The sequence below is a fragment of the Megalobrama amblycephala genome, linkage group LG2 (assembly GCF_018812025.1).
Source record: "Megalobrama amblycephala isolate DHTTF-2021 linkage group LG2, ASM1881202v1, whole genome shotgun sequence".
NCBI classification, from domain to species: domain Eukaryota; kingdom Metazoa; phylum Chordata; class Actinopteri; order Cypriniformes; family Xenocyprididae; genus Megalobrama; species Megalobrama amblycephala.
In genome coordinates this window covers 59238927-59381382 of record NC_063045.1, presented here as the reverse complement: position 1 = coordinate 59381382, position 142456 = coordinate 59238927, and the positions used below count along the sequence as shown (strand labels likewise).

Sequence of the window (142456 nt, the reverse complement as noted above, 5' to 3'; positions counted from 1 at the left end):
CATTAAAAAATTTAATTGCAATTTAAAATTTCTGGGGTTTTTTTTATTTTAATTTATTTTTTTGTAAATTATCTTATGATAGAAAACATTTTTTATTTTTTGTCATGCCAAAGCTCCAATTTCAACAGCCATTACTCAAGTTTGAAACAGAAATGATGATTATTTGATTATTATTATTATTATTGGAAAACATTATAAACAACTGTAATTTTTGATCAGTTTAATGCATCCTTGCTGAATAAAAGTATCAATTTATTTCTAAAACAAAAAGGAAAAAATCATATTGATCCTTTTAAATGGTACTGTACACAATCAAAATGAACATCAAATTAAGGGTACCACAATCATCAAAATGATGATTGGCATTCAGACAAGGATGAAGAACATGTTTTGAATGTGAGAAAAACACACCAAAATGAATCACATTGCATTATATGGAGTAAAATTTAAATTCAGAAAAACTAGGAACTCTAACCTGACAGGTATAGAGGTGAAGGGCTTCTTGTAGATGTCGGCCAGTTTGTCCATCACCACAGAAGCAGTGGTGAAGATTCGGTAGGTGTGGAGGAAGGTGTTGAGGAAGTCGATGGAAAGGAAGCGCAGGTCGGTCAGTCTCTCCAGGAGTCTCTCCACGCTGGCGTAACGGATCTGTGGCACCTTGCAGGAGTTCAGCGTCTTACTGAAGCAGATGTCCACGTCGTCTTTGTGCAGTCGGGCATCAGACCTGCGGATCATAGTTATGGATGAGCGTGAGTGGTGTGAGGACAAACAAATCAAGTTGAGCCAACTATTTACAGTGAGTTCATCTGGAATGGTTCAGCGTTTGTTAACTTAAACTGACACTATTGGATGAGAACAAAACTTGAATGCCGACACTGTTACTGAACTGAACTGAATCAACATTGAACTGAATTTAGTTGAATAATGACACTATTGTCTTCGGTAGAGCTGCTTTACAGCAAAATCTGAATTCGTCTTAAATTTAATGAAGTTTGCATCATTGATGGTTATTTTCCTGTTTATTACTGTAAGGCCAGTGCACTAAGAGCTATAACTATAAAGATATTGATAAATATATAGTTCTAAATATAAAAGTATAGCACTGTTCACACCACAGCTATAACGATTACGATATAGAGGAATGGATCACTTTCAGAACGTTTTTTTTTCCAGCTGTTGAACGATAAAAACACTGACAGCCAATCAGAATCCATTCTAATTCAAGGGCTCGCGCATTTAAAATGGCATTGCGGAGAAGTTAATCGCAGAGGCCCAGAAAAAGCCACCACTGTTTGACAATTCAAACCCCCTTTCAAAGATACTTTAATGAAAATGGATATATGGAAAACAATTCGGTCATACCCTTGGGATAAATGGTGAGAAGTATTAACAATGAGATCATTATGCTAGGTTAGTAAACAGTGTAACATAAAATGACCTCAGGTATCCAGCGCTAGTTTCAACAACACTATCTTGCTTCCTTTGAAGTTGAAGTGAAAAAGACTAAGTGTTGTTTTTATACCACTATATTGACTTCGTCAGCTAATTTCACTGTTAGATTAGATCGATTACACTAGCTATTCATTTGAAACATAGCATGCTGAGGACATCTACTGGTTAAAGTCATGTAAATGCAACAAGAACAGCAAAAACACGTTGGACACGTTTTGAAAACGCAGCACGTGAGATTAGAATAAACAGACCGTTATCGTTCGTTGGTGTGGACGCAAATATAGACATCTTTATAGTTATCTTTATACTTATCGCTCTTGGTTTGAACGGGCTTTAAAGCTGCTTTGAAACTATTTGTATTGTATAAACAATATAGAAATAAAGGTGACTTGACTTTTAGGTAATCAAAATATAGCAAAATATAAATATTAGATGAAAAACTTAAATTTAAACAGACATGTGAACTAAAATAAATGAACAGAAATAAAATAAGTTATAAAAATGTCTAAAAATGATATAAAAATAAAAGCTAAAAAGGAAATATTAAAAAAACAAACGAGAAAAGCAAACAAAATTACTAAAACTAAAATGAAAACAGAAAATATAAAGCTAATTCAAAATATTAATAAATACAATAATAGTATATACATAATATTGCTAAATGAATACATGTAAAATATTAATATAATTGTGTTTTACTTGATCATGTGAGGCACGGTGACTTTGGAGTTGTCCTCAAACACGCTGGTCATCAAGCCATTGCAGCGAATGTTGTCAATGCACTATGCAAACATCATAAAAAATGGAGACAAGTAAATGTGTGTGAATGACTTCACTCTCACACACTAGCAACTGTCAAAATGAACAAACTGCGGGAGCAGTAAACAATCGTTATCAGCTATCAGCTGTCAGCTGTCTTATTAGGCCGATATTGAAAACGGATCATATCACGGCTTATTTTTCCTATTCAAACTCCTTTTCTAAGAGGGAATTAAACAGTTCATTTGAAGCATGTAAAACTGTAGATCAATAACTAGATCTAATATGAACCAAAATTTGTATACTGGTTCACCTTAGGGCAAAGTGTATAACAGACAGCTCTTACTAACTATAATATGCAAAAACCGTGAAGTCAGTGAAACTATTTGTGTCAATGCAAATATAATGGAAACTTCTCACTCTTGTTGCTTTCTAGAAAGAAAATAATAGCCTGTCTGCTCTGTGGGATTGACTGAATCTCAGTATGATTTCTCCACTTCTCTTCATTATTTAAAAGAATATTCTTGTCCATGCATTTTCGTGTTTCTGAAAAGTTGTAATATTCTTAGAAAAGATGTCAGATTATTATCTGCAGTTTGTTCTACAGATGCACATATTGTGAATGGTTTGAAAAAGAGTATTAAAGTCATGATGAAACAGAAGAAGTGACAGATCTTATGAATCTGAATGTAATGGGTTTTCAAAAAAGAAAAAATGTAGGGTAGGTTTGCATGGCTCTGTGCATCAGCTGCTGATTGGATGTTGAGATGTGGGCGTGGCACTCAAAAGTGGAGACAGATGAAAGTACGCTTGCAGGGGCGGAGTTAAGGCGCACTAAAAAATGATTGGAGAAGTCCTGCATACATCACCAGAGAGAAGTCTGTCATTTTCATAGAAGGTCTAGTTATGATATATTAATTAAAGGGAAAGTTCTCCCAAAAATTTAATTTCTGTCATTAATTACTCACCCTCATTTTAATGAAATCTGAGAGCTTTCTGTCCCTCCATTGACAGCCTACGCAACTTAGGCCCTGCTTACAGTATTAAGATGCATTTTTACACTGAAACTAAGGCCCTGTTTACACCTGGTATTAAAGGTGCCGTAGAACGTGTTTTCAAAAGATGTAATATAAGTCTAAGGTGTCCCCTGAATGTGTCTGTGAAGTTTCAGCTCAAAATACCCCATAGATTTTTTTTTATTCATTTTTTTAACTGCCTATTTTGGGGCATCATTAAATATGCGGCGATTCAGGCTGCGGCCCCTTTAAATTCTCGTGCTCCCCGTCCCCGAGCTCACGACTGCATTAAACAGCATAAACAAAGTTCACACAGCTAATATAACCCTCAAAATGGATCTTTACAAAGTGTTCGCGAAATACTTCTCTGTCCAGCGGTTGTTTTCTGCGGCTTTTTTACTCAAGTATCCACGTTTAATTCCCTCTTTATGCGCGACCATGGACAGATAGAGCGCGTGTCCTTCATTATAACGCACGCTCTTCTGCATCTATTTTGTAAATAAAGTGGTAGTTGCGTAGACTGTCAATGGAGGGACAGAAAGCTCTCAGATTTCTTTAAAAAGATCTTCATTTGTGTTCTGAAGATGAACGAAGGTCTTACGGGTGTGGAACGTCATGAGGGTGAGTAATTAATGACAGAATTTTCATTTTGGGTGAACTAACCCTTTAAAGTCACCATGAAATCAAACTGGACGATCCTTATTTTTTATGGAATACTGCAGTATTTATTATAAATAATTGATCATGTTCCTCATAATCTTTAATCAGAATAACTTCTCCTCCCTCTTGCAGCGACATCTCCTCTCTTCTCTGATGACGAGGGCGGGGCAACCTGTCACTCACCCTACATTTGTTCTTGTTTGAGAAGCCGTTTGTCACAATAGGGAAGAAAAATCTAATGCAACTTCCATTTCAAGTCTACTTTAAGCATTATGATGTTGAAAAATAATAATGCACAGATGAATTGTTCACAATAAGATCTATAACATGCATTTCACACCGACTAGCGTGTAGATTGTACCTGGCTCATGTCGCTGGTCCAGGCCGCTTTCTCCTGCCGAGACGGAGCGAGCAGAATGACTGAAAACGACGGACCGTCAGCAGGTTCAACCACTATTTTAAACTCCAGATGATTGAACCCCTGACCAGCAGCATTATCTGAGGAGATATGGAACCGAAATTAACTCTAGTTACTTCCTTAATAAATGCGCACATTACTAAAAGGTTTATCTGGGATATTTTGCTTGCTTCGGGTTGTTGGTACTATGATTCATATTAAGATCACACTTACAGTCTTCATCATTGGCGTCCAGCTCCTCGATAAGAGTACACTCTATCAGAGACAATGTGCCTCCTTGCTGTGGTTTTGAGGAAAGTTACTCAGTTATTTTATGCTTTTGCATGAAACGGTTACAGTAATAGTTCACCCAGATGTCTGAATTGCTCTTAAAGTGTTCTTAGAGTGTAAATAAGAAAGTATTTGGTGGTAGGAACAACATGAGGGTGACTAAATGATAGGTGAACTATTTCTTTAAGATATTCACTTTGATTCTTTTAATTGCTGAGCTGTTCAGAGTGGCTCGACTCACTTTGAGCAGGTGCAGTTTGCCGCCGGAGGTGCGTGTGCAGATGAGGAAGTGTTTAGTGAACAGGAAACACTGGCGTTCAGCTTCTTTCCTGAGCGACAGCGAGCCCAGACGCACCTTACTCAGTTTACCCTTCTCCACAGAGGGCAGCTGAATCAGAGAGCCTACAGGAAACGCACACACATCAGCTCTTCACCCAGAGGAAGGAGAACATTAAAGACAGCGTTTCAGGGAGAGAGGGCAGCGCTGTCTCATCGAGCGAAGCTTTTCTACGAGACATGATGCATTAAAATGGCACATTAGGTCTCATTAGAGCACATTTCACACCTTCCTGTCAGTGTGGAGCAGTGCTGGATGAGATCAGTGTTTGGGTGGAGCTGAAACAAGCGTACACTGATATTCATAAAAAACTACTGACGGACTTCAACTTTTGTTTTAAATAAAGAAATACAATTATTTTAAAAAATAATAATATATATGCATTTGAAATAAATAGATTTTTTTATTTCAAAACAAATAAAATAATATTTATATTTTTATATAAATGCATATCATGTTATATCTGTATAATTTTAATAATGAATAAAACGTAAAAAATAATTTCTTAATTTTAAAATAATTAAAATACTTTTATCATATATAATACTTTTATTTTTTATCATATATATGTATTAATATATAAATATTATATATTAATATATATAAATAAATATGTATTATTTCCTTTTTATTAATATTTTTATTTAAAAATATTAATTTAAAGCAAATACATGTTTATATATATTTTTTTAAATTTTTAAATTTTAAGATAATAAAATACTTTTATCATATATATATATATATATATATATATACACTTTTATTTTTTATCATATAAATATGTATTAATAATTTTATAATAAATATAAAATTATGCATTATTATATAAATATTGTATATATATAAATATGTATTATTTATTTTTATTAATATTCTTTATTATTATTTTTATTAATATTCTAATTTCTATATTTAATTAAAATACTTTTAATTTTATCATATATATATATATATATATATATATATATATATATATATATATATATATATATATATATAAATTTAAATAAAGAATATTAATAAAAAATAAAAATATTTTTGTATAAAATGTTTTGTAAACATTTCTTTTATATTTTTCAAAAGAAATAATATAATATATTTAAAATAAATAAACAATACATATTTACTTTAAAATAAATAAAATAGTATTTTTTCATAATACATTAATATATTTTATAATTTTAAATAAAGAATGCATTTTACTTATTTATGTTTTTATATAAATAAATATATTGTTATATTTGTATAATTTCAATAAAAAATAATATTATAATTAATATTAAATATATATTTATTTTACAAAATATTTTTTTATTTTAAAATAAATTATATATATTATTATAATTTTAAATAAAGTACAATAAAATAAAATACACAAATAATACATATTTATTTTAAATATGAAATTAATTATATTAAATATATATAAAAAATAATTTAAATAAAAAAAAAATTAAATAAATAAAATATAATACCTATTTTAAGGTACTTTATAAAAAGTAAACATCTGACCCATAAAAAACTTTCCTTGGTGTTACATGATAAATAGGCCAGTACTCTGTAATATTTAATCATTTACAAAATAATCAAACTATCAAATAAATAAATAAATAAATAGTTACTGTGGCTCAGCTGGTAGAGCTCGGCACTGCAATGAACAGCAGAACAAACAGGAGGAAAATCACTCATAGAGTATTCGGGGTAGAACTGAGTTATTTGAAAAGGATGCAATCAAGACATCGCCGCTCATAGTCATGTGGTTGTAATGAAGTGTCTCACCCTGCCGTATAAACGTCTGACTGGTGTCCAGCAGAATATCACAGCCCTCCACGATCATTCGCTCGATCGCCAGATTCTTACGGATGTTTTCCGTGTCACTCACTTCATCATGCATCATTCTGAGAAGAAACGTGTAAACGCACATTTGTACCATCGCAATATACATATTAAATACATATTAAAACGTATATAATATATATTTATAAAGTTATGTGGTTGGCAGAATGTAAATGTGAATTGGAATATATTGAACCATGACTTGTTCTAGGCTTGAGAAAAAGTTTGACCATTGCCTTGGTCACATAAATGTTAATAATAAAATTATATTTATATATATACTTTACTCACTTGGATAATTCCTCTAGTTTGGATTTGGCAAATTCCAGACTCTTGCGCTCGACATGTTCATGAGGCGTGTGGGCGAGGAGCTCATGAAGGGTGATGATGTATCGTGGGATCTAATAATAATATCAATATTTAACAATTAAACATTCATTTTTACACAATCAACCACGGTTAAAAGAAATGCAACATGCAATATTCGAGTATAATCATTGTTTATTCAGAGTCTCATTGCTCAGAAGTTCACCTGAAACATGGGGTAGGTGAGGAAGGTCTCCAGCATTCTGCCCTCACAGGCGGCGTTTGCTTCATACTGCTTCAGAAGCTTGTCAAAGTCCCGGTTCTGTTTACAGTTGGCCAGAACCTGCAGACTGTACTGATGGTTTCGCACAAACTCCTGATAAATGTTCAGCATCGGCAGCAGGATGTCGAAGAGATCCGCTGAAACATGACATTTCGGGTTTTAGACATTTGCATTATATACACTAGCAGTCAGAAGTCTCTTATGCTCATTAAGGCTGCATTTATTTCATAATAATCTGAATTTTCAGCATCATTACTCCAGTCTTCAGTGTCACATGATCCTTCAGAAATCATTCTAATATGATGATTTGATACTCAAGAAACATTTCTATTTATTATCAATGTTGAAAACAGCTGTGTTGCTTAATATTTTTTTGGAAAATGTACATACTTGTATAGATACCTGTGATATTTTTTCAGGATTCGTTGATGAATAGAAGGATAGAAAGAACAGCATTTAGTCAAAATATAAATCTTTTCTAACAATATAAATCTTTACTATCGCTTTTTATCAATTTAACACATCCATGCTGAATAAAAGTATTAATTTCTTTCAAAAAAAAAGAAAGAAAAAAAATTACTGACCCCAAACTTTTGAACAGTAGTGTATATTGTTACAAAAGATTTCTATTTTAAATAAATGCTGATTTTATTCATCAAAGATTCCTGAAAAAGTATCACAGGTTATAAAATAATATTAAGCAGCAAAACTGTGTCCAACATTGATAATAAATCATCATATTACAAAGATTTATGAAGGATCATGTGACACTGAAGACTGGAGTAATGATGCTGAAAATTCAGCTTTGATCACAGGAATAAATTATATTTTAAAGTATATTAAAATAGAAAAACCATCATTTTAATTTGTAATAATATTTCACAATATTACTGTTTTTTCTGTATTTATTATGAAATAAATGCAGCCTCAATGAGCATAAGAGACTTCGTTCAAAAACATTAAAAATAGTAATATTTTGACTGGTAGTGTATATATGAAAATTGTCAGACAAAATTGTGATATATGAGACATTTAATTTGTCTGTAATTTCTAACTAATTAATTGTCATTCATTTGTAACAAACTCACCTAAAACTAACGTTGGCCAGTTGGCTATCCGAGCCTTCAAGCCTTGATGGAAAATCTCATGGAGAAACATTATCGTCTCACTTACCAAGGAAGAAAAAACAAAGAAGAGAAATGCAATGTGCATCAGTTTCAAAAGATATTATCCTTTCAAAACAGTAGCATAGCTGCATATTTTAAACATTCGCATATCTGCTCTGATTGGGTCAGGCTGTTGTGATTGGTCTACTCTGCTCGGATTGGTCAGATGGCCCAGTCTGTCATGTCGACAATACGAACCAAACTCTTCCAGTCTCAGCTACAACAACAGTGTTTGAGGGCGGAGCAAAGTAGATCGTGGGCAACCAATGAAGACCATAGGCTGGCATTATGCAAATTTGTTACATTGTTACATAGGTTTGAGCAGGAAGTGAGACTGGAATTGCTGACGACTCGTTTCAGCAGTTTAGAATCGATTCTTTCTTTTACAAGACAGTAACTTCACTTGTCGTTCACTTTGATCTTGCTGACCTTTTACATTCACCAACGGCTATATTACACACTGCATGAAAGGTCATGTTCAAAAAAGCATAATAGGGGCATATATACCTATTGAGGAAGATACTGCTGACGTCGTCATGACTAATGGGGGGTTTTTTGGAGCTGGCCGCCATCCTGAGCGGCCGCAGGAAGCAGTTGACCAGGATGGAGAGCTGGAGCACGTACTCCGTCTCGGCCTCCACCATGTTGAAGACGATCTGGTTTCTCTTTCTCATGCTCTCGGCGTGAGGTGAGCAGATGTAGTCCTGCACGATAATCTTCCACTTCCTCCTGCACAGCCAACCACGCATGAAGCTTTGCACCTGCGAGAAAACACCCAAAGGAGACGCCCGAGTGACTGCGCTTACTCTAGACACAACAGCACAAATGACTGTGTAAAGTTAGAATTATTTGTATAAAATACTCGCAATACACATTGTTCCCAAGCAGCTTTGATATTGTTTATAATATCTTAATATCTTCATGTGTTACAGTCACATTTAGCAGATGGCTTACATTTTGCGACAATACAAGCAATCAAGCATTATATTAAAGGGGTCATGAACTGCGTTGTTTTATTGTTTTATAATGTTTTCTGGGGTGCACTTATAATGTTAGTATGCTTTTTACATCAAAAATGGTCATAAAAGGCATTTTTCCTACCCTGATTTTAGCCTCTGATTTGAACGTTTTAAGGGGCGTGTCTGCTGTGAGACTTCAGTGTGTGATTGGCTGACATCTTTGCATATGAAGTAGCTGATTATCACTCTCTCAAAAACTTTTAGCATGTTTTTACTATTACAGCTCTCAAGTTTAACTAATTGTGAAATTATAGCATTTACATTTAGATCTATGGCATTATATTTAGATCGTGGCATGAAATGTTGCAGTGATGAACATTGTAGTCGATCACAGACATGTTGTTGAGCTCATGAAAGCAGTGATCTCGTCACTGCAACTCAGTTTCTGCACACTAACAAATGCTTTCATCAGATCACTAAGAGATTTGTTGAATAAAATGGGAGTTTTGGAGTGAGTCCTGAACTCAGTCACTGATAAACTCAGGCTGTTTGATTGACAGCTCCAGCGATTGTAAAGGGAGCGTTCTTTCTATTTCTAATTTAATCACCATTTAAATAACAGATTATTTTCATCCTACTAAGAGAAACAACGTGAAGTTGAGCATTTAGTCACTGGTTTGATTTACTGACACACAGACAAAGATCATCTGACTGTACATGAATCATTAATATCAGATCAGGCATTAGAATGAACTCAGTTATTGACATGTTGTTGCATTACTGTCGAGTCCATATCGTAAAAGTCTGTTTGCATCGAAATGCGTTTGATTTACTAAAGAATCCACAGTCAAATGTACCAAATACAAATAAATAAAGACATTCACATTGTTGAAAATAAATAACAATATTCCTAGCATTAGGATCCTTTGAAAGGTAATGCTATTTTAGTCCTATATCGCTCTTCTCCTCATCTCACTAACATACCAGTGGGCGGGGCTAATGTTACAATGATGAAGTAGACGTTGATTTCTTCTGCGGAGGCGGAGTTTCACCTATAGATAGGCACGAGTCATTCGCTGGGTCTGGTTGTCAATAAAAGCTTTTATTGGACTAACAAGGAAGTTTTCAGTTCTGAAACTTACAGGATATTCTTATAGTACGATGAACTCTTATATATCAAAAGCTCAAGGAAAAGTTGATTTCTCAATTCATGACCCTTTCATATGCTATATATGACAATTATAAATATATGACAATCCAAATGTAGACAATCATATACCTTCTTGATTTTCTTGATATCTGGATCTTCATCATCTTGATTGGACTGATAGGGCAACATTCGCTCTTTCGTTTTATTCAGAACAACAACCTATAACACAGATAACGCAGCAAATCATCATATTAGAATGATTTCTGAAGGATCATGTGACACTGAAGACTGGAGTAATGATGCTGAAAATTCAGCATTGCATCACAAGAATAAATTACATTTCAAAATATATTCAAATAGAAAAGAGTTATTTTAAATTGTAATATTTTTTCACAATATGACTGTTTTTACTGTATTTTTTTACTGTATTTTTAATCAACCTGGGTAAGCAGAAGAGAATTCTTTCAAAAACATAAAAAAAAAAAACAGAATTATTCCAAACTACATAACAGGAAAACAATAAAATGCACATAGATGGAGCTGTTGAAGATGTACTGACCTCTGCCTTCAGTCTCTCAATCTCTGTATCCTGGTCTTCCAGTTGCGTCCGCAGCTGATTTGCCGCCACTTTTTCCGTCTCCATGATCTGCACCAGATGGATGTATTTCTGCATGAGAACTTCCCGCTCTATGATCAGGTCTGAATAACTGCCAGTGTCAGCAGAAGAACAAAGCTGGTTAGAAACATTTTCAAAGAGAAAACCTGAGCACTAAATAAATAAATGAGTCACTTGAGCCTTTTAAAAGCCTCAAACAAACAAACTATGCAAGTACACATAAGCTTCTAGGATATTTTGACAGAAACCATGTTTATTCTCATTACAAGTGAACCCTTATTTAATGCAGTGTGGGCCGTATTTTCCTGCCCATGTTGCATCTGTCTAATGTGAGTAAATGAAGATGAATATGCAGTGAAATACCATGATTGGATGCACAACCTTTGATGTCAACAAGAAAATATATAGGAAGCATTTTCTTCTTCACTTAAAAAATGTATAAGCCTACAGTATTTTTGTTATCCAAGCTACCCATGCATATATGGCGAGTTGCATTTTAATATTTGCATTCAGCATTATATTTCCGTGCAGTGTGCAACCGCTCATAACTGACCTGTAACCCACCACTGATGAAGAGTGAAATGTGAGATACTGACAGATTATATCTTGCTTGCTTTTATACCTCATATCAAATCCATTAAATCTACATGCTGCTATAATGAAGCTTTTAGTTCAAGTCAGTTTAGTAAAGGCACCAGTGAGGTCCTGATTTATGTGTTAAAAAACACAGCATTTTTCAGTAAGAAATTGTTAAATTTGAAAATAATGCAAAGAGAAGCATTTTCAGTGGTTTCAGACTTCAGACAAAACTGCTTGGAACAACTGTGACAAACTTCAGACTAATAATTTATTGAGCTGACAGATAAAAGAAGAGCTATAATGGCATGCATCACGTCTGTATTATATATATTGGGTTTCATGGGTTTGGATTGAAACCCAATCCAAGCTGTTGGGTTAAATGTTTGCCCATTGTGCTGGGCAGTTTTATTTAACCCAACTATTGTTTAAAAATGTGGCTGGCTTAAAATGAACCCAAAATAGGTTGGAAATTAAAAATCAGACACATAATTACTAGAGGCAACAATAATAATCAAAAGGTCAACATTTATTAATAAGTAATTTAAGAAATGTTTATTGTTTAATTATTGAATTCATTGAACTTATTAGTAAATGTTCCTTTATTAAACATATTAATTAATGTTAATTTCCAACATATTTTGAGTTCATTTTAAGCAAGCAATACAGTAATTTTTAAACAATAGTTGAGTTAAATAAAACTACCCAGCAGGTTGGGCAAACATTTAACCCAACCAATGGGTCAAAACAACCCAATTGCTGGGTTTGTCCATTTTCAACCCAACTTGGGTTGTTTTCAACCCAGCATTGTTTAGAGAGTAGTTTGTAACATTACTTATTTTTTCTCAAGAGAAACATCTGAGAAGCAAAAGTCTCTGTGTTTTTTCTTTTCCTACAGAAAAAGGCTGTTACACGACATGCTAACCAGCTCAGCAAAAACACATTTTGTTCTCAAAAGACGTTAAGTGTTTTGTCTTTTTATTGTACCTGGCCTGTTGAATGGCCTCCACCCACTCATTACAGTCAGCATCCTCTTCTGTCCGCAGCTCCAGAGGTTTCTGCCCATCGTGGCCGAAAATCACCAGGAAGTAATGCTGGAAAGATGAGAAATTAAGTGTATAAGCCACAAATCAACATTCAGCATTGCATGTGGCCCACGGTAGGCAGCATTAAAACAGTTCTGACCTAAATAGAGACGCTTCCAGCGGCCACTAGCATGAACTTGCATGCATTCATTAAACGGAAATGACAGTAGACGTGTTACTGAGTAATTTTGCCCTAAATCATAAAGCAGCACGTGAAACAGCCATTCAAAAGAAGACAAAATAACAAAACACCAAGCTGACAAACAGTGAAAAAAATTGTCCTTTTATGCTTTTTAACATTTTCAGTGTGTAATGTTCCTGTTTGAACATGAAAAAGGGAGTTATTCAGTGTCTGAACTCCCTGAAATGCCTCCATTGTAGTCTTGAGTTTTTTTCCAGGAACGAACATGTCACAATATTCCTCATTTAAATAATTCATATGCAGAATAAAGGGGCGGGGCCTGGTTGAGTTAGTTAGTAGTGTGTTGAAACTGGTGGTTATGGTAAGGGGCGGGGCATTTCTCAAACACACTCGAAGCACCTGACCAATCACAAAACACTGCTCTAGCCGACCAATCAGAGCACATTGTGTTTTTCAGAAGGAGGGGCTTCACAGAGACAGGAACTGAACAGAGCGTTACTGACAGACTGGGAAGAGAGGAGCTGCAACAGTGGAGAATAGGGGAAAAATAATGTGTTTCTTGAACATTCAAGCATGAAAACTTATTCTAGGAGACTTCAAAACTAATAGGTCCCCTTTAACAGATCACACCTGGAAGGGAAAAACCAAAGGCGTTCATTTTCTGACCTGGACATGTTCTTGACAGGTTTACCCTCAGATAAGTGATGGAGTGAAACAGCGGGAGAAACTGTGAGTGTGTTTTATAGGACGTAGGCTCGCTTAAGGGCTCGTTTGTGTTCTCATGATGCATGGCTGGTGTATGTGTGTGTGGTTATGTAACTCTGTCTTTAATGCGCTGTCCTGAGCCTCGGGCCTTGTTTAAACCGAGAGATAACAATAGACACGACCGGCCCACAAATACACTGGATTCTGTTTCACTTTCACCGACCCACAGAACGATCATCTCCCACTGAATCCCACTTAAATCACAGCTGTATGCATCTGCTCTGTCCAATTACAGTAACAATGCTTGACGGGTCAGAATTCACATTCATATCTGACTTGTTTGCATAATTTTTTTCTTGCAGCCCTACATGCATGTTTTCTTCATGCACACAAATTGCCCTTCCAAAGTCATGCGCTGTAGACTTTCATTGAAATAGCCATGTCTGAGAGAAACACGCTGCCAGAAGCGCTACTATTCTTAGATGGGCAACCCAGCACTGTACAATATAAAAAGATGCTCGCATATGTGTGCGGCCCGTTACATCTGTAAGGATACAGAAAATTGTACAGTGGGTACGGAAAGTATTCAGACCCTTAAATTTTTCACTCTTTGTTATATGGCAGCCATTTGCTAAAATCATTTAAGTTCATTTTTTTTCCTCATTAATGTACACACAGCACCCCATATTGACAGAAAAACACAGAATTTTTGCAGATTTATTAAAAAAGAAAAACTGAAATATCACATGGTCCTAAGTATTCAGACCCTTTGCTGTGATACTTATATATTTAACTCAGGTGCTGTCCATTTCTTCTGATCATCCTTGAGATGGTTCTACACCTTTATTTGAGTCCAGCTGTGTTTGATTATACTGATTGGACTTGATTAGGAAAGCCACACACCTGTCTATATAAGACCTTACAGCTCAAAGTGCATGTCAGAGCAAATGAGAATCATGAGGTCAAAGGAACTGCCTGAAGAGCTCAGAGACAGAATTGTGGCATGTATATAATCAACATGCAATGGCATTCACAAACCATTTTAATTTAATGAAGCAGCACTGATTGATAATAATTAGTGCTGTCAAATCGATATATATATTCTATCATTCTAATATACTGATTTGCTACTCAAGAAACATTTTTAATTATTATTAGTGCTGTCAAATCAATTAATCGTGATTAATCGCATCAAACATAAAAGTTTGTAAGTATGTGTGTGTGTGTGTGTGTGTGTATATATATATATATATATATATGTACTGTATATATATATATATGTGTGCGTGTGTGTGTATATGTATGTATGTATGTATGCACAGTATCTCACAAAAGTGAGTATACCCCTCACATTTCAGCAACCGTTTTATTATATATTCTCAAGGGACAAAATGCAAAGAAATGCAAATTGGATATACTTTAGAGTAGACAATGTGCAGCTTGTATGGCAGTATAGATTTACTGTCCTCTGAAAACAACAACATACAGACATTATTGTCAAAATAAATGGCAACAAAAGTGAGTACACCCTAAGTGAACATGTCAAAACTGTGTCCAAAGTGTCAATATTTTGTGTGAGCACCACTGTTATCTAGCACTGCCTTAATCCTCCTGGGCATGGAATTCTCCAGAGCTGCACAGGTTGTTGCTGGGATCCTCTTCCACTTCTCTATAATGACTCCACGGAGCTCGACACATGGCGCTTCTCCACCTTCCGCTTGAGGATGCCCCACAGGTGCTCAATAGGGTTCAGTCTGGAGACATACTTGGCCACTCAATCACCTTCACCTTTAGCTTCCTCAGCAAGGCAGTTGTCATCTTGGCGGTGTGTTTGGGGTCGTTATCATGCCGTTCAGCCCAGTTTCTGAAGGGAGGGCATCATGTTCTGCTTCAGAATGTCACAGTACATGTTGGAATCCATGTTTCCCTCAATGAAGCGCAGCTCCCCAGTACCAGCATGATGCTACCACCACAATGCATGACTGTAGGCAAGACACAATTTTCTTGGTACTCCTCACCAGGGCGTTGCCACACATGTTGGACACCATCTGAGCCAAACAAGTTTATCTTAGTCTCATCAGACCACAGGACATGATTCCAGTAATTCATGCTCTTGGACAGGTTGTCTTCAGCAAACTGTTTGCATGCTTTCTTGTGAGCCAGATTCAGAAGAGGCTTCCTTCTGGGACAACGGCCATGCAAACCCACTTGTTGCAGTGTGCGCGTATGGTCTGAGCACTGACAAGCTGACCTTCCGCTTCTGCAACCTCTAAAGCAATGCTGGCAGCACTCATGCATCTGTTTTTCGAAGCCAGCTTCTGCACCTGACGCACAGCACAAGGTCTCAAATTCTTTGGCCTGCTCCGAGTGGAACCCATCTTGGAAAACATCTCTCTATGACCCTGGCCACTGTGCTGTAACTCAGTTTCGTGGTGTTACCGATCTTCCTATAGCTTAGGCCATCTTTGTGGAGAGCAACAATTCTAATTCTCAAATCCTCAGAGGGTTCTTTGCCATGTGGTGCCATGTTGAACATGCAGTGATCAGTATGAGAGAATTGTACTCAAAGCACCAAATTTTAACTGCTCTAATACAAGATCCACACATTTGTATGGTCCTGTCAAGCAGAAAAAAGCATGAACATGATGAATAGGACATTGCATAGCTTTGCATGGTTAAACAACATACAACTGTTATCACTTAGGGTGTACTCACTTTTCTTGCCAGCTATTTTGACAATAATGGCTGTATGTTGAGTTATTTTCAGAGGACAGTAAATCTGCTATACAAGCAGCACATTGACTACTCTAAAATATATCCAAGTTTCATTTCTATAGTATTGTCTATTGAGAAGATATACTAAAATGGTTGCTGAAATGTGAGGGGTGTACTCACTTTTGTGAAATACTGTATATACACACACATTATATACTTACAAACTTTTATGTTAGATGCAATTAATCGCAAATAATTGATGTGACATGACTAATAATAATCAAAAATGTTTCTTGAGCAGCAAATCAGCATATTAGAATGATTTCTGAAGGATCATGTGACACTGAAGACTGGAGAATAATTACATAATTAAAATATATTTAAATATATCAATTCAAAATGTAATAATGTTTCATGTTATTACTGTTCTACTGTATTTTTGGTCAAATAAATGCAGCCTTGTGAGCAGAAGAGACTTCTTTCAAAAACATCAAAAAATTTTACTGACCCCAAACTTTTGAACAGTCATTTATTCAGTGATATAAAAGTCTGAGTGTAGACAGACAGACTTGATTACATCATTTTCAACAAAGTGAGTGGTCAACAAAATAAATAGGGTAAGTTTTTATTTTAATGTTGACTTTAAGGGGAACAGAACTCACAGCTCCTGTGATGTGTAAGTGCTGCAAGCATGATAATACAGCAGCACTTCAACATGACATCAAACCCCATTTCCATGGTAACACAAGTCACTGAAACGCTGGTGGTTGTGTCAAGCATATTTCATTTGCATCTGAATCTTTATCATGTACATGTTCAAAGAGGGAGATAAACCTACTGCTGGAGAGTGAGAGGAAATATTGGCTGATCGGCTAATGAGCAAACTACTTAGTAGAATCACATTAAAAACATTACCATAATCAATTATAATTTTATTCTAAACCAAAAGCAGCCATTTCATGCTAAATATATATTTTTTTCCATCAATAAATGACTGTTTTATAAATATCCAGGCTAGTTTGCATATCACAAAAGCTTGTTTAATTGAGTTGGCCCAGAAATCAAAGCACAATCAGCATTTGCTTTTAACAAAGTACTTTGAAGCTCTCTGATGCTTTGCCTTGTTTGAAATGCCCACTGCTTTATGCCATGATGCACGAGAAATCAGCAAAATCACAAACATGCTCAACTTCAACATACATCATTTTATCAGTCTTTTGGAAAAGATGACTGGCGATGTACAATGATAAAAGCACCAAAAGAATTATGCAAGTGGGTGTAAATAAAAAACATGCAAAGTAAAAAGTCATAATGCAATTACGAAAAAACTAAAAATTTAATTAAAAATATTAAATAAATAAATCAATAAATTAAATAAAGAAATTCAAATAAAAATAAAAAAGTAAAAAGAAATAAAAAATAAAATAATTTAAAAATTAAAATAAATTAAATTAAAAAAAAATAAAATAAATTAAAAAAAATAAATAAAATAAAATAAAATAAATATGGCATGTTGCACTTTAGAGGTCAAACAGTCGGTGGTGCAGAGGCCGTCCACACACACACACAAGTGTGTTTCAGATTGACAGTGCATTGCTGGCCAGAGGCAACAGCTGATAATCTCAGAGATGTGTATGTGTGTGTGTGTGTGTGTGTGTGTGTGTGTGTGTGTGTGTGTGTGTGTGTGGATGCAACATCTGCTATAGCATAACAGAAGAGATTGTTTGTGTATGTGGGTTTACTTAGCTAAATATGACAACACTTCGCTTTTGGGAGATGTCGTCAACTAGAAATTTTTTTTTATTATAGACTTTTTTATTATTATTTTTAAAATGCAAAAAATAAATATGTTATGGTTAGGCTATTTTAATTCTAATTTATACTTTAATTTTGATGACAATTATTCACAACTAACCACAAAATTCTCATTATTTTACATTTTTGTCATTATTTTTATTTCATAGTTTTCAGTCATGTGACAGGCCCGGAGACCTGGGCCCTCATTTATCAACAGTGTGTAGAAAAGGTTCTATATTTTGTCCTACGAATAAAATTTAGAATGTGCCTAAGTACAAGAAAATCCATATTTATCAAACGTGCACACGCAGTTCTTACGCACATGAGTAAGCAATCATTGTTGATAAATCCCACATGTTCATAAGTACCATGCTCGTTCACGGTCATTAGCAACCATATATGACAATATTTCCCTTTAAAAATCATGCTATTCTACCACTAGATTCTCTGCGTAAGCATGCTCAGAGGTCTGCTTATATTTACACACATTTCTACGTATAAGTACAAGTTGGTGAATCCCGCACTTTGCGTGAAACTGTTCTTACGTACTCATTACGCACAAATCTGTCCGTACGCACCAATGATAAATGAGGGCAAAACATGCAGCGCAGGCCTGTCAATTTTCTCAAAAGAAGAAAAATACAAATATGCAAACAAAATGTGAGTTTTGGGCACTTGTGATCCATATCCAGCACCTGCTGCAGTATTTCAATCACTATAAAGAGCTGGAAACACTAAAAAGCTTAACGTGAAAAACACTTAAAGTGCCTAAATGTACTAAAATAGTGATATTAAAAGATCAAATTCAATATTCACTTCCATCCACTGTAGAAAAATGAAGCCAAAATATCTCAGTAACGGTCGTTGTCAATTTCATCATTGGAAGCCTGAGTGATTCGGTATCAAGATCCCCCACACACTCATTCGCTAACACAGCTGTCAATCATGACGTTACAACCCATTTTTAAAGCATCAAATAACTAACAAAAACCAAACTTATTGGAAAAATGAACACTTGAACATACATCTGCATGATAAGAAATACTTAAAAATGACAGAAACAATCTTTAAAAAAAAATTATTTGAAGTGTAATTGAATTTTTTAGTTTAGCTCATATCCCATTGGATTACATGGAAAGGGCGGGGTTTATGACCTATACTGCAGCTAGCCACCATCGAAATGTTTTGGCTTCACTTTTCAGGATGTGTGCAGCACATTTGCCATAAACCTGGAAAAAATGACTGTCAGGCAGCGGAGGAAAGCCTTGTTTTGCCCTCCAGGTGGGCGTTCCTATAAGGGTGCATTTACACTATTTTCAACTAAAAACAGAAAACTTTCATTGCATTTTGACCGTTCATTTACACAAAAATGGTATTTTGGGGACTTGAAAATGCTACCTTTTGAACACGGTTTCAAAGAGCAAGTTTTTGAAAACGATACTGTTACTGTCTCTGTGTAAACTATAAAAATGCAAATTTGTGAAACCGGTGATGTCATGCGCATGTGTATTATGTGTTCAGTCTATAAGTGCGTAGTTTTCATCAGCAACAGAATACAGCACTTTTAATCATTTACGTGGGTCTGTGTGAACGGGTATCGTTTTGACAAAGTTGTCGTCTGTTCACAAAAACGCAAAGTTTTTAGAACATCGCTGTTGTGTAAACATATTCTAAGGGTGTGAAAACAATGAAATGGTAAAAGTATACTGTAAAAGTATTTTATATACTAACACAATGATTATTTTAATTAAAATTAGCACAAATTTAAAATTTGAAAAAATAAAAAATAAAAATAAAGCTGCAGTCCGTAACATTTTTTGGTAAAAAATTATCCAAAATCAATTTTTGAGCAAGTACATAACCAGCCAGTGTTCTAATTATCTTGTCTCGATTCACAACAGTAAGCTTGAAATAATGTTTTATAATAAGAGCGACATGGTGGATTTCCACGGGAAATTCAAGCATGCAGCAGTTCGTCTGTGCGTCATTACGTCACGTCCGTAAACAGAAAGGAAGGAGTCCAGGCTAGTCGGTTTTATCACGTGAGGATGCTGCTGGTAGCAGATCATTTATAGCCTTTTCTCACAGCAGCTGAAATAATTAAACTTATCATTTTGATGGCGGATTGTAATCCAGAAAGATCCAAATGACAATCATCAGTGACACTCGTAGTCAAAAAGCAAAAGACTTTGGACTGTTGAGTGGCTACAGAAATTTAAATCTACAGGTAACGCTAATATACACTAAATACACAGTCACGCAATGCTGATGTTGTTAACATTAACAATTTGAGAACTATATAACAGTAATAATAATTTGCACGGTTTGGCATGATCCGAGCTAAGCGACTGTTAGATTTAATCATCATTGGCAGCGGGATTTATTGTAGGCCTAATGCTTTTTTCCTCAGTTGGTCAGAACAAAAGTGGCAGAAATGTTACTTACTTGTTCAGATGATATTTTCCAGTGAAATTCTTATATTGGTCATACTTTCAAGACGTAGAATCTGTGATTCTGAAGTACAGTATCCACCAGTGCGGTGACTGACAGCAAACATTAGATTCATCCGCGCTGACGAGCCGTGCCGAGGCACAACACACGTACAGATAACTGTTCCGCATATGACTGCAATTGCAGGTTTCAAACAGAGATGGCGACAAAGAGAAAAAAAATTGCGGACTGCAGCTTTAAATAAATAAATTTAGATAATCTGAATTTAGATAATTTGAATTTGAAATTTGGGTTATTAAAAAAAAAACAAATCACAGGAAACTACAAAACTCAGGCAGATCCTGCTCATCAGGGTGTCAGGAAACAGCCTTAATCTGGACCAAACGTGTCAGCTTGAGTGCTGTCGTGCTGATGAGGGGCTTTCAAGTCTCGTGTGGTCCCAACAAACGGCCGGGGATCAGAATATATCTGCTTCATACGCAGAACATAAGTGTATAATCTGCAAGATGCTGCTTAACACCAGCAGCGACCGCAGCGCATATTCCTTTATGTGCATGCTTGTTTTTAGGGCTGTAAAAATGTCTTAATATATTAACTCCCACACCTCTTGACCAGAGAATTTACAGGCCATGATTAACGGATAAGAAGGGTGGCTGTCCAATATATTATCAATATATAAATATATTACAATATGATAACAGCACAAACAAGCAATATTTACAGAAACTAACACAGGCATGAAGAAACTTCTGTTAATCAGCCAAGCATGCAGTTATTGGCTGATACTAATTTCAAAATAGCCAAATGTCAGTCAACTGTTTCGGGGTTTTCGGTGGAAATGTTTCAGAGGTGAGCATAACTAAAAAAAATGCTCATTCACTATAAAAATATAAAAATGTATTGGTCCGTATTTTATCTGATGAAGACCTAAAACTGCATTTGTAAAATAAAACTTTGAAACCATAATATCAGTGCACAGACAATTTCTCAACTAATTTAAATGCTGAAATATTAAATTGCAAAATATGAGCTATTATTGTTGTTTTATAACATCTTTACACCAACACAAAGTCCGGGGATAGTTGTTACATGAGGAAGGCTACTGTATATCTTAGCAACTGTAATCCAGAAATTTGACTAACATTCTGGCAAGTTTCTCTCAAAGTGTTTCAACATACGTTGTTCCAGTAATGTTAACAGAACATTCAGTCAGAGTTATGAGGTCTTTAAATGTTATTTATACATTGTGCATGGAATGTTTTTTCCTGAAACATTTTAGTTGGACGTTTGTCTCAGGGTTATTTTAGTTTTTATATTTTAATTTTTTTTATGCATTTTTTTTTTTTATTATGCATTATGCATTATTAGTTTTTATTAATATTTTTGAATTAGCTTTTAATTTTAGATTTTTAGTTTTTGTTCATTTTAGTTAATTTTTTAGTCTTTTTATTTTTTTTTTGTTTTTAATTAGGTTTAATTTATTTTTATTTCAGTTTATTTTTTATTAATTTCCAATTAATAATTTTAGTCCTTCAATTTACACTTATTTCAGTTTATTGCCGAGGCAACATTTATAATTTTCAATTAGTTTACATTTTTCAACGAATAATTCTATTCTATTTAAGCATTATTTAAATGAGCAGAAATGTTTTTAATAGTTTTAGTTAATGATTATAACCCTGGTTCGCCTAACTTTTTATTTAAATATCACCACTTGTTCCTCTTTAAATGCAATCAATATCAGCTGTGTGCAAAGTGAACCACATTTGGTTTCACTGAAAATGAGTAAAATTCAACAATTTGAACCTGGAGCTGCTTTGAGATCCCATATCTATGGGACTGAACTACATAGGGCCTTGAAAATGAAGATTTCAAAAGGAAAGTTTATTAAGAATTTAGAAGGATATTAAGATATCTTGAATACTTTCAGAGTTACAGGCATGACAACTTTAGAAAAGGAATAATTATGGCACTCAGATGTTTTATGCAACTGAGTTGATAGAAAAACACGAGATACGTTTCTCGTTTCAACTTTATTTGTTCTTCAGATATTCCTCTTTAAAAGATAAAAAGTGTCAGCTGTATATAAAGTGACCCACAAAAGTGAAAATTTACTCATGGAGCCATATTAAGATCTCCATATCTCTGGGAATGAACCACCGAGGGCCTTTAAAATGAAGATTCCAAAATTAAAGTTTGTTAAGAACCAGAATCTAAAAGGATATTAAGATATCTTTAATACTTCTTGAGTTACAGGCATGCAAACTTGAGGCAAAAACACACAAGAAGTGCTTTCTTCCCATTTTTGAACTGTCACCGTTGGCATATAATGAAACAAAGACTGCTAAAGTCAACAGATTTTACTAATAGATCTACCAATCTCTGTGTAAAAAATAAAATAATGCTGCTGCCATCTTTATAAGTCATTTTTACACCCCTCTAATTTGGCTTCAAATCTCAAGTGAAAATGATCATTTTGATCCCCTCTACAAAATAGTGAATAAACATCTGTGACATTTAATATTTTGGCTTTCATCACTATTTATGTTTGTCTTTCTACAGAAAAAATATTAACAAAATCAAAAATTTGAGCTGGGGACCTCTGCTTGAGTTGGCACAGAATGACCCAAAACGTTCCCATAATGATCTAATGAAGGTTCAGAGTAACTAGAGCAGTGGTTTTGTGTGTTGGATTCACAAATCTAGTTTTACATTTGATCTTTTTGTTGTGAATTCTCATATTATCTTTCATATTTTTTAAAATAAAGATAAAGTTAAAAAAAAAATGCAGCCATTCAAACTAAAATTCTGATATCATTCTGTAGATATGTGTAACATTTGTTGAACACGATGAAACCACACCAACCAAATGTTTTTGGTTTTTGATTTTATTTTTTAATTTTGTCCTCAAAACACATTTATATTTCATACATACAGAAGCTGACCAAGACCTTGAAACTTTCAACCGTGTTCAATGACACACAAACACTCATAAACACACACAAACACGTGGTGTGTGTAGAAACCAGCTTCTTCCCATCTGGCACATTCACACCACAAATGTGGCTTTTATCGTAACCCCGTGTAATTACCAGACCATAGATGAAATGTAGAGTGAATGTGAGGTCAGATCATACCTGCTGTTTATCTGAGCTCTCTTTCCCAACGGTGGACACTTTTGGAGCCGGAATCCTCTCGCAGGAGCATCCCTCCAGCAAATAAATCCCAGATGGTCTGGTGCTCTGCTCGTTCTCAAAGTAGAACAGCACGTTCTGATAAAGCGCGAAATACTTCTCTGTCCAGCGGTTGTTTTCTGCGGCTTTTTTACTCAAGTATCCACGTTTAATTCCCTCTTTACGCGCGACCATGGACAGATAGAGCGCGTGTCCTTCATTATAACGCACGCTCTTCTGCATCTTAAAGTCCTGTTTGTCACACTGAGCCCATCATCAATCTCATCCTCACACACAGCAGCCAGAAATGATGATCTAAAGTCCAGCCAAAAGCGCTGATGCTGCGCGTAAAGGAGATTCCAGACGCGCGTCACGCGTAATTACGCACAGCTATATAAAGGAGTGCGCGTGTAGGGGAAAAAAAGCGAAAATACAGTAAAAGAGTCAACAAATATTAATAAAAATATGATCTGAACTGCGCGCAGGGACGTAAAACAAAAATAGATTCAGTGAGCAGACGGTACAACAGAATCACGACCGAGATCAGCGCTAATCGGCTTTGACACCAACTTAAAGAGACAGAACTATTTACCCTCTCAGTCTCCATTTACCTCACTGTCAAGAGAGACTCACTCTGGTTTCTTTCTCACGCGTGCCTGATCTTAGTTTCACGATTTTAATCAGAAATACTGCAGATGCTTGAACGAAATTCACTCTGTTTTCAGAAGCATGAAATAAATCTAGCCGTTTTCAAATAGTTTAATTTTTCCAACGAGCGTTTCCCAGCAAACACTGGTCCGGTGTCCCTTCAAAGTACCGAATCAGTTCGTTCGTTATAAACGATTCACCGATTCATTTGATTCGCTGCGCGCATTTGCGTCTCCTTTGTATCAAAATATTTAAATACTGCTGTTCTTTATTTATATAAATTAGTGTGCTCTCTAATTTTATTAGTTGCATTTTTGTATAAATGTCCACCACTATCAAACTAAATGGTCTAAACTAAAGCAAAATTAACTTAAATTTCTTTCCAATTTCAGTCAGTCTGCAGGTACAACACACCACGATTTTTCTGTAAAAATGGGATTATAACAATTGTAACTGTAAGAAGATTCATTTAAATGTAAAGTTTGATAGTCTGAATTTAGGCCTAAATATTGTGACTTACGCCCCCTGGTGGCTAATGTATCAAATCACCAACAACACACGCTTAGATGATCATAGCACTAAATATATACACCGACTTAAAAATAATATGATTATTTGGTGCCTGTGTTGTGCATAAATAACCTGACTAATCTTGCACAAGAATCTTGGATTCTTCTGGAATGGCATTCTCTGAAAAGGATGCATTTTATACAGCCTTATGTTTTGTTTTATTATGAACTTGAAGACAAATATCACATCATGTAATACATATCAGAGCATATAAAACAAAGAGTACCAACAAGAAATAGAATACAAAAAAAAATAATAATGCATACAAAAAATTGCAATAATTAAAAAAAGGGCTACATATTATTAGGGCAGTTACATGAATTTGAAAAGCTTTAGAATTTATATTGTTTTTATGAGCTTTTTGTTCTGTGATCTCATGTTTGAAAGAGTTTCAAAATATATTGTGAGATCGGTGTTATAAAAGGTAATATATGAGGGTTTCTTTTGTGTTATTTTTGTCTTATGAGTATGAAAATTTGCCAAAACATCATTTTGTTTTTGAGAAAAATATGGGTTTTGAAAACAAAGTAAAATTAAGAGTTCTGTTTAGTTTTTTTGTTAAAGTCAGTCCAAAAAGAAATAGAAAAAGGGCAATAAAGAAATAAACGTTCAATATCATCAGATGATGTGTTACTAAAAGTACATTTATCACAGACAGTATGGATATATATCTACTAATGCCTGCATTTACAGGATAACATCTATGAATAATTTTGTAAATGATTTCTTTTACTTTATAAGAAATTATGTATTTATATGGTAAAGTCCAAGATATACAATGAGGTTTAAGCCATTTTGATTGACATGAAGGAATGGATCCAACATTAAAGGAATTTCTTATAAAATTGTTGTTAAAATGTTTATCAAAAAATGAGAGACCATTTACAAAAAGTTGAGGATTTTGTAAGGTTGTGTTATTAACATCTACGTCTGAGAATTTGGCCAACATTATTATGCCATTGGGGATAACCTTAATTACTTTGTTAAATTCTTTTTCATATTTTGAAATAAAGTTAGGGTATGTATATAATTTTCCATTTCTGTCAATAAGCTGGTTAACAATTAAAATGTTGTGTTGAACCCAATTATCCATGTACAATGACTTCTTATTATGAATGATATTACCATTGTTCCATATAAAGCACCTGCTAGGTTGTTTGTACAAAAGTGACCAGAAGAGTAATGCTTGTTTGCGATAATTTGCCAAAGCAATAGGAAGTTTACCAGTTATATAAGGAAGTTATATAGTAACTCAAGTTTTTCAAGTATAAAATACAGCCTTATGTTTTTGTCCGAACAAAACCTCTTAGAAGTATAATCACACCAGGAGAACACATGTGACGCCTTAAAAATAATCTAAATGGGTTTTGGAATAGTTTCATATGATGTCTGTGTTCAGAAACTCATATTAAACTTGTGGTTGTGAAAAGGGAAACTCACAACGGTTCTAATTTCATCTCCTCCTCCTGGCTGTATAGCTGACTTCACTCCTACAAAGATATGAACTTGTGTCTTACGGAGGAAGAGCCCGCGATACCGGACGCCCACCTGAACGCAACCTCTGCAGGGCCGATCTGTAACAGAGCGGGAAACCACATTAAGAACTTACCCAGCATGCTTTGAGACTTATCTGGGATGCACAAGCAGAAGGTGCACCATAATATCTGCTGATGTTATTGCATATCCTCACAGCCAAAACTCATTCATCTTGAAACACATGGGTGTGAAAAGTGAAAATCCATCCTAAACATCTCAACAAGCCTACGAGTGTCTAAATGCCACAAAAAAAGCCTCATGAGCGGAAAAACAAGGATAATGGGATACATTCCGCTTCATCCAGGTCAAAGGCAGAACTAGGACAGTATTTCTGATACAGTCCGGCATTGCATTAGGTCAGCTGAGGTCCTCATACATGATTTGACATATTCAGTGCAAGCCATCTATTGGAGGCAAGGGAAAACATTTGGATGAGAAAATCATCATTTCATAAACACTATGTGACAATTTTCGAATGTAAACGTAAATGATTATATAAATATTATAGTATTAGTTGCTTGTTAATAATGTATGGTATTTGGCGTTCCATTAACCCAAAAATTGTGTAAACATCAGATGGAATAGGAACATAAATGTACATCGGACTAAAAAAACATTGCTTCCTCATTGAAAACTGTATGAAAGAGGTTGAATATGAGAGAAACTATAAAAACATTCTAAAAAATAAAGGTTCCAAAAGTTGGTTCCAAAGAACCTCTTTTTTCTTAGTGTGAAGAACAATCTAAGAACATTTTGCCACTATAAAGAACCTTTTGTGGAATGGAAAGGTCCCTCTTTTGCTGCCAAAACAGCCCTGACCCGTCGAGGCATGGACTCCTCTAGACCCCTGAAGGTGTGCTGTGGTATCTGCACCAAGATGTTAGCAGCAGATCCTTTAAGTCCTGTAAGTTGCGAGGTGGAGCCTCCATGGATCGGACTTGTTTGTTCAGCACATCCCACAGATGCTCGATTGGATTGAGATCTGGGGAATTTGGAGGCCAAATCAACACCTCAATCTCATTTTGTGCTCCTCAAACCATTCCTGAACCATTTTTGCTTTGTGGCAGGAGCATTATCCTGCTGAAAGAGGCCACAGTTTCCATGAAAGGGTGTACATGGTCTGCAACAATGCTTAGGTAGGTGGTACGTGTCAAAGTAACATCCACATGGATGGCAGGACCCAAGGTTTCCCAGGAGAACATTGCCCAAAGCATCACACTGCCTCTGCCGGCTTGCCTTCTTCCCATAGTGCATCCTGGTGCCATGTGTTCTCCAGGTAAGAGATGCACATGCACCCGGCCATCCACATGATGTAAAATAACTGTTGCCCATTAGTGTGCACTGTGTCTAGCCATCCCAATTTGGCCCTTGTCAAACTCACTCAAATCCTTATGCTTGCCCATTTTTCCTGCTTCTAACACATCAACTTTGAGGATATATATCCTACCCACTAATATAAGAAATAATCAGTGTTATTCACTTCACCTATCAGTGGTCATAATGTTATGCCTGATTGGTGAGCATAAATTAAACTCAGTTATAACCTCCAAAGAGCCTTTGGGTCAGGGAATGCTTTGGCAAGGGCAACCCTGTGGGATTATGTGGGATTACTGGTTTGTCTGTCAATCCCAAATATAGCGGCATACTTATAAATCTCAAAAACAGGGAGAGTGTGGCAATCTGTTTGTAGATGTTCTGTTTCTAAACAAATGCAAATGGAATGAAGAATCAAGACCAAAGATTTATGGATTTATTTGGAAAGGGCATTTCCAGGCCAGATGTTCAAATACTGAGAACAAACATCATTTTTATTTGCACCACTAAACTGAAACGTCAACAACAGCGTTGCAAAACATTAAATGAACTCAACGAATATATATTTTACTGTGCTTCTGTAAGTGGTGTTACTATAAAGCTATTTCTACTGCATTGTATAATCAAACAAGCAACTGTAAAATTAAAATTAATATAGTAGTCTATTAAATTAAATAATATAATCTATGAAAAATCAAAGCTTCATCATACAAATGAAGGTAAGAACTGCTTATAGAGTGCCATCTTGTGGCATGTCCGGAATCAATAGGTCACTTTATTGGTGTTTGATAAACCAAGCATCACTAGTACTATTGCTCATACTTATAGTTAATGGTTTGAATCAACAAAAGTATTAAACTTCAAACATAATTCATTTGAAAATCATAGAGACTTGAGGGTGGGATCTTTTGACACCCTATCAACCACCTAACAACATATTATCAACCTCTCAGGAAACCCTATCAACAGCATAGCAATGTCCTAAAAACCCTCAGAACACCCGATGCATTGCTGTAGTCTTGTGTCAGTAAGTTGTGCACAGGTAATAGATTTCACATGTATCATCTGAAATGAAAATCAATCTCAGCAGACACTGCCGACTGCTAATAGAGAAAAAGCATCACTAATGTCACTCAGTTTACTGGAAAAAAGTTGCACCTGATGTTCTTGAGTAGTTGCCATGACGATGGCTAAACAATTAAACTGTCCGCTGTAAAGCAGGTTCATGGTTTCTATTAACAGCAGACACATGTACAATGTTACAGTTCCAGGTGTGTAATAAAATAAAAATACTTTTTAGTATTCAATTCCAAACATAGAGAGTGTGTGTGCATGTATGCATTTACACCAATCAGGCATAACATTATGAGCACTCTTCATCACGGCACCTGTTAGTGGATATATTAGGCAGCAAGTGAACATTTCGTCCTCGAAGTTGATGTGTTAGAAGCAGGAAAAATGGGCAAGCGTAAGGATTTGAGCGAGTTTGACAAGGGCCAAATTGTGATGCTAGACGACTGGGTCAGAGCATCTCCAAAACTGCAGCTCTTGTGGGGTGTTCCCGGTCTGCAGTGGTCAGTATCTATCAAAAGTGCTCCAAGGAAGGAACAGTGGTGAACAATATTGCAGTCAATGTACACCCTTTCATGGAAACTGTGGCCTCTTTCAGCAGGATAATGCTCCTGCCACAAAGCAAAAATGGTTCAGGAATGGTTTGAGGAGCACAAAATGAGATTGAGGTGTTGATTTGGCCTCCAAATTCCCCAGATCTCAATCCAATCGAGCATCTGTGGGATGTGCTGAACAAACAAGTCCGATCCATGGAGGCTCCACCTCGCAACTTGCAGGACTTAAAGGATCTGCTGCTAACATCTTGGTGCAGATACCACAGCACACCTTCAGGGGTCTAGAGGAGTCCATGCCTCGACGGGTCAGGGCTGTTTTGGTAGCAAAAGTGGACCAACACAATATTAGGAAGGTGGTCATAATGTATGCATATATGTACACACCAAGAACAACCAAGACGAGATCTGACGTGTCGATAGCTCAGACCATCATTATGTTGATGGACAGAAATGTTGTTCCAGGATCAACAATTATTAGATGTTGTGGTAGAAATTCCCCTAGGCACTTGACTGAAGTTAAAATGGCACGTCTCCTAATCAACGCTTACAAATTAAGTCGGACGACGTCTCATCCCCTATGAACACTATCACTTGGGAATAGGGTCTCTAGTGTGCCACTAACCTGCAGTAACCACACAGACTCCAAATAATGCATTTAAAATGCTTTTATCATGGCCAAAAGGACCTCATGTCAATCACAGAGAATTCCCCTGCCAAAGAGAATACAACAGTTTATACAGAATAGATATATGGCAAAGGTAACATCATTTTTCTCTAATATGATTGGTTCTTCATATGTGCAATATGGTTTTTTGATTACTTTAGCTTGATATTGGAACATTATATTTAAACACCCATCTAGCCTCCTTTATGCATCTGTTATTTCAGCACACTAACTTTGGCTAAAGTGTTGGTACATTTTTTTTTTGTTCTTAAAAGCATACAAATGTTAAGCCTGCAAGAAAAAGAAATGTTAGTTATAATTAATTAAAATTTCCTTCACAATGTTGAACCAGGAACATGTCTTACTTGGCAAAATCAAGGCGGCCTATCAAATCCACTCAGTTGGTGTGGAAGTTCACAGTGAGTTTAGTCAAACCTGTGTGCACAAGACACATACGCAGCGGTTCTTTATTTCACTGGTTGTCATGGAGATGGCATTGCTCAAGTGGACTGAAACGACGCCATCTCACCTTCCAATCAACCTGACGACAGTTCTTTTCACATATGTAAAGTAGCTACTATTTCAGTGTAGTGCAGATGTATACACACCATTATATCTAAGGTATGATGGAAAAAAAGACAGGAAATGCAGCTGAGGTTTTTTTTTTTTTTTTTTTTTTCCAGGAGTTGCTTCCTGTTTGGTAGAAGCATTGAAAAACATTTTACAGCACTTAAATCTGCATGTCCTTGAGTTCTGCCATCATCCAAAGATGATGCATCCATAAGTACAGTTTCAACTCGGCTAGAATGGTGCAGTGTCTCTTACTGAAACTCAGGCTCTCTACAGTGAAGTAAGACTTTAAACAAACAAAAAAACTAATAACAGCAGCAGCAGCATCACTTTTATACACATAAATGAATGCGGGTGATTCACATGGGTGAATCTCCTGAAATTGGTTGGGTAACATTCATCCCAAAATCAAAAATAACTAATTATATTTTGTTTTTCATTAAGAAAATTAATCAGAAATGTTCATTATTTTTATGACAATAGAGCACATTCCTCCTTCAAAGTCTTATTACTGTAATTAATATTATTAATTAAATATTAATAATTAATAAAATATACAGTATTTATACATGGTTTAATTTACTGCCTTTAATATGTTTATATTAATAAAATATAAAACATTGTACTGCAGTATTCTATTACTGTAATACAAAATGACTGTATTCATTAGAATTACCATTAAGAATGAGAATTTAAAAAAATCAAAAGAAAAACCACCAGATAGATAGAATGACAGATAGAACGATAGAACGATAGATAGAACCATATCACAAAAGAACAATAGATGGAACGATAGATGGAATGATAGACAGAACAATATAGATAGATAGAACGATAGAAAGAACGATAGATAGATAGATGATAGATAGATAGAAAGAAAGAATGATAGAATGACAGACAGAACGATATAGATAGATAGAACCATATCACAATAGAACAATAGATGGAACGATAGATGGAATGATAGACAGAACAATATAGATAGATAGAACGATAGAAAGAACGATAGATAGATAGATGATAGATAGATAGAAAGAAAGAATGATAGAATGACAGACAGAACGATATAGATAGATAGAACCATATCACAATAGAACAATAGATGGAACGATAGATGGAATGATAGACAGAACAATATAGATAGATAGAACGATAGAAAGAACGATAGATAGATAGATGATAGATAGATAGAAAGAAAGAATGATAGAATGACAGACAGAACGATATAGATAGATAGATAGAACCATATCACAATAGAACAATAGATGGAACGATAGATGGAATGATAGACAGAACAATATAGATAGATAGAATGATAGAAAGATAGAATGACAGACAGAACGATATAGATAGATAGATAGATAGATAGAACAATAGATAGAACGATAGATAGAACGATAGATTGAACGATAGATAGATATAAAGAATGATAGATAGATGAATGATAGATAGAGTAATAGAATGATAGACAGAACAATATAGATAGAATGACAGATAGAACGATAGAATGACAGACAGAATGAAATAGATAGAACAATAGATAGAACAACAGATAGATAGATAGATAGATAGATAGAAAGAACGATAGATAAATGGAAAGATAGAGTAATAGAATGAGACAGAACAATATAGATAGAACGATAGAAAGAACGATAGATAGATGATAGATATATAGAAAGAAAGAACGATAGGATGACAGACAGAATGATATAGATAGATAGATAGATAGATAGATAGATAGATAGAGACAGAGTAATAGAATGATAGACAGAACATTATAGATAGAATGAAAGAACGATAGATAGATAGAACAATAGAACGATAAATAGAACGATAGATAGACAGATAGATAGACAGACAGACAGACAGAGCAATAGAATGATAGACAGAACAATATAGATAGAACGATAGATAGATGATAGATATATAGAAAGAAAGAACGATAGGATGACAGACAGAATGATATAGATAGATAGATAGATAGATAGAGACAGAGTAATAGAATGATAGAACGATAGATAGATAGAACGATAAATAGAACGATAGATGGATAGATAGATAGACAGACAGACAGAGTAATAGAATGATAGACAGAAAAATATAGATAGAATGATAGAACGATAGATAGATGAATGGATAGATAGAGTAATAGAATGATAGACAGAACAATATAGATAGAGCGATAGAAAGAACGATAGATAGATAGATAGATAGATAGATAGATAGACAGAGTAATAGAATGATACAGAAAAATATAGATAGAATTATAGAACGATTGATAGAATGATAGATATAAAGAACAATAGATGAATGGATAGAGTAATAGAATGATAGACAGAACAGTATAGATAGAACGATAGAAAGAACGATAGATAGATGATAGATATATAGAAAGAATGATAGGATGACAGACAGAATGATATAGATAGATAGATAGATAGATAGATAGATAGATAGATAGATAGATAGATAGATAGATAGATAGATAGAACAATATAGATAGACAGATAGATGGATGGATGGATGGATGGATGGATGGATAGAGTAATAGAATGCTAGACAGAACAATATAGATAGAATGATAGAACGATAGAACAATAGATAGATAGATAGATAGATAGATATTCTTGTGGTTGGGCCTCCTTAGAATGAATATATTGTAAGAAATGTCTCTGTGGTCTCTCAAAATCTAACAAAATTGCTTGTTTAAATTGTTTCTAAAACCTGAAAGGGTCCAAATGTGTATCTGAAGTTCTTGAGAATCAAGGTTATTTTAAGTCTTGATGTTTTCCTGCTTTTCTCTCTCTCTCTCTCTCAGTCTCTCTCAGTCTCTCGCTCTTTCTCCCACCCTGCCTGTTTCTCCTCTCAGCATGTGAATAATGCACCTCTCATTGTCGCTTAGATCCGATCAACGTCATGCCTGCAATGCAAGAGCGCTCAAACGCATTTACACTACAGACAGACAGGCAGCTGTGGCATAACTGACTTCGGCCTCTATCCGGATCGCTCTAAATATCTGTCTGTGATTATACGGTAAGAACAAAATGTATTCTCTCTTCTTTATCCATTTACCACACTGCAACTCTGTAGTATCATTTCTTAGCATATGCAAACTGAAGGTACATGTTCTACCACACAGTTGAAGGCACTGAATAAGGTTTGCTTGATGCATTGTTAAATCTTTCATTTGTTTCAGTGGTTAAGTTGAAGCAGTGAGAACATCCAGTGCCTTGATTAGAATAGAAACACTTTGCGACCTCTTCAAAATCACAAGTGCATACTGAATATATGCTGTTTTACATATCATCTTTCCATGTACATTACAAAAGCTTGAAGACAACCATAAGCGTAATGGCCTAAAGTCATTTTCTGATGCGTTTGCTCTTTTAATCTATATTGATATGCAGAACAGCTGGACAGGATTTTCAAAGGCCACTTTACTCTTTCTATGTGCAGCCCACAAGTGGAGCTTCTCTACCTGCTCCCAGTAGAGCTGAGCAGAACATCGCTGACATGGTACAATCACCGCTACTCAAAAGCAATCGTCATTTCCTCCATGGTAACAGCGTGCGAGCTGCTCATGACAACTTGTTCAAACCCTTGTTTTCACATAGAGGAAATGCACAATGAACTTGGACAGTCAGTGCTGATAATGTTATGAGGCTTTGATTTTAACACCATGCAAATGCGATTAAAGTCAACATGAATTTATATTTGCAAGCATTTTACAACTGTAATCTGACTTTTCTGAGGGTAACTCGATATTCAGTGACTTGAGACTTCATAGCATCAGCTGAAAAGGACAGTCGTTTGAGAGGGAAAGCAAAAGATTCTGGTGGAAGACCAGAAATTTATTTCAAAGATCATCTGTTGAAATCATCTTTGAAATAATGCACACTAATGACTTTTAGACAGTAACACTGGCAATGCATGCTAATAATTTTGATTTCAAGTTGCATTTTGGGAAAAGATTGAAAAAATGTAGAAATTATCTTTGAAATAACATGCGCTAATGAATCGTTCACAATCAATAAGAAAAAGGGTTGTTGGCTCTGATAGCCTAGTGGTTAGCGCACTGAAAAGAAAAAGGGTCGATTTTGATTTCATGTTGACTTTAAATTGTTAGTTCACCCAAAAAATTAAAATTGTCATTAATTACTCACTCTCATGTCACCTGTAAGACAACTTAAGATTAATACAAATTAAGATATTTTTGATAAAATCCGATGGCTCAGTGAGGCCTCCATTGACACTAAGATAATTAACACTTTCAAATGCCCAGAAAGCTACTAAAAACATATTTAAAGCAGTTCATGTGACTAATGTTATGAAGCGACGAGAATACTTTTTGTGTGCCAAAAAAACCCCAAATAACGACTTAATTCAACAATATCTAGTGATGGGCGATTTCAAAACACTGCTTGATGAAGCTTCGAAGCTTTACAAATCTTTTGTTTCGAATCAGTGGATCGGAGCATGAATCAAACTGCCTAAAGTCACATGATTATAGTAAACAAGGCTTTGTTACGTAATAAGGTGTTTCAAAACCTTTCAAAATGTCAATGGTTCACGTGACTTTGGCAGTTTGATACACGCTCCGAACCACTGATTCGAAACAAAAGATTCGTAAAGCTTCATGAAGCAGTGTTTTGAAATGGACTCGCTTGAGATAAATGCTAGTGACACAGTGTATACAAGCTGTTTTAATGACATCTTTTCGCTGTTGAAACACTAATTGAGCGATTACCTGATATTATATATTTTAGTAAATTGTACTGTATCTTTGGACATACCTTCAGATGTTCATTCATGTTTATTCTGTAACTAGTATTAAAGAGGAAGAGATGATCGCGTTCACTCGCGCACCCCGCTGCCATCTGAAATGAGGCTTGAGGCTTTTTTTGCTTGAATTTCGTGATAAAATAGACAGAATTTGAAAGATGACACTGTATTTTATCGAAAGTAACAAAATGCTGAGCTTATTGCAATAATTGGTGGTTAAGGCTGCTGTATTCGTCATGTAGATCCAATGGGCCAGGGCTGGGAGGTGGGGCGCGTTTGTTACGCCATGAGAGCGTCGCAGTTTTTCGGTTCGGTTTGAATATCGTTACAATCTACTCTCTTTGCGTAAGCACCACTAACTATCTCGCCGATTGACTTTAAATGTATTCAGAAACACTTGATAAATACCAATCAGAGGCATGATGTTCTGCAGGCTCTGAGAAAGTAACACCAAGGACAGCAAACACAATGGCCTTTAGAAAGATGCAGTTGCTAAAGAAAGCGTGAGGGAGGCCAAGCTCTGTGCTCATATTGAAAAGGACAGGCATCGCAAAGAATGTTGTCTGGAGGTAATGGCAAACAATAAAGCCAAGGTCTCCACTTCGGTTTATTGAATTTAGCTTTTCAGAAAAAAAAAAGGTACTGGAGAGGGAGAGCTGTAATTCTACAGAAAGAGAGCTTGTTGCTGAGCAAGACTGGCTAAGAAACATGTAACAAAATGGAAAGTGCATTTGGTTCCATTTTAATTTTTTTGCAGCATTTGTGTACAACCAATCAATCACCTAATAATGAGCAGACCACAATAATTCAAAGCTACCCGAGTCTTCCAATTAGCACTTGCAATTTGCCGTAAGAAGAGCTTTTCAAACAGACCGGTCTTATACAGCCTACTATATCATATTTGAAACAGAAATTTTGAAGGCCTCTAAATTATCAGTATGGCCAAAATGTTACTGAAACACTTGTACACAATCTACTACGTACACTCTAAAAAAATGCTGGGTTAAAAACAACCTAAGTTGGGTTGAAAATGGACAAACCCAACAATTGGGTTGTTTTAACCCAGCGTTTGGGTTAAATGTTTGCCCAACATGCTGGGTAGTTTTATTTAACTCAACTATTGTTTAAAAATTGTATTGCTTGCTTAAAATAAACCCAAAATATGTTGGAAATTAACGTTTTTAATATGTTTAATAAAACATTTATTAAATTTCTACCTTTTGATTATTATTGTTGCCTCTAGTCATTATGTGTCTGATTTTTAATTTCCAACCTAATTTGGGTTCATTTTAAGCCAGCCATATAGTAATTTTACTAGTTAGATTGAATCTATTATAATAATAATAATGTTTAATAATAATAACGTATGGAATTAGACAGCAGGAGTCAGATTTCATTTATCACGAGAGTGAGGAGCTGACTGATGATGGTGGGAGATTTTTGCAATATTTTTGGATTTAAACCCAGTGCAAAGGATTAGTTGTGTTTTCTAGTTGTTGTGTTTTTCATTAAGAATAATAATCCAACATTCAAGCATTGCCGCCCCCGATTGACACTAATTTGAAAGCGAAAGTAAAATCCGCATGGCCATTCATAGTCTATTGGTGCAGTGCGTTTTCAGTTCATTCCTATGGAAAATCAACTTCCATAGGAATTAATTGAAAACGTGAATTTGCGATTTAACAGCGAGGTGCAGAGGGGAAACCCCCTCCCCCTCCCGGTGATACCGGTATTACCAGTTTTGTCACGTGACGATTAACCGGTGGGAAAATTCTCACCATCACAACCCTACATAGCAATAGAGGCGGTGCAACTATAACGATCAGTCTATAATCCCACCCACTTTGAGGCAGTACTAAACTGCAATGGAAAAGCAAACCGAAAGTAAAGCGAGCCAAGCCGAGTTGTACCACACAGTGGAAAAGCACTATTATTGTAATATGTCACTCTTTACCTGGCTAATCTTGTCCCCCTCTTTACAGGCTTTGTCATGGCAGCATCCATGATCCCCATCAGGTGTGAGTTACAGTGAAAGAGGTGAAGATGGAAGGTCCACAAGTAGTTAACATTGACAGCAACTCCTTGCTTAAGGCCGTCTACCTAAGTCGTCTCCGTCTCACACGGCTACTCCTGGAAGGCGGTGCTTACATAAACGAGAGTAACGAGTGTGGCGAAACACCCCTTATGGTCGCCTGCAGGAGCAGGCATACGGACCAGCAAAGTGTTTCGAAGGTTAAAATGGTGGGGTACCTGCTCGAAAGTGGAGCTGACCCGAACATCCAGGATAAAAGTGGGAAGACGGCCTAATGCATGCCTGCTTGGAGCAAGCCGGTTCTGAAGTGGTGGCGTTGCTCTTGGGTAGTGGGGCAGACCCATGTCTTGAGGACCACACTGGTTCTTCGGCTCTGATATACGCCATCAATGCCAGCGATGAAGAAACTCTTAAAATGTTGATGGATGCATGCAAAGCCAGAGGAAAAGAAGTTATCATCATCACCCCTGATAAACTTGCTTATGGAAGGCAAATGACAAAACAGTACCTATCCATTCCTCCACTTGCAATGGTGGAACAATGGGACAAGGAAAACTCCACCATCGTTCCCTGTGCTTCTCCATCTGATATTCTCCTCAGTACATCTCCACATGGGACTATTTCTTCTAATCCTGCAGAGCATATGTTTTCCTTTCAGGATCTCCAAAGCATGACCAATTCCCAGCCAGCTTCTCCATCCCACCAGGCTTCCCTGGTGCACAGTCGGGTGAGTAAACTCCACAATCTCCAAAGATTACATTCCGAGCCTTGGCTGAAAATCCCGCAGTCTTTTCTGGCCCAACAGCACATCAAAACCACCCCGGCTACGGAGGAACTCCCAGACATCACACCCGAAGAGGAGTTCAGTTTCAGAATGAAGAGATTGGCTTTCGGTAATAAGCCACTATCACGCCATTGCAGTGTTGATCTGAAAGAAGCCAACTGTTTGAGTCAAACTCTAAGTCAGGGAAGCAATAGTGGAGGTCTAAGACCGGAAGGAGCACTGTGCCGAAACATGTCCTTTGATAGCTTATCTTCCTTGCACTCTTTATCCCATCCTAATCTTCATAGCAAAAGCAGCGTGGAAGCTTTACCGGCTGATAAGGACCCAGGCAAATCCCTGCCAAATTTGGCTGTGTCCAGTCTCCGCAACATCATCCAGAGAAGGAAACTAGGAATGGACCACTACAGCTCTGATTCCCAACTATCAGTGAGCCTTGCCAACTCTCCGGAAGACCGTAAAGGACATCTGGAGAAGAGAAAGCTTGCTGCGAACTCGCGTTCTCCTACCTTGGTAGGCTCCCGGGAGTCTCTTGAGAATGCGTCGTTGACGCACATGCACAGGAGGAATCCAATCAGCTACGAGCGTCGGGGCTCTGGAGCGCTTTTGGATCCCATTTCACATCCTAAAGCTGGTTTCCTCCCTCCTCTGAACCAGCATGCCCTGATCCCAAACATCACTGGAAGCGGAAACTCAAGCAGCACTGGCTCCAGCAACAAAGCAGTTTGTGGCGTAGCAGCAGGGACAAAGCCTTGCATTCCCTCGGCTCCTGCAGGTTTTCCTAAGGATCTCAAGACTAGGAGGATGCTGATGAGAAGACACTCCATGCAAACCGAGCAGCTCAAGCGACTTGGTGAATTCACAGAAATTTTTGGGCACTGAATGGTTGCTACTACTGTAAACAGTTTGACTGTAACAAATGCGGCAATTTGCACTGACAATAATTCACTGCTGGTCGCTGAATCTGAACAAATTACATCTTGTGTCTAAGCTAAAATGAACAATTTCGACCGTGCATCTTTAAGGTGCGGTCACATTTACCGTTGCTCAGTGAAAATTTTTGCGGGAAATTCAGTAATTACAGAAGGAAAGATTTCCCCTCTCGGATTTCGCTCATATTCAAGTTGACCAACAAAAAGCTGCTTGGTTTGAAAGTGACTTCTGTGTGAGCTGTGGTTCATATATCTCTATGCTATTGACAATGGACCTTTTAGTTGCCCATGAAATTTCACTGTGACCGCACCCTACACTTCAATACAACTCAATAGAAATGAATGGTTATGAATGTGGCAAGTGCTTCAATATCGAAGAAAACAGGGTATAAAATATTCAACATGCAGGTTTGAAATATGCATTAATGGCATAGAATGGCATTCAGCTTGCCAACTACAAATTCATTTGTAATACATTTGAGTCATTGTGTATAGAACATACTTTTGCTTGTGTATTGTTTGATGCTCACAATGTCTTAAAAAAAAATTTCTACAAAATTCTATATTGCTAGCAGTAAATTTGCAGCAAATCACTCACCAATTGGACAATCTCAATTTATCTAAATGACTAAACAAAAGGCTGGTCGAAATATATGTTGTCATAAATGAGCATGAGACAATGAATTTGCATATTTATCAAAATTTTATTCTACATGAGATACATATTAGAAATGAATGTTGTTTTGAAGAACATCCTTAGGTCCCATACCAGATAATTAATCAAATAAATCTGGTTTTCATGAATAAATAGATACACATTATGCAAACTGGTACATCTTAACAGCTTTTTGTAAAGCATAAAAATACTTTAATTGTGATGATTTAATTAATCAGTAACAGTGAGAAAATAATTTAACTCCCAAAGAATTCCACAAAGCACAAATATAATGGAGAAGATCTGAGATGTCTCATTTCACAGACATTTAATCTCAATCCTTCCGTAACAATCATCTGTATCTTAAGAAGATTTGTATTTGGTTTGTGACAGAATAATAGAAGCCTTCAGATTATTTAAATATACAAGTCAATATATCAAATAAACTGTTTCATCACTGTTTATGTTGTGTTTTATCACTATGAAGAAAAATGAAATAAAAAATAAGGAACAATCACTCGTCCTGTATTTCATTTCACCAATCACAGTAAAAGTGCATTTTGCAAACTAATAAATTTAGATTTTCGTTAAGCTGCAGCATTTAAAAATGATTTCAGAAACTTGGCATAAACATATTCATAATTCATATGAGGAGGGAAAAAAAGCTTTGTTTTGCAGGTTTAAGGTACATTTTAAGCTGAATGTAAAATTGCAGGACCACAGTCAAGTGAATAGAGAAGGTTATTGCATTTATAAAATGGCTACTTAGTTCAGAAACATCATCCAGCATAATTTAAGGAAAGAGTTTCCATGAGATTCTTCAATCTGTCAAACTCATTAAAAGTAACAGATACTTTATCGTCTGTAGTATAGTGAGGACCAGTGCTTAATTTGTAAATCGTAAGACGCAAAGGGCAGAACACGTGCTTAAAATAACATGCCATGTACTCAAATCCCCACAAGCTCTGGCACTTACAGGCCTCAATTTTGAATAATTTGCATGATATACATATTGTGGCAATAATTTTAGGCTACTCAAATTCATTTACAAATTACACAAGTCACGTATTTATATATTTTCCAATCAAAACAGCAAAATTTGACTGAAGTCGTCCAGTAGTTCAGTGCCAGTCTTTTAACATTTCTATTGTAAGATATCGTAAGTTAAAAATGTTATCTTACCTCACGCTCTTTCACTGTTAAAACGCTAGAATTCATGCTCGCAGTCTTTGGGCCATATCACACACCCGGCACAATGTGACGCCAGGCGTGACGCAAGTGTTGTTTCAGCCTGACACAGTTATCATTTTCACATCCAGCACCCACGTTGTTTAAATAGCAAATGAACTCGCGTCCATCTGTACGCCCATGGGTGTGCTGATCTGAAAACGAGGTGTGTTAAGGTGCATTGTTGGCGTGTTGCTATTTTGAGGCAACTGAAAACGCAGTATTTTTTTTGTTATTTCAAGGGCGCGTTAGATCCTTTCCACTTGCAAATTCTGCCGTGTAAATAGCGACTCCACCATGGTGCAAGTGCATCTGGCTTTTAAAGGGAATGGGAGATGACACTCTGATTGGTTTATTGCATGTTACACCCAAAACACACCCATGACTCATTAAGAGAATAGGTACAACCCTTTTGGACCATGCACCTGGCGCGCCGACCATTTTTTTCTGTCATTAAACTAGCAAAAGTGGATTCGGACATGGCCTAAGTGTACCAGCGCCATGCGCTTTGATGGTTAAAATAGGGCCCTTTGATTTGACTGGCCGTCTCATTCATTTTGACATTGGCAAGCGCTGTTATTAGACCACCGAGCAGACCAGACTAACTAACTTTAAACTTTTTGTAATCCTAACATAAGAGACACAGCTCAATGGAGAGCAGTAGAGCAAAATAAAGAATATCAAATACTGGGGACGTGTCAATTGCAATGTCTGTTGTTAATGTAAATAGCATATTTATGGCCGGGAGGGCAAAAAAGTACATGGTAGTATCTTCACTGTGGCCATTTGTATAATTTGTATCGCTAATCTTTCCGTTTCGGTCATCTCAATCAACATTCTGTTTAACGTCTCTTCCGACGAGAGATACCGGAGTTGTGTCGAATTCTGACCCCGGCCAAATTATTACCCCCTAGTAATGATAGGTTTAGGTGTGGGGTTAGGATTAGGCAATAAAAAGGTAAAAAAAAAAAAAAGTGATTTAGGTAGCGACAACGAGGTAATTTGGCAGGGAGTCGAAACACTGGAACACACAAAAACCAACAGGTTCCAGATCCTGTTCCGGCACAAATTAAGCACTGGTGAGGACATTTGGCAGGCTTATTAACTGGCATAATGGTGGGCTGAGCAAAAATCAAAAAACATGGAAAGTGTTCAGATGTGTTGAGATTTTTTTCAGGCCAACTTTAAAAGCCTGATTTTTCAATTCCTGGCTGGTCACACCATCTAGTGTTAATAGTAGGGGCTGTTTTTCAGGTTGTCCAGTAAAATTAATTAATAAAGCCATTTAAAGATCTTTAATCAATACAGTAGTGTGAAAATAATTATATAAATGTTAAAGCAGATTGTTTTATAGAGATGATCTTACAGTCTTTTTTCCTTTACACTGAACTGTATTTTTGGTGAATATATGTGGTTTGAAACTAAACAACCACCAATATTTTCATAAGCATGACATCGCGCTTTTTTTTTAGGTTATAATTGCAGAATGAGAATTATAATTTGCCCTATCAAAAATATCACCTTTAATCAACACATGAACTGTTCCAAAAATAGTATTTAAGCTTAATAAAAGCTTAATTGAATTAGCAGATGATTTCATCTATATGTTTTAAATAATCAAACGGAGGAGTATTTTACCCTCTGTGTATTTTACAGATCGAGGAACATTGACTAATCATAAGACGCAGTACTTAGAAAGTACAATAATCAGTACATAAAATCTTCATATGGATTTTTACGTCCACGTGAAGCTACTTCATATGATAAAAGTAAATTATGACGGATGGGAAAAAACACTGCAGATTCCAGACTTAAAATTTGAGAAACGCAGGACTTCACATGCTCGGTCACCGTGTGCGCAATCAAGTAATGATTATAATTCTCTGTATATCTGACATCATAGTCATACAAAAACAATTCCGGTTGAGTTCAAACCAACATTCATCGACCAGCATCCAACGAACAGACCCCGGAAACACAACCGAAGAAACACAGCACAGTTCTCACAATTTTATTTTCGTTGCTGATCCAAGACCTCTGCTTTATTCTAAAGGATCGCCAATATAGTTCCACTTCAGTGAAGTGCTTTTTAATCTCCTTTAAAATGCATCAAACTCTCCATACCTTGTCAGAATTCAGACACGGATTTTCTAAGCATCTGCGGTTACGATCGTGAAGGTCCCACTGGCTGCCTGTGATTGGAAAGTTTATAAGTCACCAGTGTTCAAATGCTCAGTGAAATGTAGAAGAAAAACTCCATGTCCATGGCCTGATGGGGGACACAGGAGCTTCCTCCATGGATGACTGGAATTAGGGCCCCGTCCAGATCGTTCATATACTTCTGAGGCAGGAGGCGGCCACCAGAGCCAGCCTGGTACTCTACCTACAAAAACACAACAATGAGTGGATTTCAAATGCATCTTATGTATAGAGGGTATGCATGTGACGTCACCATTGGCCGGAGTGACTGCAGTTACGCCCACTGAGTGGCAAAAAGTCTGAGTAACCAATGGCAGCACTGTTTTTCAGCGTGAATGCTGCGAAAAACACACAAAACGCATCTAAAACGGAAAAGAGCTGTGTGATTGACCGTACAGAGAGATTTGACAAGAAATCGACGGGAAAGTGATGTCAATGCATACCCTCTATATCAGGGGTTCTCAACTTTTTGCAAGCTGGGCCCCCCCCAAAGCTGGTTCATTGCAGTTGGGGCCCCAGTGCCTCAGATTTCATTAGATAGAATATAAGCCGTATGCAGGGTTTCATAATTACCGAGGTCAGAAAATTAAGTTTGCTTGGGGGATACGGGGACATGCTCCCCCTAGAAAATTTAGATTTCCTTAGTGTACATATGTGCATTTTTAAGACGTTTTAAGGCCAGCAATAGCTTTAAAACCATGTCAACAAATACATGCATGCACAGTTGAGACAGCTTTAATCGCATGTTTGGTAATTTCATGACTTAACTTACAACAGAACACTGACAGTCATTGCTCTTAGTTTCTTTTACGCTTTATTTAAGCTATAATAAAGTAATTATGCAGCGCGCACCGGCGCATTTGCGCATGCAATTCTTCAGTGCGCACCACGAGCACAGTATAACGGGTGATTGAACAGTCATGTTAATTTTTTAGTTTTACCGACATAGCCTGACAGCATCTCTTCTGACCGCAGTTCACTGTTGTTCAACTGCCTCGTCGTCACCTGCATCTTTTCCGCGCTCGTTTGACTTGAGCCTGGCGCTGAGGTGACGTCGGAATGCGCGTCTGAAAAGTGTCCCGTTTGTTGTGGTCGTAAAAGAGACAGTTCTATATAAACGCAGTGTTTTACTTGGCAATGTTTTAAAAACAGATTTTTATTTTTGGTATTTTATATGCTCTGTTGGTGGTTTGTGGAGTAACATCAAAAATATATATACATAAAACTAAATACGACCACACGTTTTATAAGTTTGCAGCCTCTGAAACTTCCGTCCATCATAAAAATTAATTCAGATGGTTCGATTTTCTGCATTTTTCGCATCCGCAGCAAATATTTTGAGGGGTGTTTTTGACAATTGAAAGCCACCAAATGACGAATATGAAAAAAACGAATACGACAGTTTCGGACTCAGTCAGGGTGCAAGGACCTTAAACTTTTGAGGCTTGCGCAGCTTCTCGAGGAGAAATCAAACAAATGAGCGCCGTTTATGAGTATATGAGCGCAGCACACACAAATAAACTAAATTGACATACTGCAGTTAAATTTCAAAATGTGGTGTTTTTATATTTATAACATTTGAATACAGTTCAGCAACATACATCACACGACCTGACGACCAAGAGAGCTGACAATTGACCGTCACTTAATTTACCATCACCTCGCGATTGAAAATGTGACACTGATATGACAGTTCAACAAACAAGTTAATAATATCAAGTCACTTACATTTTAGACGAAATAATGACTGTTTTGGTCTATTTTAGCAGCAAAAATAGATCAGATGAATCCAAACAAAGATCACAATATAGCGCATCTCACAGCAACACTCAATTGTGTTTTGAATGATTCAGTGTTTTGAAAAAATCATTTGAGTCAAAGATTCAATGACCCATTCACAAACATCTGTCTCATTCTTGATGAATCGGCCATTTGAACGAATCGTGAATGAACGACTCAATGACTCGCTTAATAAAACCGCTTATCACTGCATTTGCGCTCACCATCGACAAACCAATCAAATTTGTTCAAAACTTTTTTTTTTAAATCAGTCCAAACACATTTTAATTTTTATTCAGGAGTTATGTATATACAAAACTATAACTTTTTATGACAGTAGTTTGCAAAATTTTTCAGGTTTTTTTTCCTCCCATCCTGTAGCCTACTCACGCCCCCCCTGCTCTATATAATCTACATACTACAGTGTCTTGAGAGTAACTAATGAAGGATCGATGCCAGTAACAAACCATTATATCCAAAAAGCAGCAGTGAAAAACATTTCATGTCACCTTATACTGGCCCTCAGACTTAAAACTCTGTATCAAAAGCTCAAGCCTCAAGATTCATTTAAGTGAACCGTTTTTTTCAGGCGGTTTCAATGAACTGGGTTAAATTCACTGATTCAATGATGAACCAAGAGCTTTAATACAAACACTGATCAACAATGTTTACAGAATTTAAATTTGTCAACCATACTTGCTTGATGCGTGAGAACCAATGAGGTTCATTCTCACGCATCAAACAAGTATGGTTGAGCTGTATGTTCGCTGATCAACGTTTATATGTGAATAAAAGCCTAAATTAAATCTGTTCATCATATAAAGTGATCGTGTCTCTTCAGTGGACTTTCATTTCATTCATATGGATTTCTCTCACGATTTATTTATGAACATTTTGAACCGTTTCAGTTAGTTAAGAACTTTATTAATCCCACAAGGGGCAATTCAAGTAGGGTAGTAGCATCATATAGCAGACACAAAACATAGACGGTACAAAGAATACAAAGTCTTGAGTGAAATAGACTTTCAATGGAGGGACAGAAATGTCTGTCTGAACTATCAATTTTTGGCTGAACTATTAATTTAAAGGTTTTCTTTTGTTCAAAACAGCCAGTGCAATTTCCGTCTTACATTACAAAATGAGTTTCAGAGTTGTTTCATCAACACTCCTGTGCAATTTAGTGCCGAAAATGATTTACCATGTCTGAGTCGGTGGAGACTCGGAGTGCGATAGAGTTGAATCCATTTGCCATGAGCACAGAGAGGTGCGGGCAGAGGGCAGCGCAGCTGGCGGTAGCAATCTCTCTCTGAAACTGAGCTGATGATGTGAGGATGGCAGATAGGGAGATGTCTGAAGACTTCAGCAGATAGAAGACCTGATGGGAGAGACAGGACATGAGCCAGAGATGACAACAAGGAACTTGTGTGGGGGTCATGCAGTACACACCTCAGTACACCTGATGGTTCGGCCATCCATCTCAAACTCAGAGTCCTGCTGGATCTTAACGCTGGACACCCCCTCCAGAGACTTGCCATCCACTGGACTGGTGACTCTGCAAACATACAAAACATGTTATACTTTCTTAGGGGAATAATTTTTGACCTGACACAGCATCTTAACCACTGAAGGAAGCTGAAGGAATGCATTTTAAATAATGCCCAATTAATTAATGCAGTGCACACTTTCAAGGTCACTTGCAGCAGCAGCCAAACCGATCAATAGTGCTTTATCACTCAGGTTATTCAGTACAGTATTGGCATACCATGCATCCATAAGAAAGCATTTGATAAGAACATGCACTACTGGTCAAATGTTTGTCAAGGAACATTTTTGATTATTATCAATGTTGAAAACAGTTTTTGCTGCTTAACATTTTGGTGGAAACTGTCATACACTAAAATACTTTTATTCAGCAAGGACGCATTAAATTGTTTAAAAAATAACAGTCAAGACATTTAAAATGTTACAAAAGACTTCTATTTCTATTTGCATTTCTATGTAAATGCTCTTTTGAATTTTCTATTCATCAAATCCTGAAAAAAATGTATCACTGTTTCCACAAAAATTTCAAGCATCAAAAACATTGATGATGATAATAATAAGATAGCATAGAATAACCATTATTAATAGAGCAATAATAATAATTGATAATAATTGAGCATCAAATCATCATATTAGAATGATTTCTGAAGGATCATGTGACACTGAAGACTGGAGTAATGATGCTGAAAATTCAGCTTTGATCACAGAAATAAATTACATTTGAAAATATATTAAAACAGAAAAGTTATTTTAAATTGTAATAATATTTCACAATATTACTGTTTTTACTGTATTTTTGATCAAATAAATGAAGCATTGGTGAGCAGAAGATACTTTTTTTAAAAAAACATTAAAATCTTAATTATTCTAAATTTTTGATAGTGTAAATATGTATGATAAATCATTGGTACCCAGTATTGACAGGTGCGATCCATTCGACCCAGCGTACATTCACATTTTCCCGTGTCTCTTCTGAATCCGCCTTTCCACAGGGTATCTGGAAGTCGCTCTGGTCCCTGAGGGCCTGTCGCAAACCCTCCATGGTCTCCGGAGGGATCTGCACCATTAACCCATCTAAAGATGAAAAGGGACAGCGTGATGATACAGCTCTGCTTTTTGTAAGTAATAATCAGTCATAGTGTTCAACAAAAACTGACTTGTATAAAAGCATTACCCTCCACAATGCTAGATTTGGCAATGAATCCTGATGAGGCTTTCAGAGCACCGTTAAAAACCACAAAACTAGCTCCAGTCACTGTAAAAGAAAGACACTTAACAACTGCTGATATCAGATAACAAATACAATACAACTTAAAGGGTGTTTTCCCACTAGAACTTTTAGAATAGATATTACAATGTATTATTGTTACAATGCATTATAAGGTTCATTACAAGACATAATGCATTAAAAATGCTTTACTTTACTAAGTCTTTATATATAATGGATTATAAAAGTGTTACCAAACATTTTAATCCATTTAATAGAAAACACAACGTTATTAAAGGTGCCCTCGAATTAAAAATTGAATTTATCTTGGCATAGTTAAATAACAAGAGCTCAGTACATGGAAATGACATACATTGAGTCTCAAACTCCATTGTTTCCTCCTTCTTATATAAATCTCATTTGTTTAAAAGACCTCTGAAGAACAGTCGAATCTCAACATAACACAGACTGCTACGTAACAGTCGGGGTGTATGCCCCCAATATTTGCATATGCCAGCCCATGTTCCCAACATTATGAAAGGCATTAGACAAGGGTAGAACGTCTGGATGTGCACAGCTGAATCATCAGACTACGTAAGCAAGCAATAACAATAGCGAAAAATGGCAGATGGAGCGATAATAACTGACATGATCCATGATATCATGATATTTTTAGTGATATTTGTAAACTGTCTTTCTAAATGTTTCGTTAGCATGTTGCTAATGTACTGTTAAATGTGGTTAAAGTTACCATCGTTTCTTACTGTATTCACGGAGACAAGAGCCGTCACTATTTTCATTTTTAAACACTTGCAGTCTGTATAATTCATAAACACAACTTCATTCTTTATAAGTCTCTCCAACAGTATAGCATTAGCCATTAGCCACGGATCACAGCCTCAAATTCATTCAGAATCAAATGTAAACAACATAACAGTATACAATACTCACATAATCCGACGCATGCATGCCGCATGCATGACAAACACTTTGTAAAGATCCATTTGAGGGTTATATTAGCTGTGTGAACTTTGTTTATGCACTGTTTAAGGCAAGCGCGAGCTCCGGGGGTGGAGAGCACGAGAATTAAAGGGGCAGCAACATAAATCGGCTCATATTTAATAATGCCCCAAAATAGGCAGTTAAAAAAATTAATAAAAAAAAAAAATCTATGGGGTATTTTGAGCTGAAACTTCACAGACACATTCAGGGGACACCTTAGACTTATATTACATCTTGTAAAAAAACGTTCGATGGCACCTTTAAATATTTTTTGCTATATCGCCCAGCTCTAGCAACACCGCTTGACAAACCTCTCCTGGTTTTTCCTGGTATACTATTGGCTTGCGTCCGGTAGCTACCGTCGTCGTTCTGCATGCAGACCAAGTGAGAATCGGCCTCTGTGCTGAAACAGGCACCGAAACTGATCACATGCTCATTGGAGGAGTTCACCACCTTCAGCATCTGCAACAGCCAGAATAAAACAAAACATTAAATGACAACAACACAATAACAACAGCCTGACTGCTGCACAACTCAAATATAACTCTGACCTCATTAAACCTGGACTTGGGAATCTCGATGTAGCTGTTTCCCAGCTCCATGTGTACTCGCAGACTTTCCACCACAGGTAAACTGTATTGGTAGTTCCTCAGATCCTGTGTTAGAATCAGCAAAACACAACAATAAAGGTGGATACATAGATTTTGGGGATACAAGGCCTATAGTTAACACTTGACAACACTTGGCCTCTCTCTTACGACAACAGTCAAATCAAAAACCAATAGGAGCACAGAGCCTGATGACAAGATTAGTGTGACACAACAAACTACTTCTTGCTCAACACACATCATCTAAGTTTTTTTCCAATATTCTTTTCAAGACAAGCCATGATCAAAATTAATGCTAGAGATTGTTTTTTGTTTGCTAGCCACCATTTCAATCCCGTATGTAAATGCAGACATTAATGGCAACTGAGATCCTACAGTGTGACATGGCTGATAAGGGGGATCATGTTTGTACAGTCTGACAAGCAACAACCGTAAAGGACTATTATTTATCGTGCACCTGGTCTATGTTTACCTTCAGACTAAAATGGATTTGCAAAGTAGAATCACCAGAAATAAGCCAATTCTGATGCAAACTAAACTTAATTTGCAGACACAGCCCACGTTCTTCCATGACTGTGTCCAGGAAAGTGGCTGTAAGCATACTTGAAAACACTATAGTTAGAATGGAGACCAAAGAAGCTGTAATTCTCAGAAATCAAGAGTGGCTCAGAGCTGAAGTACACTTTGAGAGGCGACAGTCTTGAGCGCTCTCTAATCTCCTTCATTAACTGTCCTGAGCTGAACCTGAGACTCGGGTTAGAAAGGTGGAAAAATAGCTTCACCAAAATACCATATTTGATTCCTGCCCTTTGAAATAATTTAAAAACTTTCAGGGGCAAATCATTCACAAATTAGAAAATTTTAATTAAAACTTTTAATTAAAAATGTAGATACTGAGTATAAGGCTATAACCAAATATTCTGGTATTAAATACCTATGATGCACACTCAGCTGCACACCATTAAACCATGTAAAAATTAAAGCTATAAACATGAAAACACGTCTTTTTATAGACATACACTACAGTTTAAAACTTTGGGGTGAGTTTTTTTTATTACTTTAATACTTTTATTCAGCAAGGAAGCATTAAATTGATCTAAAGTCATAGTAAAGACATTTGTAATGTTACAAAAGACATATTTCAAATAAATGCTGTTCTTTTTGTATTTTCATCAGAGAATCCTGATAAAAAAGTATCACAGTTTCCTCAAAAATATGAAGCAGCAATACTGTTTTCAACTTAATAGTAAGAAATGTTTCTTGAGCAGCAAATCAGCATATTAGAATATTTTTCTTAAAAATCATGTGACATTGAAGACTGGAGTAATGATGCTGAAAATTACTTCCAGGACAGACAAGTGAGAATTTAATGTGAACACGTACTGTGAGCAGATTCATGATGGTGTGTCCTGTCTCTTTAAAAACTGAGTCACGGAAACGCACGCTCACCAATGGGCAGGGATACACTGTAAAAATAAACAACAGATCACATGACTGGAGGGGTGGAGCTATGATCTAATATTATAATATATTTTGATAGCAATAATGTTTTAATAACAACAATATTTTCTTGGGTGTTCTTATGGGGCTCACCATTGTATTGTGCCCCTAGAGCGAGCAGCAGTCGGAGAGGAAACACTTTAGCCCAGGGCACCTCTAGCTTCTGAATCAAAACACCACAGAGGAACGGGACCTGCGGCAATGCAAGACCATCCAGAGGCTGAAAGGTTGGAGTGAAGAACAGGACGCAACCGTGGTCTTTACTGCCCAGGAAACTGTCAGTGAACGTCACATTGCCAAGGTGATCAATGAACTTCCCTGTGGTGGGAAAAGAAAAGAAAAACACCATATAAGCCACATAAATGTCACTTATTTACATCCTGAATGTTTTGAGTTTTGGTTAAATGGACAAAACATCATGCAACAAAATGAAACATCAGAATTAAATATTTTTGATGGTATAAATCTATTTTGTATGGAAGCTTGTTTCCGCCATGAAATAAAAAATAAAAAAGGTAATTGTGACTTTTTCTCTCACAATTCTGATTCTGACTTTTTCTTGCAATTGTGAGTTTATATCTCACAATTCTGACTTTTTAGTTATAAAGTTAGAAGTTATAAAGTCAGATTTATGTGTGTAATAATGTCAGGATTGCATGATATATTAGAGCTAAAAAGAGAGTTTATCACTCCAATAATCAGAAAAAACTGTCAGCAGCCAGATAAAAATACATTTTCACCATGCTTTAGGATACATGAACAAACCCCTCTCTAAAAACCTTCAGAATGTAGAATAAAACTGTAAAGTTTGGTGTATGTAAGTGCTGATTTCTGAATGCATGGCTTTTAAAGATACGCATTGGAATCAAAATATACAAATAAACACTTAAATGTGTGTTTCGGATGTTTTCTTTCCACTAATCTGTTAACAACATGTTATGAAAAGCCAAATAGCCCAAAATGGTAAAAACAAAAACAATTTTTGTGTCTTGCCTTAAAGGGTTAGTTCACCCAAAAATGAAAATTCTGTCATTTATTACTTGCCCTCATGCCGTTCCACACTCGTAAGACCTTCGTTAATCTTCGGAACACAAATTAAGGTATTTTAGTTGAAATCTGATGGCTCCAAGAGGCCTCCATAGGGAGCAATGACATTTCCTCTCTCAAGATCCATAAAGGTACTAAAAACATATTTAAACCAGTTCATGTGAGTACAGTGGTTCAATATTAATATTATAAAGCGACGAGAATATTTTTGGTGCGCCAAAAAAAACAAAATAATGACTTATTTAGTGATGGTCCATTTTAAACCACAGCTTCAGGAAGATTCGGAGCATTATGAATCAGTGTATCGAATCATGATTCAGATCGCGTGTCAAACTGCCAACGGCTGAAATCACGTGACTTTGGTGCTCCGAACAGCAGATTCGATACACTGATTCATTTATGCTCCGATGCTTCCTGTGTTTTGAAATCGGCCATCACTATATAAGTCATTATTTTGTTTTTTTTGGCGCACCAAAAATATTCTCGTATCTTTATAATATTAATATTGAACCACTGTATTCACATGAACTGATTTAAATATGTTTTTAGTACATTAATGGATCTTGAGAGAGGAAATGTCATTGCTTCCTATGCAGGCCTCACTGAGCCATCGGATTTCAACTAAAATATCTTAATTTGTGTTCAGAAGATGAATGAAGGTCTTACGGGTGTGGAACGGCATCAGGGTGAGTAATAAATGACAGAATTTTCATTTTTGGGTGAACTAACCCTTTAAAAGAGTTTTGGGTGACATACCTTTCTGTGCATCCTGGTATATAATAACATACAGGTTGAATACGTCTCTAGGCAGGCTGTTTTCCTCTGGGAAACACTCGATTATAAACACCAGCTCCTTCTGGCCAACTCCCTGAAGACCATTAGAGCTCAGACACCAGCACCTCTTCTCACAATCTACAACACAAACAGAGAGAGCGCAAGCAATGATGTTTATCAAATGAATAAGTTTAACATGATCACATACTTCAAGTCAAGTTCAGACATCGTAACATACATGTGACGATCTTGACGTTCACCAGTAAATTGGCATTGAGCACGAAGGTCAGAGGTTGTGGGCCTCCCTCCTCCAACAGCAGCAATATTTGGCAAGCAGCAGGACGCTCCTCAACTAATAAATCTAAAATGAAAATTACACATTACAGAAAAAACAGCTTCACATCATAAAGAGTTCACTCTGAATTCTCACATTTGACTGTTGTGATGTCACAAAATAACCAAAATGGCAGTAGCTTCAGTTAAAGGCAGCTACACATTTTACACATATATGGCATTTTATATTAAAGACACAATATGTAGTTTTTCGCCGCCAGAGGTCTCTTATTTAAAACAAAGGCGTAGCTTGATGACGTCACTGAATCATGGGAGATGCTGTCTTCAAGTCTACAGCCGGTGGAAAAGAATCAGACGGGACTCGGGCAGAAATCATCTTCATGGATAAGCTAATGTATTAAAGATTTATTAACATTACTGTAGCATGAAGCAGGGTATGACTGAAAGCCGTTGGAGCAGAACGAGGCCGCTGGAGCAATTGCTAATGAGAGACGAGCGTGACACATGGCTCAAGAGCAGAGGAGCTTTTATTAAGCCGCAGTCGCCGCTTCCGCTTCTTCTGGTCAAGCGTATGTGGGGTAAAGCAGCGCTGTTTATCATATTAGATACATTTGTGTGTTGAAAGTTGTTATAGTGCAACTCTGTGTTCGCTCGGCGGCTATTATGAGATACTTGTTGCACACTGCAGTAAGCTAGATCAATATTAGGCATAGTAAAACATGGTACTTGCAGTAAATCAAGAAAATTTGATTCTGGTAGAAGCCTTTAAAAGTCCTTCCTAGTGTTGCCAAAAATATTGATATTTCAATATGTATCGATACTGAAATATCTGAAACGTTCCAATACTCCTTTTCTGCAGTATCGATACATTAATACTAGCTGTGCGTTCTCACTTTATCTTCAATTGACATACACCCGCCTCCTGTCACTCACTCGTCTCATTTGCTCCGGATTAATAGTGCTTGTATTGCGCATTACTTTAGTCAATTGAGCAGGTTTCGTGCTCACAGCCTAACACCAAAAGCGCGTGCATCACTGATCTTATATAAGTGGGGCTCTCATAAAGCCGCCTTTCAAACAGCTCACAAATACAAAAATTGCAATTAAGTGGTCAAATACATACAAAATTATGTCACAATGCCAGTTTTGCTGAGTATTCAGGTAAATACAGTAAGTTCAATAGTTAGACGCAAGACGTAAATAGTTAAAAAGAAGTAAATAGTAAAAAATAGTAAATAGAAAAAAAACGCATGTTGTGTAACAGTACATTGGATCAATGCATAAGCTCTTAAAGTGACAGCAGCCTAATAAACCATGCTACTGTCTGTCATGTTAATCAAACTCATTGACCGAATATCTCGTAACTTTAATTGTAAGCATTAATCTGTATTTCAATTTTTACAACTTGTTTTTTGCTATTTGTTTATTTGATCTCATTTTATTACTTACTGTTTACTTTGTAAATGTAGTTCAATGATTTAAATTAAGCCTCTCTGTGCTGTGTGTAAGCTATTACAATAAAATGACCCAAATTATCAAACAATTATGAGATTATAACAAATTATCTGTATGGCGGTATTTATGGCAGTTTTCCCCATGGTACTGAATATCAATATTTTTCAAGGTATCATATCAAAGTTGGAAATTCCAGTATCGTGACAACACTAGTCCTTACCCCCATCTTCCTCCTCTCCTGTGGTAATGAGCAGTGGAGGCAGACCCTCGTCATCCTCCGGCACCAGACTGACCGCTCTCTGCACGCAGCTGCCCACCCCACAAAGCAGGCCGTAGTCCCATGGTCCTCTGATGGGCGGGCGGCTCAACTCGGCAGCACTGTCCGAACTGCCTCCGGCACTCTCGTCACACTCGGCAGGAATTGTACCGTCAAGCTGAAAGGCAGCAAATCAATTAATGACTTCAGTTGTCATTATCAATTATCTCTAGCATCAGTTCAGAGGATTTCGGCGTCTCACCACCGGTGGGTCTGGCGTTACGGGGCTCGACTCCTGAGAGGATCTTCGGGTCTGTACGGAGAGTTTGGTGGTGTCGGCTACCTCGCCGTTCGGCAGGATACCATCAGCAAACCACACGTGCTTCTGCTCACGTGGAAAACCTACAAGAACAAAAACAGAAACACAAACGACAGTGCCATTAGGATCAGGCTTCAAACATGATCCTTTAGAAATAATTCTAATATGCTGATTTGGTGCTCAAGAAATGTATGCAATATGTTTGTGGAAACATGTTTTCAGGATTCTGTATAGAAAAACATTTGAAATAGAAATGTTTTGTAATATTTAAATCTCATTTTTGGTCAATTTGATGCATCCTTGCTGAATAAATTGTACTTCACTAATGAAGCTAACCTAGTCTTGCACTCTACATGAGCATGCAATTTGGGGCACAGCCAGTCTTTCATTCAAGAATTAATTATAGTAAGTGGAAGTCACTGTTTTTATAGCCATAAGAGCTATAACTCAGCATCCTTGCTCAGAGTGCAGTGCGTACCGTCATTACCGGGGTGTTTGAGGACAGACACGGGGACCATGACGGTGGGTGGGGGAGAGTTGAGGGTGCCGGCAGCACGGGCCTGCTGCATGGGTGGTATGGTGGAGCAGTACTCTGATGGGATGTTGGGATTGGGACTGGGCCCAGTGGGGCTCATCATTCTCTCATGGGCTTGAGCTGCACACAGACAAACAAAATCAGCCATTCCTGAATCAGGTGTCTTTTCAGTTCAGTGAATGAAAGGTCATGCTGGGAGAGAGAATGACTGAGAGAAAGGAAAAGTGGATATTGTGAATGATCCGCTATAACATAATCAGTTATTAATATTTCGTTGGTTCTCTCTTTTTTTTGCATGTGTTCATATTTTCTTTGTATGACAGCCTGGCCGAAAATTATGCACAATTTGTCATGTTTCATTGTGTCACAAATAAAACAATCGACTCCAAGCATAGCTTTATTTAATATTTAAATAAAGAGTGAAGATGTCAATATTCCTAGGTTGATCATCTCTTTTGGCCACTACTATATTCAGTGGTTGAAGTGGAAATATAAAAGTGCCGGTACTCCCGATGCTCAGTTCAAAACGCGTTCCTGAAGAAGGAAGGGCCAGGTGGGCCACCGTACATGCAACATGTCAGAAGTGCAGGAAAACTGGCAGTACGCTAAAGGTAAAAATACTGCGTACTGGCACGTACCTGCCCATTTTAAGCACTGACTATACTTCATAAAACAGAAGTCAATGTAACAGTTCATTTTCGAACATGAAAATTCAGTCATCATTTACTCAACCTAAAGTTTTATTATGTTTATTTCCCCTGTTGAACACAAAAGGAGAAATTAAGCACAAAAAATGCAACCGAACAGTTCTAAAGAACGGTTCCAGTTATATTTCCACTTGATCTTGGTTCAGCATGGCACGATCACAAACAGTTCTCGGCCCAGAATTCCAGTTGGCTAACCATGCTTAACTGTGCTGGAAGAATGCGTGTAGTGACGTCGCCACTCAGGATTGGTCACTTGTCTGTTTCTCTGATCAGCTGCTCTGCAGCTTGCCAAGCACTCTATTTGCACTTAGTAAACACAAGTTAATAATGCAATATAAAGAAATATTTGATCATCCTCCATAATGCACTCGCTGTTTACATCTCATACCATCTGTAAACTCTTGCATTACCAAGGCAATGACTGATGCATTTGTATTGCATTCAAAAGAATGTAATCAGCTGTGCAGTGGAAGATGAAACCATATCTATACCGGCTGGGACGGAATGGGAATGGTTTGGCTCAATGGTGGAAAAGTGGCTTATGTATTTGTGTGAGGAACAGTCCAGAAGAGGGCGGAGCTTTAACAGCTCGCGCTTCGGTTGCTCAACAACAACAAAGCTGGAGAATCTCACGCAGCCAAAATGAGGATTGTCAGTAACGGTGTTCAGCCTTACATTGTTCAAACCGGAGTCGACACTGATGGAGAGACTCAGGAAGAAGTTACAACTTTTAGGACGTTTCTGAATGGTTAGTGGATAAATTTATGTAGTTGCTGTGGAGTTGATTCAACTCATCCACTAGCATGTGCCGTCATGTTCATCTTTTGTGTTGAATTGACCCTCGTTTGTGAAGCAGTCCGGCGTAAAATGACGGCATGTCATCAACACTCTACTACAACAACTCTTCCTCTTCTCTAAAGCAGCCCAACATGGCCTCATCCCCTTTGTTACATGTTCCCGGGGGCAGGGTTTATGTAAATTTTAGGGTTAGTTGGTCGATAACCCAGGAGGAAGCTCATTGTAGTCCCTACAAGGAGTTTGCTGTAGTCCTTAAAAAGCGATTTCTGTAAAGAAAATATCTTCCTTTGCATTGAACTTTGAGCGTCGTAACTTTGCAGATGTTGTTTATGCTCAAACAGCAACATTACACACTAACTAAAGTTAAAAAAGTGGAATCATAATCAAAGACCCCTTTTAATATAGCACACTGTCAAGTATGAACTACTTTTATAAAGCTTGACAACCCTTGGTTTATATGCTTTCATTTTATGGAAAAAAGCAGCATCAACATTACAATCCACAAAAGACTGTCATATGGCTTTGAAACAACATGAGTAAATGATGACAGAATTTACATTTTGGGGTGAACTGCTCCTTTAAATGCACTGAAAGACCAGTTCATATATCAAATATAGTTATATACAGTACCGTTCAAAAGTTTAGGGTCTGTTAGATTTTGTTTTTTTTAAAGAAATGAATTTCATTCAGCAAGGATGCATTAAGTTGATCAAAGGTGACAGTAAAGACATTTATAATGTTACAAAAGATTTCAATTTCAAATAAATGCTGTTCTTTTGAACTTTCTATTCATCAGAGAATCCTGAAAAAAAAAATGGTTTCCACAAAAATATGAAGCAGCACAACTTTTTAAACATCGATAATTATCAGAAATGTTTCTTGATAATCAAATCAGCATATTAGAATGATTTCTGAAGGATCATGTGACACTGAAGACTGGAGTAATGATGCTGAAAATTCAGCTTTGATCACAGGAATAAATTACATTTCACTATATATTATTTGAAATTGTAATAATATTTCAAAACATTGCTTTTTTATTGTATGTTTGATCAAATAATTGCAGACTTGGTAAACAAAAGAGACTTCTTTTAAAAACATCATAAAAGATTCCAAACTTTTGAACGTTAATATATATATATATATACACTGTACAATAAGGTTTAAAATAATTTAAAATGTTATTTTACACCAGCTAAAAATTGTTGACCTGTGGTAAACCAAGTTATAATCAAAGTCCAAAGTACAGACCTTGTTCAGCTGAGTCACAATCTAATAAATCCAAAACATCAAGTGTTTACAACACCACGGGCTTGGCGTCTTTACCCGAGAGCATTGAGCATCAATCACAGCAAGTTGTTATTAAAGTGACGGGCAACGAGCCACCAAACCGAACTCAAGAAACAGGACGTCCAGTGCAGACCACAGCCCAGTGTGCTGACATCCTCTCCAACCATGAGTCAGTGCATTACGTTGATTAAGGCTCATAGATGCTCATCGACCTGATTACACTGGCACTGCCTGTGACACTCACAAACATGTCAGCTAGAAGCACAAACGCCAAAATATGCTGGCTCATGGCGAAAACGGCTACGACGACAAGACAGATGGGAACCGTGAAGCCAAGAAACAGCAGGACGGAATGTCCTTGAGTATTTGGAAATTCACACTGGAGCAACTAAAGATGCTGCAAAAAAGTTAAAAACTTAAAAGAGTTAACAAAATAAAGCCACTGATTGATCAAATGCAGAATCAGTTCACTGATATCCTAAGCTTACCTCATCCCAATTTAACTCCACCCCAAATTCTCTTCCAGGTTAATCACGGGTTGCATGTTAGTGTCCCAGGACGGCGTTAGCGTGCACCGAGCGAAAGAGGAAGTGTCCATCTTGCCGATAAGCGAGAGAGAGTCCGCGAGTGACTGAGATAGAGGGCGCATCCTTGAGCCTCTCTCATCCCGGATGGGGCGCAGCTCACTTCCGCAACCTCACACTGAGCTCTCGTCTGTCCTGGACCAGGATCCAGCCCTGAGAATATCACTGGCTCCGAGTGCAAGCTCAGTCCGTCACACACACGCACGAGGTCGTATTAAATGGCTGCCCTGGGCTGAGAGTGGTGACAAACCCTCCTTTCCTGAAATGTGTGCTGTGCTGAAGACAAGATGTGTGTGTGTGTGTGTGTGTGTGTGTGTGTATGTGTCTAACTCGATTCCTCAACCAGGAGAGTGAATGAGAGAGAGAGTGTCACGTATACTGCACCAGGTGGGTCCTGTACACACACACACACAAACACACACTCAAGGACATGCACCAGTGCCCTGGCTCCACCCAGCCCTGCACCAAACCCTGAGAGAGCTGGCTGGCGACTGACGCTCTGTGATGAATGTCCTTTTTAATGTGCAAATGGACCGCACGCTCGGCCACACACCGTGTGCCAACCTCTTTTTATAGACCAACCAGGATGAAAAAAAAACATAAAGCCTTGATCTTCTCCATTAAATCAGTCCTTGAAAAATAAAAGAGCTTCAGATGTTTTGCCCACAAAAAAAGTTTGCCACAAATTAAAATGCAAGTGCTCCATGAGCCAGTGTTGTTATTGTCACCTAAAACTAGTAACTAATAAGCTGAAATAAAAAAAGAATACAAATAATATAGCTGCGAGCTGCAATTATTGGGGTACAAGTGCTTTAAGGCCTTTAAGCACATACGTAAAAAAGTATTACGTTTTAATAAGCAAGCCTGTAACCATGTTGGTCATACATGGAAAAGGCCATTTACAGCCAATATACCATAAGAAATATAAGTTTTTTAAAGCTTTTTTTTAACATGATTGAGCTAAAAACCAAGGACTAGTTCACCGAAGTTGGTTTTCAAAATAATCTCCAATATTTAGCAAACAATTCGATGGACAGCGGCTGTCCTAGAGGCAAAGTTGTTCAGAATGAGGAGTTCTACCATGTGTATGAATGTCGTGGTCATATGCTAAAAATCGTGTGATACACAATCCTTTAAGGCAGGAACACACCAAGCCAACGGTCGGCCATCGGGCACTTTTTGTTCGTTGGCCGGCTAAGTTTTCTCAGTGTGTTCCGCACCGTCTGCTGGTTGGTCTTCGTCTGCTTTTTTCGGCCGATTTGACATGGAATTGGCGTCGGAGCTCGTCGGTCCGTCGGGCCATCTGATCATTCTGATTGGCTGTTCAGCTACTGCCACCTGCTGGTACAGAAAGGCATTTCATCGTACGCAGGCGCAGAACGGACGTGCTACTTGGCCGTCGGCTGTCGGTTTGGTGTGTCATGGCAACTTTGGACCTAGACGCTGCCGACGTGAGTCAACCCCACAGTCTGCTTTCGTCGCCACTAGTTCGTCGGCATCGGCTTGGTGTGTTCCTGCCTTTACGCACATGAAAAATGTGAAGGCGCCCCCCGGTGGCTGATTTCTTTCGAATTTCTCACAGGCCTCTAGAGCCATGAGACAAACAGGCCCTAGTGAGTTCATTCCGATCAGCCTCCATTAACCTTGTCTGATAGTTGTTCAAACTTCATTGGCCGATGGCGGCCATGTTTTTTGAGATGCGTCAGTGTCCTCATAGATAGTAATGGCACCTCAGACAAAGATGCTGCATGCCTATTTTCAAGTCAATTGGATGGGTTTTTTTGCCATTGTAGCGCCACCAAATGGCCAGTCACCGAGTCTTTTTTCTCGCGACCACAGAATGAGCTCTTACATAGCTGAGTTTGGTGAAAATATCTCATCCCGTTCTCAAGTTATAGCCATTATAGTAAAAGTGGCTCCACCCACTTCTAATGTTTTGGCGGCCCTTGGGGACCGTGAATCAAAACCAACTTTTTTTGATAATTATTGCAATCAGACTCCAGAGAGTGAGTACTATCAGCCCTCAAAGTTTCAAGTCTCTACGACTCTTACGGTTTGGTCTGCCTGATCACTTTTAGGGGAGAATGCTGATCCTTTACATTACAACTAAGAAAATCAATGTCACCTATCATTTAATTGAACTTTTTTGCATTTGCATAACTTTTGCATTAAAAGTATGAAAAAGCATTAAAGTATAGATATAAAAGTGTAGTTATAAATTAAATGGGGAATTCACTGCTGACAAGATGGGCTTTTAAGAGACTGCATAACTAGAGAAAATGCCATTCCCTTTTTGACAAAAACTTTAACACCCATTTGTCAGACTTGCTGACAAACAAACAGGTATATCTGTGTGCAGATCACACAGAGAAAGAATGTGACATTGTAATAATGCAGACCTGGTTGAAAACCGGCAAACTTATCCTTTAAGTGAAGTTTTTTATAGATTACATGAAAACTGCCTGTTGTCTACCTTTGACGATCAGCAAAATTTTACCCTTTTCACAACATCTGACCAACATCTAAAGCGATTAACTGCAGTTTGTTTTTCCTCATGTGCAAAACAAATGAAATGTGTGTAGAATTAAAAAAACTTCTAGCTATAATGAAAACTATATAAGTGCCCACACTAATAGAGCACGCTTCAGTGATGCATTTTGAACAATCAGAGTGCAAATTAAAGGGATAATTCACCCAAAAATGAAAATTATCCCATGATTTACTCACCTTCAAGCCATCCTAGGTGTATATAGAGTAACCCTGACGTGATGTATGTCGTAGGATGTAGGAGTATCATAAGTCTCTCGTGGTTCAAACAAATAGGGCTTTGCAACAAACTGAAGCTAAAAGTGTTTTAGATAAAAAAATGTTTTAGACTTCTAATTTAAGACCGGTGTTTTGTTTTGCTCTATCCCCTGTGCTTCCACATTCGTCAATACGTCATGCGTCGGATCAGAGGTTACTCGTCCGCCGCAAATCGATGCATACATCCGTCTGCCGAAAGCTAGTTAATATAGTTAATTAAATTTTAAATATTTTTTAAATATAAAAATATTTTTCTTACAAAAACCCATCGCTTCGCTTTAGAAGGCCTTTATTAACCCCCTGGAGCCGTATGGATTATTTTTATGATGGATGGATGGATGCATTTTTTTTTGGCTTCAAAATGTGGCCCCCCTTCACAACCATTAAACAGCTTGGAAGAACCAAGAGATTTTTAAATATATCTCCGATTGTGTGCATCTGAAAGAAGATAGTCATATACACCTAGGATGGCCTGAGGGTGAGTAAATCCTGGGATCATTTTCATTTTTGGGTGAACTATCCCTTTAAAAGCAGGCAGAATATTCAAGCTGTCAATGTTTTTCTCATTCAACACTACAAAAGTACAAATCATTTCTTTGTGTTATCCTTACAGTTGTGGTATAGACTCCACTGTTCTCTCAGAGTTTGAACTTTTATAAAACTTTACGGTTACAGTTATCATTCTTGATGTGAACTGGCCATTAGAGTTTCTGTCTGTACAGAACAAAAATGCTACTGATTATTTCACAGTAATAATGTCCACAAAAGCACTAATTTTATCAACCTAATTTGTGTGGTTCATATAATGCCCCATTTCTACACTCACACGAACTACTGCCACAGATTGTCTGACCTTTAATGTTTGGGTGTTATTATGGTGGATGTTTTAAAGGCAGAGTGCAGTGCATCCACTTAAATATTGAATATTGCAGTAGATTCTATTAAGACAGACAGGCAGCATATTAAAGTGGTTAAGCACTCACCTCTCTGAATGGTAACATGGCAGATGACACAAACCCTGGCCTCTTTGTCCAGATATTTCAGTCTGCATTTACGGTTGCAGCAGCCTGCACAGTACACCTGCAAAACAGACAACATTATTCACTCAAATGCTGGGTAAACGCAGTACTTCATCAAGCATAAACCTGGAGAAAACTCTCTGGTGTCCTTTAGCCCATTTTATTTATTGCCCCAATATGTCTTGAAAACAGCAACTCTGTGCAGCATTTCAAGCGGTAAACTATATCAGTGCTAAAAATACATCCCGCTGACCCGGCAAATCTGCCTCTATATTTAGCACCTCCAGAGGAGAATAAACCCTCCACTGACGTAATGAAAACAAAAGAGACCACACACCAATAAATAAAATGAGTACTTTTGCTGTCTAAGGCAGAGGACTACAGGTTTTAGGCTTTCCTGTGGTTATAAATAGACAAGAACACAATGGCAGGATTGTGTCACAGACCTTTGCTCAAAATCAAGGCAGCTGACTGCATGTTAATTCATCGATTCACACTGCGGTTATTTGCCTTTCACCTCTAAAAGTCAGAACACACTCAACAACTACATTAAGTTACAAAGTCACTTTCAGAACTGAAGCAAACACATTACTGAGCCACTAAGTAAGTTCATTTATGCAAAATAAACTCTGACAGGATGAAAGGGGTTTTCGTTTGCAATAATGACCGTCTGACTGTACATAACTTGCTTATTATGTGGATACTCACACCATAAATAATAAATGAACATGAAATATTAATTTGAGATTAAACTATTTTGTTATTTGAGAGGAAAGAGCGCAGAGTAATATTGGAGACTAGGAAGCGCTTCTCTGGGACAATGGTCAATTAGACAGTTTAAAACAAGATCATTTAAAAAAAAAAATCATTAAATAAATAAACAACTGTTCAAAAGTTTGCGGCCAGTAAGATTTTTTTTTTTATGTTTTTAAAAGAAGTCTCTTCTGCTCACCAAGGCTGAATTTATTTGATCAAAAACACAGTAAAAACAGTAATACTGTGAAATTTTATTGTAATTTAAAATAAATGATTTCTTTTGTGATATACTTTAAAATGTAATTTATTTCCGTGATGCAAAGCTGAATTTTCAGCATCATTACTCCAGTCTTCAGTGTCACATGATCCTTCAGAAATGATTCTAATAGGCTGATTTGTTCCTCAAGAAAAATTTCTGATTATTATCAATGTCGAAAATAGTTGTGCTGCTTCATATTTTTGCAGAAACCATGATACAATTTTTTTTTTCAATAGAAAGTTAAAAAAAAAAAATAAAAAATTATAAATGTCTTTACTGTCACTTTGATCAATTTAATGCATCCTTGCTGAATAAAAGTATTAATTTCTAAAATCTTACTGATCCCAAACTTGTGAATGCTTGTGTGTATCACAGACTGTATAAAACAATGGATGTAGTGTCCATGACATCTGGTTTCTGAAGAGCATTTTTGAAGTGGGCGGAGCCAGCCGTCACCATCTTGGCAGCACGTCACCGGATAACCGGAAATGGGCAAAGAGGCGGGACGTTGGTGGAGTTGAGACAGCAGACAAACAGCTAGTAGGACAATCCACCTGTCACTCAAGTGGCCACACCCATAATTATGCAGAACTTTAAGGCTTAATATAATTAATATAATATAAAACGGGTGAGTTATAAAAAAAATTCACCCCCACTCACAGTTGTCATGAAGGGCAAAATTACCTATATAGACCAAAACCACAATTTATACCAGGCTGTAGAAATATTTTTTTCTGCTGTAAAGTTGGGCATTTTAAAATGGAGGTCTATGGGATTGACTCTAGCGGCCAGTCAATGAATTTCCGTGATGGATTCAAGGAAGGTTGCCGCTCGGTGTGCATACATATATTTTGCTGACCAACTGAGAGATAACAAACTTACCTTTCCACATGCTCTGCAATGGTGTCTCCTCTTAGTAAAGGTAAATTTTTGCATACAATTCATGCAGTTAGGGGCCTCAGAGTCAGGGACCCAAGGTGGCTGCTTTGATCCCAAACCCTCGGCCTCGTGATCTGCCGGATCAACAGATGACTCCCTGTCCTCCAGAGTCTCTCCTGGGTATGGTGGAGGCTCTGAGAGCTCATCATGGCCATAACTGGCTCATATTGCTGATAAGGAGGTGGTTCACAGTTGTTTTCATCTCGGTTGGGCGAAACTTGCGAGCCATTCTCCACATCGGCTTCAGCATGGCTGCTTCTGTGTCTTTCTGATGGAGGCCGTACAGTTTGGTTGGACAGCTGCTTTGGTCTCGCCCCGCCGTAATTTGTCTCTTGGTTGGGGGAGCTAGCTGACTGAATCTCAACAGGGCTGGTGGTGTTTTCATGGCTAATTGTTTGCGTGGGGTCTGTTCTCAGCGGGCTGCTGTCCTGAGATGAGGAAGAAACGTTTGAACCCTCGCTCTCCTCCAGATATTGAAGTGAGCCATCGCTCTCAGGAGAGGCAAACGTCTCTACTTTACAGCTCTGCAATTCCTCATCTAAAAAGCCATCACCTTCGACATTTCCGTTAAATTCTGAAAAACCATCGTCTGTGAATTTTTCCGCACCCGTGTCAGAGTCGATTTTCACACCCTGACCCATAAGAAAGGCATCTAGCTCCTCATCCGTGACCATCATCACAGTCTGGTCACTTTCAGGAAGGTAATCATTGGCGATACCGAACTCATAGGAATAATTTGGGCTCTCCGAATAGGGTGGAGACGGGTTGCTTTCACACAAATCTCTACAGGTTAGTTTGTCTGTAGGCGAAAAGGTGCGCTTAAAGTTTCTTTCAGGGTAATGGCCCGAGACAGCAGATGCCCTTTCAGGGTTCGACATGATCTGGACTAGTTCAGGTTCATCTTCAGGTGAGGAATCAGGCCTACTGGAGGAGAATGGAGTTACAGGCTCTTCCAACGGAAGAATTAACTCTTCAGCCTCTTGAATTGCTGAATTTATTTCCAGTTCAGCCTCATCTTTGGTTTCTATCACTGCTGCCTTTTGAGGGTCTAAAGATGCCACGAGGGATCCACACATGGATACGGCCATCGGCAAACAAGACAGAGAAGATTCCTTCTCCGAGGAGGGACTTCCAGCTACATCCTCTGGATCTTCAGACAGCTGTGCATCTTTTGAATCAGGCTGGAGCGATACAGCCTGCTCATCTGAAATATCTTCATCTGTAGCACTAGGAACTGAATTACTAACATCTTCCTCATTCATTGGATTGCATGGAGAATTGTTTTGCTCACTGAAGCTTGATTCTTCAGGACAAGAACTTTCAGTCTGTTTGCATTCCAAAGATGTGATGCTAGTTGATCCATGAGGATCACTAAAGGCCGGTATTATGACATCCAGAAGACTGAAGGAGTTAGAGTTAATCTCAGAGTCATGCTTTGGTAATTCTTCTGGGCAAGATACTACAGGACTGTCAAAGTCCACTAGCAGCTCCTCATTAGTTTCCTTCTCAGGAACATCCAGCTCTTTGAAGTCTTCCTGACTACTGGCTTGCTGGAGGTTTGCAGAACCCGTATCGTTCACCAGATCACACACAGGCTTCAGTGACCGGTCCGGACATGGCGGAGCCGAACCTTTGATACCTCTGCTATCGACGGAGGACAGGAGGTCCACACCTGTGAGTGGGCGTTCATTTGAATATGAATCTTTTTGGTTTAAGGTAATACTTTGTGATGTAAGTCCATAGTGCAGGGCGTTGACATCTGGGAGTGTTTGTGAGACCTCTGGTACGAAGCTTTGAATGTCCAAATGGTGACCAGAGACTAGCGTTGAGTCGGGACAAGGAGGGCTTGCAAATGTGGCGGGCTTGTTCTCAAGCTCCTCTGAAAACAAAGTGAAACATCAAATTAATTTATAATATAGGTAACATGATAACATCAACCTTAAAATAACCAAAAGATATTTATTGATATCATAAAACTAACATAACTTTTTAAGTGCTAGCAGGACATTTGACACACCTTTTTTATTTCCATTTTTCCCTATCACATATTTTAGTAATCATCACTAATTAGGTATCAATCGAAAGCTTGAACACTCAAAATTCGTCCTGTGAAAACCATATTGAAATTAGACATCGCCTTACAATGGAAATGGTACTTTAAATCATTTTAGCGGGCTCGTCCCCCTAGTGGGAGGTGATTTCAACTTAAAATTTAGAACACAACTTGGTTAAACATATGGCTTTGATTTTCTAGCAATTTTAGAGACCAATTAATTTAATAGCCATAAGATCAGACAGCATATGCTGTCTGATCTTATGGTTATTAAATTAATTCTTAGATTGTTCTTCAGTTTCTTATGCTCATTAAGGCATTTATTTGCATTTATTTGATCAAAAATACAGTAATACTATCAAATATAATTTAAAATAACTGATTCCTATTTAAATATATTGTAAAATGTAATTTATTCCTGTGATCAAAGCTGAATTTTCAGCATCATTACTCCAGTCTTCAGTGTCACATGATCCTTCAGAAATCATTCTAATGTGCTGATTTGCTGCTCAAGAAACATTTCTGATTATTAATAATGTTGAAATCAGTTGTGCGGCTTCATATTTTTATCATAAAACCATTATACATTTTTTTCATGGTTCTTTGATGAATAAAAAGTCCAAAAGGACAATATTTATTTAAAACAGAATTTCATAAATGTAGTATGTGTGTATATACAGCTTGAAGACAGTGGTCATTTAAATTTACATTATTTAACCCAAAATGTATTGTTGTGCCCTCACCAATTGAGAAGTGCAAAATGAATATTTCTAACACAATAATATCAGTAAAGCAAATGTTTCAAACCTGCATTAAGTTCAAAGTCATCCAAAAGCTTGTCCAGGTCGCACACAGCAGCCTTAAAATAACTGTCCATCCTAGGACGGGGTACGATACACCTCACTTACCCCTGCAGAGAAACTGGGGCAGTTGGGACAGAAACACAAGTTAAAAATCATACTTTTTTTCCCCCAAATGTACTTCTTATGGAGAATCTGAATAGGTAGTTACAGACACTAGAAACAAATAGACAAGCCGTCCTTAAATACAAATAAGAGGACAAATATCTAAGATGAATTAAGCATAATGAACAAAACCAAATGTTGCAGAATATTTTCAACATTTGCATTGACAATAACTCTTTCAGATGTTTTGATTTACTGTGAAGTGAAAAATGGAAGTGATTTCACCAGGTCTGCGTTGCAAATCACAGACTTGACAAACAGATTGTAAACAATATATTATAAACAAGTAATTATAAATACAAAAAAAACAATATATTGAATTAATACACAGAGAATATGGTAACTGTCCATGATTCATCAACGATATCAACGTTTCGAAAGGGCTGTCAATTATTCATCTAAATCAATAGGATAACGTTCACTTTGTGCTTTTTAGACTTATTATTTGGTTTAATAATAATAATAATAGGAGATAAAGGGTCAATAAATACCCATATGAATGTCATTTACCTGCCCACTGCACTTTGCTGTCAAAAACTATGAAAGCGGCATTCAAACTGCTTTAACACACAATAATAAAACGTTTTTAAAATCTAGTTACCCTAAAACAGCAAAAACAAGCCGTAATTAATTATTTTCATAAAGTTATAGTATCTGTTCAATTATCATTAGCAATCTGCTAACTAGCTCCTAGCTGTTAGCGTCTAATCAAACATAAACAAAAAACACACCCCAGTTAACTTGAATATTATTTTTTATGATATCATTCCGCTTCATTGGGTACCTTAATATGTGTCATTGTTCAGCCGTCTTCGTTTTTTTGCTGTATTCAGATGAAATGTTAGTGTATTTCACTGTTAGCAGCTCGCTAATATTTTCTTGTTCCTCACAGTAAATTCCTTGCGCGAGCGACCATTTCCACCCGGCGCGAGACTCAATGTTTAAAGGGGACGCGCACAATTTTTTTTTTCCTGAAGTATTGTATTTTAGTACAGTTTGTTAATTTTGTAAGCCTTTACTGTTTCAGTAACAGTATAATGTATAATACTGTGGAAATTCCCTTCACTGAATAACAAAAGGTAATTGCGACTTTTTATCTTACAATTCTGTTTTTTGGTCACAATTGCGAGTTTATATCTCATATTTTGACTTTTTCTAACAATTCTGTCAAAAAAAACCCAATCAGAATTTCAAGATATATACTCAGAATATAATATAATATAACATAATATAATATAATATACATATAAGCAGAACAAAAATAGGCCCAAAAATCGTTCCTTTGAAGATTAAAGGAACACTCCACTTTTTTGAAAATAGGCTCATTTTCCAACTCCCCTAGAGTTAAACAGTTGAGTTTTACCTTTTTAAAATCCATTCAGCCAATCTGCGGGTCTGGCGGTACCACTTTTAGCATAGCTTAGCATAGTTCATTGAATCTGATTAGACCATTAGCATTTCGCTCAAAAATATAAGTAAAATATAAATATTTTTCCCATTTAAAACTTGACTCTTCTGTAGTTACATCATGTACTAAGACCAACAGAAATTGAAAAGTTGCGATTTTTAGGCTGATATGGCTAGGAACTATACTCTCATTCTGGTGTAATAATCAAGGAAGTTTGCTGCCGTACCATGGGTGATATTATGATATTATGCAGCGCCTCTCACAAATGTCTCCATGGTTGCAAGGCACGCTCGCTGTGCAAGTAGGGGGTCACAGGTGGTGCGTAAAATCATTGCGCCTGCTGAACCAATGGTAATCAAGTTCCTTGATTATTACGCCGGAATGAGAGTATATTTCCTAGCCATATCGACCTAGAAAATCACAATCACAACTTTTCATTTTCCATTGGTCTTAGTACACGATGTAACTACAGAAGAGTCAAGTTTTAAATAGGAAAAATATTGAAACTCTTTGGTCATTTTTGAGCAAGATGCTAACGGTCTAATCAGATTCAATGAACTATGCTAAGCTATGCTAAAAGTGGTACCGCCAGACCCGCAGATCAGCTGAATGGATTTGAAAACGGTAAAACTCAACTGTTTAACTCAAGGGGAGCTGGAAAATGAGCCTATTTTCAAAAAAGTGGAGTGTTCCTTTAAGGTTAACCAAACAGTTGATGGACCCCATTGACTTCCATAGTATGAAAAAAAAATACTTTGGAAGTCAATGGGGTCCAATGACTGTTTGGTTTCCGACATTCTTCAAAATATTCTTTTATGTTCAGCAGAAGAAAGAAATTCATACAGGTTTGGGACAACTTGAGGGTGAGGAAATGATGACAATTTTTATTTATAAGTGAACTGTCCCTTTAAGATTCTTCAGCTGTTTTTCAGGGAAAGCTTTTCTAATTCATAATTAATTATTGCCATGAGAAGGTGGGGTGGACCATAAAAGACATACTACTTTGCAAATGTTGTGAAGCTTAATAACAGTTTGTGTTTTAACAGCAAAACACAATGAAAGGATGTTGGCAATCTTTATTACTAATCATATTTCAAATGTATTTTAAGCTACTCCCCTTCACATCTTCAACTGAGAAATATCTTGTTGCAAAATAGTTTTGTTTTCACCTGTACAACACTACATCCTTGTTTCAAAACAGGTATTGAGCTCATTGGCATTAATTCTTCCTCTATATGCTTCTTTAGTTCCTCAATTTACTGAATAACAAGTGCTTTCTGCGTATTGACTGAAAGTCATTGTCTCTTTGGTTTCCCATGTTTTTTCAGATGATGTTTGGAAATGAATCACAGTGATAGCGCAGGAAGAGATAACTCTTGTTTACACAGTAAACACAGCCAAAACAGCACTTTGTTTTTCCCAGGAAAAGATGCAGAGTGTGCAAGACTTGACCATCCAATAGGCTACTGAATTCCTATGCTGACAATTTGCAAACATGTCAATCATAGAAATTTAAGTCAGCAAAGAGGGCTTGATATAATATATAATATATATTATGTATATATATATATATATATATATATATATATATATATATATATATATATATATATATATATATATATATATATATATATGTGTGTGTGTGTGTGTGTGCGTGTGTGTGTGTGTGTGTGTAAACAAGTCACATGGGTATATTTGTAGGTATATTTGTAGCAATAGCCAACAATACATTGTATGAGTCAAAATTATAGATTTTTCTATTATGCCAAAAATCATTAGGATATTAAGATCATGTTCCATGAAGATATTTTATAAATTTCCTACTGTAAATATATTAAAAATGTATTTTTGTGAGTGGATATGCATTGCTAAGGACTTTAAAGGCGATTTTCTCAATATTTAGATTTTTTTTTTTTTTTTTTTTTGCACCCTCAGATTCCAGATTTTCAATAGTTGTATCTCAGCCAAATATTGTCCTAACAAACCATACATAAATGGAAAGCTTATTAATTCAGCTTTCAGATGATGTATAAACATGATGTCACACACACACACACACACACACACACACATAGTGGATTGAAGCTGGGGAACAACATGTCCACCCTCTCATTTGATTAGAAATGAGAAATGACATCACTGAAGAGGAACCAAAAACTCTTCCTAAGTCACACGCATAATTTATTCAAAATATCTTTGTTTATTATTAGCAATTTATTCTATTTTTCTATAATGTATACTAATATATGTGTGTGTGTGTGTGTGTATATATATATATATATATATATATATATATATATATATATATATATATATATATATATGTGTGTGTGTGTGTCTGTGTACTTTATTTTATACCTGTCCATGATAAAGATCATGCAAATGATGTCACCTGGGAGTCTGCGCACTATCAGCATGATGCCATTAGTCACCAGTTTCAGTCAGTGCCGTCATTACAATCAGCGAGAAGAGGAAAGAGGTTTCTAATGATTTAGTAGAACAGATCAAAGTTTTATCTCCCTCTTCAGGTAAAGTCTTCAAGTGTCTGCTGACGTCACACTCAGGGATAGGCTGTGTCACGTGGTACAACTTTCCAAACCTATGTGTGTTTCCCGAAAAAAAAGTGTAGAGGAACAAAAACCCTTTGATAGTGGAAAAGGTAAGACGAAACCATCCTTTAAGTTCATTATTTAATCTTTACGTATAATACCCTTATGTAGCACAAAAATACGCGACACTTCTGATCGTTGTTGTATTATTATAGCCTAAACACATCTGTCTGTCAGTGCTGTTGTTGTCATGTCGTTACTAAACGTTCTTCTTATGCCTTATATTTCTTAAATAAAGCAGATATCTTAGTTTATAGAGTGGATATACTCACTATTTAGAGTGATTAACAATCATTTAAACTTCGCTGACCTGTTGATCCCGCGGTGTTTTTCTTAAACGCGCGTTCACTGCAGTGCAACATTGTTTCAATTTACAATGGAATGTCTGAATAGATTCTTTGTAGAATTTTAAATGGCGCGAACGTGTTGTATTATTCAGTATTGGTAATTAGTTACATTGCTGAATTTCTGCCAGCAACACACCAAAAACGATTACCATGTTCCTGTACTATGGTATTTATATATTATGCATGTAATTATTACCACTGTGAGGTCTGAAAAACATGGTGCCTCCAAAACACTTTGGAGACTGTTACTTTTTAGTACTTTAGTGTCATATGATGTACATACAGGTATTTTTGGCTTTTCATTAATGTGTTGATTGCTTTTAATAATATATAACTTTTTTATTTTTGTACACCTCTTTTTATTGCCTTTCAGGCCTTTGAATTCACATTCATCCAATGAAGTTTTACGCACTGAACTCGAGGCCAATGTAAGTCTTAGCTGAGTGACTGCGTGTGAAAGGTATTCTATAAAATGTATTTTGTTTTTCCTTAATTGTAATACTTGTTATACTTTTCTCTCATTAGGTAAACTATGCTTAAGGAAGAACATAACATGGAGATTGTTGTTTTCCTTATTTTATGCTGTTGACGCAGAGTTAGTAGTGTATGATTACCCAATCAGACATCTAGTGCTTGAACAGGCATGTTCATTTCTCTCTGTGGTTGTCTTGATTCTATCTCTACCTCTGTGGGTTTAGCTAGTAATGACGGGTTACTGTTACAGTCGTCGCTATGTTCAGGTTACAGAGTTAGACTGACTGACCTGGGGAGCACCTGTGTCCGAGAACATTATTCTACATAGATCAGTATAAAAACACTTTACATGACTCTCTGGAATGCCCTGGCCAATCACAGCATTACATGGTCAAATATTATTGTATAATTATTACACTTTACGTCCTGATTAGTGGTTGACCAATATGGATTTTTTTAATGACCAATGCCAATATCTTAGAGAGCAGGGTGGCCGATATAAAGACAATATTATACTATTTTATTTGGATAACATGCATCACAATGGCTGCAGATGAAATTTAGATTTATTTGTACAATTGCTGCAGTGAAATTAGATTTATTTTACATATTTACTCATTTAGAAATAATAGATTGTAACATGAATCAGTATGAAACAAATAATTTGAACTTGATAAAATATAAATATTTAAAATAAACAGAGTTATGCTTTAGCAACTTCTTGAATAGTTAACAACATGAATAAAAAGGAAGTAAACACTAACCAACAGAGAACTCAGTAATCTGATGAATTTGTGCGGACTTGGAATCATATTCTCTCAAATAAAGATTATGCGATGCTAATTTCACATACAGTACACAGTGACATATGACATGAATATGATGTAGCAAACTGGATATACTGTAGCACAGCATAGTTTGAAATCAAGGTTTTAAAGGCACAATATGTAAAATATCCAAAAACCATTATAACAATGTTATATATTTTGCTGACTTGTGTACTTGCATTGTCCAAGATGTTTCCAAGAATGTTTAAATCCGGAGAAATAAGTCATTTTAACCAGGACACGGACCGTGCAATACCTGCATTGCCCTCGATTTCCAGTTTTATTTTGTAGAAACCATGGAAACAACAAAGACGTTTTCATATATTATGTGTTTTATTAGACAGGGGAGCAACTGTTTGGATACATTCATCGACAGAAAACGAATCATGTTATATAGCTCAACACAGTAAGTCTTATTGTTTAAATCTTGTATTCTTGATTTACCGCGAGTACCATGTTTTACCATGACTAATATCGATCTAGTTTACTGCAGTGTGCAACAAGTGTCTCATAGCAGTCACCGAGTGAACACAGAGTTGCACTATAACAGCTTTCAACACACAAATGTATCTAATATGATAAACAGCGCTGCGTTACCCCACATATGCTTGAGTGGAAAAAGTGGAAGCACAGACTGCGGCATAATAAAAGCTCCGTTCCTCTCAAAGCGTGTGTCGCGCTCGTCTCTCATTAGCAATCACTCCAGCGGCCTCGTTCAGCTCCCACAGCACTTGGCCCTGCTCTGCTTCATACAACAGTAACTTTAAAAACATGAATATGATTTCTGCCCGAGCCCCATCGGATTCTTTTCCACTGGCTGTAGACGTGAAGACAACATCTCCGATGATTCTGCAAAATCAAGGCGTCATCAAGCTAGGCCTTTGTTTTGAATAAGCGACCTCTAGCGGCAAACATTTACATTGTGTGCCTTTAAAGATTGCGCTTGCATCAGTGCGCATGTGCTGCCTTTCTTAGCACTGTCAAAATAAAAGTCCTGTCACTGTCAAAATAAAAGTTGCTTCTGACACTTATCAGCCCAACAGAATAACTTGTCAGCCGTTACCGATCATTTAAAAATGCCAAATATTGGCTAATATATCGGCCTTGGTGATATATTGTTCAACCATTAGTCCTGATAACCATGTCAGATTTTTATTTAGCAAAAATAGCCAACTGACTATTCATTATATTACTTAAATATTGTGTACATACACTCAATACATAATTTTTCATCCCTTTAAGACACTGTTGCTCCTCAGGAATTTGTTTCTTGTATCTCCTCTTGGTATCCTAAATGATGATTATTCATTTTAATGGCCTTTTGTCTGCTTTGGAGAAGGTTTTTGCATAATATCTTCATGCTTTAGTTTTCTCTGGTGCTCTTTCACTTGAATAGAACACTTGCATTTCTTACACCACAAGTGGATTTATCCTAAAATCATCAAGATTACCCTTAGTTGGTTAAAACCAACATGCAAGCAGCAATTTTGCATACTTTGCTACAGTTTCTGTAATATTTACATGCTCTAGCACACAATACTCGCTCTATAATAGCGGTTCTCAACTGGTTTTGCTTCAGGACCCAGATTTTACATTGAACATCAACTGATGACCCAAAAATGTACCAGAATTGATATAGAAGCAGAAATGTAATTAATATAACAGTGTTTGATTTAGTGCACTTCCTTTCACATCAACAACAAAGGTTATGTGAATCGGCAAGTTCTTCCTATTCAAAAGTTAATTTTGTTATCCTAACTTTGCAAAATAGATGAAAATAAAAGGCAATATCTAGTCAGTTGCATTGTACAAAAAAGACCTGTCACCAATTTTTGGCTCACAAACCACCAGTTGAGAACCACTACTCTACAAGAACAAAAACCAGTTTCCTAGATCTTTTCTTAAGTCTGTTTACTTCATGTTGCTCTAGGGATAATTGCATTCCTCACTCGGCCTTGTGCCTGAAACATGCTCCACTACAACGATGTTTCCAGAGGCTCGCTTCCGAGTCTTCACGGCTTGGCTGATCACAGGACATCTGAGTCTTTAAGCTCCGAACCACTTCCACCACCTCCCCTACCGGACCAACCACCAGTAGGCCCAGAGTTTGATCCCAACGGAAGCGACAACGAGGACTCTGCCATCGACATCAAACCCGTCCACCGCTTCATCCCAGACTCATGGAAGAACTTCTTCAGGTCCAGCAGCAGAAGCAGCAAGTTGAAGTCAATGTTGGGGTCGAGCAGCAAGAACGCCACCACTGACGGCGTTCGCTGTTCTCCTCCGCAGTCTCCGTCACTTCCCGGCTCGTACCGCGACCAGTACGGTGGATCCGGAGGAAGTTATAACTCGCGTAAAGAGCGTGAGGCAATGCTGTTGGGCAACCCTGTGGAATCCTTTGACGGCCATACAGTGCACACAGCTTTGACATACAGTGAAAAAGTCGAGGAATACAACCAGCGCTACTCCTACATGAAGTCTTGGGCTGGACTTTTACGTATTCTTGGTTGCGTTGAGCTGCTTCTGGGGGCGGCGATTTTTGCATGCGTATGTGCTTACATTCATAAAGACAATGAATGGTATAACATGTTCGGATACTCGTCACCTGGTGGGTTTTCTGGAGGAGGTTACGGTGGTTCTTATGGAGGCTCTTATGGAGGCGGTTATGGCAATACCTACTACACCGGACCCAAGACGCCATTCATCCTGGTGGTGGCGGGATTGGCATGGATAGTGACTGTTATCATGCTTGTCTTGGGAATGACCATGTATTATCGAACTATCCTTTTAGACTCAAATTGGTGGCCCTTAACGGAGTTCTTCATAAACCTGGCTCTTGCGCTCCTGTTTTTGGCAGCTGGTTGCGTGTACGTGAATGACACTCTACGAGGTGGACTCTGCAGCTATCCGGTCTTCAATAATGGCATTAATGGCGCTTTCTGTCGCACTGAGGCTGGACAGACAGCGGCTATCATTTTCCTGTTCTTCACCATGATCGTGTACTTGATCGGAGCCATAGTCTGTCTGAAAATGTGGCGGCACGAGGCAGCTCGGCGACTACGAGAACGGAATGGGCACGAGGTGAGATTTTCTGCCCAGATTACTTCAAAGCTTAAGTTAATTTATGTATTTGTTCTTATTTCAGTGGATGATTTCTTAAGCTTGATTTGGTTGAGATTTGTTAGGTGGTCGGATAAACGTAATCTAAGTAGAACCAGCACACTTAAAGGATTAGTCCACTTTCAAATAAAATTTTCCTGATAATTTACTCACCCCAATGTCATCCAAGATGTTCATGTCTTTCTTTCGTCAGTCGAAAAGAAATGAAGGTTTTTGATGAAAACATTCCAGGATTATTCTCCTTATAATGGACTTCAATGGCATAGGACATACAGCGTAAACTTTTTGTAGAATACGGAAAGCGGAAGCACATGCAAGGCGTTAATTTGTGTTTATAAAGCATATACAGTTGTATTTTTTTCGAAAATGGCCGATCGTTTCTCTAGAGAAGACCCTTATTCCTCGTCTGGTATTGTTTAAAGCTCTTTGAAGCTGCACTGAAACTGTAATTTTGACCTTCAATCGTCTGGAGGCCACTGAAGTCCACTATATGTAGAAAAATCCTGGAATGTTTTCATCAAAACCTTGATTTCTTTTCGACCGAAGAAAGAAAGACATGAACATCTTGGATGACATGGGTGTGAGTAAATTATCAGGAAAATTTTATTTAAAAGTGGACTAATCCTTTAATCTGAGTTTTTGTACTAATTAGCAGTGAACATAATGTTTTGTTGGTCACATGGTTTCTATTTCTGTTATGTACTATATACTAAACCAGTGTTACTTTGTATATAGTACTTACTGTTTTTTATTTTATTCTATTTATTGAGATAATAAATATATAAAATATACCTAGTGTATATTATAGCAGTTAATCATGAGGTGTTATTGGCAGTATCTTCATTCTTCTAATTAAATATAGTTGCAAAAATTAATAAAACAACAACTGAATCACCTCTACTTCTGTTTTACAGATGCTGCCAAGAGATTCTCCTGCTGATGTGCATTTGGCAAGTATTTTAGCTCTGTTCGTTCTCATGTTTACCCATGGTGCATTGCTTTCTGATATATAACTTCAATGCACAGTATAGCAATGAAATTAATAATTCTAGTCAGTTATGCTCTTATTTTAGATGACTAATAAGTGTTTCCTTGATTCACAAGCAGACATTTCTATTGCTAGTTTTACGTTAGCATACTGGAAACCTATTTGGCAACCATAAGAAATTGATTTAAAGATTTAAGTGCATCTTGATTCCAGATGTTATTTGATTATTCCTTAGGTAATTTACTACCATCCATTTACCTTCCTCTGTGATCTAGAATGAAACCTTACAGAATAGAGCGCTGCAGTGACAAAAAAAAACCCAATATGATTATCCACTGACTTTTGGATTATTGCAAAAAACAACCTCTGTGACCAACAAAAGTTTATGATTCTTACTTTTGTTCATCATGATCATCCTCTTCACTGAAATAGGTTGTTGATGGACCAAGGGAGCCAATGTCTGTCTCAGCGCCAGTACATCACACACACGCTGCCGCCCCTGCCGTCTCCAAGCCCAAAATTGTGAAAGGGTATATTCCAGCTGGACACACTCCTAAACCTGTGATCATGCCAGACTACATCGCGTGAGTACCTGATTCACAATCAGACAGAAAACTCACAAAAGGGTATTTTATGACCTTGATACGCTTTGATAAATCATCTCATCCTTGTGTTTTGTCTTTCCCTGCAGTAAATATCCTGCCATTCGAACCGACGAGCAGCGGGACCAATATAAAGCCGTGTTTAATGACCAATATTCTGAGTATAAAGAGCTCCATGCAGAAGTTCAAGTGATACTGAAGAAGTTTGATGAAATGGATGTAATGATGCAGAATTTACCGCAAAACCCCACCAATCACATGGTCAGTTGATATTCACTTTTATTACTTTCTCTGTCCTTTGTGACTGCTTATATAAAGGAATTTTATTATGAATACATCAACAAGGCATCACGCTGTAAAAATTATTTTTCAAAGTTGTAAGTAAAACAAAGATTACTGGAGTATGTTTTACAAAAAAAAATACTGTTTTAGTCTTTCTGCTTCAAAATTGTTGTATTTAATATGTTGTATCAACATGTTTAATTTAATGTGCTACTTGCCAGGTGTTTTTATTATTATTATTTGTAAAATTTCTAAGTAAATCCTACTGTACACCTTTTTTTTCCCAGTGATTTTCATATGGAAAATCTGTTTTTTTATTCTCAAATTTTGCAGTACGTTTCTTTAATGTTCCCTGTTGGACGTTAGAATAACATTTAATAAATGTTTTTCAAAGTCAAAACTTAATAAATGCCACAGGAATGAATGTGTGCTTACTTGGGTTGCAGCTTTCAAGTAAAGGATTTTACCTTAAATGTGATCATGTTATCAAATCTTTTTATTTTCCTCTTCTCTAGCTTGTTTCCTAAATCTAGTTGTCTAATAAACCTGGTGTTGCATATTTAAAAAAAAATTGTTTGCTCTTTGACGAGTTGCTTTTGTTCTTTTTTTTTTTAAGTTGCTTTGTGTAAAAGCTTCTGCTAAATGCATAAATGTAAATGTAAATCATGTGTTGCAGAACCTTATTCTAGTCTTCTAAAAAAAAATTCTCCCATTTTCTATCTTAGGAGCGTGAACGCATCAACAAAATCCTGCAGGAATATCAGCGAAAGAAGATGGTGAGTTATTGACGTCCATTCTGAGAATGTTTTGAGAAAACATACTCGCCGTAAATATCTAGTGGCCATTAAAACTGCATTGTGCATTATTTAATTAAAGCTTCATTTATTTTATTAATATTATTTTTAAATTATTAAAAAGGAATTATGTCAAAGGAATTATTTACTTTTTGTTTGTTTTTGTTTTTTTTCATTTAACCCTCTGGTGCTCTTTTTTTATTTTATTTCAATGAAATGAATGCTAAAATTAAACTGTATTTTAGTTTGATAATGTTTTTTATTTAATATTTTGTATTTTTAGGGTATTTTATAGTTCCAGTTTATATTTATGCAGTAGTTATAATCCATTTATTCACTTTTTTATTCCATTTATTCACCTGAAAATGAAATTTCCAACTTAAACTGTCATAAATCATAAATCTTAATCTTAAGACTTAAGTTTGGTCTTTTTTTAAAGACGACACTTGGCAGATTTTTGCTGAAGTCAAAAAAGTAAAAAAAAAATAAACAACTTAAAGTCATAGAATTGTACGTTTATTGTAATGAAAAATGCTGAAAAATACTATTTTTAATTTTTATATGAAATATGTATTTCATCATATATATATATATATATAATTATTATTTTTTTTTTCAAAACAGGTTTTACTCTAAAACTGAGAGAAAATCGAAGCCATAAATCTAAACAAATTGTGTTCCAAATTTGAACTTGATATCACAAAAATTAGCTTTCAGTAGGATTTTGTTTGGGCGCAGTACCAAAGGTTTCCACTAGATGAAATTTGTTTCCTATTAATTTCCAATGCGCTCATTTTTGATCACGAGGAGTGAAAGTGACAATTTTTTATGTCCATGTTTCTTTTTTATGTTCACATAGCAAGTCCCAAAACCTTTACCAAGTTCGTACCGTTCCAGTTAAATAAAACATTCTAAAAAAAAAAAAAAAAAAAAAAAGTTTTTCGGTCGAAAATAAGTGAAGAGCACCAGAGGAATTGTGTCACTCGCAGCATCATACATAAGCTAGATGTGAAAACAATGTGATTTTGATTGTCATACTTTTTTTTTGGTGGCTAAATGTTAAAAATATTCCACATTTTACATTCATGAGGGTCAGGTCACTATTCTTACAGTTTAATATTTAAACCATGCACAAGTGTACACTTGACAAGAGTTAATGGTGATAATTTGATTATACTTTCAGCTATCAAAAGTGTAGCACTCTCAGCTCAGATTAACACATATTACCATATTTAAATCCTTTACACAGAGATCTGCTGCCTTTTCCCCCCAAAAATCAGTGTACAGATACTGTGTGGGCCTGTACAGGCCAGTAGGTTTTGTCTAGATGTTGCTGGCTGATTTATAACATTGCGAAGAGCAAGTGGAGGAAGAAAGAAAGGAGGATGAGGAAAGGGGTGGAGGCTGTTTTTCTCACAGGATTTGCTCCATTGTGTCTATTCAAGAGGAGGAAATAACTGTAGTCACCCAAACCAATCAGTGGCCTCTCTAAGACAGTTTGAGCTGTATTTTGAGTGATGGCACAGGAAAATAATCAAGACAAGTGATTTTCCAGCACCTCAGATGAGATGCGTTAACAACTAGTTGTTCGGTTTGGTTGTACAATAGAGTATAACCAATTTTAATCACTGTGTATAGAGAAAATATTCAGTTCCCACTCTGGGATGGTGGTCTTATTGATGTCTCTGGTGTTGTTTTTGTCCCAAGGATCCCTCATTTCTAGAGAAGAAGGAAAGATGCGAGTATCTGAAGAACAAACTCTCCCATATCAAGCAGAGGATTCACGAGTATGACAAAGTCATGGGCTGGAACGATGGTTACGGCTGAAACGAGCGCGCTAGATTCGAACCTGCTGTGATGGTCCTTCATTTTTCACGTCGTTTTACACTGAACATGTGACCGCTGCATCTGAGAGCCTCGCTGGTCTGGATGGTCGTGTATTTTACAAACAATAATGAAATGAGAGATGGAAAACTTGCATGCTCTTAATGTACGCACTGACTGAAAATATTTTCTTTTTCATGTTGTATTTCATAATGCTGACTAAAAGATGTTTAAAGAAATGCTGAAAAATCTTTTGTATCTATGCAGAAATGCTGTTTTTTATCAGTTTGTTTGAATTGATTTTATGCACTGTTCAATTTTTTTTTTTTTTTTTTGTGCTACTGTGTTGAAGTTGTGTTCAACAACAGCCTGTCGCCCTGTCCTTATATTTTCAGTGTTGCAAATGCATTTTGATGAGCTGAATAGGTGATTTATATGCAAATACTGTAACGAGTGAAAAGTCGAAGCATTTCATGCAAATTTGTTGTAATTTAGTTAATCTTTGAATAAAAAAGTCCAGCCGAGAGGCAATTCAGACACACCAGAGAAACTCAGTAAACAAAAAATCACATATTTATATGTTAAAGATGATTATGATTTCACTTTTTTAACTTTAGTTAGTGTGTAACGTTGCTGTTTGAGCATAAACAACATATGCAAAGTTACAACGCTCAAAGTTCAATGCAAAGGGAGATATTTTCTGTTACAGAAATCACTTTTTAAGGACTACAACAAACGACTGGTAGGGACTACAACGAGCTTTATTGGAAATGCAATAGCAAGCTTGCATGTTGTCAATCAATTTGCTGTGTTAAACTCACTTTCCCCATTATTCAATTCCCGTCTTAGCTACTTTTAGAATACTTCCATTTCCCTCTATGTTCGATTGCAACATAAGCATAAAACATTTAAGAATTCCTTTAACACATTCATAACCAATTTTTAAAACATTTTATTCTCCATCAACCCCCCCCCCCCCACAAGTTCAATTATATTGGAATAAAAAGTACATATAATGCAATAATACATTTTGTGACATTTGAAACTTTCTCTGATGTCATGATGCATGATTCTCACCATGTGGGGAATCATTTAAAGCGTGTACAGTAACTTTTTGTGTAAGTAAATGTAATAAGTTAAGGGATATCTGACTGACCACATCACCACACCTCTGTCAACTTGCGTGTTTCTTATCGCAGACTCATTCTTTATGTTTGTATCCTGATACCAGATAGTATCTCTCTATGGCTGTGTTTCAAAATCTAGTATGCTGCCTATCTAGACAGCATTTGTAGATACCATAGGGCTTTGAACATAATTTTGAGGCATTATAAACTTTGTGCATTGAACCTGTCTAGGTAGGCAGCTCACAAGGTTTTGAGACTCTCTCTCTCCTTTCTGTCTTTCTATCTTTCCCTCTGGATGTGTGGGTGTGTGTGTGTGTGGGAGGGGTTTAATCATCTTAAGGGCAGGTTGTTTGTCTCACCTGAACAGTGACAGAGAACATCAGTGCGCGAGAACACTTCAGCAAACAGGTGAGAGTGAAACTACAATATATAGTTCATAATGTAGGCTAAGCCATACTATAGGCTAATCATAATAGTATATATATCAAACTTTTATATCTGTGTTGATTAGAAGGTCATTGATGCATAAAATCGTTGAGATTTACCTCAGAAAACAACTCAAGCGCGTTTCCGCCTCATTTGTTATTGAAGAGTCTCAGAACCTGTCGTTCTCCGCGATTAAATTTATATTAAATACGGGAATATTATTTCTGACACCGTGTTCGTGGAGTTGTATGCACTTATAGTAACTTTTATTGTTTTTCTTTCAGTCATAATGACGATTGAGGTTTAGTTAAAATTAAGTGTATATGGTTTAAATTAATTTTTATACTCGATGCATTTATTAAAATTCATGTTTTTGTCTCTTCAGAATGTCTTCGAAGCCGAACGGGAGTCCTCCGCCCTATGATTATCATACTGAAGATGGATAGTAAGTGTTGAGTTTCACCTCAGAGTTTCTCTGGATTAAGTTACATGGGTTTAGATGAAGAAAAATCACTTTGACGTTGGTCTTTGAAAACAAGTAATTGGCTAAATAAAGGTCTTAAAATTGATGGTTGTTGAAATTGGGAGTATGTGTTCCCATTTTTCAGTGAACATATTGGTATCAGCCAATATTAACTTTTCCCCAAGCGTCAGTCTGATAAAGTCAGTAATGTTTTTTTTTTTTTTTTTTTTTTTTTTTTTTTATTTCTCAAGTATTTTCCCGAATTTCTTAAAAGTACTTAAGTACTGGGAATGGCAATAATTTTTGCCTTTGCTGTTAACCAAAATGATATAGTATATCTAATTTGTCTTTTGTTCTATCTTCGTTCTATCTATCATCGTTCTATCGTTCTATCATTCGTTTGTTGTATCTATCTTCGTTCGTTCGTTCGTTCGTTCGTTCGTTCTGTCATCGTTCGTTCGTTCGTTGTATCTATCATAGGTACGTTCTTACATTCATTCGTTCTATTATTCTATTTAACATTCTAGCTATGGTTTGTTCATTCTATCTATGTACCGTTCTATCTATCCAACGTTCTATCTTTCGTTCATTCATTCTGTCTAATGTTCTATCTATTGTTCTATCGTTCGTTCTATCTATCGTTCGTTCTATCTAATGTTGTATCGTTCTATCTACTTTAACGTTCTATCTATCGTTCGTTTGTTCAATCGTCCTATCTATCGATGAATTGTTCATTTGTTTCTAACGTTAAATCGTTGTATCTTGTTCGTTCTTCGTTCTAAAGTTCTTCGTTCATTCGTTCTTTCTAACGTTCTATTGTTCTAGCTAATGTACTATCATATCTATTGTTCGTTCATTCTAACATTCTAACGTTCGTTCTATCTAACATCTGTCATTCTATTTAAAGTTCTGTGGTTCTATCTGTGGTACATTTTAAAGTTCTATTGTTCTATCTAACTATGGAGTTAATATTGTGTTAATATTATAATTACATATAGGCTAGCCTGAAAAAAATTTACAAGAAGTTTTCAGATGACGAAAATGAGTGGTGAACAGGTGAGGATGATGATTTTTGAAGGATCATGTGACACTGAAGCCTGGAGTAATGATGCTGAAAATTCAGCATTGATCACAGGAATTAATTCTATTTTGAAATACAACAGAAACCAGTTTAATTTAAATTGCAATAATATTTCACAGTAGGCTATTACTGTTTTTACTGTATTTTTGATCAAATAAATACAGCCTTGGTGAGATTAAGAGACTACTTTCAAAACATTTAAAAACAAACTTTTGACAGGTACTGTACATGCAGTGAAGATAATCAATGTAAGCGTTGCCTGAACCAAATTTGTGTATCTATTATTAATATGTTTAAATGAAAACGAAAAGAGGGAGATGGTGTTTTATAACATTTTGTAAAAAATGTTGCTGGTGGTTAAACATACAGAGATAACCGGAGTAGCCAGAACGAGCCGAGTGATTTTATCAAGATTGCTGCTGTTGCATTTTGCAGATCATGTAGAATTACCAAACTTTGCATACTTGGTATTGAGAAATGCCCAACTCACCTGTTCATCGCTCATTTTCATCAGCTGTAAACTTCTGCAAACTTATTTTCTATATGGGATTATTATGTTTTATATATAACTATATATGTCTTGAAATGTGTTTTGATGCATGTTTCAATCATTTATTTTCCCTATTCCATTGTATTGTATTTGTATGTTCTTGTGAGGCGCTTTGAGATGCAACTTTTAAAGGCACTATAAAACAAAGTTTTTTATTATTATTATTATAAACGCATGTTTTGGGGCTTGTCTTGGGAGACTAGCATAAATTGACCCATAGCAAAGCGCCATCTGCTGTTTTGGAAGCGAAAGTTGCTCAACTGCATTTGTGAGGAAAATCAAGCCGAGAGATCTCATAAAAAGGGTATGCATATATGCACTAGATTTGTATTTGTTCAAAGGTTACATGCCATGTGTAGGATGGTTTGTATTTATTTGTGAAATATGATGTAGGCTCATTTATTTATATTTGTAAAACACATATATTTGTTACTCCTCTGCGTTTTCGCTCAAACTGACCTTTGTATTTGTATCACTTCCTGTTTGTTTGCGAGTCGAGATTTCCTTTGCAAAGCAGATCGCATTTGTTTGCAAAATGCTGGATTTGTTTTTTTTTAATTATGGCACAATATTAACTCCATATCTAATGTTCTGTCGTTTTATCCATTTTGATTATCGGTCATAACATAAAAGTATTGGTCAAACTGTATTGTTGTGTCCCTAAACAGAATGTGTTTTCAACACTTTCTCTCCAGTAATGTTGCTGCCTCTCAGCCTGCGTACTCGTACTACCCCGACGATGAGTTCCAGCATTTCTACCGCTGGACGTCTCCGCCGGGCATCATAAAGATCATGTGTGTGATGTCGGTCATCCTCTGCGTGGGCATCTTCGTATGCGTGGCCTCCACGCTGGCCTGGGATACAGATGGTGGAGCGGCTGGATTCGGAGGCATCGGAGGTTCTTATGGAGGTGGCTATGGCGGCTCCTACGGCGGCTCCTATGGTGGCTCCTATGGCGGCGGCGGCTTTGGGGGAGGTGGATACGGAGGCTATGGTTATGGGATCCTAGGATCTCAGAACGATCCCAGGCAAGGAAAGGGTTTCATGATCGCAATGGCGATCATCTCCTTCATCGTTCTGCTCGTCATCTTCATCATGATCATCTCACACCAGAAAGTGTCCCAGGGCAGGAAGTTTTATCTGGCCGTCATCATCACCAGTGCCATCATGGCCTTTCTCATGTTTGTTGCCACCATAGTCTACCTGGTGACGATTTACCCAATGGCCCAGACGTCCGGATCTGTTCAATTCAATCAAGTGTATGCCATGTGTGCCGCTTACCAGCAGCCGCAGATGTCGGGTGCGTTTGTCAATCAATATCTGTATCACTACTGCGTCGTGGATCCTCAGGAGGTGAGCACAACATTGTACACTGGCAAAAAATCTGTGTAAGTGGACAAATTTAATCAAAGTAGTGTTCTCTTTCTGTCTCTCATCTAGGCAATCGCTCTTGTTTTGGGCTTTATTGTCACCGCGGCCCTCATTATCATCATGGTTTTCGCCATTAAAACCCGTCAAAGGATCAATTATCATGGGAAGGACAACATCCTGTGGCGCCGTGTGAAAGAAATCGAGGACCCAAACTCCCCGCAGGATGTGGAGGATTGGGTGAGTACGATATTCATCGTTCAGGAGAATCAATGCGGTTACGTTTCAATAAAGTATCATCTGGTCTCAAATGTTTCTCATTGGGTGAAACAGTGTCTCATACTAGTGAATAGTAGTCGTCGAGTCAATGAATGTGGATCGTAGATCAGATCATTTGAGGAATGTTTGTGTTCATTTCGACTTTTGATTGCGGACATTTGTATCTTGGCAAATCTGAGCACACATTGTTGAGATCTTGTGAAACTCTAGAGGAGACGCTGGTGAGATTACTGGGCTCTGTTTTTAAAGAGGAAAAACCAGGGAAATATCAGGGAAATTGTGATCTCCTTCCCTCTTATAATTAAATTGTTTTAAATTAAATTAAATTGAAAATAAATCAGTTATATGAACAAAAAAATTATAGATGCAAAATAAATCAGTTATATGAATTAAATAATAATTGTATGATTTTATTTATAAGTTAATTGATTTTTTTTTGTATTTATAATTTATTTTAATTTTTATTTTTAAATTATAAGAATTGCCATGACATTTCCAGGGCTAATATTGGTTCAGGTTAAAAATAATTGTATGATTTTTATTTATATTTATCCTGAACAAATGTTAGCCCTGGATGTGTCATGGAAATTCTTAAAAATAAATTAATAATATAAATAAAAATAAATTATAAATACAAAATAAATCTGTTATATGAATTAAAATAAGTTATAAATAAAAATAAATCAATTTATATAAATAAAAAAAAATTAAATATACAAGATAAATCAATTATATTAATTAAATTATAAATAAAAATCATATTTTATTTATAACTATTTTAACCTGAACAAATATTAGCACTGGAAACGTCATTGAAATTCTTATCATTTAAAAATAAATAAATAAATAATATAAATTAAAATGAATTATAAATTCAAAATAAATAAATGTATATGAATTAAATTATAAATAAAAATCATATAGTTATTTTACCTGAACATGGGCATGGAAATTCTTATAATTAAAAAAAAAAATAATAATATAAATTAATGTAAATTAAAAATACAAAATTAATTATATGAATTAAAATAAGTTATAAATAAAAATAAAAACTTTAAATAATTTTTAATCTTGACAAATATTAGTGTCATTGAAATCCAATCTGAAATATTTAATTGCCTAGAAATTGAGTAGAAATGCTGTAATCAACGTTTCAAAATCTGTATCCAGTTATCACAAATGCACTGTAAAAATTTCAGTCTTTCTAAAGAGTTTCATTTTTAATTGTTACTTTCCATTTCTTTGTAAGTATTTGAAATTTACTAGCAATTTCTAAGAGAAAATTGTTTCAAAGTAAATCCTTTTTCCAGTGTGGGATATTCTTGTAAATTTATAGGTCAGAAGTTGCAGAAACCCTGAAAATCTGAGAAAGTCAAGTCTCCATTTAATTTCCTTGTGGTGTAGAAGAGATATTGTTTGTGATTTTTAGTGTTGTAAGGGTCCTACAACTCTTAGTCGTCTGTTGTGACTTGGACGACTAATTCGGTCTGTTCTACTCAAGATGGAGTAGATATCAGTTTAAATTCTACACCTGTCCTCATTTCTGTTGCCAAACAAAGAGTTATTTAACTTCCTCCGTGTCCTCGTAGCACAAACCTGTTTATCTCTGCTAGTCTCAGAGGAATCGTCTGTCTGGTTTTGAATATAGGTGGCCTGTGTGGTTTTCTGTGTCGTTTAACATGCTGAAGGTTGAAAGACCTGTTTGAGTGTGTGATGGTGGTTGGGGGAGGGCAGCGCTTGTCGTTGGTTTCTGGGTGTGGTTTGTTGTGACAGTTTCACTAACATATATGTGCTAGACATTAATGGACCTAAAGAGAGGCCTCATTTTCTTTATACAAATCTTTTTCGTCGTTAATAATAAATGGATAAATGTTAAATTGCTTTTTTGTTGTGTGTTTAGATGTATACATTTTTTAAATCTGATGTTTTATGGTCAGTTTTTTTTTTTTTTATTAAAGACGAATCTGAATATAACATCAAAAGTTTTCGGTTTCTAAGCATGTTTTCATGTTTTTATGTTGAGTTCAGTTCAGTACAGGATCATCTGATCAGGGCGGACTGGACTGGTTCAACCAGAAACTCAAACATATGTGGAGCAAAAGACATGCTCTTTTCTTAAGAGCTGCTGCGGTTCACATTAAATCAGGTTGTGATTCTAGGAAAAAATAGCAAGAAGTGATTGCAACTGAAGTCTTTTACAGATGTTCTGTAGTATTTGTTGACTCCCTCAGGATAGACGTGTTGAAACGTGTCTGACATTTGCACCTTGCACCAAAGAATCCAACCAGAGCTCTTACACAAAAAAATGTTCAGAAATGTTAATTTCTTATGACACAAGCACATCCCAGAAAGTTGACATCTTTACCCTTTATCTAAATATTATTAAACACTTGAAGATGTTATAAGCATATTGCGTAGTTGTGCTTGGAGTCGATTGTTTTATTTGTGATGATAATGCAATGAAACATGACAAATTGTGCTGACATAACTTTTGGCCAGGCTATCATACAAAGAAATTATGAACACATGCAAAAATGAGAGAACCAACAAAATATTAATAACTGATTATGTTGTAGTCAATGTGAGTTTCTAGTTTTTTAATGCATTTTTTTTTTCATAGGTAAATAAAACCTGTAACTGTAGTTTGCTTTTTTTTTTTGCCCAAAAAATTGTCGGATAAATACCTGAACCAAGTTTAATGATTTGTTTTTCCCTTATATTTAAAAAAATTAAAATATTTTTCTCATATTTTGATGGTTTAATAGAACTTGTAGGGTCATTAAAAACAAATATCCCCTCTGGACATCACATTTGGTCACTACTGTATAAATATATTTATATTTATTACTTTTATTTTATTTGTTTTATCATTTTTATATAATTTAGTAGTGGTGTGATGAGACTGGTTAGTTCATAAGAATGAGATTTCTGAGATTTTTACACAATATTGTTTAAGAAATCCTCAATGATGAAATGCATGACTAGAAAAATAAGTCAGCAGGTGCATTTGAAATGTTTTAACTTTAATTAACTTGTAATGAATGTCATTTCAGTTCTACTTTCTGAGGATGAATTAATCATATGCAGTAAAAGACAACAATACTCAAACACTGCCAAATGTTTATCCACAAACTCAGCTGACTGGCTTCTCTCCTGTATGATTTCATACGAGTTTCTTCAGACCTTATAGCTGTACATGATTTATGAGCTTCTACAACTTTTGACCTCCTAACTGAACCCCTTTCCACAAATTGATCATAGAAATACAAACAGTATAAATAAAAATGAACAAAAGTTTTCTTAGTCTTAAGTGCAAACACTAAGAACAATCATAATCGAAGTACTCTTTCAATATTCAAAGTGCAAATAGAGACCAATTTTTCTTCAAGCATGATACAGAGCTGAGAGATGGTTACAACTACACAATCCAGTCTAAGATAGCTTTCATATTGGAAGATATTTGCATGCATCAGGGAGCCGCTTTCAAAAATGTGGGGTACTGAATTTGTGTTTGAATGCGCACTCGCGTTTTACTTTCTCTTTCTAATTTGTTATCGCGTGTACTCTGTGAAGTAGGGAGCAGTGGTGCTGAGCATGCATTCTGCAAGATAAGACATTTGTCAGACACTTTTAGGCTCTGTTGTGCAACGAATCCTCCGCCATGGTCTTGTCAGTCATCTCGTCACTTACTCGTGTCACATGATCAGTGAACTCTGATTTCTGCTGCACTACGTTCGACTTCGCAGCTTGTGTTTGATGAGCTGGATGGGATTGAAGCGACCGTTATACAACTGAATTAAATTGTTTTTATTTCTATTAAAAGGATTCTTTGTTTTCTTAGAATTTCTATAAAAAGCAAAACAATAGTGGAGGCGTAATGTAAACGTAGCAGTGGGATATTCTATCCTAATTTCACCCTCACACTCCATCATGGCAATGTCACGAGACGGCTTATCACCTCGGACGAGAAATCTCGTCACATTTTATTCTCACGAGATCACACCCCTGTAATTTAGTATTTACATTTGTTTTTATTTATTTTTCACATTACAATAATGAGAATTTTGGGGGTGGGGATGGGGGGGAATTGTTCTTAATTGTCATGATTGTTAATAATGTCGCAATTCAAACTAATCTCAATAGTCTCTCTCTCTCTCTCAGGTGAATGATGTGAATGGCGTCCCTGATCCACTGCTGACTGACTATCCCATGAAGTTCGGAGGGTCTAGAAATGATCTAGATGACAACAGCACAAATTATGACAAACCTCCCCACAGTGAGAGTCCTGTGTGAGTACAGCGTGCGCTTCTGCATGTGATTGAGAGCTTGACTTTGAACACATTGCATCTGAATCTGGTTTTGAAATCGATTTTAGGACACTGGCTGCATTTACATGGACCGTAATAATCAGATTGTAATCGGAATTAAAATGTAACAATGTCAGTCGGTATGAATTTGCCAAATCCATTTAATTTTATTCAGATTGTAAGGGCTGATCTAAACCTTTTCTAATCTGATCGAGAGGACATGTAAACACCTGATCGGATTGAAAAGAGAAACTTAAAGGTCCCGTTTTTCGTGGTTTTTTGAAGCTTTGACTGTGTTTATAGTGTGCAATATAACATGTGTTCATGTTTCGCGTGTAAAAAAAACACAGTATTTTTCACATAATTTACTTATCTGTATACCGCTGTTTCCACTGTCATAAAAACGGGCTGATGACTTCCTTGTTCTATGAAGTCCCTCCTTCAGAAATACGTAACGAGTTCTGATTGTGCCAGCGGTTCCTGTGTTGTGATTCGACAGCAGTTTAGCGCATCTTGCCCGGAAAGGTCACGCCTCTTACCATAACGTGGAGATGCACGCGCTCAGTGTTATTGTAAACATGTCTTTAATTTTACCCTATCAATTTGAGCCGGAATCAGACCCGGTGATTGGACTGCGGGATGAAAATAACAGCGTTTCGACGACATGGCGACAAACACACTCTACAAACGCAACTCTTGTGTATTCCTGTGGGCGGAGGTTAGTCAAAAAACTGTTTTAGTGACGTCATTAAAGAAGGAAGTAGAGGGATGTAGTCCAAACTGGCCGTTCGATGTAGGCGACTTCTGTTAAATAAAATATCTCGCTTGGCATTGAACTTTGAGCTTTAAAATTTTACAGATTTTATTTATACTCTAACAACAACATTACACACTAACTAAAGTTTGAAACATGGGATCATGAAGAACGGGACCTTTAAAGTACTGTGCGTGTGCAATGGTGTAATGATGTGAGGAACGAGCTGTTGTTGTTGAATGACTGTCGTGTCATTCTAAAATTTTCCTTCCACTCATTGTCTGTGAAGTGGAGCAGGACAACGTCCCACAAGTCCTTGTTTTGTACTTTCATCCACAGACTCCTTGTTTTGGGCACAGGAATGGGCGTTTTTACTGCTTGATAAATATAAGCGTCACATGCTCATTGTCTCCTAATTAGGACACGAAATAGATAAATATCAAGTCTGCTCTTTAAAACAAAGAAAAGAAGCAATGTAGGAGAACAGTACGTGCAAACAGTGGGAAACTGTATAGTCATCCAGTGTGTGCGCGTCAAAAAAAAATCAAGTCAGATTTGAAGCTTGTGATCTGTATAAACGTGACATCAACCCAATCACTTCATTTAGCATTCATGTAAACACTATGCTTGGATTCATCAATTGGAATTAATTAATTCTGAACAAAAGGTGTCCATGTAAACATAGCTACTGTCGTTTCCCTAAAGCATCGTTAGCCAAATAACATTGCAAGTTCCGTTGTTACTAATTGTTCTACGATTTGGTGTTTCAGAAACCATAGTTCAAACAAACATTCGCAAACTGCATCACAAACTTGTGTGGTTGAAACGACGGCTCTTGAGCTGTGTTTAGAAGCATAGTTTCTTGTTTTTATGACATGTGGACTTAATAAATCGTTATCTTGAGCAAAATAAGCAAGCTGACATTAAGTACAATGTGTATCTTTTATTTAGAATATATACAAATATCTTTTACCAGTTTGGAAACATGACTATTTTTAATGTTTTTGAACGAAGTCTCTTATGCTCATTAAGGTTGCATTTATTTCATAATAAATACAGAAAAACCAATAAAATTGTGAAATATTATTACAGTTTAAAATTATGGTTTTCTATTTTAATATACTTTAAAATATAATTTATTTCTGTGATCAAAGCTGAATTTTCAGCATCATTACTCCAGTCTTCAGTGTCACATGATCCTTCAGAAATCTTTGTAATATGCTGATTTATTATCAGTGTTGGAAACAGTTGTGCTGCTTAATATTATTTTATAACCCGTGATACTTTTTCAGGATTCTTTGATGAATAAAAAGTTAAAAAAGAACAGTATTTATTTAAAATAGAAATCTTTTGTAACAATATACACTACCGTTCAAAAGTTTGGGGTCAGTGATTATTTTTCTTTCTTCTTTTTTTGAAAGAAATTAATACTTTTATTCAGCATAGCTGTGATAAAAAGCGATAGTAAAGATCTATATTGTTGGAAAAGATTTCTATTTTCAATAAATGCTGTTCTTTTTAACCTTTTATTCATCAACAAATCCTGAAAAAAGTATCACAGGTTCCAAAAAAATATTAAACGGCACAACTGCGTCCAACATTGATGATAAATCAGCATATTAGAATGATTTCTGAAGGATCATGTGACACTGAAGACTGGAGTAATGATGCTGAAAATTCAGCTTTAATCACAGAAATAAATTATATTTTAAAGTATATCAAAATAGAAAACCATAATTTTAAATTGTAATAATATTTCACAATATTATTGTTTTTTTCTGTATTTATTACATTTATTATGAGCATAAGAGACTTTGTTCAAAAACATTAAAAGTAGTAATGTTTCCAAACTTTTGACTGGTAGTGTACATATTTTAGTATCTGAAGAGTGTGCATGTGCGGACGTGCTCTAGTACGTAAGAACGAGCCTATGATTGAATCTGGAAATAAAGCAAAATAACTGAGAAAAAATGGTCAGTAATTTATAGCAAGAATTCTAGCATTAATTCAATCTCAAACGCATTCATTTAAAGAAGTTATTTCTCACCACCTGCGTGACATCATTCACCAGTGTGGCTGAACAACAGGTTTGTGACAAAACGGTTTCGGGAAACAGTCGTGACTAGGTAGTTTTGTTCAACGATGCATCGTACTATAATAGTTCAGCAGCGAGTTACGTCGTTGTATGGGAAATGCACCCGTTTGTTCAGTGTATCTACAGCACTGTTTGATAGCATGACACTTGTTGAAACTGTGAAATGAGATGAATCAAATGTGAATGGAGTGAAAGTGTACAGAGTTACAGAACAGGTCATGCAGTTGCGCTAAATAAAGAGCCGTCAGACGTTGCGCAATATAAGGGAAGTTTTCTTCATTCCTTCACTTCACTTCCTCGTTTCAGTGTTCCTCTCGGCTCTGAGTCATTTAGTACATGATGTGTGTGTTGAGCGGTGACTGTTGTCAGCATGACGAATACCTCAGCTATCTGTGCTTAATCTCAAGTAGTGCCGTCTGAATACGAGATAACAATGACGACTCAGTGGAGGAATGAAAACAATGCCCTGCGCTGTGCTTATGACAGAGCAAATAGCTTGTCTTTTTATGTCTGCATGATTTATTGGTCAAGCGTCTCACAGTGTAACGCTGCTCATGTTTGTGTTGTTCAGGGAGATTCGGCATGAACTGCCTGTGCGTAGTTCAGCCCCACTGAGCAGCGGTTCAGAGTTCAGCAGCTCTGCGGGACGGCCCAAGAAACGCCGCGCTGCACGCCCGCGTACCGCCGACGGCCGGGATCGTGACGCAGACTACGCCTCTTCTGGAGACGAGCTGGATGATGAGGACTTCTTCAGGTGGGTTTGCTGCTGACATTAAGCGCTCTGAGTTTAGAATTGTACAGTGGTGCTCTGAACACGCTTTGGTTTTGTTTTTACAGTGAATTTCCTCCCATTGCTAATAATGAAGAGAGAGAAGATTACAAACACCTGTTTGATAAAGACCATCAGGAGTACAAGGAGCTGCAGGCAGAACTGGACCAGATCAACAAGCGTCTGGCTGACGTGGACCGAGAGCTCGATGACCTGCAGGAGGGCAGCCCTCAGTTCCTGGTAAGAACAGATTCTTCAAGATTCGTTCTCATTACTGACCGTTAATAATACTAGAATACAATTATTATTCAAATGAGCAGGAAGACGGAACAAGAAATAGGATTATGAAATGTACATTTAAACGTCAATATAAATTATACATTTAAAACAATAGTCCTCAGTTCATGGTATGGAAATGAATGAGAATTAACAAGTACTATTTTTATATTCTTGTTATATAATACAAATATTATTATTATTGCTACTAATTTTCAATCATATTATTTATTGTACTGTCATTATGCTAATTTTTTTGATTGTGTAAATTTAAAATATTTTATATAATAAAGTTGATATTTATAATAACAAAGTATTAGTACAATTATTTCAATAAAATATTTTATGTACTGTCATTATGCTATATTATATTTTATATAATTTTATACATTTATAATAACAATAAAATTATTAATAGTAATATTTATTGTACTGTCATTATACCAATTTTAATATGTGTAAATTTAATATTATGAATATATTTTATATAATAAAATGTTATATATTTGTCTTATAATATTTTAAATAATTATTATTATTTATTGTACTGTCATTGTGCTAATTTTAATGATTATGATGTGTGAATTTATTATATTTTGTATAATAAAATATGATAAAATTTCAATAGAAGTGGTAATAATAATAATAATAATAATAATAATAATAATTTGTATTGTCTAATGTGAATGATTTTAATTTGTAAATTTAATTTATGTAATAAGATATATTTATAATAAGTATTATTTTAAAATTATTTCAATATTATTTCTTTTACTGTCATTAATTTAAAAGATTTTGTAAATCTAATATTTTATATAAAATAAAATGTTATACATTTATAATAATAAATAATTATAATTACTAAATAATATTAATGTTAATTTTAATATGATTAATGTAAAATTAAATGTAAAAAATATTAATGTAACCTAAAATAAATAAAATTTAAAATAGGTTTTGAAAAAAGTAAAACTTATGTGTACTGTTGTTGTTGTTATTATTATTATTTATTTTTTATTATGAGTTTTGTAATATTAACCTGTTTGGTGCATGACTTTTATTACACTATTATTTGTAAATAATGAACGTTATCATGGGAAAATGGTTTGAGCCACTGCTCTTGTTGCTGACTTCAGTCATTCTCTTGAAACAGGACGCCATGGACGAGTACAACGCGCTCAAAGACATGAAGAGGGTAAGAATGAGCTGAATCCTGGTTTTCTCACAGAAACCGGCAACAGTGAAGGATATATGACACTTTTCCCACTGTCTTTGCAGGGCGGAGATTACCAGGTGAAGAAGAAGCGGTGCAAGCACCTGAAGGCCAAACTAAACCACATCAAGAAGATGGTCAGCGATTATGACCGCAGATGCTGAAGGGAAGAGCTACTGGACAGCAGTGAGAGAGCATAGATGTGTCTGTCCAAACGTGTGGGTCATTGCCATTTGTGAGCTGTGCTGTGTTGCTTTCTGGACATTTGATTGATAATGCATGTAAATATTAACAGCATTCTGATGCATATTGCTTAATGCAATATTTTCCAGAATCCTTCATGAACCAGGGAAGTCTTAAAATCTGTTTGTTGTAGTTTGTTTGTTCCAAATGTCTGATTAGCTGTTACAGATTTAACATGAACTTGTTGTTGTTTCAGTACCTCAGTGTTTGTTTTAGTGTTTTTAATAGTTACTCAGAGGTTTCTTGGTGGGTAAAATAAATGTGCCAAATAATTTGACCAGGTGGGTGGTGTGAACTCTTGATAACCATTTTTGTTTGTACTTTAATCAAGCCGTGATCAGTTACAGATAAAAATTTAACGATTAGTCTTTTAAGCTGTATTTATGCCATTTTAAGAACTTTTACATGCTGTTATGTAAATATGTAATTTAAATGTTTAACCTTTAGATTTTTCCTTTTGTTTTTGAACTTTAAATAAAATCATTTTTATCGACAATAAATGTGACCGTATACATTTACCAGTACATTAAGTGTTTGTGGTTTTTGAAAGGATGTCAATAAATACACAAAACGTTATTAAAACCACTTTAATTTTAGACAAAACAATGTTGAGTGTCACAATTAGGTTCATGTTTCATTAAGTGATGCACTGAAATTTCTGCAACAGAAGATATTTGGCTGAAAAATTATCATGAGCTGTGGACTATATCGATTTGTCGATTTTAATCTGTTTTCATTTTGATGAACTGAGATCTTTTAGTCTTTTTTTCAGTTTGTGCAAACAAAACTAGACCTTATTTGTTGCACACATACCATCCAAAAATTGCAAAACGCTTTGTGATATGAAACAAAGTCTGAGCTTTTGAATTCTGTCAATTTTATTAGTAAATTTAAACAAATACTGATCGTATCTCTTCCTCTTTACTACTAGTTGCAGCACCAAATAAACATGAATGAACATCAGAAGGTATGTTGAAGAATGTCGGTAAACAAACAAACAGTTGATGGACCCCACTGACTTCCATAGTAGGAAAAAAAATACTGTTTGGTCACCCATATTCTTCAAAATATCTTGTTTTGTGTTCAGCATAGGAGAAGAAACTCATGCAGGTTTGGAACAACTTATGACAGAATTTTAATTTTTGGGTGTACTATCCCTTTAAGATGATGTTTTGCAAGAACATTTCACACCTTCTTTAGACGTGTTTTGTTAGCCAGTTCAAATGTTCATGTTTAACATCATGATATCAGAGCTGATTCAAAGGTACGTCCTTCAGCCAGTAAGCTCCAGTGTTCAGGTCCTTGTAAAGAGCCGCACCCAAGGTGAAACTAGGTGCAGTCTGGGGTTACACACAGTTTCATATGTCTCTGGATTTGTCAGGACTCAATCATGGACTGGCTGTCCAGCCAGGCTTTCAGTAGTGGGACGTTCCTGTCCATCCAGAGGATGTTCTGCTGGATTTTCTCCAGGGCCTGTTGGATGCTGCGGAGCCCAGAGCCCTGATCCTGAGCTAGTGAACTGAAGAATGTCTGGACCTACAGGAACAACACAAACAACTGCGTCATGTTCTTGGATCTTCAGTTCAGATGAATCACCGTTATTGGAAATAAATCTGACGCCCATGATTCATTAATTTGTACTATTTAAGGCTATTATTCTTCTAAGCCAAAATTTAAACAGTATCTCCTCCAAGAGCCTTAAAGCTACAACTACCAAACTGGGCTCAGACCTTCAGACTGTTCTGACTCGGGTTGTTTACCACCAAACATCTCATAGACTTTCATTGAGAGTTAATATTTTAAAATGAACTCAAATTAATATTTTGGCTTCCAATTTATTTAGTTTTTTGGATTAGGTGCTCAAACTGCATTTATACTTTTAGCAAGAAAATGTATATAAAAAGCACCTCATCAAGCATTTCTCTGGTGGAATACTGATCAGTCACTCCAACCGTCATGCGAGATATTGCAGATGAACCCAGATCAAACCTGAAATCAAGATTTAGATGAAATACACAATCTATCATGCCATGATGTGTCATCATAAGCACAAAAAAATAAGAATGTAAGATTTATTTGATCATATAATAAGGTCTTCAGGTAGATATGAAAGCAATAATACTGTTTCAGACGGATCATTTGGACATCTGCTACGCACTTTTTCACAAGTTTCGCCCAGTTGGTCTTCAGGAACTCCCAGGCGAGTTTAAAGCCTTTTGGGTTTTTGCTGACAGTGACGACCAGTGACGGCAGGTCTTGAGTTTTCATGATCTCTCCCTCAATGCTTTTTTCCAAAAGCCTAGACAGAATGAGAAAGAAAACACATCATAGAGCAGGTTTAATGACTCAAGGTCTTTATTAAAGGAGTGGTTGATTATGATTTGACTTTTTTAACATTAGTTAGTGTGTAATGTTGCTGTTTGAGCATAAACAACATCTGTGAAGTTATGACACTCAAAGTTCAATGCAAAGGAGATATTTTCTTTTACAGAAATCGCAACAAACTGCTGGTACAACGAGCTTCTTCATGGGTTGTGACATCACAAACCCCAAAATTTACATAAACCCCGTCCCCGAGAACATGCAACAAAGGGGGTGTGGCCATGTTGGGCTGCTTTAGAGAAGAGGAAGAGTTGTTGTAGTAGAGTGTTGTTGACATGCCGTCATTTTAGGCCGGACTGATTCACAAACGAGGGTCAATTCAACACTGGATTTACACAAAAGATTAACATGACGCCACATGCTAGTGGATGAGTTGAATCAACTCCACAGCAACTGCATAAATTTATCCACTAACCATTCAGAAACGTCTAAAAGTTGTAACTTCTTCCTGAGTCTCTCCATCAGTGTCGACTCCGGTTTGAACAATGTAAGGCTGAACACCGTTACTGACAATCCTCATTTTGGCTGCGTGACATTCTCCAGCTTTGTTGTTGTTGAGCTGTTAAAGCTCCGCCCTCTTCAGGAAAGCAAGCCGGGAGTAACTCAACCAGGCCCCGCCCCTTTATTTTGCATATGCCTTGGGTGGGAATTATTTAAATGAGGAATATTTTGACATGTTCGTTCCCAGAAGAAAACTCAAGACTACAATGGAGGCGTTTCAGAGAGTTCAGAAACTGATATAGAGAATAACTCCCGCTGGAAGGACTTTGCAGACCTTTTTCAAGCTCAAACAGCAACATTACACACTAAAGACAGATGAATATGGAAAAAAGCATAAAAGGACTACTTTAACAACACTCAAGTTTGAAAAGGTGAGAAATGAATCATGCATTTGCATTTTAAAGACTTTAAAGACAATTTTGACCTTCATTAATGATTTATACTCCATCGCTGATGTCATGTTTGGGTGAACTCTGAAAATGTCATGTGACATCATTCTCAGCAGCTTCATGTATTCACACTCACCACTGAAGTTTGTGAGTTAATGGGGTGTATGAGAGGGCGGCTTTAATCATCCACTTCTCCGATGGTGAGGTGGAACGCTTGTATTTCTCCAACAGGAAGTCCCAACCTTCATCTGTGCGCGCTCCTTCAGTGTAGACCACCAAACTCACGTCAGTAGGCAGCCTGAACCAAACAAAGGATATAACTGGAATTAAAATAGCATGAAGAATGTATAATGCAGATGTTATGGGAATAAAACAAACTCTTACAGCATTTTGCCATCAGATTCTTTCCACTTCTGGAAGAGTTCAGTGGCGGTGCTGATGCAGGATGGGTAACGGCGGACACAGGCAAACAACAGCAGGTAATTCCTGAGCATCCGCTCGGATACAGACCCATCATCAGACCAGCGCTGACGGTCAATCAGGTTCTTGAATAACTTCACTAAATGACCCTGTTAAAACAAAAAAGAAACTGTTTGTCTAAATATAGTATATATTTCATTTGAATTTTTCTGGATTCAAATCCATCCATCATAAATATAATCCATACAGCTCCAGTGGGTTAATAAAGGCCTTCTGAAGCGAAGCCATGTGTTTTTGTGAGAAAAATAGCCATAATTATAACTTTATAAACTGTAATTACTAGCTTCTGATTGTGTTCGTCTGAAAGAAGATACATATACACCTAGGATGGCTTGAGAGTAAGTAAATTATGGGATCATTTTCATTTTTGGGTGAACTATCCCTTTAAAGGTGCTAAAGAGGATCTTTTCGTCGACTGAGAAACCAAAGACTGTTAGTGAGTTTTTGAAATGAGTGTATGCGTAATTTCAAGGGAACACCTCCCAAAACTCGTGCATGAGTATTGGAACACAAGTGTTTAACACCGGCATTCGCTGTGTCATGTTTTTTGGATTAATTATGTCAGACTCACCGCAGGTAACTCATAATCTGCAGTTGTTACTCCTGTCTCCTGACAAAAACATTGCATGCAGCGCCTGTGGAGTGTGGAAAGTTACTGGAGAGTGCAGCCGCGCTCGTCTCTCACAAGGAATGTCATGGCAGTGATTGACAAGCCAGGGGGCCAATCGTTTACGCGATGATCGTGTAAATGATTGGCTGATGTTTTTAAGGCCCTACCTCGTGCACAGATGATGTATATTAATATTATTACTTTCAGTGCACCTAATAAATAGTCTTTTATCAGTTAGTAAAGACAGTTTCAAGTAATATTGCAAAAATGTATAAAACAAAAAATCCTCTTTAGCACCTTTAACATCCAAAACATTGCACACCTCATCTTTAATTGTACTTGATCATTTCTGCAACCACACCTTCAGCTGGTTCTCCAGTTCCTCCATGTTTCTCTTCTCCATGAGTTTGTAAAGCGGCACCAGCTCATTGAATCCCTGCGTCACCGGCATGATCGCCGACTCTTTACTGAGGTACAAGCTCAAATCCAGAGCTTTATCCAGTGGGACTTTCTCTATGCTGAAGGAAAGACAAATATATTCCAGTAAGAACATGAATCAACCAAGTCTGCATTGACTAACTATTTAAAATATCTTAAAATATTTTTTTTAGATAAAATCTTGTTTGTGCTCAAATGCTGCAGGATCTCTTCATTAAAGGGATAGTTCACCCAAAAATGAAAATTAGATGTTTATCTGCTTACCCCAGCGCATCCAAGATGTAGGTGACTTTGTTTCTTCAGTAGAACACAAATGATGATTTTTAACTCCAACCGCTGCCATCTGTCAGTCAAATAATGGGAGTGAATGGGAACTCGAACAATAAGAGTCGAAAAAACATGCACAGACAAATCCAAATTAAACCCTGCGGCTCGTGACGACACATTGATGTCCTAAGACAAGAAATGATTGGTTTGTGTGAGAAACCGAAGAGTATTTATATCATTTTTTACCTCTAAACACCACTATGTCCAACTGCGTTCAGCACTCGTTTAGTGAGGTCTGATCGCGCTCTGACAACGGCAGTGATGTCTCGCGCATATACTTCAATGAGTGTGAGACATCATTGCCGATCGTTTCGTGTCTTAGGACATCAATGTGTCGTCACGAGCCACAGGGTTTAATTTGGATTTGTCTGTGCATGTTTTTTCGACTCTTATCGATTGTGTTCCCATTCACTCGCATTATTTGACTGACAGACGGCAACAGTTGGAGTTAAAAATCATCAATTGTGTTCTACTGAAGAAACAAAGTCACCTACATCTTGGAATGCGCTGTGGGTAAGCAGATAAACATCAAATTTTCATTTTTGGGTGAACTATCCCTATAAAGGCACTTTTCTTCATCAATGTCTTTAAATCAGCTGGTGTTTAGTGAGTTACTTAAATAAGACTTAAGTGACCAAATACTGTATGTTTGAACAAATACTATAATGAAGTGCTGCACATTTTATTCCAAAATGTCGTATTACAGAAATTTGATGCATTGCAAATTATGTTTCCGTTCAGGACCACAAGTGAAGTTCCCTCACCTGACCAGCTGAAAGATGTCGTGGATGAGACTGGCCCTGTCGTTGCTGCTGAACACTGTGTGATCCTGCTGGAGTTGACTGATCAAAGCGTCCCAGCCTCCAGACTCATAGTGGACAATATAATACCCCCGCAGGTCCACATTGAATTTAATCCACTCCACCTTCTCAGACAGGTACAACACATCTGCAGACACACAGTCAGATCTCAGCGTAAGCTGGAAAACATGCTGGGAAGATCATTTTTTTTTACTTTAACACACCTTTTTCACTTTTCAGCAAGAATCGCTGCACTGCGCTACTGTGACTGGTGATGTAAGTCAGAGGGACCTGCCACAGGAAGCTCGACGTACTATGAGAAATGAGTTACAAACAACAAATAATTGAATTCAGTTAAACATCATAGCTATATTCAAAGTAGCATATTATTTCTACAGTAAGCGTACTGTGCACCGTTTGAACATTTTCGTATGCATTAAGCAGTAGGTTAGTTGCATACCTTGAATTCGTTGAAGATTTTTCTCCTTTAAGATAGCGCTCCTGTTTGAGAATGACCTCTTGACCTCTGACCTCTACAGTGACTAAAGGAAACCCCTCCTGCAGCGTCCAGGTGTCCATGATGGCTCCAACGTCAACACTGTCCTCCATGAACCATTTCTGCTAGAACAGGATTGATTTACTACATTAACTGAATTATTTTATTTGTGGTTCACATGATAAAATATGACATTATATGACCCGATATATAATTTAACATATCATTTCATGTCATATAATGTCATCATTTCTGCTAGAACAGGATTGATTTACTGCAATAACTGAATAATTTATTTGTTTTATGGTTCATATCATTTTATATCACATCATATATTATAAAATATGTCTTGTCATATGTAACAACATGTATCATGTCATATATTATTTCATATAAAATATATCACGTCATATAAATATATCATGATATATGTAAAATATGTCATGTCATATATCATGTCATGTTATATATCATATTATTATAAAATATACCATGCCATGTCATATATAAATTGTCATGTCATATATCATATTATATAATATGAAATATCATGTCATAGCTATGTCATATTATTTATTATAAAATATATCATGTCATATTGATATATCATGACATATATAAAATATGTCATATATCATTTCATATATCATATTATTTAATATAAAATAAAAAATGTCATGTCATATTTCATATTATATATTATAAAATATATCATGTCATATCATATAACACGTCACACCGTGTCATATATAATATATCATATAATTTAGGCTTTTATAAAATATATCATGTCATATATAATAAATATCATGTCATATATAAAATTATTTATTATAAAATGTATCATGTCATGTCATACATAAAATGTCACGTAATTTATCATATATTATATTATGAAATATATCATGTCATGTAACATATTATAAAATATATCATATCATATCATATACAGTAGATACTGTCAATGTTGCTATGAACCCAGAAAAACTAAATTATTACTATACTGTATTATTTAATGCAGTACTCACAGAAGCTGGAGATTCAGCCCTTTTTTTGGAACAGAATCCATCGAGTTTTAGTCTCCCTGAATCCAGTCCATCAGAAGTGCAGATCTGAAAAGGTTCAAAAGCATTTGGACTCAAGAGTAATCGTTTAAACTTCTTTGAGAGCTGGAGAACATACACAGGAACTGACAGAGGTCACTCACATTGGTAAGACTTTCCCAGAGATGAGCGTTCACGGTGTTCTGGTAGCTGTGTCTCTTCAGGTAGTCTATAAGACCGTACTTGAAAGCCTCCGGGGTCAGGAAATCCCTCAGCATGTTCAAGATACACGCTCCCTTGAGAGATTATGAACAACCTAGTAGATATATTACAACTAATTATTCACTAAAAGGATTTTAGAGATTAAGGGTCAACCAATAAATCGCCAAGGCCGATATACAGGCTGGTTTTTGGCATGTTTAGCCACTAAGTGTCATAGTCAGCTTTTATTTTGACAGAGACGGAACTTTTATTTTGACAGTGCAAACAATATCAGCACCTGATGCGAATGTAAAAGGATCGAGACAGAATCAAGACGTTACTAAAGCTCATACGGTTTACTTTTACAATTATTTAAAATGTAGCAAATATGTAAAATAAATCTAAATTTCATTGCATCAAGTTGTTATGCATATTATTAAAATTTAAGGTAAACAAAATGTTGTTCAAAATTAACAAAAGTCAATGCATCATCAATCCTTTATCCAAAATGTGTTTTTGTCTTCCCATGATTTACTATGGTAAGCCTATTATAAGTCATATCTGTAAATAGTAGGGCTGGGACAATACATTGATGCATCGCGATTTGTGGATCGATTCTGATATTTTCCAAATGCATCGCAAATCGATTCTGAGCTTAGTTTTTAACCACACACTCATATGCTCACGAAGAAGAGCGCTTGCGTTCGGCTGAGTCTGAGAATGTACTGAGATACATAAAGTGGTTGCGTACCTTCCGGTAGGAAACATCATCAAACATCTCGCTGATTTCCGCAGGATTCTCCACTGGGGTGGAAATGGGGTGTGAGGAGCTTAAAGAGTCCACTGACATGGCGGTGAAGCACTTCTCCAGGAAATAATCATCCTAAAATAGAGGCACTGAATATTAGCACTATTATACTTACAGATCAGTCAGTCTCTGCTGAAATGACCATATCACAATCTCAACTAGTGCTGAGCAGTGTGATGATATACAGTAGTGGCCAAAAGTGATGTGCGGAGGGGATGTTTGTTTTTAATGACCCTACAAGTTTGATTAAACCATTAAAATATGAGGAAAATATATAGTATATATATATTTTAAATATGAGGGAAGAACAAAAGACTAAAGGTTAAGGTATTTATCTGACAAAATTACAAACCCGATTCCAAAAAAGTTGGGACACTGTACAAATTGTGAATAAAAAAGGAATGCAATAAGTTACAAATCTCATAAACTTATATTTTATTCACAATAGAATATAGATAACATATCAAATGTTGAAAGTGAGACAGTTTGAAATGTCGTGCCAAATATTGGCTCATTTTGGATTTCATGAGAGCTACACATTCCAAAAAAGTTGGGACAGGTAGCAATAAGAGGCCGGAAAAGTTAAATGTACATATAAGGAACAGCTGGAGGACCAATTTGCAACTTATTAGGTCAATTGGCAACATGATTGGGTTTAAAAAGAGCCTCTCAGAGTGGCAGTGTCTCTCAGAAGTCAAGATGGGCAGAGGATCACCAATTCCCCCAATGCTGAAAAAAATAGTGGCGCAATATCAGAAAGGAGTTTCTCAGAGAAAAATTGGCAAAGAGTTTGAAGTTATCATCATCTACAGTGCATAATATCATCCAAAAAGTTAGAGAATCTGGAACAATCTCTCTGCGTAAGGGTCAAGGCCGGAAAACCATACTGGATCTTCGGGCCCTTAGACGGCACTGCATCACATACAGGAATGCTACTGTAATGGAAATCACAACATGGGCTCAGGAACACTTCCAGAAAACATTGTCGGTGAACACAATCCACCGTGCCATTCGCCGCTCTATAGGTCAAAAAAGAAGCCATATCTAAACATGATCCAGAAGCGCAGGCGTTTTCTCTGGGCGTATCTCTGATGGTATGTGGTTGCATGAGTGCGTGTGGCATGGGCAGCTTACACATCTGGAAAGGCACCATCAATGCTGAAAGGTATATCCAAGTTCTAGAACAACATATGCTCCCATCCAGACGTCGTCTCTTTCAGGGAAGACCTTGCATTTTCCAACATGACAATGCCAGACCACATACTGCATCATACCACATTACAACATCATGGCTGCGTAGAAGAAGGATCCGGGTACTGAAATGGCCAGCCTGCAGTCCAGATCTTTCACCCATAGAAAACATTTGGCGCATCATAAAGAGGAAGATGCGACAGAGAAGACCTAAGACAGTTGAGCAACTAGAAGCCTGGATTAGACAAGAATGGGACAACATTCCTATTCCTAAACTTGAGCAACTTGTCTCCTCAGTCCCCAGACGTTTGCAGACTGTTATAAAAAAGAAGAGGGGATGCCACACAGTGGTAAACATGGCCTTGTCCCAACTTTTTTGAGATGTGTTGATGCCATGAAATTTCAAATCAACTTATTTTTCCCTTAAAATGATACATTTTCTCAGTTTAAACATTTGATATGTCATCTATGTTGTATTCTGAATAAAATATTGAAATTTGAAACTTCCACATCATTGCATTCTGTTTTTATTCACAATTTGTACAGTGTCCCAACTTTTTTGGAATTGGGTTTGTATTACTTTAAAGTGATAAAGAAGCATGCATGAATGATCAGGATCCTCAATGCATGATAAAAAGAGTTATTAAGCACAATAAGCCATGAAAAAAGGTCAATGCGTTACTCGCACACACCGAAAGCCGCCACTCTCAGGCAGCACGCAATCCTGAATTCAGTTCTCTTTAATGGACTTTTTGCGCTTGAATGGTCAAATACACACAGAATTATGTTAAATGGCCTCATCGTGTGAAGTATTCACACAAACACAGTTTTTGGTTTAATCTCAACTATTAGATAGTTGTATTAAATGTAAAGATTGAAGTTCTCACCACTTGCAGCTCAGGGTGGGTGATGTTGACAGACACATACTCCATGAACTTGGCGAAGCCCTCGTTTAGCCACAGGTCATTCCACCACTGCATTGTCACCAGGTTTCCGAACCACTGGAAAACAGATAGATGTGAATGATTAGCAATCGATTACAGCATTCAGTAGTCAAATATTTTTGTATAATAAAGCTAAACTGCACACTTCTGCCAGGAAACTGATTTCCTATATATCTCTGCCAGTTTCATGTCTCCAGTATCACTTATCTGGTAACACTTTACAATTAGGTTTTAAATGTTAATATTAGTTAACACGAACAATGAACAATACTTCTACAGCTTAGTTTAGTTAAGGAGAGGATTAGTTCACTTCAAGAATTAAAATTTCCTGATAATTTACTCATCCCCATGTCATCCAAGATGTTCATGTCTTTCTTTCTTCAGTCAAAAAGAAATTAAGGTTTTTGAGGAAAACATTCCAGGATTTTTCTCCATATAGTGGACTTCACTGGGGTTCAACGGGTTCAAGGTTCAAATGTCAGTTTCAGTGCAGCTTCAAAGAGCTCTACATGATCCCAGACAAGGAATAAGAGTCTTATCTAGAGAAACCATCAGCAATTTTCTAAAAAAAAATAAAAATTATATACTTTTTAACCACAAATCGTCGTAACCACTGCTCTGCGATGCGCTACGTATTACACAATCACATTGGAAAGGTCACCTTTCCAACCTACGTCATGCGTGACCTTTCTAACGTGATTACATAATGCGTGCCACATCACAGAGCAGTGCAAGACGAGGATTTGTGGTTAAAAAGTATATCATTTTTATTTTTTTAGAAAATGACCGATCGCTGGTAACTGTTGAAGTCCACTATATGGAGAAAAATCCTGGAATGTTTTCCTCAAAAACCTCAATTTCTTTTCGAACATCTTGGATGACATGGGGGTGAGTAAATTATCAGGAAATTTGAATTCTGAAATGAACTAATCCTTTAATAATACATTCACTAATGTTAACAAATGTGATCTTATTGTGAAGTGTTCCCACATATCTCTCTTTCTTCTCACATAATAAAACAATCTCCATTTATTTGTTAAGAAGTCATGCAATAAGCAGAATAATGTACAGTCATATAGGCATCAACATATTTTGTGATAAAGGCTGACTAGCTGTACATGATCTCTTATTTAGACAGAATTAGTAAGAGAAATATCAACCTGATGTGCTAGTTCATGGGCGATGACTTTAGTGATGCCCAGTTTATCAGAGGAAGAGGATTTCTCAGGGTCAAAGAGCAAACCAGACTCTCTGTACGTCGACAGACCCCAATTCTCCATAGCACCGGATTGGAAATCTGGGATGGCAGCAAGATCTGCAAGTAAAAGACAATTATAGCCATTTTCGCATGATTTCAAGCCAGATTGTAAAGTATGCATGCCATTGTCAACAGAAGAACTTTCACACTCACCGTGTTTGGGAAGTGGATACGGGATGTCAAAATATTCATCATAGAAGTCTAGCAGTGTGACGGCGGTGTTCAGAGCATATTCCGCCTGACTGATCTTCTCGGGAACCGTATACACCGATATCTACATCAGGATTCAGGTTATGAGGTGTGAGAGGACAGTTTTATCTGGGTGTATTGTAAAGTGTGTTTATAATGCTTTTGGCAATGTTATTGACTTGCCTCAACTCCATGCTGACTTTTTTTACTGATGGAGTGGAAATCACAGATGATGAAGGCCACCAGGTAGGTGCTCATCTTCACCGTCGTGTCGAATTGATCCTCCAGTAGCCCGTCAGCCAGTTGTACAGTTCTCAGCTATTGAAATTGAGAGTCTTGCATTAGTTTGCATTTACATGACAGTCTAAAAAAAGAAATCACTGTGTTTAACCCTAAAACTGGCGACGTATCCTGTGGGATACAAACATTAAAATCAAAATTAAAAGACATATTTTGAAAAAAATGATCAAGTTGTATTATTTGTGTCCCAATAAGATGAAAAATAGCAATAAATTAATTTTCTGATGTCTCTTTATGGTCTTGCCGTTTTTAGGGTTAATGTCAATGAATGACACTGCAGATTGTGCAGTTTATAAATTGTATGGTCTATAAACTGTAAGTCTATAGCCAGACTGCCAGCAAAAATCTGATTTTTTGCATATTCAGATGGGTTTTTGAAAGTCTGGAAAGAAAAAAAAATAATGAAAAATTATTTTTTTCAAAGCTGATTAAAACCACATATTGAGGTACAGATGCATGTCAGTCTGGACGCTTTGTCTGTGATTAAATTTGTGATTAAAATACCTTAAAATGTAACAAATATATATATTTTTTTATTCTGGCATGATTTTATAACATCATATATCAACATAGTGCAAAATTGTAGTGCAAAAAATAATGTGTAGAAGTCATTGCTTTGTTATGAGAAATGAATTTCACTGATGTCATTCAGAGTAAACCATATAAAGGGACCATTGTGGATCAAGTCATGTGGTCAATATCATGTGACAGGAACAGAATGTGACATCATTCAGACACCTGCAAAGTACCACAAGGTCATGAAGCAAAGTAACTAACTCTCTCTTTCTTAACTATTTGTTTTCATGTTTTCATGTTTTTTTGTCCCGAAACATCAGGTCATTCAGTACAACCACTATAAAACATGGAAAATGTTATAATATATTTTAAAAACTTGTACTAAACATAAAATGCTTGATTGTCCTTTTGCTAGCTAGATATCAGCCTGTTAGCACTGTTTGAAAATATCGTCATTCGGTATAACCAAAAGTGTCATTTGGTAAAACCGAAATTTTGGTTAAACCAAATGACTTTTTTTGGTGACAAACTTTGTCCATCTTGTAAAAATGACAAAAGCAGTGTTAATTGATTATAAAAACCACATAATCTCATTGTTAACACTTAATAAAACTTTAAAATTAATTATATCTCCATTATGTTTTTTTGTTTGTTTGTTTTTTTACACTTTTAAAAACCTTATTCGTCAATGACCCACACATTTTTAGAATTTATGCACATTTCCATCTAGTGTTTTTATGCAATATCCCAAAATTTGCATTAAAACAGGTGAATGGAAACATAGCTATTTTTGATTTGCCCAAAATACTAGCTAACCTATGATTTTTTTTTTTATTATTATTATTTTGTTATGTCAGTTTCTCAACAACGCACTAAGGGGGTTTACATTTACATGCATTTGGCAGATTTTTTGTTTTAAGAAATTTACACTGCATTGATTAGGGCTGCACAATTAATTGAATTTCTAATCGCGATTACAATTGTGGATGGAACAATTATGTAATCATTCAAAGGCGCAATTACAAAAAGTCCACTTACATTATTCTGTGTGCTTAAGATGTGTTTTTTTTTCTTTCTATAGGTTATCTTAAGGGTTTTTTCCATTGTTTTAATTTTAGAATAACATTATAATGCCATGCATATTTTACTTTTTTATTTATTTAAAGAAGAAACCAATGTGTAGTTGACATTTGAGGTTTAATGCTATAGAAAATAAAAGTTTCAGGAAGAGTGTTTTTAGCTTGTTCATTTTCATATAAAAATATGGCATACAGTTGCTTCAAACAATGGTATAAAGCTATTCAAAATGTAAATTGTGATAATCAATTAATAATTGCAATTACAATGTCAAGAGAATAATCGACAATTATGATTTTTGTCATAATTGGGCAGCCCCAGCAATGATGCCGTACATTTCTATCAGTTCATGCATGTTAATTTCACTGGGAATCGAACCTAAAGAACTATTAATGTTAAAAGTTTACCCATTTTTATTCGGTTTTTCATTGTGATTTTGGTGACTTACATTGAATCCAATGTGATCTATGAATTATGTGTACCTTGGGCATGTTGGATATGGAAATGTGCCTTGATTCTCTTCGCACACGGATGGTAAAGTTGGCTTTGAATGCAGGTTCATCAAAACAAGGGAAGGCGGCTCGAGCATGTGTCGCCTCAAACTGAGTGGACGCCAACATCCTGTAGGGAGAAAATAATTCATTTTGAGGGGTTTCAAGTCTTCAAACTACCAATTAATCATTTAACCAAAAGCACTTGATGACATACCTGACCTCTCCACTGTTTGTGGTGTATCTGCCTTTATAAAAGCCATGATAACTATCAGATAAGTTGGCGTAGAACTCCAAATGCACCAAATGGTTTCCTTTCTCAAATGTGAAGCCATCAGCGAAGAGTGCAATCTGTTCATTGGCTTCAAACTCACTGATCTGAAGATCCCAATGATGTCTGGACTCTAAAAGCTGAGCTTTGGAGATCTTAAGGTTCTTGCTGTGGAGGATGATGGCTCTGGTGTCCTGCTCTACCTCTATGAGGATCTGGACAACACCAGTGAAGGTCAGCGAGGTCAGGTTGGGGTGTATCAGGAGATCATAGTGCTGGGGTTTCACTGTTTCTGGCAATCTCATCTTGTCCCAGGGAAAAGGCAACACATTTGAGTCCGTGTTGACAGTCATCCCATGGTTGCCAGTAAAAAGGACACAGAATAAAATGGCAAATCTAAGGCAGTTAGACTGGGAGAAGAGCATGATGAAGTTTAATATCAGCTCTCTGACTGTTTCTTTTGGATATGTACGCTTGCCAATTGGTTATCAATAACACACATGAGCACTGCTTACGATATTTAGACGACTAAAAGAGAGAAAAACACTAATGTTCAAACGAATAAAAGTTTCAAACGAACCTGCGCGCGAAATCAGATAGGTAACGTTAAACGAAAGTGAAACTACGCAGCTGTCGATCACAATATCTCGTTTCTTGACGTGTAAAACGTCTCCTTTTTGCGCTCAGATTGTAGTATTACATGCTGGAGATTATAACACATCACATGACGTTTTATATAACTAAAAAAAATAAACATTATCTTGGTTTGTAGACAGCATGCGCTTGCGACGAGACGTTGAACGCAGCAGCGAACGCTCTCATGAATATTAATTACGTTAATGGAATAATTAGGTTACGTGCTTCGACGCTTCAGGAAGTAGACCAAACAACGTCATCATAACTTCTTTATTATTCATGATATAAACCTTCTTTAGCTGAATTTGGGAGGAATAGCGTCCTCTGTTGCAGTGGGTCAAAAACACACCATCAAATGAGACGTTTCCAGATACATACACTGATTAATAATTAAAAATTAATATTTTTGAATTTTGTGACTGCATATCAGAATAGAATGACAAGTACATTATTATGATTTGATGATCTGATATTTATTGGCCAACTTCGTCACTAAACAAACTGTGTTTCTTGAGGATTAAAAAATAGACAAAACAAAAAGAAAATAATATATACATATATATTACATGTGACTAATTTTGCTCATTAGTTTATGCCACATCTTGGAATGTAATTGTTCAGAAACAGGCTATTAGAAAATATAAACGGTCCCTGAGGAATAGACAAAAATACTTGCCAATTAAATCCAATATTTTACTGTTTACAAACCTTTCGAAATAGTTTTGACTTTATTTAAAATGTATTTATTCTCATAATGGTGAATCATCAGAGTAGATTAACAAATAGAGTTGGGTTGAGTCAGATCCAAACTATTTTAATTGCAAGGGAGAATTCAGGCAGTATTTCCAGAATAATTGGACTTTCACTATACTTTAGTCTAGACTAAACACCAGACTAGCCTCATGCGAACACTGGAGAATAATTATGGCGGTGGGTGGTTTCAAACAGTAAGGAAATACTTCAGTACACAATAACAAATCTGAAATACAATAAAATCCAATTTGTCCAAATTAAAAAAAAAGAAAGAAATGTTGCATGCTTGTTTTCAACCTTTCTTTTCTTAAGTTAAAACCAAACTAGAGATCTGTCATTTAAAACACAGTTTTTATAATCACAAAGGAGAATGCAAAGGCGAAAAAAAATTATGCCGGGTTACAAATAGGTTTTCATATCTATATCTCTGTTTATGAGATTGTCAGTTTTGTGGAAGGATCATACTTTTATAGCTGCCAGAATTCAACAACAAAATAAAATTAAATAACGCTAAATAAATAAACAACATTTCCTTTCCATATTAAGCACATTACGTTCTAAAATGAACCAGCGAAACATTTCTCTTTTATTAATAAAATCCTTTACATGTCTATTTGCATGAGAAAACATCCATTTTCCCCCACAAAAAAGATGATTTTTTTAAAGCAAAGAAACAGAGGCTAAAATTTCTTTTATTTTCCTCGGTCTGAACACCATTGCATCGCCATCCGATGGAGCTCTACACCTTCTCATCCTTTCCTGTGTTCGCATTTGTAAGGGCCGTCGTCTAAACAGTAAAAACATAGTTTATTAACACAAATCTGTCAAAATATAAAGTCATAAATGCATACAAAACGCTCGAGGACGTCACCTGTTCGACCATCCTCTGCATCTTCTCGATGACAGAGATCATCTGACCGGTGTTTTCTCTCAGACTCTTCTCGTACGTTTTGTTGAGAGTCTCGGCTTTCTCAAGTTTCTTCTTCAGCTCTTTCTGTTGGCCGTGCTCCTGTTCATTAGATGCCTGTCTCGCTTCTGCTGCATCTGAATCACACGCACACCGGACACCGTAAATTCAAATGCAAGCATTAAAACTTGTGCATGAATATAACGGCAGAACTAAACACAAATTTCATGATTCGATTTTGATTCACAAGCTTGTGATTCTGATTCAATTCCATATCATTTAATTGCGATTAACATGATACGGATTTTGGTAAGTTGTACCTTATCTTTCAACATACCCTCTGATGTTCTTTCATGCTTATTTGATACAATAACTAGTAAAGCGGAAGAGATGATTGTACAAACTACCTTGTAACCAATCGTGTCAACATGTGGGCGGGCTTTAGCATATCATTATTAATTATAAATGCTCTGAAACAGGGGATTCTCAAAAAGCCAGGTTATCCCGGTATATTTTTCAGTTGATATGAAAAATCGGGGAGATTTAGCAATATAGGGTTTCTAAGGATACTGATTTTTAGAATACAGCTGTCTGACTCACGAACGGAAACATGGTTTGTGTAACATTAGCAACACATTATTAGCTGTTTGATAATGTAATCAAGCAAAAGGCTAATCATATTAATCACTGTTATGTGTACGACGTTGTAAAAAGTGATACCATTGTGCAGCGTTTACCTCAGTAAGTTGACCAAGTGGATCTCTGAGCTTGTGCGAGTGAGTGGAGGCGGGGACTAATTAGCATATTCATAGATCCATGTATAATAAATGAAGCAAGGGTGTAAAGTTATATTCAAGCTATTTTAAAGGTGCCCTAGAAACCAGTTTTCACAAGATGTAATACAAGTCTAAGGTGTCCCCTGAATGTGTCTGTGAAGTTTCAGCTCAAAATACCCCATAGATTTTTTTTAACTTGCCTATTTTGGGGCATCATTAACTATGCACCGATTCAGGCTGTGGCCCCTTTAAATCGCGTGCTCCCTGCCTCCCCTGAGCTCTCGACTATAATACAGTGTATTTACAAAGTTCACACAGCTAATATAACCCTCAAATGGATCTTTACAAGATGTTCGTCATGCATACTACATGCATGTGTCGGATCATATGAGTATAGTATTTATTTGGATGTTTACATTTGATTCTGAATGAGTTTGAGGCTGTGGTTCGTGGCTAACGCTAACATTACACACTGTTGGAGAGATTTATAAAGAATGAAGTTGTGTTTATGAATTATACAGACTGCAAGTGTTTAAAAATGAAAATAGCGACGGCTCTCTTGTCTCTGTGAATACAGTAAGAAACGATGGTAACTTTAACCACATTTAACAGTACATTAGCAACATGCTAACGAAACATTTAGAAAAACAATTCACAAATATCACTAAAAATATCATGTAATCATGGATCATGTCAGTTATTATCGCTCCATATGCCATTTTTCGCTATTGTTCTTGCTTGCTTACCTAGTCTGATGATTCAGCTGTGCACAGATCCAGACGTTAATACTGGCTGCCCTTGTCAAATGCTTTGAACATGGGCTGGCATATGCAAATATTGGGGGCGTACATATTAATGATCCCGACTGTTACGTAACAGTCGGTGTTATGTTGAGATTCACCTGTTCTTCGGAGGTCTTTTAAACAAATGAGATTTACACAAGAAGGAGGAAACAATGGTGTTTGAGACTCACTGTATGTCATTTCCATGAACTGAACTCTTGTTATTCAACTATGCCAAGGTAAATTCAATTTTTGATTCTAGGGCACCTTTAAGGCATGAAGAACTTTTTTTTACAGAAAAAAAACCTTTAAATATGCCATTTTGGTGATCAAAGATGAGTCTTAAATGAAGGGATAAAATGATTGACTACAGGAGGACTTTAAGAATTGATATCGGTTCTTCAGAATGAGAATCGATTAAAATCAAGAAATCAATATTTTTATCCAAGCCCTAATTACAGTCTCACCGAGTCTGGATTGCAGCGTGGCGACGCACTTCTCCAGTTCACGCTGGGCCGCTTTGCTGCTCTCCAGCGACTGCAGTAGGTTTGGTAAGTTAATGACGTTCCCTCTGTAGTTCACCAGATCTGTGCTGTTGCTGCGACGGCCGGACCCTCTCTCTTTGCATGGCTGTCCGGGCAACATCGCTTTATTTCCTGAGAGGAACACACAGTGGCATTTTTAGAATGCTACGGACAAATATGTTTCCATGCATTATCAGATGGCATGCTTTTACAGCACACACACCCTCAGCGCTGATCCTGCCATCTGTCTGATCGTAGTCTGACCAGCGACTGCACAGATTCCTGTAAAGGCAAAGCCCGCCGACTGCAGCCTTTCTGACTAGATCCTGCGCCTGAGGAGAGACGGGAAATCAAACACACTTCACATATATTGTTTTGTACTTATAATCAAAGAAATGTAATCTAAGTCTCTTGAGTCCCCTGAATGTGTTTGTGAAGTTTCAGCTCAAAATACCCCACAGATCATTTATTATAGCTTGTCAAATTTGCCCCTATTTGGGTGCGAGCAAAAAACACGCCGTTTTTGGTGTGTGTCCCTTTAAATGCAAATGAGCTGCTGCTCCCGGCACCCTTTCCAGAAGAGGGCGGAGCTTTAACAGCTCACGCTTCAGTTGCTCAACAACAACAAAGCTAGAGAATCTCACGCAGCCAAAATGAGGATTGTCAGTAACGGTGTTCAGTAGGGCTGTCACTATTTTGGTAATTGGTCAATTATTTAGGCAAAGACATAATCCTGTAAAAATGACTTAAAATACATAACAATGAGACAATAATATTTGGTTCAAATAAAATATCAAAAGCAAATAATCATATGGTTTTATAGAACAACACTGTAAAAATACATAATATAAACATCATCTTAGGGAAACCATTTTTTTTGCAAATACAATATGAATTTTTTAAATAAAAAAAAAATATTATTATTTAAAATATTTTTTAATTTGATTTAAATTCTAAAAAGAAACAAATTAATAAAGAAATATACTACTGCAATAATACTGTTGTACTGTAAAAATAAAATAATATTTATTATTATTATTATTATTATTATATTTAATATTATTAATATGAATATAATTATATTATATTGTAGTAATATACATATTAATATGACTATTATATATTAATATAATTATTATACAATTATAAAATACATATTTTATAAAATAATATATTTTTTTAATTTTGTGTATTTGAATTTTAAGAATTCAAATCAATAAATATACTATTGCAATAATACTGTTTCACTGTAAAATAAAAAAAACAAGCATTTAATAACTTTTTAAGTAAAATTACAATACTAATATTTATGTCTGCCTTAATTTCCTTGATTTATTTGGCAGATTTCCAAGAAAACATCTCAGAGGAAATAAAACCTGAGCAGGGCTGAGAAACAGGCCGAGAGACAGCAGGATGTTGAGCAGATCTGCTTCTCGAAGACTTCCTGTCAGCTGCCGGTCAAAAAACACCCAGGACAGAAGCACTTTACGAGGAAGTTCGGCCGTCCAGCCCAGATGACACTCCTTCAAGCACGAAAGAGATGTTAGGAGGACAAACACTAGACATGTGGCTCAGATCCGAACAGAAACGTGACCTCTTACACTGTCTTTGGGACGTCTGATTGTCTGAGGCGCTGCTGCTCTGCTCGTCTCCTCCCGCGCTTTGAGTTTTACTCTCTTTTAGATGCTCAGATTGTTTTTCAGCTGGTTCAGAATCATCTGTCATTGTGATGTCTTCCTCATCCTTCTCTTTGAGTTTTCTCTTCTTTGCATCAATCAATCCTTTCTTTTTTGATGGCTGTTTGTCGGATGTTTTGGGCTCATCCTCCTTAAGAGAGAAAAGAGTGTATAAAAGTTACAATAACAATTGGATTTTCATTCTATTTAAAGAGTTAGTTCATTCCGAAGATGAACAAAGATGAACGAAGGTCTTACAGGTTTGGAACTAAAATTACAATGAAAACAGAAAATATAAAAATGTTAATAAAAAATGTTACAGTATGCAATATTGTGCAGTCTAGTGTACCATGGGAGTGCTGTTGTCCTCTTTGACGCAGGTCAGCGGGACACTGGGGTCCTGAGGCAGACGGCAGAGACACTGATACAGCTGAAGCCCAAAATCCCTCTGGAGCATCTCGCTGAACATCTCCGCCATCAAGCTGACCTGATACCAGAACATGAGAGACATATGAACAGATAATAATGCAGGTTACATCATGTCCAAGCCCGTTTACAACACATGTGACATGCAAGTTGTATTATTTGCATTATTAAAAGTTTCGAATTTGCTGCATTTAACTTCTGTAAGCACACACCTCACAGCTGTCTCGTGTCTGAAGACTCTGGGGCTCCAGCATTGACGACAGAGACACGACGGACAGATTCAGTCCCGCAGAGGGGTGTAAAATCACAGACGGTCCTTCTGGGAGCGACAAATCATCATCCTGGATGACAGGAAATAAAACAGACAGGCTAGAAGGCATCTTTGATGGGATTTTTTATGCATAATGTTTATAAACTCAGCATAAACTCAAGCATATTTGCAGTCAGTACCAGCTGTTTTTGTTGTAACTTTGCCCAGTCTTCTTCTGCTGGCACTAGATTCCACACATCTGGCAACAACACCACAACTGTCTCCATTTTATCTCCTGAAAGATATCTCAGCTCCGCCATCTTGTACCTTTAGTAGAGAGGAAGACATTTAAGGGAAATGAGCACATTACTAATGATATAAAAGACACAAGGAGACATATTTCTTAGAAGGAAGTCTCTTCTGCTCACCAAACCTGCATTTATTTGATCACAAATACACTAAAAACAGTAATTTTGTGAAATATTATTGCAATTTAACAAGCATATAGGTTAAAATATAATTTATTCCTGTGATCAAAGCTGAATTTTCAGTATCATTACTCCAGGCTTCAGTGTCACATGATCCTTCAGAAATCATTCTGATATGCTGATTTGCTGCTCAAGAAACATTTCTGATTATTATCAATGTTGAAAACAGTTGTGCTGTTTCATATTTTTGTGGAAACTGTGATTTTTTGTTCAGGATTCATTGATTGATAGAAGAACAGACTCAAGACTATATATCAAAACATAACTGGATTAAACTGAAATTAAAAATGAAATATACAGACCACTGCGTGCAGGCCGAGAGGTCTAGAGCGGTTTGATCCTTTATGCAGCGGACCGCAGTGTTGACCAGTGTCAAGCTGTCCTTTATTGGGTTTGCTCCATCTGCTTTGGGTGACCAGAGGCCTCCTGGGAGCCGCAGTTCACCTCCACTGTCCACCAACATGAACTACACCACAGAGAAAGAACAAATTAACTCACTTAACTTCATCACTTAAACTAACATATTAATGAGCGATACAGAATATTCAGCAGAGCAGTGTTTCTCAAGCTTTTTGACTCAAAGTACCACTGTTGTCCAACACAATTTAAGGTAAGACATTTCCTCCAGTATTTCAGGGGACCTATTATGCCCTTTTTCAAAGTCTTGATTTAGTTTTTGGGCTCTATAGACCTTATTTTCCAGAGAAACATGCGCGCCGCCATCTTTAGAATATTGTCTTTGAACTTCCGTTTTCGCGGTAGCTCTGTATATTTCTATGGCATCGCTGTTGATGAATAATTAGCTGGTGAAGTGGATTTACGTGTTATAGAGTTAACAAAAGTTATCATGAGCATTGTAATGTTTAAAGCGGGTGTCTTAACAAATGTCAGTAGAACGGGAAGATTTTAAAATGAGCAGTTCATTCATAAATACATAAGATCGCTGTGGAAATACAAGCCGGAAGTCAAAAGACAACGAGCGCAGCGCTGGAAAGGGGCGGGGCTACGCTTGAATGTTAAAAAAAAAAAAGTATTTTTCCTCATATTCTCCATTGTTGCAGCTCCTCTCTTCCCAGTCTGACAGTAACGCTCTGTTTAGTTCCTGTCTCTATGAAGCCCCTCCTTCTGAAAAGCATAATATGCTCTGATTGGTCGGCTGGAGCAGTGTGTTGTGATTGGTTGGGCGCTTTGAGTGTGTTTGGGGAAATGTCCCTCCCCTTACCATAATCGCCAGTTTCAACACACTACTAATGGTGCGTTCAAGTCCTCCTGGGAAGTTCGTATCTACGAGGTGGGAAGTCGTGTGTACGACGGTAGGTGCGTTCAAGTCACTTTCGTCGGAGTAAGATGGCGGTGTGCCTTCTCTAAATTAATTACACAAAATAACAACACTTCTGCTTCTAGAAAATGTAGAGCAAAGAATGTGCATTAGTTGTATGTTGCTTTTTTATGTTTTTAATTAATTTATGAAGCCATTGTAAAATGTATTGTTACATATTACATTTTTATATTGTGATGCTATCGTATTTTTGCTGGGAATCAGCTTACTTCGTTGTAAATACAAAAGCCTGACAATGTCACTGCTAAATACCTGTAAGTATTGTGGTATTTCGCTATGTTTCTGACTGACGCGCCCCCAACTCGTACAGATCGGAGCTTAAAGAAAATTACTAGCTTCCCACTGGTATTTACGACATTGTGGTGGCGTTCATGTCGGTTCTGCTCGTAAATACGATCTTTCCGACATGACTTGAACGCACCATAACTAACTCAACCAGGCCCCGCCCCTTTATTTTGCATATGCCTTGGGCGGGAATTATTTAAATGAGGAATATTGAAATTCAAATAGACATAATAAGTGAATCAATAATACTGTATTAATTTGAATAATTAAGCAAACTTGGAAGAGGCGTCGTGGTTGAGAACCAATGATGTAGATGGAACTTTTATTTTGGGATTTGATTGGAAAATGAAAATAGGCTAAGATATTATTGCTTAATATTATTTTTCCCACCTATACAGCCTCAATTACATCAGCCAGAAAGGAAATTCAACCAGAAGTAAAGATGACAGATTATGAAGATTATTATTTCTTGAGTGCGAAAAAGAGATATCCAAAATCCCCTCTTTTTGAACCTAATTTTATCCAATCAGTTCAGGAAACATATGCAAATTAGTGCATATTTAATCAGATAATGTCTCATTTGCATATTTAAACATAACATTTCAGAGAACTTGTAATACAAAACAATTGTCTTAATGTACTGTGATTAATCAACTGGGTGAGTATGGTGATATCTATTAGTTAAAGGGGTCCTTGATTATGATTTCACTTTTTTAACTTTAGTTAGTGTGTAATGTTGCTGTTTGAGCATAAACAACATCTGCAAAGTTACGACGCTCAAAGTTCAATGCAAAGGGAGATATTTTCTTTTACAGAAATCGCTTTTTAAGAACTACAAAAAATGGCTGCAACAACCAAAGCACGAGCTGTTAAAGCCCCACCCTCTTCTGGAAAGGGGGCGGGGAGTAGCAGCTCATTTACATTTAAAGGGACACACACAAAAACAGCATGTTTTTGCTCCCACCCAAATAGGGACAAATTTGACAAGCTCTAATAAATGATCTGTGGGGGATTTTGAGCTGAAACTTCACACACACATTCTGGAGACACCAGAGACATCTTGAAAAAGGGGCATTATAGGTCTCCTTTAACATTTCTACCCTATTGACCTGTGGTGTCTTGGCTTAAGACAGTTTATTCTGATTTCATTCTGGTCTTTTTTTAGAAAACACAGCAGTTCAGTAGCTTCATGGGACGTCCTGTGAGCTCAGATGTTCTTACCTTGAGAAGTGTAGTGGGATGCACAGCCTCCTTCTGCGTCTGACCGTCCTTCGAGAGGTTACAACACTGTGAATACAAATCCTCAAGGCACGGCATAGAAAACAACAGAACCTGCAGAGAGAACAGAGCAATTCTTGAGCAATGCATTCAGGAGTCTTGTATGGCCACATGATCAAAAGAGAGACACTCGTACCTTAACAGCAAAAGTGGCATCTGTGGACTCGCAAGCATCTGGTTTGGTTTCCGGCTGGTTTGATCCTATGTGAAAGTGACACGGCCCTCTCAAAGGAAGAGGCTGGTCGGGCGGGAAGCTCTCGGTCCAGGACAGCTGGAGGTGGAAGAGGTTGGAGGTCAGGTGCAGGTGCGGGTACCGCCGCTGAAGCTCCAGATAATCACAGGCCTGGCTGAAAAAGTCAAGAGGAAGTGACAATGAGTTTATATATGAGGTTCATCAGAAGGTCCCAGAGTTGTTTTCGACTGACTTACGTGTCCCTGGAGAAACAGGAGAATAACGGCGCGCTGTGTGTGGTTACAGAGCTGCTTTTTTTGGGGACTTCCTCCTCAGAGGCCTGTCCTCCATCTTTTCCGTTTTTGGTGCATGGCGTCTGATCCCCACGGTCCTCCGCCACCATCCTCCCTGAGTCACGCCACAAGGAGCAACAAGGACACACGTCAGCGTGTTAAAAACAGGACAGTCTTCAAGGGCGCTCACACAAAAACAACAGAATGAGGTGCTTAAATCAGTTCATGTGACCAGAAATTGAGTATGTGAATAGCATACTAACTATAATATTTGAAAGAAAGTACAGTATGCATAAACACTGTGTTTTCATTCAGCAAGGATGCATTAAATTGTTTAAAAGTGACAGTAAAGACATTTATAATGTTACACAAGATTTCTATTTCAAATAAATGCTGTTCGTTTGAACTTTCTATTCATCAAAGAATTCTGAAAAAGAAAAGGATCACAGTTTCATCATGAACTAATGCATCCCACAATGCAATGCTCTCAACTTGACCTCACATTTCTAGTCTGATGAATGATCCTGATGTCATCAACTTAATTTTGACTAGGGTTGCAAAGGGGCGGAATGTTTCCGGTAAATTTCTGGAAACTTTACACGGGAACTTAATCTGGGGAATTTTGGAAATATTCCAATTTGGAAACTTAACAGGAATTTATGTGAATTTATGTGAATTTATGGGAATTAATTGGAAATTTTGAGAAATTTATATACATTTATAATATTTATATAAAATGTATCATATAAAAACAAATATAACATTCAATTAATTCTAATTTAGTAAATATGTAAAATAAATATATTTTTATTGCAGCAATTATATGTTATTTATTAAAATTGCATTAAATATGGTTGTTTTAACCAAAATTATGCTGCAAGATGTTTATTCAACTACATTTAAGTACCCTGTTATAGGCTAACCTGCAATTTTGCAAATTCTCTGTTTATTCCCATTAATTCCAGTTAAATCCTATATATTCCCATTAATTCCCATGGAAAGTTTCCAGTTTTGAAAATTCCCAGAATTTTGCAACCCTAATTTCGACTGATCATTATTTGATCAGACTGCCAAAAGTTCTATGCAAAATGATATAATTGGATATAATTAAAAGAAACAAGATGGCGCCGCGCATGGCAGCCACAGTGCTTAGCTCTTCAGTGTTTGTTCTGTTTTTGTTAGTTTTTCCTGTTTTCTGTTTTTCAAACACCATCAGTTTTACCAGGGATGAACTGCTGAACATTCGGCAGTACACACCACAAAATCTTTTACCGGATTTCGATTATTCAGACGTTTTGTTGAATGTTGTAGTCGGCGGAGCGGCAGCGCTGTTTAGACGCTTCAGGACGCGCAGACGGGGAAAGCGCGCCGGCGCCCTCGTGAAGCTCAGACAGCGCGGATTAAGAACGCCGCTGCCTAGCATCCATCTGGCGAATCTCCGCTCTCTGCCCAACAAAACGGACGAACTCCTTCTGCTCTCCCGGACAAATAAAGATTTCTCGAACTCGGCTGCTCTGTGCTTCACGGAAACCTGGCTGAACGACGCCATTCCGGACAGCGTGTTAAGTCTGCCGGGCTTTCAGCTGTTTAGATCAGATCGCGACGCAGAATCAACGGGGAAATCGCGCGGCGGCGGGACGTGCTTTTACATCAACGAAAGGTGGTGTTCAGATGTAACGGTGTTAAAGAAGATGTGCTGTCCAGATCTTGAAACACTCTTCTAACTGCAAACCGTTCTATTCGCCGCGGGAGTTTTGCTCGTTCATTCTGGTGAGCGTCTACATTCCTCCGCAAGCGCACGTGAGCTCGGCTTTACAGATACTTGCTGATATGATCACAGAGAGCGAGCAACAACACCCGGACTCTGTTCTCATCATTCTCGGGGACTTTAATAAAGCGGTTCTCTCACGTGAACTTCCAAAATACAGACAGCATGTTACTTGTCCCACCAGAGACAGTAATACACTGGATCACTGTTACACAGCAATAAAGGATGCATATCACTCTGTCCCACGGGCAGCTTTGGGGCTCTCTGATCACTGTCTAGTTCATCTCATACCAACCTACAGGCAGAAACTGAAATCAGCTAAACCTGTAGCAAAGACTGTAAAGAGATGGACCACCGAAACAGAGCGGGCTTTACAAGCCTGTTTCGAATGGACTGATTGGAGTGTTTTTGAAGCTGCTGCCACCGATCTGGACGAGCTCACAGAGACTGTTACATCATATATCAGTTTCTGTGAGGATCTGGCATTCCTACAAAGACTCATTTATCTTACAACAACGACAAACCCTGGTTCACTGCAAAACTCAGCCAGCTCCGTCAGGCCAAAGAAGATGCTCGCAGAAAAGGGGACAAGTCTTGTACAAACAGGCCAAATACACACTGGAAAAGGAGATCAGAGTGGCAAAGAGGAATTATTCTGATAAACTTCGGAATCAGTTCTCTTCTAATGACACAGCTTCAGTGTGGAAAGGTCTGAAAGTTATCACCAACTACAAGACACCATCCCCCAGCTCTGTGGAGAATCAACAACTGGCAGACGATCTGAATGGGTTTTATTGCAGGTTTGAAAAATCACCATTCACACCTCCATCAACCCCCCTCTCCCCCACACCTGCAATTCAGTTCAGTGAAGATGACGTGCGCCAGGTCTTCAGAAAGAACAAGAGAAGAAAGGCACCAGGCCCAGACAGCGTTTCACCAGCCTGTCTGAAAACCTGCGCTGACCAGCTGGCCCCCATCTTCACACAGATCTTCAACAGATCACTGGAGCTGTGCGAAGTCCCCTCATGCTTCAAACGCTCCACCATCATCCCCGTCCCAAAGAAACCCAAAATTACTGGACTAAATGACTACAGACCTGTGGCTCTAACGTCTGTGGCCATGAAGTCATTTGAAAGACTGGTTCTGGCTTTTCTGAAGGACATCACTGGACCCTTACTGGACCCCCTGCAGTTTGCTTACCGAGCAAACAGGTCTGTGGATGATGCAGTCAATATGGGACTGCATTATGTTCTCCAGCATCTGGACAGACCAGGGACTTATGTGAGGATCCTGTTTGTGGACTTCAGCTCTGCTTTTAACACCATCGTCCCATCACTCCTCCAGCCTAAACTAACTCAGCTCTCCGTGCCCACCTCTGTCTGTCAGTGGATCACCAGCTTCCTGACAGACAGGCAGCAGCTAGTGAGGCTGGGAAAATTCTCATCCAGCACCCTCACCATCAGCACCGGCGCCCCTCAGGGCTGTGTTCTCTCCCCACTGCTCTTCTCCCTGTACACCAACGACTGCACCTCAAAAGACCCCTCTGTCAAGCTCCTGAAGTTTGCGGATGACACCACACTGATCGGCCTCATCCAGGACGGTGACGAGTCTGCTTACAGACTGGAGGTTGAACAGCTGGCTGTCTGGTGCAGTCTTAACAACCTGGAGCTCAACGCTCAAGACAGTGGAGATGACCGTGGACTTCAGGAGAAACCCCCTGCTCTCCCCCACTCACCATCATGAACAGCACAGCAGTGGAGTCTGTTGGGCACCACCATCCCAGGACCTGAAGTGGGACAACCACATCGACCATTGTGAAAAAGGCCCAGCAGAGGTTGTATTCCTTGCAAAGTTCAACCTACCACAGGAGCTCTGTTCTACTCTGCCATTATTCCCATTAATTCCAGTTAAATCCTATATATTCCCATTAATTCCCATGGAAAGTTCCAGCACACTCCCTCTTTGAACTGTTGCCATCCGGTCGACGCTACAGAGCCCTGAGCACCAGAACGACCAGACACAGGAACAGTTTCTTCCCTCAAGCAATCCATCTCATGAACACTTGACAAACACGGAACACATAACACTATTACACATTATTTACTTAAAACACTTATTTAATCTCAATTTGCACACATAATTGTACATACAATTGTCTAATTTTCTTTTGCTTTTTTTGCACTTTGTCTATCTTGTAATTTGTATATTATTATTTTATCTTTTTATTATGTGTCTTGTCTTTCGCTGTTACTCTGTTCACTGTGGAGCTTCTGTCACTAAAACAATTCCTAGTAGTTAAACAACTACCTGCAAAAGCTCTTTCTGATTCTGATTCTGATTCTGATTCTGGATCCGACTCATTTTAAATATGCACTGTAGTGAGGTCATGTGATCTCAACAATGCAGCATAATACAGTTTTAAAACATTTATTGTTGCATACTAGAAAGTATTTAGTAAAATAACATGCAGTATACACTGACTACACAGTATTCCAGGTCATGTGACTCACCAGCGTCCACCTCTACGTCCTCCCATGATCTCAGCGTGTCTTTTCCGTCCTCCGCCCCAACCGTCAAACGGACCGTTCCAGGGCATCTGCTGGTGATGGGACATCTGGATCATTCCACCTGTGGCATACAGATTTATATGACTGCAAATTTTTAAAGATCAAAGCGCAGATAAATGGAATTAAGGAATCGCAAAAGAAAGAAACAATTCTGAAGCTGCATGAAGCGAGTCGTCAGTAATTCCAGTATCACGTCCTGCACAAACCTACACAGTTTTGTAATACATTTGCATAATGCCAACCTATGGTCGTCATTGGCTGCTTGTCAACGTCTACTTTGCACTGTAGATGTAGCTGAGACTGGAAGAGTTTGTGTTGTCGACATGTAAAGAGGATGCCGTTTTCTGCGATGTGAAAGAAAATCCACTTAGCTACACTTCTAGAATACTCATGCTGGAACTGATACACTAAAAACTAAAAACATGTTACTGAGCATCAAGTGCTGAGGAAGATCACCAGTCACAACAGACTGGGCCATCTGACCAATCAGAGCAGAGTAAGGATGGGTTAAGAGAGACCTAATCCTTTATCAAACCATTTCAGACACTGTGAGTAATGAGGTGATGCTGCAGTGTATATTATAAGAAAAATTCATGTGTTTTTTGACCATGGATGCATGTAAACCTATTGTAGGAATTAGGAACCTTTAAAATAGTATAATAGAGGCACTTCATCAAAACTGTTTTTTAATAGTTTTAGTTAATGATAACAACACTGCGTCACGTACCAGGGTTTGGCTGCATACTGGGAATCAGTGGTGGAATTTTGGGAGATTTCAGCAGGGGTTGAGGTTTGGTCCCTAAAATGCCAGGCTTCATATTGGTCGACATAGACGGCAGCAGCGGAGGAGGAGATTTGAACGGCTTACAGAAAGAAACCAGAGAAAGAGAGATCAGGTATAAAAATAGCATGTTAATCATACACTCGTTCGTTACATTCTGGAGAAATATGCAGTAAATTTACATGATTCTAGATACTAAATATTTAAATTTTTTTGTAATTTTAGATTAAAAATTGTCATTTTTTTTCGGCAACACTCTATGAATATAAATGTTAATGAACATAAAATAAATGTAGCAAATTTAACATTTTATTGTTCCAAAAAATTTGAAATGTTTAGTGGAAATTCAAATTTCTATGATCTAAAACAGCTGTTTCTGAGAGAGAAAAAAAGCTAGGATCAATCTTAAGAACATGCCCAGGAGTTACCAAAGACTGTAAGAAAGTATTATTTTTATTACTGCATATATACTGCATTACAACGTTTTGCTAATGCAAATACACTAAAACACATAAAAAAGGTAAAATATTTGGTCACACTTTATATTAGGTGTCTTTAACTACTACATATTTGAGTCAAAATAAATTGTTAGGAACAATGTACTTATTGTGTTGATGTTGTATTATTATACATGTTGAAAAATATCCATATTTAAAACTTTATAAACTATAATCACCATCTTCTGGCTACAGCCATACGCGCACTCACGAGAGAGTCGAGTTCTGGCGGACGGGTGACCTCTGACCCGACGTATGACGTAGGATAAGCTTAGGTGAGAACTGACAAACGTGGAAGCACAAAACAATAGAGCGGATAGGGCAATACAAACATGAATTAGAAGTCTCAAATGAGAATTTTTATAGAAAAATGTCAGAGGATTTCAATATAACAGAAGAGGAGCTACGTCATACATCAGGTCAGAGGTCACCTGTCCACCAGAACGTGACTCTTCCTGTTGCCCGGAAGCCTGTAATTATAGTTTATACATTTTTTTAATATGGATATTTTTCTTACAAAAATGCATCGCTTTCGCTTCAGAAGGCATTTATTAACCCCCTGGAGCCGTATGGATTATTTTTATGATGGATGGATTCGCTTTTTGAACCTTCAAAATCTCGACCCCCATTCACTTCCATTATAAAGCTCGGAAGAGCCAGAATATTATTCAACACATATCCGATTGTGTTCGTCTGAAAGAAGATAGTCATATACACCTAGGATGGCTTGAGAGTGAGTAAATCATGGGATATATTTAAAGGATTAGTCCACTTTCAAATAAACTTTTCCTGATAATTTACTCACCCCCATGTCATCCAAGATGTTCATGTCTTTCTTTCTTCAGTCGAAAAGAAATGAAGGTTTTTGATGAAAACATTCCAGGATTTTTCTCCATATAGACTTCAATGGAGCATAAACGGTTGAAGGTCAAAATTACAGTTTCAGTGCAGCTTCAAAGAGCTTTAAACGATACCAGACGAGGAATAAGAGTCTTATCTAGCGAAACAATCGTAAATGTATATGCTTTATAAACACAAATGATCGCCTTCCAAGTGCTTCCGCCAAAACTGCACCTTGGAGGCCATTGAAGTCCACTATAAGGAGAAAAATCCTGGAATGTTTTCATCAAAAACCTTCATTTCTTTTCGACTGACGAAAGAAAGACATGGACATCTTGGATGACATGGGGGTGAATAAATTATCAGGAACATTTTATTTGAAAGTGAACTAATCCTTTAATTTTTGGGTGAACTATCCCTTTAATGTAAAGACAGACCAAATATTTAGTGCATTTCTATTATATAGCAACGTCTTAAGGATATGTTATTAAAATATGAGCCCAAAATGTTGCTCCATACCTGTCCGTTCAGGGTCTGGACTTTCTGTGCCGTCCAGCTGACGGGTTTCAGGGGGTCCTGGACCGCTTTCACCAACACTTTCTCACCCACCAGGGGAACGCGTCCCACCACAACACTGCGGCACAATCCACAAACCATCCACTGAACCTCAGACCTCATCACATCAACCTGACACTGATTAATGCAGAATAACACAAACATACAAACCTCACTGGAAAATGAACCTCCTGATCCACAATCCCATGATGCTCCTGCATCTGTGTGACCACCCCGGTAAACACACGTTGCCTCATCTGAACACAGAATCATGCAGCGTTTACACAACAATAAATGAGAATATGTGTATCTTGTTGTTATGCACAATAATATTGAACAAATTCCCATCATATGTACCTGTGTCTCCATATCAGATTTTCTTTTCTCCTTTGCATGCAAAAGAAAGTATACTGAGTGCTTCGGGACACAATATAAATGAAATGTTGCAAATAAATGTGCAGTGATTTTATCTGCTTGTTGTGTAGGTCAGCAGCAGCATGTGTGATATTTACTTCCTACTGCATTAGCATTACAGTTATGACAGTTAAATGCGGTTTTCCCGCATCTTCAGATCTTTATTTACGACGAAACTGTTAGAAGATGTGTTAAATAATGTAACGACACATTTAAGAGGTAAAACTTACTTGTATTTTGTGTTCGTGGTCTGTTTTTTCTCTACGTTGATGCTTTTGTTTGTCTTGTGTCAGTTCATCAAACGGGCGGTTCAGACATCGGCGCCATCAAGCGGTGAGTCAGCGCAACTACAGGTGAAACGCCTTAAACTGCGTTTGATTGTAAATACAACATCAGAGACTGTACAAAAACCTTAAATGTGACGTAAACATTCATAGATAGTTTTCTAACCTTTGTTATTCTTCACAGACGGTCGTATTTGTATTAAAGGAACGTCGTGTGGTTTGACCTGCAGTTCTCCTCCAGTACTATAGGTGGCGCTGAGGCGCAGCGGGTTCAATGTCTCGCTCGTCTCGTCTGTGCGCAAACACACGTGTGAAGATGGAGGTGGATACACTGCACTTTCATGAGATGGGCTTAGATGATCGGCTATTAAAGGTAAATATATAGTTGTGCTAATAATATAAAGTCTGGCTTTCTCGAAATACCGGACACTAGGATTTGTTTTGTGCCGTTTGAATGTATTTAGTGACTGGTTCGACTATATTTACATGCTAACATTAGCACAGTCATTTCTGAAATATATTTCTTATGGATTACTTCAACATTATATGATTTTTATTCTGTCTATTTTATTAGGATATATGCAAACAGTTCATTCTGGTTCAACAGATTCACCATAAATGCCTTTCTTATATCTGTATTTAGTTAAATGGTTACTTACCATAGTTCCTGTCGAAATACTATAGTTAGTACAGTAAAACTGTGGTAATATGTAAACACGCACACACATATAAACATTATATAAGTGCATGTAAATCACATGTATTAGTGATTAATCACATCTAACATAAAAGTTTGTTTTTACATAATATATGTGTATAAGTATATTATTTATATATAATATATGTTTGTGTGAATATACACACACACACACTCACATATATTAGTGCTGTCAAACGATTAATCGCGATTAATCATATCCAAAATAATATAGTTGCATAATAATACATTTTGTGTTTACATAATATGTGTGTGTACTGTTTTTAATATGTATATATATATATATATATATATATATATATATATATATATATATATATATATATATATATATATGTATATATATAAATACACACACATTCATGTATATATTTAACATAAATGTGTTATATTTATGTATAAAATATTAATATTTATTAGAGATGCATTGATATTAAATTTCTCCACCGATAGCCGATAATTCAGAGTGATATCTGCCTATAATGATACCGATAGTTTGGAGGTTCTTCCTTTTTAAATTAATAATAAATTCATTATAATTAATAATTGATCATTATATATTTAATTACTATATTTTGAGAGAAATGCAAATAAAAACATTATTCTCTCCATTTCATCAACTAGTTTCAGAGTAACTGGTGTCAATTATAAACATAAACACATTATTCAAATTAATATTAACAAACATTAACTAAATTCTGAAGATTAAATTAATATTTCTTAACTTTCTGAATGTTATTAATTCATATATTTACTATTAATATTGAACATCAAACTGGTTTCTAAGCATTTTCTTTACACAAATCACAAATTCGGTGCATTTTCTTGCCCTCATTTGATTGACAGGATATATCAGTATACACAGACACACACACACACACACACACACACACATATATATATATATATATACTCACTCATGAGTGTGTGTATTATATATATGTAGTTGTATTAGTGCTGTCAAATCGATTAATCGTGATTAATCGCATCGAACATAAAAGTGATGTTACAAATCACAAAACATTTTGGATCCTGTTTACACTTGTATTCGTCAGTGTTGTCCACTTGTGATTGGATCACCTTCAAGAGTTGTGAAGGATGTATTCTTTTTTTTCAGGCTCTGGCCGATTTAGGCTGGTCTCATCCCACCCTCATCCAGGAGAAAGCCATCCCGCTGGCGCTGGAGGGGAAAGATCTGCTGGCCCGAGCCCGAACCGGATCAGGAAAAACCGCAGCCTATGCGGTTCCACTGATCCAAAGAATCCTCACATCCAAACAGGTGATGTGTGGCTTTTATTCAGTTACACTAAGCCTCAATGACAGAAATAAGTAACATTTGTTGTCACTGATGTTGTTTGTTTGCTGTGAGCAGACTGTACGTGAGCAGCAGATTAGAGCTCTAGTCCTGGTCCCGACTAAAGAACTGGGCCAGCAGGTCCAATCCATGATCCGACAGCTCACTGTGTACTGCGGCAGAGACGTGCGAGTGGCCGACATCTCTGGGAAGGCGGATCTATCGGCACAGAAGTCAGTACTACAGCAAATCACTGTTTATCAAGTGCTGCTGCTCATCTTGGACTGAGCAAATTTGATAAATGATGTCTATATAAGGAACTTAATTAGATTTGATGATATCTTTCCTGAAATGTATGTATTAGAAATTACTTTTTAGTTTTATAAATCAAAGGAACCATTATTTAAAAAAAAAACAACCTCTATAGAGATTCGAAATGTTGAATGCAGGAAGTAAAACTCAAGTTGATATTTTAGTAGTATTTTATATACTATTATTGTATTTATTAATATTTTAAATTAGCATTTAGTTAATATTTACAGTTTATTTTAGTATGTACTTTTTGTATTTTTATTATTATTGTTTTTAATATTATTATTTAGGTTAATTTTTTTTATTTCAAATTATGTCGTCTAATATTTATATTTTATTTTATTTCAGCTTTTTCAGTTTTAGTTGTAGTTAAAGGGGTCTATTATGCTCAAGTCTTAATTTTGTTTTTGGGCTCTACTAGAACAGGTTTTCATGCTTGAATGTTGATTATTTTCCTCATATTCTCCATTGTTGCAGCTCCTCTCTTCCCAGTCTGTCAGTAACACTCTGTTTAGTTCCTGTCTCTATGAAGCCCCTCCTTCTGAAAAGCACAATGTGCTCTGATTGGTCAGCTGGAGCAGTTTGTTGTGATTGGTCAAGCGCTTCGATCGTGTTTGGGAAATGTCCCGCCCCTTACCATAACCACCAGTTTCAACACACTACTAACTAACTCAACCAGGCCCCGCCCCTTTATTCTGCGTATGAATTATTTAAATGAGGAATATTGTGACATGTTCGTTCCAGGAAGAAAACTCAAGACTACAATGGAGGCGGAAGTTCAGAAACAGTGACACAAATATAGAGAATAACTCCTGCTGGAGGGACTTTGCAGAGCTTTTTCATGCTCAAACAGCAACATTACACACTAAAGAAAGATGAACTTGTAAAAAAGCAGAATAGGACCCCATTAACAATAATAACCATGCTCGAGTTAAATCAAGTTCACTCAGGAATAGATTTAATCTCTTTAAGTCTCATTCAAGCTCATTTAAGATCTCAAGTGTCATTCTAAGTGAAATTAAATGTTATTAATTCCAAGAAACATTATAATTCTTTGTCTTCCACAGGCCCATTTTAATGGAGAAGCCGGATATTGTGGTCAGCACGCCGTCCCGTGTTCAGGCTCACATTAACGCCCAGAACCTGCAGCTGCACTCTTCATTAGAGATGCTGGTCATCGACGAGGCTGATCTTCTCTTCTCGTTCGGGTTTGAGGCAGACCTTAAAAGCCTGCTGTGGTACGTGTCTTGTTAGCTGTATTAATTTGTAAAACAGCGGGAAAAAATGAGACCGGGTCAAAATCGCATCGTTGAGAGAAAAAAAAAAGTCACATTTTATTATTACTTTCAAAAAATAATGTAAAATATTGGTCAATAAAAACAAATCGTTTACAAACTTTATCAACTTATTAAATGTGTATTTTAGTTACCCTCTCTCCACAACAAATGGGATTCAGAACAGAACAGGAATGAAAAATATAAGTATCAAACAAACTTAAATTATAGCGGCATTCATTATAAACAACATTTATTATAAATGCCAAGCCTGATTATTTCACTTCAGAATTCAAATTTCCTGATAATTTACTCACCCCCATGTCATGCAAGATGTTCGTCTTTCTTTCTTAACTTGAAAAGAAATGAAGGTTTTTGAGGAAAACATTCCAGGATTTTTCTCCATATAGTGGACTTCACTGGGGTTCAACGGGTTGAAGGTCCAAATGTCAGTTTCAGTGCAGCTTCAAAGAGCTCTACATGATCCCAGACGAGGAATAAGAGTCTTATCTAGAGAAACCATTGGTCATTTTCTAAAAAATAAATAAAAATGTATATACTTTTTAACCACAAATGCTCGTCTTGCACTGCTCTGCGATCATGTTGGAAAGGTCACATGTGACGTAGGAGGAAGTACTGATCCATTGTCTACAAAGTGAACGTGGATAGAATAAGACAAATAGCCTTTACAAAAAGGTAAAACAACGATGTCTGACGATTTTGAAGTTGGAGGAGAAAATAAGATGGAGTTTTTCGCCTGGTACAGAGCAGTGCAAGAAGAGCATTTGTGGTTAAAAAGTAAAAAAAAAATCGCTAGATAAGACCCTTATTCCTCCACGTCACTTTTTTAAAGGTACAACATTTAGTATTTGTCTCTGTTCACCTCTGCAGTCACTTACCCAAGATCTACCAGGCGTTCCTCATGTCGGCCACACTGAATGACGACGTTCAGGCCCTGAAAGAGCTCGTCCTCCACAATCCGGTGAGTGCAGAAGCAGAGAAGCAGTAGCAGTGTGTGTGTCTTGGCTGGATCTGATAGTCTTCCTCCACCTGTTGTAGGTGACTCTGAAGCTCGAGGGTTCTCAGTTGCCCGACAGCTCTCAGCTCCAGCAGTACAGCATCAAATGTGAGGAGGAGGATAAGTTCCTGCTCATATACACCCTCCTGAAGCTCGGCCTGGTTCGAGGGAAGACGCTCATATTCGTTGGCGAAGTGAACCGCTGTTACCGGCTCAAGCTGTTTTTGGAGCAGTTCAGCATCCCTGCTTGTGTCCTGAACTCTGAATTGCCGGTTCACTCCAGGTGGGTTTATTTTTTTAAAGCTGCAGTGTGCCATTTCTGCACCATTAGATAGTCCCGCTATTGGTCGAGTCAGCGTTTCTGTGTTGAATCACTTCCAGGGTTATTATCATGAAGTAAAACTATTAAAAATGATAGAAATAAAGCTGAAATAAATGTAAATAATAGATGGAAAAACCTTTTTTATAGATATATATTTTATTCAGTGAAAATGACAAAATAACATCAGCAATTGCATTTAAAAGTGCAATATGTAAGATTTTTGCAGTAAAATATCCAAAAACCACTAGGCCAGTGTTATATATTTTGTTCACTTGAGTACTTACAATATCCCAAATGTTTCTAACTATTAGTAAATCGTGAGAAAATTGCAATTTTAACCAAGGCTCCGGGACGTGTGAGGAGTCGCCTGCCAATGGCGTCATACCCGTGTTACCCAAAAGATGCTTTATATTACACATTTTAATAGACAATGGAACAACTGTTTTGATATATTTCTAGACAGAAAACTAATTCTTGTTATATAGCTCAACACGTTTAGTCTTATTGTTTAAATCTAATTTTCTTGATTTTTTGCGAGTACCATGCCTCAGAGAAAAACACTATTTTGTGAAGTAGCTAACATAACATAATCAGATGCAGCTTTATTTTCAGTAACAGTAATACATAATTTTCTCCATCATACAATATGTTTCAAAATGAATTGCATGATATTTATCAACACAAGCCATCCAGCATTTAATATGATATTGTAAAATCGATCTATCTCACTGCAGTGTGCAACAGTGTCTCACAGCAGCCGCCGAGCAAACACACAGAGTAACATTATAACATCATTTTCAACACACTCAAATGTATCTAATATGATAAACAGAGCTGCGTTACCTCATACTCATGACAGGAAAAGCGGAAGCGGCGCCGGCGACTGTGTCATAATAAAAGTTTCGCTGCTTGAGGCGTGTGTTGCACAATCACTCCAGCTCCTCATTCAGCTCCACAACACTCGCTCCTGCTCTGCTTCAACACTAACGTTAATAATCACTCCTGAACATGATTTCTTTCAGAGTCCTATCCCTATTCTTTTCCACCGTCCGTTGAGGTAAAGACCACACGTCTCAAGATTCCGCGTTGAAACTTGGCGTCATCAAGCTACGCCTTTTTGAATAGGCCTTTAGCGACCTCAAGTGGACAGAAAATATTACATACTGCACCTTTAAATGACCCAAATTTTGGTAAATTGTATGAAAAACATTCTACTAAACAAAAAGTAGAAATGTTGCATTGGCAGCTAACTGAAATAAGTTGAAGTTGACGCACTAAAATACTAACTGAAAATAATAGAAAAACTGAAATAATAATAAATATAGCTGCAAGCAGCAATTATCGGGGCCAAGCACAAAGTCTGCATGAAAAGTCACATGGCTGTGAGAATCAGACCAACTGCAACAATGACCAAATTAAAGACCTATTAAAGGCAGAGTAGGTAAAAAAATGTATAAAAAACTTTTTTTCAAAATTTGTTTAAACTTTATTTATATATCAATACATAATTAAAATGTAAGTACTCTGAAAAAGAAAGTATAAAAATCGAGTGTCTGTGACCTCTCACGACTGTTTTAAAGAAGCTCATTATTTCCATTCACTCCACCCCTCCCTTCTGGGCTCCTTCCAAAGCCACGCCCCCAAAACGCATGAACGCGCGACTCCGACCACTGAGCTGGAAGACGCATTATTTACCTGAGACGAGCGGAGAGGAAGGAGCACAGTGCATGTAGTGACATCATGTCAGAATCACATGTAATAAAAATACGCCTTAAAATTTGAATAAACAAACAAGAGTATTTTAGTACTCCTTCAAGCTAGCATATTGATATTGGTAAAGTTTAAAATATATATATTTTTGATTCCTAACGAGCTAGTTATCTATAAGGCAAAGCTAAAAACAGGTTGCATGATACACGTTTTTCCATTACCATCATTTACACTGTGATGAAGATGAATTTCGTCTAAGATTCATAACATATACAGTGTTCTACAGATAAACAGAGTAACATACACTCAAATATCAACTCACAACTGCATTGCAGACACAAAATAATAACACACACATACAACAAAGTGTGTACGACACACACACAGATACAAGATAAAGACATCAGTAAACATAGGTAGAGAATATAAAAACAAAACAAAGGCGAAAAAAAACGTGCAGGTAAACTTACAGGTGAACATGGTAAAAAGTAGACAGAGGGTAAAAAGTTCTAAGAAAAGTTCCTAGATGCGGAGTAACGTTAGGCCTACTATCTGTTAAACATGTATTTAGTTATCTAACAAAATTATGCACAATTCAAATAAGCTATCATCTTGAGCTAGGCCTAAGATTATTTTGTCTCTACTACGGCTCGCTAAGTAATGTTATGTTACTAATTACGCAGCTACGTGTGCTAATGACAATGCTTCTGAAAAAATAAACAAAAAAATGTATGATCAAAATACAAAAAGAAAATTTACTGTCCAGCAGAAATAAAGCCATCAAGGATACTTTTCAGCCCCTTGAGTTCCCTAGTTCTCGCCATCGCTGGAAAGCCACGCGATATTAACTCGCGTTTTATTTCTTTGTTTATCCAAAGACTTTTTGTTCATTGCCTTTTCTTGTATTACTGTCTTCTTTTTTGCCTGGTTTGCCTTCACAACTGCATAGGCCGGTACTGTGAATTTTGCTTGCTGTTTCTCTGCCATTGTTTTGTATTCCTAGGATCCGTGCCTCTTGAATTCCCCAAATCAAACGTGCGCGCGCAAGTGGGCAGTCATGTGTGGCAAAAGGGTGTTGCTGGTTGCGAGAGAGTGAATCGCCTAAGCCAATCCTATGTTTCGTCCCGGATGGAAATAATGAGCTGTGTTTAAACAGATTAAACGGCTAGAGTCACTCGATTTTTATACTCTTTTTATCAGAGACCAAATTAAAGACCTATTAAGATCATTTTAGGCAAAATAGCTGAAAAATCATAATTACAGTCAATAATAATGAATTAATGGTTTAGCACTTTCAACCAATAGGTGTCGCTGTTGCCAAATTGATGTGGTGTGGTCAGAGTGAGGTGACAACGACACAAAGTTTGGTGTCAATATGCCAAAGCATTGCAAGAGTCTTGGCATCATGCCTCAACTTCACTGCTGCGGCATACAAAAACGGTTTTGTCTGTCGACACGAAATCCATAAGTTTTGTCGGCACAGTCTGAAGATGCTCTGACTCGAATTTGGTGAAAATCGGACAAACAGTCTAAAATCAAAAAAAAAAAAAAAAATCAAAATGGTGGAAGTTTGTCCAAATATGGCAAAATTGGTGTCTATGTTCTCGGCATGACCCAAGGAATCTATTGACCAGTTTTCCATTACAATAGGTTAATTTATTCTAAAGTTATTAGCATTTTTGGGAATTTTATTATAACTTTTGACCACATGATGGTGCTGCCCCAAAACATTTTGAGTACTGTTAGGGCATGGTGCCAAAGATACATAGGTCAATGCAAAAATAATAAGCAAAAAATAATATATATAAGCAAAAATAGCTGTATTTCATATCTTCTGACCACTAGGTGGCACTGCACCGAGAATGGTTTGATGAATCGGCTGAATCTATAACTTTTTGTCAGCATGGTTTGAAGATGTTCTGGTTCAATTTTCATGAACATTGAAGTAATGGCCTAGGAGAAGTTCGAAGAAAGTAAGTTTTCGAAAAATTTCAAAATAGCCGAGAATTTTTCATGATGGAAAATGATGTCATTGAGTGCAATCGACTCGTCTTGAGCCAAGCAGCACTTATAAAAAATACTATCAACCAGTAATATCTATAATTATTATTATGCTGTGAATATTGTTTACCTCACATTGCAGGTGTTAAATGTGTTTAATGCTGTTTTCATGTTGCATTCGATGTACTTACTTTTATTTGGGTTTGTTTTTCAGGTGTCACATTATCTCTCAGTTTAATCAGGGCTTCTACAATTACATTATAGCCACAGACGAACAAGGACTAGAGAATCCCGCTGGAAGTTCCACGAAAACACAGGAGGGAGGAAAGAAGAAAAAGAACTTTGGGAAAAGTGGAAAGTATGAGTTCCTACTAGCAAATGAAACATTTAAAATATGAAATAAGATTTTTTTTTAATCTCGTAAATTGTTTCAGCTTTAAACATTAATACTGACTTTTGTTTTGTCCTCCCAGAGGCAAAGATAGGGAATATGGCGTTTCCAGAGGGATCGATTTTCACAACGTGTCTAATGTGATCAACTTTGATTTTCCCACTTCAGTCGACTCCTACATTCACCGTGTCGGCAGGTACACTGATGGTTGTTATCTGATAACTTTATTATTTTCAATAGTTATAAATTTAGTTTTAGTTAACATACTGATTTACTTATTTTATATTTTCAGTTTTAGTAATTTTATGTGCTTTTGTCATTTTTATAGTCTATTTTTTAATACATTTAGCATGAATTTATATTTATTTCAGTTTTAGAATTTTTTTTTTCATTTAGTTGCTATTTCTAATTTTTAAGATTTTAAGTTTTTCATCTAATATTTATATTTTATTTTATTTCAGCTTTATTTAAATTAACAAAAATTATTTTAATCCATTTAGATTTAGTCTACAATAATACGAATTAATCCTGATTTCCCCTGCTTCCCTTTAGAACGGCTCGTGCGAATAATCCCGGCACTGCGCTGTCCTTCATATCTCATACAGAACTCCCAACGTTCACGGAGGTTGAAAACGCTCTTACTGGAGGTAAAAGTCACAGGCTTCAGAAGATATTTATTTTACAGTAGTTATGGAAAACTAAATTATGCCTGTTTGTGCTGTTTAAAACCTAATATTATTAACTAACATTAAAATTATATTATTAAAAATAAAAATCTGGTATTGTTTAGAATATTATCCCTTTAAATATCTTTAAATGTTTATTGTATTTTATGCAAATGTTGCAGATAAGAAGGAAGAAAAGAACATTTGCATGTTTTAAGAGTTTTTCACAAGCAAATGTATTCCTCCGTTTACAGACACAGAATGTGTATTGAAGCCGTACGAGTTCAAAATGGAGGAAATCGAGGGATTCAGATACCGATGTCGGGTATGTTTGTGTCCTCATATAGTACTGAAGCTGTATTTGTGGTTTGGTTTGCCTGAAGTCTCTTGTATGGTATAATTTACCCAGGATGCCATGAGATCGGTCACAAAGCAGGCAGTGAAAGAGGCCAGACTAAAGGAGATCAAACAAGAGCTGCTCAATTCAGAGAAACTCAAGGTTTGTGCTCTTTAAACACAGCTCATTTTAACCAGTTCATCTCTAATGTTGACTGTCTGTAGTAACTAATTTCCTTTATCTGACAGACGTACTTTGAAGACAATCCCAGAGACCTGCAGCTGCTACGACACGACAAAGACCTTCATCCCGCCGTCATCAAACCTCACATGAAGAATGTGCCCGATTACCTGAGTAAGGAGCGATTGCCTTTTGATTGATCTGTATATTGGACGCACAGACAAATGGACCTCAAAAACACATTTTTCTTCTCCGTTTCAGTCCCAGAAACGCTGAAAAGTCTCGTCAATCCTCTAAAACAAAGGAGGAAAAAGAGGTTTAAAGCAAGTGGCGTGATGCTGAGCAGCTTCAAGGTGAGAAAACAAACTTTATCATCGTGTCCACTCATGATGGTGAGGAGACTGAGCCAATCAGCAGTAGGGGGCGTGTCCACTCATTAAGGGGGAGGAGAGAGAGTGAGCGAATCAGCAGTAGGGGGCGTGTCCACTCATGATGGGGGAGGAGAGTGAGCCAATCAGCAGTAGGGGGCGTGTCCACTCATTAAGGGGGAGGAGAGAGAGTGAGCGAATCAGCAGTAGGGGGCGTGTCCACTCATGATGGGGGAGGAGAGAGAGAGAGAGCAATCAGCAGTAGGGGGGCATGTCCATTTATGATGGGGGAGGAGAGTGAGCCAATCAGCAGTAGGGGTGTGTCCATTCATGATGAGGGAGGAGAGAGAGCAGTCAGCAGTAGGGGGCGTGTCCATTCATGATGGGGAGGAGAGTGAACCAATCAGCAGTAGGGGGCATCTCCATTCATGATGGGGAGGAGAGTGAGCCAATCAGCAGTAGGGGCGTGTCCATTCATGATGGGGAGGAGAGTGAACCAATCAGCAGTAGGGGGCGTGTCCACTCATGAAGGGGGAGGAGAGTGAGCCAATCAGCAGGAGGGGTGTGTCCATTCATGATGAGGGAGGAGAGAGAGCAGTCAGCAGTAGGGGGCGTGTCCATTCATGATGGGGAGGAGAGTGAGCCAATCAGCAGGAGGGGTGTGTCCATTCATGATGGGGAGGAGAGAGAGCAGTCAGCAGTAGGGGGCGTGTCCATTCATGATGGGGAGGAGAGTGAGCCAATCAGCAGTAGGGGGCATCTCCATTCATGATGGGGAGGAGAGTGAGCCAATCAGCAGTAGGGGCGTGTCCATTCATGATGGGAGGAGAGTGAGCCAATCAGCAGTAGGGGTGTGTCCATTTATGATGGGGGAGGAGAGTGAGCGAATCAGCAGTAGGGGGCGTGTCCACTCATGAAGGGGGAGGAGAGAGTGAGCGAATCAGCAGTAGGGGCGTGTCCATTCATGATGAGGGAGGAGAGAGAGCAATCAGCAGTAGGGGGCGTGTCCATTTATCAAGGGGGAGGAGAGAGTGTGAACCAATCAGCAGTAGTGGGCGTGTCCACTCATGAAGGGGGAGGAGAGAGAGTGAGCAAGAGGGAGATTTGAAGAAAGACTGTAGAAAGAGAGATGGCTGAGAGACATTATAAAAGAGAAAAGTTCAGAGGAATATCACTGGGAAAAGAAGGGTTATGATCAGTCAAGAGCTTTAGGACCCGCGTTAATATTAGAAAAGCTTTCCAGCGCTGGAGAAAACTAAGCAGGAAGGCCTGAAAACACACCAAGGTTGCGTTGTTTCTGCTCCATACGTCAGTAACATTGGTCAACTCTTACTTCTTCCTTGTTGTTTGTTCGTCATCTTCGCTTTATTTGTTACAAAGCACTGTCTTGCTTCACTTCAGCTATGATATTTGTGCATTTGGGGGTGGAGCAATGAAGGGAAGGGTGTGTTTGTCTGGTTTGATTTCAAATATCAACAGTGTTTCTCAGAAATCACTTACTGCACCTTTAAACATCATGCAGTAAGTGCGGTACTAATTTAGCTTCCACATTTATCTAGATTTTCATTAGAGTGAGTGGCCATGTTAAAGTGACTAACTTTAGTCTACCACTTACATTTCAAATATGAGCCATCTTTGAGGTCGATAAATGAAAGGCGAACATACTGTAATTACCACATGAGCCAGCCGTGTTAATGATGTGCCCGTCACAGACTGCATGACTTTGCCACTTCCTGTGTAGTTTTTATTTTCTGCGACCAACCGACTAATTAAAATTTGGTCGACTAAGCCTCTTCTCAATGACTAATGTTTGGTCAACTATTCGGAGGCAGCCCTAGATATAATAATGGGATGTTGAATACTTGACAGGACTTGAATTGTGCATAAATAACAGATCTTTTCTATTTGTTGCATTAGCACAAGAATTTCAAAGGCAAAAATCCACTGAAGAGTTTTCGCTACACGAAGAAGCGTGGTGAAAAGAAGGCTGGGAAATCCTAACGGCTTCAGAGACATTGGGATCGGATTGGGATGTTGAGGAAATCTTGATGTAACTAATCATCTGGACACTTTGATAACGGGCAGTGAACTGTGACTATCACCCTGTCTTCACTGCATGTTTGAAATATACCTTGGAATATTGTGTTTCATTAATACTGAATATGAAATATGACGTTTCATGTTTATTGACTAAAATAAACCTTTTATATCCATATAAATGGACAAACAGATCCTGCAGTTGTACTTTGATGTCCACATCAGCTACTCATTGATCACAAGAAGCACAACAGACTAGCTATGGTGCAGGTTACTGGTTAAAAACTGATGAAAAGCATGTTTTGTTAATGCCAAATATTTATTATTAGTCAACATGTTCAATTTTAGTACAATTAATGAGTATGTGAAGGGGAACAATTATGTTTAAACATCACTAAATGCTTCGGATTCTTCTAAAATGAGCCAGCAATAATTTGGCAATGGCAATTACCAGAAGAAGGCACCTCCAAAAGGTCTTACACTATTTTATCAATTGATTAGTTAGTTAGTCGTACACCTTGAACGTGTAACTTGTCTATTGCGAAGGGCAGAATTTGAGCGCACACATTTAATATGTGAATATAACACTGTCATGTTTCCTGTGTTGAAACATCTCAACCATTCAAAAGCAAACACAGAACAAGTGTTTACTGAACATAAACATCGACACACACACACGACACTCCGATGGAGTAAG

The 142456-nt window shown here is 36.9% G+C and overlaps 7 protein-coding genes and 1 long non-coding RNA gene across 10 annotated transcripts in view; 4 read left to right on the top strand and 4 right to left on the bottom strand.

The window, feature by feature from the left end:
- rasgrf2a (Ras protein-specific guanine nucleotide-releasing factor 2a) overlaps positions 1-27311 on the bottom strand; it is a 43354-nt gene extending 16043 nt beyond the window's left edge. The window contains exons 1-14 of the mRNA XM_048181275.1: positions 23837-27311; positions 12792-12898; positions 11172-11319; positions 10742-10831; positions 9011-9264; positions 8426-8505; positions 7281-7474; positions 7040-7149; positions 6692-6810; positions 4817-4977; positions 4519-4585; positions 4249-4385; positions 2152-2234; positions 476-724 (exon numbers count right to left, since the gene is read on the bottom strand). Coding sequence (XP_048037232.1) covers positions 476-724; positions 2152-2234; positions 4249-4385; positions 4519-4585; positions 4817-4977; positions 6692-6810; positions 7040-7149; positions 7281-7474; positions 8426-8505; positions 9011-9264; positions 10742-10831; positions 11172-11319; positions 12792-12898; positions 23837-24115 — 2078 coding nt within the window. The 5' untranslated portion in view covers positions 24116-27311. The remainder of the gene's footprint in view (positions 1-475; positions 725-2151; positions 2235-4248; positions 4386-4518; positions 4586-4816; positions 4978-6691; positions 6811-7039; positions 7150-7280; positions 7475-8425; positions 8506-9010; positions 9265-10741; positions 10832-11171; positions 11320-12791; positions 12899-23836) is intronic.
- Positions 27312-33696: 6385 nt separating this feature from the next.
- ankrd34ba (ankyrin repeat domain 34Ba) lies at positions 33697-39661 on the top strand. The gene is given in 3 exon segments (XM_048181274.1): positions 33697-33832; positions 37564-37880; positions 37883-39661. Coding segments are annotated over 2 exon segments (1650 nt in total). The 5' UTR covers positions 33697-33832; positions 37564-37624; the 3' UTR covers positions 39277-39661.
- A 3543-nt stretch (positions 39662-43204) lies between these two features.
- On the bottom strand, positions 43205-68845 carry zfyve16 (zinc finger, FYVE domain containing 16). The gene is given in 19 exon segments (XM_048181273.1): positions 43205-43591; positions 46385-46561; positions 46633-46738; positions 47640-47802; positions 47903-47983; positions 49249-49399; positions 49489-49593; positions 50929-51011; positions 51139-51363; positions 52849-53004; positions 53105-53227; positions 54836-55049; positions 55134-55273; positions 55669-55845; positions 62893-62989; positions 64826-65043; positions 65046-66761; positions 67743-67856; positions 68685-68845. Coding segments are annotated over 18 exon segments (4161 nt in total). The 5' UTR covers positions 67813-67856; positions 68685-68845; the 3' UTR covers positions 43205-43432.
- Positions 68846-71817: 2972 nt separating this feature from the next.
- On the top strand, positions 71818-96653 carry LOC125262707. The gene is made up of 18 exons (XM_048181522.1): positions 71818-71970; positions 72641-72727; positions 75499-76649; positions 77603-77638; positions 78109-78260; positions 78368-78539; positions 79286-79336; positions 81062-81176; positions 82378-82394; positions 82679-82713; positions 83117-83176; positions 85521-86178; positions 86266-86433; positions 90634-90761; positions 94200-94382; positions 94466-94637; positions 95827-95868; positions 95952-96653. The coding sequence occupies exons 3-18, from the start codon at positions 75537-75539 to the stop codon at positions 96048-96050; spliced, it is 3201 nt and encodes a 1066-aa protein (XP_048037479.1). The 5' UTR covers positions 71818-71970; positions 72641-72727; positions 75499-75536; the 3' UTR covers positions 96051-96653.
- On the top strand, positions 90772-92007 carry LOC125262484. The gene is made up of 2 exons (XR_007183576.1): positions 90772-91038; positions 91720-92007. It is a non-coding gene; the product is annotated as an uncharacterized LOC125262484 (long non-coding RNA).
- Positions 96654-97240: 587 nt separating the features above from the next.
- On the bottom strand, positions 97241-111682 carry erap1a (endoplasmic reticulum aminopeptidase 1a). Of its 3 annotated transcripts, none has more exons than XM_048181266.1 (18): positions 110788-111681; positions 110562-110700; positions 108370-108504; positions 108151-108271; positions 107900-108054; positions 106683-106796; positions 104548-104679; positions 103760-103891; positions 103581-103664; positions 102517-102677; positions 102281-102369; positions 102021-102204; positions 100853-101009; positions 99786-99970; positions 99538-99699; positions 98288-98428; positions 98037-98118; positions 97241-97665 (listed from the first exon to the last, which is right to left on the bottom strand). In XM_048181266.1, the coding sequence occupies exons 1-18, from the start codon at positions 111264-111266 to the stop codon at positions 97507-97509; spliced, it is 2811 nt and encodes a 936-aa protein (XP_048037223.1). In that variant the 5' UTR covers positions 111267-111681; the 3' UTR covers positions 97241-97506. The 3 variants fall into 3 exon arrangements, with proteins under 3 accessions (XP_048037223.1, XP_048037224.1, XP_048037222.1); XM_048181267.1 differs by having other exon boundaries at positions 102517-102674; XM_048181265.1 differs by having other exon boundaries at positions 102517-102674; positions 107900-108271; positions 110788-111682.
- Positions 111683-111931: 249 nt separating this feature from the next.
- On the bottom strand, positions 111932-129207 carry ccar2 (cell cycle and apoptosis regulator 2). The gene is given in 20 exon segments (XM_048181272.1): positions 111932-113017; positions 113102-113274; positions 115163-115351; positions 115443-115551; positions 116596-116731; positions 116808-117046; positions 117245-117382; positions 117534-117662; positions 117772-117898; positions 118362-118525; positions 120905-121015; positions 121098-121308; positions 121391-121473; positions 121475-121541; positions 125705-125822; positions 126489-126624; positions 128399-128513; positions 128606-128691; positions 128792-128821; positions 129079-129207. Coding segments are annotated over 19 exon segments (2391 nt in total). The 5' UTR covers positions 128804-128821; positions 129079-129207; the 3' UTR covers positions 111932-112969.
- Positions 129208-129353: 146 nt separating this feature from the next.
- ddx56 (DEAD (Asp-Glu-Ala-Asp) box helicase 56) lies at positions 129354-141953 on the top strand. The gene is made up of 14 exons (XM_048181268.1): positions 129354-129505; positions 130968-131129; positions 131223-131377; positions 132524-132694; positions 133622-133712; positions 133790-134031; positions 137996-138139; positions 138255-138368; positions 138725-138819; positions 139092-139162; positions 139247-139336; positions 139423-139528; positions 139616-139707; positions 141640-141953. Exons 1-14 carry the CDS (start codon positions 129407-129409, stop codon positions 141721-141723), a joined length of 1716 nt encoding a protein of 571 aa, XP_048037225.1. The 5' UTR covers positions 129354-129406; the 3' UTR covers positions 141724-141953.
- The last annotated feature ends 503 nt before the right edge of the window (positions 141954-142456 follow it).

Coding starts and splice junctions, on each gene's coding strand:
- erap1a (XM_048181265.1), bottom strand. CDS start 111,266: ATGCTCTTCTCCCAGTCTAACTGCCTTAGATTTGCCATTTTATTCTGT. Junction 101,010..102,020: donor GACATCTTTCAGCTGGTCAG/GTGAGGGAACTT, acceptor TCTTTCCTTCAG/CATAGAGAAAGTCCCACTGG. Junction 99,700..99,785: donor GAATCTGATGGCAAAATGCT/GTAAGAGTTTGT, acceptor TGTTTGGTTCAG/GCTGCCTACTGACGTGAGTT.
- LOC125262707 (XM_048181522.1), top strand. CDS start 75,537: ATGCTCCACTACAACGATGTTTCCAGAGGCTCGCTTCCGAGTCTTCAC. Junction 77,639..78,108: donor CTCCTGCTGATGTGCATTTG/GCAAGTATTTTA, acceptor TCACTGAAATAG/GTTGTTGATGGACCAAGGGA. Junction 82,714..83,116: donor GAGAACACTTCAGCAAACAG/GTGAGAGTGAAA, acceptor TTGTCTCTTCAG/AATGTCTTCGAAGCCGAACG.
- ddx56 (XM_048181268.1), top strand. CDS start 129,407: ATGTCTCGCTCGTCTCGTCTGTGCGCAAACACACGTGTGAAGATGGAG. Junction 139,529..139,615: donor GAATGTGCCCGATTACCTGA/GTAAGGAGCGAT, acceptor TCTCCGTTTCAG/TCCCAGAAACGCTGAAAAGT. Junction 139,708..141,639: donor TGATGCTGAGCAGCTTCAAG/GTGAGAAAACAA, acceptor TTGTTGCATTAG/CACAAGAATTTCAAAGGCAA.